General features: G+C 35.8%; 5 protein-coding genes and 1 long non-coding RNA gene across 7 annotated transcripts; 4 read left to right on the plus strand and 2 right to left on the minus strand.

Annotated features, from left to right (window-relative positions):
* Nucleotides 1-11,215: 11,215 nt before the first annotated feature.
* On the plus strand, nt 11,216-19,400 carry LOC132795914 (cuticle protein 16.5). 2 transcript variants are annotated; one of them, XM_060806875.1, is made up of 5 exons: nt 11,216-11,305; nt 15,071-15,329; nt 15,488-15,811; nt 18,539-18,650; nt 18,748-19,400. In XM_060806875.1, exons 1-5 carry the CDS (start codon nt 11,294-11,296, stop codon nt 18,815-18,817), a joined length of 777 nt encoding a protein of 258 aa, XP_060662858.1. In that variant the 5' UTR covers nt 11,216-11,293; the 3' UTR covers nt 18,818-19,400. The 2 variants fall into 2 exon arrangements, with proteins under 2 accessions (XP_060662858.1, XP_060662859.1); XM_060806876.1 differs by lacking the exon at nt 15,488-15,811 and having other exon boundaries at nt 18,748-19,398.
* Nucleotides 19,401-26,479: 7,079 nt separating this feature from the next.
* On the minus strand, nt 26,480-27,911 carry LOC132796585 (UPF0746 protein DDB_G0281095). The gene is made up of 2 exons (XM_060807804.1): nt 27,664-27,911; nt 26,480-27,587 (listed from the first exon to the last, which is right to left on the minus strand). Exons 1-2 carry the CDS (start codon nt 27,700-27,702, stop codon nt 26,751-26,753), a joined length of 876 nt encoding a protein of 291 aa, XP_060663787.1. The 5' UTR covers nt 27,703-27,911; the 3' UTR covers nt 26,480-26,750.
* A 231-nt stretch (nt 27,912-28,142) lies between these two features.
* On the plus strand, nt 28,143-28,902 carry LOC132796586 (uncharacterized). Its single transcript, XM_060807805.1, has one exon. The coding sequence runs from the start codon at nt 28,145-28,147 to the stop codon at nt 28,853-28,855; it is 711 nt and encodes a 236-aa protein (XP_060663788.1). The 5' UTR covers nt 28,143-28,144; the 3' UTR covers nt 28,856-28,902.
* A 128-nt stretch (nt 28,903-29,030) lies between these two features.
* LOC132796587 (uncharacterized) lies at nt 29,031-29,383 on the plus strand. Its single transcript, XM_060807806.1, has one exon. It carries the CDS (start codon nt 29,077-29,079, stop codon nt 29,341-29,343), a length of 267 nt encoding a protein of 88 aa, XP_060663789.1. The 5' UTR covers nt 29,031-29,076; the 3' UTR covers nt 29,344-29,383.
* Nucleotides 29,384-40,603: 11,220 nt separating this feature from the next.
* Nucleotides 40,604-110,450, minus strand: LOC132796821 (uncharacterized). The gene is made up of 7 exons (XM_060808133.1): nt 110,286-110,450; nt 78,831-79,289; nt 74,369-74,548; nt 46,551-46,642; nt 46,313-46,438; nt 44,197-44,538; nt 40,604-42,549 (listed from the first exon to the last, which is right to left on the minus strand). The coding sequence occupies exons 2-7, from the start codon at nt 79,278-79,280 to the stop codon at nt 40,803-40,805; spliced, it is 2,937 nt and encodes a 978-aa protein (XP_060664116.1). The 5' UTR covers nt 79,281-79,289; nt 110,286-110,450; the 3' UTR covers nt 40,604-40,802.
* On the plus strand, nt 66,628-67,969 carry LOC132796016 (uncharacterized). Its single transcript, XR_009633490.1, has 5 exons — nt 66,628-67,170; nt 67,238-67,350; nt 67,414-67,490; nt 67,557-67,763; nt 67,823-67,969. It is a non-coding gene; the product is annotated as an uncharacterized LOC132796016 (long non-coding RNA).
* Nucleotides 110,451-110,972: the final 522 nt, after the last annotated feature.

The raw sequence follows: 110,972 nt of genomic DNA on the forward strand, positions 1-110,972 counted from the left end.
CATTAATCTTCAATGCCGTGCAAAATTCCATGTAAAATAGCAATGCAAAAGAAGTGGAAGAAGAGAAGAGGAGGAGACGGAGGAGGAGGCGGAGGGGTTGTGTCCATGTGCGTTAATGGCTCACAGTGGCGAGTATTTAGGCAAATGTGGTCTCGGCTAGCGGACAAAAGAGAACTGAACGAACAGCAACAGCAACAACGACAACAACAACAACACTAACCACAATGACAGACAGAAGCAGGACAGATAGACCAGAACAATGGATGGCAACAACAACAACAACAACAACGGGAATAACAGCAACAAAAACAACAATGACATCAATAGGCGCAATTGAAACAAGTGTTGTCACGCCGCTGACTGCGACTGCGATGCGACGTCAACAGCGACGTCGACTGCGACGGCAACTTTCCTAATGGCTGACAACCAGACTTCGGTGAAAGGCATTGTCCTTTTTAATACCCTACACAAAGCATTTTGGCATTTGTATTGGTTAAATATGCTATGAGATTTTATTTTAAATTTATTAACAGAAAAAAGTGTACACAAATTAATAATTTATTTTCTTTTAATATAATAAATTTATTTATTACAAAATACAGAATTATGAATTTAAATTCAAGTTATTCGATATTAATTAATTTAATATATAAACAGACAATGGTGTGATATAAATTAAATTAAAAAAAACTGATACGATATTAATTTAGGTAAATTATAAACCAACAAAAATGTTACAAAATTTAGAATTTATTTACAATTATAAATTTATTTACTTATAAGCATCTGATACGATATTAATTATTATAATATATAAACAGACAAAAATTTGACAAAATTAAGAACTTATTTTTTTTTAATATTGTATAATAAATTTATTTATTACAAAATACAGAATTTTGAATTTAAATTCAAGTGATTCGATATTTATTAAATTAATTTATAAACAGACTATGGTGTAATATAAATTAAATTAAAAAAACAGATACTATAATAATTTAGGTAATTTATAAGCCAACAAAAATGTTACAAAATTTAGAATTTATTTACAATTATAAATTTATTTATTTAAAAGAAATTAAGTATATAGACAAATATGTATGTAAAAATTAAGATTTTTTTCAAATATTTATTTATTTATTTAAAAGCAACAGAAGCGATATTAATTTAAATAATATGTTAACAGGCAAAAATGTGAAAAAATTAAGAATTTATTTTCTTTTAATATACTAACAAATTTTATTGAAAAACATCATAAAGTATCACAGGCAAAATTCAGAATTTATTTATAAATATATTTACTTAAACAGAAACGATATTACTTAAAGTAATTTATTAACCGTCTATTTCATTTCAAATTATTAATATGAATGTATTTATTTTAAAGCAATACCTACGATATTAATTAAAATAATCTATAAACAGATAAGAATTTTAAATAATTAATAGTTTATTTACAATTATAAATGTATTTATAACTTATAGAGTTAAAGGTATAACAACATCAGGAATTAATTTACAAGTATAAATTTTTTTAAATAATTTATTTCGAGATAAAAGTGTAAGAAAATAAATAATTTATTTACTATTAAATAAATAAGCTTTGTATTAAAAAGTAACATATATGATATTAATTAAAATAATCTGTTAGCAGACAAAAATGTTGCAAATTATAAATTTATTTAAAATGATTACAATAAAAATATACAAAATTAAAAAATCCCAAAAAAATTAAAGAAAAATTTGTAGATAAATAAAAATAAGATCAAATTTAAGGTGATCCTAGAAATCGACTCAGAATTAGTAAATAAAAAATTTGCAATTTTAAATTTCACATTTAAAAAGAACACAATAGAATTAATAATAAAAGACAAACAAATTTTTTTTGTATATTTTTATGTTTTTTCAATAATTTATTTATTTATTTATATATACTAATCATATACTATAATAGAATCTTGAAATACGATTTTTAGGTTGAAGAAATGTTAAAACAAAATTTTGTTTTTCAAAAAGTGTTTTGTTATATAAAAAAATCTTTTTTTAAGCTCGAAAATTTTCGAATTTATACATATTGTTCTTGTTTCTTAAAATTATGGAAAATCAATAATAAATAATTCTAATTTTAATATAGGAATCTACATTTTGGTGTTATTACTGTAAGTGCAATAAGTAGAGATTCAAAACATTTGTAGCAAATATTAAAATATATTAAACAACATGCATAAAAAATATATATATTAAAAAAAGCACATATAAATGTATTTTTCATTTTATTTTCTTTTTTAAACAATCTAAATCTTAGAACATTTGAACTTGATTTAAGATTTTGCTTTCTTAATTCAATTTGAGATTTTTCCATTCTTGAAACAAGATTATGATCTTGAATTTTAGGATTCTTAGAAGATTTTGATTTAAGAATAAACCTTTTTGGTTCAATTTTGTCAACTTATAATCTTGATTCAAGTGCTTATTCTAGATTTCAGCACTTTTTTTTCTATGTGGGTTCTTATTTATTTGGTTAATTATATTTAAGGGAAAGTTAAGGGAAAACAATCTTATTTTAAGTTCATATAGCTGCTCTCGAGGTTATTATTATGCAATTGCTGTATAGAGTATCTGCACTTCGAGTTGGTTGCCTGATTTTCTTTTATTGTCCATGGCTTTTTGACCCACATAGACGCGTAAAGTTGCGCCTGAGTGGTCGCCATTGACAGGCGGTCGGCTCCTGGCTGGCCAAAAAGGGGCAAAGAGCAGAGATTGGAGAGGGGAGAGGAGAGTAGAGAGTGGCGAGTAGAGAGAAGGCAGAAGAGAGAGAGAGCGAGAGAGAGAGGGAGAGACGAATGTCGACATGCTTGCTTGCACATTTGACTGATGTTTGTTGTGGTTGTTGTTGTTACTGAGCGTGAGTGTATTGTGTGTGTGGGTGTGTGTGTGTCATGGTATTGACGCTGCAATTATACAAATTAATTTCAAGACAAAAGCGTGCAGATTGGTTTTCAAAAGGCTGACAAACATTTGTTCTGGCATTCCAAAATGAGATGGATGGCCAAACAGACAAAACAATACTCGATACTCGAAGTCATAGAAATGTATCGAAATATCATCATTATCGTCATCATCTTACGCAGCAGCGGAGAGTGAAGATGCAACAAACTGGGCAACTGTCATTTTGCCTTGACAACAGTGGCACTTGCAGCAGCAACAACAACAACAACAGCTGCTCATCCAGACGCCACAGGCGATAGCCATGCTGCACGCAATGTGGCGTCATCCTTCAACAGCATACGGCAAACATCCTTTGCCACACACACACACACACACACACACACACACACACACACACACACACACACTCACGCTGTCTCAGCTTGCAACGCGGGGTGTTGCAAGGTCACACACGCTTGCCACTGAAAGCATTGGCTAGTTCTCTATGTTATATGCGTGTTTTATTTTTTGTATTTCTCCCTGCATTTGGTTTTGGCATCCAGCTATCCTCGTAAATTAACCTTCAACTCATTCAACGTGCTCGCTTTGCTGCTCTTTTCTGCTCTTAAGTTTGATTCTCAATTGGCGTCGCTTTAAAATGCTCCAGAATCGAAAATAAATTTACTCCTGAATTCATTAAACTATTGCACTTATTTGCAATTGTTATTGCTACTTTAAAATGCATTTGTGCTCAAGGAAAATACATTTTGTAAGGCGATTTTATGATTCTGTTTATTTATTCATGCATTTCGTCGAGTATTACAATTAATGCACACTATGAAGTAAATGCACTCAGCTTTAACAATTTAATATTCAGCTATGAAATCTCACTTATTAATGTGTCCTGTAAAATAATTATATTACATTATTGATGCGATAATTCTGGATTTTCTTAAGCCAAGTATTCTGATGTTCTTCACTTCAGGATTAAAATTTCTTATTTCTTTTTGTATAAATGAACTCTTTTGATTGCTAATGTTACTGAATTAAACGTGTGTATTGATTACTAAAATTATCTATATATTCAGCTGCATTATTAAATAATTACTTAAGAAATTAATATCACCGAACAAATTAATGCATGCAACAGAAAAGGAAGAAAATTAGAGGCAAGTCTGCTCGATTGTGAGGTATACGCTATCCATTTTATTTTAAAAATGTATCAAATTAGTATAGGAAAAAAAAATTGATTAAAAATATTTTGATTTGAATTTTTTTTCGATCTTAAAAAGAACAATGTTAAAATAACATTTTTAGATCAAAATTATCTTAATGATTTGAATTTTATGTTTTTATGATTCAAATATTGATTCAAGAATATTTTAGATATACGAGTAATAGATTGAAAAGTAAATTGAAAATCTTGATATAAGATTTTTATCGATAAAAAAAAAGTTGTTTCTTTTTCTTAAAATGTTGGAATTTTCTTCCTTTAAAATTAGATACTGATTTTTGATGACTTCATTTATAAAAAAGACGGGGTTTTTTATACCCGCTACCCATAGGGTAGAAGGGTATTATAACTTTGTGCCGACAGGAAATGTATGTAACAGGTAGAAGGAGGCATCTCCGACTCTATAAAGTATATATATTCTTGATCAGCGTCAACAGCCGAGACGATCTAGCCATGTCCGTCTGTCCGTCTGTGTGTCTGTCCGTCTGTCCGTCCGTCCGTCTGTCCGTCTGTCCGTATGAACACCTAGATCTCAGAGACTATAAGAGATAGAGCTATATTTTTTTTTCGACAGCATTTGTTATGTTTGCACGCAGATCAGGTTTGTTTCAAATTTTTGCCACGCCCACTTCCGCCCCCGCAAATCAAAAAAATCAATTAACAAGCCTAATTTTAGAGCTAGAGCTACGAATTTTGGTATATACAATAATAACTACAGTAGTTATGATCCCTGAGAATTTAGTTGCGATCAGAAAAAAATTGTGGAAGTAATTAAAGAAATACTTTTGTATGGGCAAAAACGCCTACTTACTAGGGGTCTGAGTTGCTTTGGCTGAAAATCTGGTATATTGTGCCGTCTATGGTATATTTTGAATGCGGTACTATATCGATATACCACATATACCATTTGGTATATTTTTAGTATTTTTTGCAGTATATTTGGTATATTTTGAGAATAATACCGCAAAATATATTATTTTTATTCAAAATGGGTAGCGGGTATCTCACAGTCGAGTACACTCGACTGTAGCTTTCTTACTGGTTTATTTTATTGGTTCTAAACAAACTAAATTCAGGGTTGCTTGATTTTGATTTAAAAATAAACATTCTTGGTATAATCTTTACTCAATATTTTATTCTTGATTTTAGCCCGTTTTTTATTCATTCTGTGTTATATTCTCTTAGATCTAGTTGAACATACAAAACATGGCTATATCGTCTCAGCTGTTGACGGTGATGAAACATGAATGTATATATACAATACTTTGTTTGGTGGGTGGGAGTTGTCTGCCTCTGCCTTTTACATACATTTCCTGCAGACTCTGTGCGTAACCAGGCTAAAATAATCTTGGATTTATCAAGGATCTTTTTTTTGGCTGTTAGTTGAAAATTGTGAAAGTTGTCGGTAGTGAAAGTGCTTCTCTCTCTCTCTCTCTCTCTCTCTTTCATAGTTAGTGATTAAGTCAAGCCAAAGAATGGCAACTTTTTCATTCAACACTCACAGAATAAGCTGCTGGTAATCGATGTGTGAAAAAAATCCATTGGCAAAAATTTTACTTTTAACGTAAAATTTGTATGTATTTTTTTTTGACTAGGCGTCGGACCGAGATTTTTGAGTGGGCGGATGGAATTAGTAGGCGTGGTCGCACAGGAGAACTTCATAAAGATTGCTATGCTTAGATTTGCATGAATGTGTTCGTATGTGTGGGTGTGTGATGATTTCTATCAACTGCTGAAAATGGCTTGCCAAGCATTTTACTTTATGCATTCCAAATGCATGCGTGTGTGTTTGACTAGGCGTCGGACCGGAGTATTAGTGAAGGGCGTGGTTAAGGAGGAGTGCTTAATGAGGATTTTCTAGCTTTGCTTTGAGTACCTTACTCAACTGTTGTGAAACAGTTGTTACTATTTCTACACAGTTGTTCACAGCTGAAAAGAATTGCAATGCATTAACAGAGGAAGCTGCTGTTAGTTGATTTAAGTAAATCACTGAAAAAAGTCATTGCCAAAAATTCGTGTTTATGTCAGTCATATTGTGTGGGTGTGTTTGACTAGGCGTCGGACCGAGATAAAAGTGAAGGCGGTTCTCTTAAGAGGGCGTGGTCAAGCAGCAGAGCTTCACAAAGATTTCCAAGCTTGCTTCTAATCAACTGTTATTCAACGGTTGTGAAGAACTGCAGCATGTTGGAAGACTAAGCTGTAGGCAATGCTTTCGTTGAAAAGTGTGAAAAAGTCGATGCCAAAAATTTGTGACGGAACAAGAAATTAGAGTGGGCGGTTGGGCTAAGATTTCATAAAGATTTGTCAAGCATATGTGTGGACTAATGTATGTGTTGTAATTGCCTTTGATCAACCGTAAGTTAAGCTGCAAACTCGTCTTAAACATTTTCACAATTCTTTTATAATTTATTTTTAATTTAAATTATCTATTTTTTGTGCATTTACAATTATTTTTATCTTCATTTAAAGGCTGGTTTCCTTATATCTATCTAACTCTTTCAAACCAATAAATCAAGCAGAAATAGATTTTTCTCTCTTAACTATCACACTTTCTCGGGTTAAAAATAAATCGGCTTCGGATAGACAGAAACTTCTGCAAAGCAATTTGAACTTTCGCAAATATATTTTACAAAAATCGACTAAATAGCGTCAATTTTCCAAGATGACGTGTATATATTGAATACTAACAATATTTATAGTTGAATATATTTTGCACACTGAGAGAAAAAATCTAGATTAAAAACCTCATTGAAAATCATTATTTAAAAACTTTTTGATTTGAAAACAAGTTTGGGAAACAATTTTCAAATAAGAAAAATCTTATTTTACTATTAAAATCCTCCTTTAAGAATGTGTTAGGTTGAAAAAATCGTAGTTTAAGATTAAAAAAAATCAGTTCGAAAACCTTTCAAATTTAAGAATTATGTTCTTGTTTCTTAAAACGAGAATTGAAAATCATGGAAGTTTAAATGTTGTAATTCCCTTCCTTCAAAATCTAACCTACTTTATGATGTTGTTACTGTTAGCACAGTAAGTAGAGATGCCACAAATCATTCTGTCGTGTTGTTGTTGATCCTGGGTTAAAACTCTAGTCGGTTCGTACATAAAAAACTGCTGAGTGTAAAAAATACTGGAAGAGAATTGGATAACATATATAAATATGATATAAAATAAAAATAGTGTTACAAATAATATAATTATAGCAAAAGATAAATATATTAAAAAAAACATAACACTCATCTTTTTTGTTTTACTTTAAGCAATCTTAACTTTAAACCGTTCGATCTTAATTTAAGATTTTGCCTCCTTGGTTCAATTTTCAAATGTTTTCATTCCAAAAACAAGAGTATCAGCGGGGTTCTGGTTTTCATATTCACATTTTATTTTCGTTTTTAAATAATCTTGAATTTTAAGATTGGGCAATCCAGAATTATTGTAGAATTTCTATCTTGATTTAAGATAAGTTTATTTCCAGATTAAGCAATTTAGAACTATTGTAGAATTTTGATTTTGATTTAATAATATACATTTTTAGTTTAATTTTTACATTTAATATTTTTTCACGTCTTTTATTTTTAATCTATCTCATTAAACAATAAGTATATTTTACAATTAATATTAAATTTACAGAAATAACTGTTTTCACTGAGTCCTGCTATTATATATTACATACATATTATATATTACATCTTTTCAGCAGATTGAAATTATCTATCCCCCGGATCAAGTATGTGATATCTTTTCAGTCTTCTTACTATTGAATTGTTCTCTACTAGACTTAAAGTTAAATCATTTTCATGGTTATGGAGTCTATCGATATATTTCTTATTAAACTTTACAACTTATTTCTTCTTTTTATGATTGGAATATTAAGATCATTTGACAATTTGTCGTAAAGTTATTGATAGGTAATAAAGTATCTCAATATTTGAGTTGCTAGCAGTTCCTAATAGGTCGAATCAGGCTTCAGTATGGATTTGTAGAGGCGAATTTTATTTTCCACGATTTTATTCATGATTTCAGCAGGTTTTTTCTTTGTGTGTACTGTGTAAATAATCTCGCACACTTTGATCATAATTTTCAATTACAAAAGTTTCAGCAAATATTTAATCTAAGCTTCTTTTGTCGGTCATCTTTTGTAAAAGTGCTCCGCTTGAATTTGGCTTCTTGCATTGCATTGCCTAATCGCTCATTAAGACTGGTACTTAAGGGCACTCATGTTCGCACTCACACTCACAATCGTATTCGCATTCGCATTCGCATTCGCATTTTGTTATTCACATTCGCTTTCGTATCATTTGCAAGTGCTGCACAAATGCAGCCTCAGCCTCAGCCTCAGTCTCGACTCTCGAATCTCTGTCTTTGGTTACCAGTTTTTTGTGATGTTTTATTTTTTGGCTTGCCAAAAATTCTGTTGGCCCAGTTGGCCAGGGATTTGCTGTGAGTGTGTGTGTGTGTGTGTGTGTGTGTTCGTTCTCACGCAGCCGCCGCCAACTGGGCGCGGAAATTGGGCTGCCAGCGAGCCAAAGTCTAGCATCGACTAGGCCAGGCCAAAAGAGACTTTGCAGCAGCGTTTGCCTCGCTTCACTTTGCTTTCAAATCTGCTGTGCAACAATGGCACACAAAAGGGTGTGGCGGGGGGATGGGGAGGCGGGGAATTCGCAGCCTTTTTGCAAGTGCTTTGATTTGTGATTTTAGCATTTTTTGTTGTTGTTGTCGCTGGTTAAATTGTGGCTGGCTTTCGATTTTGTGGGTCGCACAATTTATGCGCACTTTATGCGTTGCCCAAGTCGTGACTTGTGTGTGGACTCTACACACAGTGGAGCACTGGAGTACTCGAGTTATGCAATATGCGTGTGTCTTGTCTGCCTAAGAGTGTGTGTGTGTGTGCGAGTGTGTGTGTGGGGGGCTGCCAAGTGAGAGTTGCGTCTATAGCAGCAGCTGCAACTTGTTCAATCATTTTTTTGTTGTGGCCAGAACAATTAGCAACGTCGCCTGCATTTTAATTATATTTAATTACGCGTTTTATGATTTATTTTACAGCCAATATGTAATATGTAGCTTTTTTATCGATTTTTTTTTTGAAAGCGTTGCCACATTTGTAAATTTCACTTTTAGTGTTTAATTGAGTCATTTGAAATTTGGAACAGCAGAATCGATTTCTTACAGAATTTTAATGCTACTGCTAGATAATTATTTAATGCAGCGAAGGCAAGCAACTCAATAAAAAACGAAACGAATACAAAATAAATTTTTTTAGAATTTTTTTTTATTAAATAATAAGTTTTTTTTAATTGAATAACAATAAATTTGACAATTAAATTCTTACTACATTGTATTATTTTATAATAAGAAATGAAAAAATGAACTTATGACTTTTGGATTTTTATTGGTCTTAGTATATTCTGCACCGTATGGTATATTTTAAGTGCAGTTATAATATCGACATACCAAAAGTAGCCTTCGGTATATTTTAGTATTTTTACAGTTTATATTTAGTATATTTGTAGAATATGGTTATATTGAAAATTAATATCGGATATGTTCTTATTTGTTTTATACTCGAAATAATAAATGTACATTTATTAAATTATTTATTTCCTCATGTTTTCAACATTACAAACAAGTCCATAATTTTGCAGGGTTTCCTTGTTTCAAAATTAATTTTAAGCTGACTGAATGAATAATGTGTGTTCCGATTTTGGCTGAAGTTAAATAATTTTCATTTCATATGAATATTCGTATATTAAATTTGATGTTTTTGCTTTTATTTTATTTAAAAGTCTACAAATTGAAATACGTTACCAGCTTTCTTTGTACAAAAATAATGCCAAGCTTACCGAATGAATATTTTAATTGATTGCATTAAGCATGCATTTTAAAAAGAAAACTAACTCCAAACTCACAGAATATATAATTTTAACTTTTGTCTTTGGACTTAAATGATTTTTAGTCATTTCAAATAAGTTTGTCTAACTATTAAATACAATTATTTTCTATCGAAAATAAGTTTATGGCCTTAGTAACTAGCACTTTCTTATTTTAGTTATTATATTATTTTGTATAATAGATGAACACATAAATAAATAAGAAATCTATCAAAAATTAGTAATGTATACTTTTTCAATTATTGATTTTTGCTTTACATTTTAAAGCCTAATAATTAAATAAATAATTGCAAATTTACTGAATACAAATTTTTGTGAAAATAAATGCTTTTTTCTTGATTAAATACGATTATTTTGCAAAAATGTCATGTTATCATTTATCTTTTGCTACATTTTGCAAATTCGCTCTGTTCATTTTTTATTTGTATTTTTATTAATTAATAATTGCACCTTTGGCAATTTAAAGCTGTCCCTGTTTTTCCTTTTTATTGTTGTTGGTTGGGTTTTTTGATTTATCGCTTACACAATTTGTCTGGTTGAAAACAAAAAAACATTCTCGCAGCTTGTTAGCAATAAATTGAACTTGGTCTGTTGAACCAGGCCCAAAGTTGGTGTTTTTCCGGCTGCCGCATGCCGCAGTTGTTTTTGTTGTCTTGTTGCATGGAATTTCCTCTCGACTCGCCACTGGATCAACGAAATTAGTCAACTAAAAACAATTTCCAATTAGACAATGGCTTTTGATGTCATTTCAATTAAGTTGAGACGCGACCAATACAATCCAATCCAATCCAATCCAAATGGGCAAAGCAACCACAATAAGGCGGGTGTTGTCGACGACTTCGCTGAAGTCTGAAGTGCGTCGGCCGCGCCTGCGCACATTCACAATAAACAGAGGAGGTGGATGAGGAGGAGGAGGGGCACAAGAGTAGGTTTTGGTAGGCTGACATGCTGACAGCCTGAAGCTGGTAGGCTGAAGCTGAAGCTGAGACTGAATTTGTAGCTGAAACTAAACTCAACTCTGCCTGCTTTGCCAAAATGCAACGCAGCAAAACTCGTTTTCCATGGCTGCTGGCGATGCTGGACCATATTTTTCCCAGCGCACAATTTCCATCCAGCTGTATAAATAGTCGCAAAGAACGCGAGATTGAGACAGTTTTCAATTCGAAGCCCAGCAGCCCGGTGCTACATATCGTTTTTTTTAAGCATTCGCATTCGCCCCAAAAATAAAATAACCACTATCAAAATGGCATTCAAGGTGCGTAATCAAGTGATCAAGTGTTCTGTGTGTTTTTTCGTTTTTTTTGTTTTGTTTTGCTTGTGTCAAATTATTGTGACAGTCCTTGGCGAAGGTCCTTAATAATTCCTCAACGATTCTCTCGTTGCCGCAGGCTGCTATCATCCTTGTCCTTGTTGACAGGACCTCGCTAGCATTTTGATTGCAGTGCGTTTTACATTAATGTTCCAGCATTTTGTTGAATTCAACAGTTTGCAAAAAGTTTAAGGCTTCAGCTTGGCCGCTTTAAAGCCTTTCGAGTGCCTTGAGTCCTGGGCAACCGCCACAAATTTCAGTTAAATTGCTCGATTTCATTTGCTGCATTTTTTCGCTGGAAAAAACACTCGATGTTATAATGGAAAATGCTGCCACCTGACAGCGATTCAATTAGCTGCATTTAATTGGCAATGCATAAATATTTTTGTTAAATTATGCATGACGCTTTGAGCGTGTTAATAATCTGTCAGGGGCAGAAATGCATTTCGATATCGATTACGTTGGCAGGCTGATTTTAATTGCGACTTAATCAGCAGATAAGCAGCTTAAAGCTGCTTGGCTTAAGTTGCTGAATCACGTAATACACTGTATTTGATGCAAATAAGCAAGCTAAGTATTAAGCTATGAAAGCGCATTAAAGCTCGTAAAGCAGCTTGTTATGTTGGCTCAAGTTATTGCATTGAATCTTAACAGCTCCAAAAAGACTTTCTACGAAATGATAATGATGAATAAAACTTATCAATTATAGCTTGCAATTATGTAGACTTTTCCATTAAAGCTCGTAAAGGAGCTTTTAAGCATGACCTCAGCAACTTACCATTTAAAGCTTGTAATTATGCAGACTAATGCAAAGCTTTGAAAGCGCATTAAAGCTCTTAAGAATAAATACTTTAAAAATACTTTTTTTTGCTATAGTTAGCAATCTTTACGAATCATAGTTTTCGTACGAAATAATCTTCTTTTTTATTTATTAAGCGCATACCACAAGTTACTAAAATATAAATTTAATTTATCAATTAAAGTTTGTAATTATACAGACTCATGCAAAGGCCTGAAAGCGCATTAAAAGGAGTCCTTTTAAAATCTTTTCCAATCTATACATATCATAATCTTTATAAATAATAATTTCTTCTTGGCTTCATAAGCTCATAAAAGAAGATGATAAAATAAGAGTAAATTATGAATTAAAATTTGTAATTGTACAGACTAATGCAAAGCCCAGAAATCGCATTAAAGCTCTTAAAAACGAGTTCTTTTTAAAAGTACTTTTTTTTTGCAATATTTTTAGCAATCTTTACGTGCCATTGAGCATTGAATTCTGTTTTCAATCATAACAAACTCAGTTATGTTTGCACTCGTTTTGCATATTCAAATTGATCGAAATATGTATTTAATCAAAGGCCATCGAGCTGATATATGTTTCAATGTTAATTAGCTCCAAATGCGACATGTGACATTCGATAGACGAATGCAAAAATAACATAGAGAATGTAAATAGCTAAATGAATGAATGACTGACTCACTGAATCACTGACTCATCATGGCCAAGTTAAATTGCCTTTGTGATGCTGCAAAGGGTCAACTTAAAGGGATTCCAACGTTAAAGTGAAAGTTATGTAATTGTTGTTTTCATTTTTTCAATGCCAACACGGCTCGGTGTTGTGCGTGTTTTTGCGCCCTCCTGTCGGGCAGTTAGTTACGCTTAATTAAAATCAGATAAATACCCAAAGACAAATAAAAGCCGCGCCAAGTCAAGTGCAAGGCAAAATGGAAATAAAACAAAACGAAACAAAGCACAGAGCAACAGAACAGAACAGAAAAGAACAGCAAAGAGGCCAAAACGAATACGAAACAGAACAAACGAAAATGATATAAATTTTAAATACAGAAAAAAAGGCATTCGCAACTCCCCGATGTGCCTAAACCCTTGGAAAATTCTCGATGGGGTTTTTTTTTGTTTTTATTCTTAGCATTTTTGCGCGTAAATTGAAATTCAATGGAATTGGATATAAAATGTAAAATGAAAGTAAAGTCGGCAAAAAGGCAGCAAAAAGACAAAAGCAGAGAGCCCTGAATAAACCCAACTAAAACTCACTCGAAATACCCTTGCCTGAAAGTGATTTCAATTGAGTGTTCCATGCCAGCAAGTGGCAAGCGATAAGAAGAAGAGAATCTAAGCAGTTAAAGCAACAACAGACGAGTAATGAATGAGTGGTAATTAAACCGAAATTAGCAGGAAAGCGCTTGTAAGAGAATTACAGCGAAATGATTGTAATTAGCGAATATTAAGTGGCGAAGAGCGGCGAGCAAAAAGTAACGAGTTAATCGAAACAAATCCGAGAATAAATTATAATAGTTAGCAGGCAAATACATAGGTGAAGCAACGAGTTGTTGTTGTTGTTGAGTGAATTAGTAAAGAGCACTTAATTTATAGAAACCGCAAATAAACAAAACAATAATTAAGACGAGACTCAGAAGCAGCCACAAACCTGTTGATGAACCCTAAGCAGCACATAGCACTTCTAGCATCAATTTAGAACTGATAACGAGTAGCGAGAAAGCATTAAAAATAATAAATGTACGAATTAAAAGTAAATGATTACTAATTATAATATTAATAAAAATATAAAGAATAATATTCTAAATTATATTAATGAAAGCAACTTTTATCTTATCTTAGCTTTAATTTCAGCGAGTAGCTAATACTGGCTATTATTTGATAGTATCGAGCGAGTAATATTCGCTACTATTAGATACTTTGATACTTACTTTGATGTTACCGAGTAGCTAATACTCGGTACTATTACTCGCTACTATTAGCTACTCGCGAATACTCGCTACTATTAGCTACTCGCTACTATTATATACTCGTTACTATTAGCTACTCGCTACTATTAACTACTCGTTACTATTATCTACTCGCTACTATTAGCTACTCGCTACTATTAGCTACTCGATAATACTCGCTACTATTAGCTACTCGATAATACTCGCTACTATTAGCAACTCGATACTATTAGCTACTCGCTACTATTAGCTACTCGCTAATAAACATACGCATTATAGAATAATATTAGATATAAAAGAATCAGCGTGATTGAAAAGCAGCGAGTGTTGGTACTCGTTGCTATGTAACTAACGAGAAAGCATACAAAATAGTAAATATACGCAGCGTATATAAAATATGAAAACCCGAGGCAACTAGCGAGAAAAAGTTACTCGGTACTAACAAACTTAAACGAAAGTTTTTTTAATGAATATCGAGCACTTAGTTGAGCAAAACGTCACTAGCTGATTTTAAATTACAGATGATATGTGTCATTAAGTCGAAGCATATGCTAAGAGCTGAGCTAAGCTCAAAACTCAACAGAAAAGTTGCTATGCTGGTGTTGCCAGCAAATTCACCGTAAATAATACGCATACGCCGCATTGCGTCGACTGTAGCAAAAGCGAGTGAGCGAGTGAGCAAGTGAGATGGCAAGAATTTGAGTTCTCAACTACTTTGCGAACTTAATTAAAAGTTTATGCGCCTGCAATTTCCTTATGTAGCCCTACTATACATAGTGCCTATGTGTGAGTGTGTGAGTGAGTGAGTGAGTGAGTGAGTGTGAGTGTGTTCGATAGGAGAATGCAAACAAAATACAAATGAGTTTGTGAAGAGCGAAGGCTGCGCACTCGCTGATTTATGCAAGCACTATCTACATATAGAGTAGTACTATACTGTAATTATTATTTGTATTATTTTTACAGCTTGTGTTCTGCATCGCCGCCATGGCCATCGCCTGCGCTCAGGCCAAACCCGGCGGCCCAGCGGCCTATTCGATTAGTGCACCCAGCGTGGATCACGCATCGGTGGGCAACACACAGGAGCACACAGTGAAGGGACACTACGGTCAGTCCTCGCAATCGGACTACGCCAGCCAGGTGCAGACAGCGCACTCGCAGTCGCATGTGCAGCGCTCCAGCATCAGCAACGATGGTGGCCTGGCGCCCGCACATGGTTATGCCGGTAAGTCAAAGAGAATACTATTTAGTAGTACCATAGTAGAGAAATACTTTACATGCAAAGACAAGCACGAGCACCAAACTGCACCACACTCAAACACTCAGCACTTGACACACACAGATTGATTGCACAGTAGTTTCAAATGCTAACAACAAAAATAGTTGCACCACAAGCCGCTGGCTATGCCATTGGACACACTGCGCCCGCTGCCCAAATCCAGCTGGCCAGCAGCAGCAGCGCCTATGCCGCGCCCACATTTAGCTATGGCGGACATTATGCGGCAGCTGCCGCACCCACCTTGGCCTATGGTGGCCACTATGCTGCCACTGCCCCAGCTCTGCAGTTGTCGGGCGCTGCCTCGCATGGCTTTGGCCTTGGCTATGCCGGCTATGCTGCCGCACCAGCTTTGTCCCATGGCTACTTGGCTGCCGCTCCAGCTCCAGCTCCGGTTGTGAAGTATGCCGCCGCCGCCGCTCCAGCTTATGGTAGGTCTATGAAAAATAACCACGCTTTTCTTTTGCCCACCCCCCACTTCTAACCTATCACACCTTTTGCACCTTTTGTAGTTTGCCATCTCTTTTACACTAATGTTTCTCAAAATGCCAAAGTTTTCTTAACATTTTTACAGCGTTTGTTTATTTAAAACTCTCTTATTCTGTCGCTGCAATTTATTGTATTTTCCGCATGCTGGCAACACTTGACTTCATTTTGCTGTCACTGCTTAAGGGTCAATGCAGTCAGTACTCACAAAAAAAGAAAAGAAAAGAAAAAAAAAACACAAGCAAAGCGAAGCGAAACGAAGTGCAACTGCAAAAATAAGATAAATTCTGTAAAAAGCTATAAGTGGCGCCATCTAGCGACAGGCAGAGACAAACAACTGGCAGACGGATCACAAAGTAAACAAGTTTGCAAGCTGCATTTTCTATTTATTTTATCTGGCCAAACAGCAAATGTCTTTGAAGCTGACTTCAAGCTAGAATTGAATTTATAATTTCGTACATTATTGGCAAGCATAATGTAAACATTGCGTAGGAGTTTTGCAACTTTAAGCATGTTTAAATTTGTAATAAGCCTGATTTGTTGTATTCAAGTTAAATCTAAAATGCAAGCAAACACACAAGTTTCTATATGCATTTGGCAGCAATAATTCAATTTAATTCTAATACAAACAAATACTGAAATTGCAGCAAATATTTGAGAATAAGTGAAACAGCTTTTTGATATAGTTCAGGAATTTGCTTCCCATAATAATTCAAAATTCAAAATACCTATTTAAAATGCAATTCATTGTTGTCAATCATTCTTTAAAGTTAGCACCCAATACTTGATTTAATATTTCTACCTGAAAGTAATTTTGTGCCCCTTTAGGTAAGCGCTTCTTATAGATATTTTCTAATATTATAAAATGATCTAAATTCTTATTTACAAATTTTTATATGTTTTCTAAGGAGAACTAGTTTCAGTGCTGCAAAATCGATAGAAATATGAACTCGAAAGCATTAGAGACAATTATTTTAATTTGACATGCACAGCGCATGGACATTTCAAAAAAATTACTCATAAATTATCAATAAATAAAGGCGTGTTGCACGTGCTACACGTTGCCGTTGCCTTACTCATGTGCAACACATCCGCCACGTTGTTTCTCTTGTTGTTGTCGCTTGCTATCGATTTCTGCTTAGACAACCGTCAACAACAAAGTGAAGTTCTCTGGTATGAGTTACGTTGCGTTGAGCTGAGTTTTGGGTTCGTTTTTAGGTACTCTGGCCTGGCCAGGATGTCGGTCAACGGCGGGCGTCGTATAATCAATCATTCATTCATTGTTGCCAACTAGTTTAAAGCATTGACACATGGCCCGCCAACGGTCGTCATGATGATGACTGTCAGGACGATGATGATGACGAGCACGAAAACGAGAATGAGAATGAGAACGAAAATGAGAAAACGGAATGTGGATGCGCCCTCAAGTGTGGGGTCAGTCAGTTCGTCAGTCATTTGGACAACTGGCGTTTGGCATTGGCAAAGTCAGCTTCGTCGTGTCTCCCTTCCAAATGCATAGGACAGCAGCATACAGAGCGTTGGTCCAATGCTTATCAATGCCGCGTTGCCGCACTTCACCGTCACCTTCATGCCTCGCTCCACTTTGCCACTTGACTGTCAAGACAGGCAACACTTGTAAAAAAAAGTTTGCGTAGTGTTGGAAACTATTTGTACTGTTGTCAAGTGGACTATTTGCTTCTGTGGCGCTGTTGTCGAATTTCTTTGCAGACTACTTGTTTTCTTTCTGGTTTTTTTAAGGGCACTTGGCTTCAATTGAAATGTTCGCATAAAGTAGTTTATTTTATTATTTGCACACTTTCCAGACTTCAATTTACCTGGACAGTGAAAAAATATAGCAAACACTAAACTATTTAAAGCTATGTATGTGCACTGATGCCAAACTTCTCGAATTTATATATGATTTATGTGCACAGTTGCCAAACTTCTATTTACGAAGACAGCGTTACCAATGCAATGTTGCAAACTTCATATGAGTAAAATGAATATTACATAAGTTCAGAGCGGCATATTTTATTGTTTGCAAATGTTTCATTTACCGGAGCAACGAAACTATTATTACATGGACTACAACATTTGCAGCTCTCTCACTGCACCGTTGCCAAACTTTTTGCATTTACAAGTGAATGACACAATTTGCAAATGCCACCATTTGTTGTGAGAAATTGTATATATATTTTTTATATGTGGTTTATATGTTGTCAAACTTCGCGAAAGGTTCCAACTATTTGCGATGACCTTTGTCACACTGTGCGGCAGACAGACACATGCTCGTATCACATTTCATGTTCGCTTGACAATACAAAATTGCAGACCTTGCGGTGTCATTTGATTGATGTCGTCTTGTCAGTCGCCAGTCTCGAGAGCATGTGCTCAAATATGCCTCAAACCCATTCACAGCTGACAAACTGTGAGCTTTCCTCCGATTTTGCAAACAATGAGCCAATTTAAAGGTGCCTCATTGTTAAACTGGACACAGTTTAGGTCGTGTTTTGGCATATTGTTAACTGACATCTATGTCAAGTTTCCAGTTGCAGCAGCAGAGCAGAGACAGCAGCAGCGACAGAGTTATTGCTACCAATTTTTTGGTTGCCCTGATTATGCATTTTACTAATGCCATTTGTACCCACACACACACACACACACACACACAGCTCCCAGCCTGATTGGACATGGCATTGGACTCGCTGCACCAGCTGCTTATGCTGCCCCAGCCTATGCCGCACCCGCCTACACCACGCATCTGGCCGCTGCCCCAGTGCTTAAGTGAGTAATGCGTTTGGCTTTATAAATAGAGATGGATCGCCTCATGGTCTCTCATCATCCCAACAACATCATTATCATCCTTTCTCTGCTAACACAGGGCTGCCGTTGCTGCCCCCGCATTGGTGCACACATCTGTCTCTGGCCATGGCATCCACTATGGCTACTAAGATGATGACGATGACGATGACGATGACGATGATGATGATGATGATGGCGACGTCGACGCAGTATGCAGCATCTCCAGTCCACCATCCGCCATCCGCCACCCGCCAGCCAACAGCTATCAGCACCACCACGCATCATTAGCACCATCACAACCAACCAACCAACAACAACATCAACAGCAACACCACCACCATCAGTTTCCCCCCGCACATGGAGTTTAGCGACTGGCTAAAAATATAAACACGAGTAATATCCGTGGCGGTGTATAACTGTAAATTATGTGACCTGCGGCACTTTAATTAAAAAATAACAACATCCAGAAACGGACTTCAAATTCAAATTGGCGAAAATTGCAACGTCGCAATTGCATTTTGCAACGTTGCCAATTTTCAGTGCATCACACATAATCTACTTTTAAGCACTGCTCAATGGGGGGAAAGTCGCGTCTCTCGAGCACACACACACACACACTCACCTCTCTAATGAATGTCTAATTATTGTGTGTACTATTATTATTTTTTTTTTATCGCGGTTGAATTTATGTTTTATTTAAAAGTTACTTTGTACAGAAAAATGCATGTGAAATGTTGGAAAGAATAAAAAAAATCATTTAAAATGTATACGTAAATGGACAACAAACAAGACAAGCGAAAAGGGTCGGCTAGAAGAGTGGAGAGAGGGGGGAGAGGTGTTCCCTATGCTGCAGTTATAGCTATGATATATGAATGGCCGAAAAACTATGCTGCGATTTATATGCCACGCTCCAGTTGAGCACTTGCCATATCGTACATACTGCTGCATACTTTATGGCGCATTGCGTGGAATTTATCACACTCACAACACACACACACACACAAAAACTCACAACACACACTCACACACATATGTATATAGAAGTTCTCTATCTCCCAACTCGTTGAGCCAAATGGCTGGCAAAAGCGAGCGAAAGTTCAAATGCCCCAAAAAAAAAAAAACATTTCCTTTTTTTTAGACCCAGCGACCACTAGACGTCACGCATACGCCACGTGCGCCGCGTTGGGCAAAGTCAAAAATAGCACTTGCCGCTTATATTTGGATCACAATGATCTTAATATAGCTGCATCAAATCAAAAGCATAAACAATGAAAATGTCAACGCAAATGTCGACTACATAAAAGGCAAATATTATTTGGTGAGCACTGTGTGAAAAACATACGATTTTTTTGTTGGTATTTTGCTGCAGGCAAATTAAGCGCAAGTTGCATGTAAAATGTTATTGAGAAAAAAAACCAGTCAACTTGTATTGGCAGCAGCTTATTAAAAGCAGCCATAGGTAATGAATTTATTCTTTATCCCTTTTTATGAGCACATAAAAAATGTTGATAGTAATTTAAATTCTTTTATTCATCTTGTATAATTCAAATAATTGAACCAATATATTTCTTATTTTATTACAGCAAGATTTTACTATCAATTTTAATAATATTTTTAGTTGAGAATACTCAAATTTTGAATTGAATATCATTTCATCATTAAGTTTACGTCATTAAATAAATCAAATTATTGTTTTTAAGCAGCATTCAGTGAAGAACTTAACTTTTTTATTTAATATTTTTATATTAATTCTTCTGGCACATATACCATATATAGTATTAACATATTTTTGATTATACAAATTACTGTAGTAATTTTGAAGACTCTCAATATTACAAATCAATAAGCAGGGAGTAAATTGAAGTCAGGCACTTACCCAAAAATAAACAAGTAAGAAAGCTACAGTCGAGTGTACTCGACTGTGAGATACCCGCTACCCATTTTGAATAAAATAAATATAATTTGCGGTATTTTCTCAAAATATACCGAATATACTGCAAAAATACTAAAAATATACCAAATGGTATATTTGGTATATCGACATAGTACCGCATTCAAAATATACCATAGACGGCACAATATACCAGATTGTCAGCCAAAGCAACTAAGAGCCCTAGTAAGTAGGCGTTTTTGCCCATACAAAAATATTTCTTTTATAACTTCGACAATTTTTATCTGATCGCAACCAAATTTTCAGAAATCATAACTACTATAGTAGTTATTATATATACCAAAATTCGGAACTCTAGCTTTAAAATTACGCTTGTTATTCGATTTTTTTGTTTTGCGGGGGCGGAAGTGGGCGTGGCAAAAATTTGAAACAAACTTGATCTGCGTGCAAACATAACAAATGTTGTCGAAAAAAAATTATAGCTCTATCTCTTATAGTCTCTGAGATCTAGGTGTTCATACGGACGGACGGACAGACACACAGACGGACAGACGGACAGACGGACAGACGGACATGGCTATATCGTCTCGGCTGTTGACGCTGATCAAGAATATATATACTTTATAGGGTCGGAGATGCCTCCTTCTACCTGTTACATACATTTCCTGCCGGCACAAAGTTATAATACCCTTCTACCCTATGGGTAGCGGGTATAATCAGCTGTACACAACCACATCGAATATCTAATTCAATCGAAAAATCTCTGCATTGATTAACTGCAAATGCAATTAAGGACTGCATTTAATGACATTTGCGAAAGCAATTTCCAATTGAGCTGCCGATCGAAATGCAAACTAGACTACGCAATATTCAAATGCCGAATTTCTACCTCTGAGCTCAGCTTTGTGCTATAAATAGAGTTAGTCAAACATGAGTAGAAGTACATCTGCAGCCGACGACATTGTTGTGGCAATATTAGGTGGCATGTGTGTGTGTGTGTGGCACATGCATTGAATTGTACGCATGATGGTTTTTGGGTTGGTCGTGGCTTTGGGCCTGACTTGAAGGGCACCAGCGAAACCTCAAAGCAAACAGAATGCAGAAACAACAAGCTCGTAAATGGAAATGGCTTCGACTCTTACAAAGTCAGGCAGCAGCAAGCTGTGTCTATGTATGTGTGTGTGTGTGGGTGTGGGTATGGGTGTGTGTATTATCTGTTATGTTGTGTGCACAATAATTGTCTGAGTTTATCTACAAGTGTGGTTTTTCGCTGGAAAAGCGAGTCGTTAACGTGGCCAAACAGCCACAACATATTGCGGTTATGCGGATATTTGCTAAGCTTATTTTTCCGTGGAAACACACACGCACACACACACACACACCCAGACATTACATTTATTGATGTGGGATTCCTGTCCAGGCAACAGCTAGCAACTTTGCCAAGCAGCTGGATATCAATTAAGATGTAAAGTTATGCCACCACCGTTGGGGACGCTACTGTAGCAGCTTCGCCTCATCTCCATGCTGCGTGACTTGGCTTAGTTCATTCAGTCGATGTCTGTTAAGCTGCTGGCAAAAGACACAGCAACAACAACAACAACAACAGCAACAGTTGTCTGTTGTCTTCCCCTAATAAAAACAAAACCAATCCGTTTTGTCGCGAATACAATGCAAATAAAGACTAAGGAGCATGGCAAATGTAAATAATCTTGTAGACTCAAATACATAGAAATGTATATACTGTATACTTAGTTGGTCGAAATTTTCTTGGAAAGTAAGAGGACACCTGCGTCCAAGGACATGCACTGCACAAATATAAGAGAGCGCCAAAGCCATTTAAAAAAAAAAAAAAATGAAAAACGAAGAAAGAAAAGTAAAGCTCTGGGAAGAAAAACTCAAAGCCAAAACACGACAATTGCATTAGCCAAACGCAGCAGAGCCAAGCGAAGAAGTAAAGTGAAGTGAAGCAGAGAAGGGAAAGCAAGGCCATGTTAGGCGAAACCCGGCAAATACTCGAGTAAATAAACTTGACAAAACTAAACAAAAGTTGTTGTTGTTGTTGCAGTCAGGCAAAGCCAGGACAAACAATTGAGAGCTCATCTTTAAGTTAATTGAAAAATTGACCACACTGAAACAGCAAACAGAATGCAATAAATGAAAATACTTGGTATTCAAATCAAATGCATTCATTCATCAATTATGCATAAACATTTGCAACTAGCATTGCAACTGCTGAATGCCATTTGCGTATTTCTTGTGGTTGTTGTTGTTGTGCAGCTAAATTATTTTAATTAACTAAAACACTTTTTCATACAGTGATCACTATAAAAGTGTGCTTTGTAAAAGTGTGAAAGCAAAAGCAAACAATTAAGACAACTTTTATTGAACCTATTTTGAATATAATCATATATAGTACAGCATATATACCAAAAATATACCGAAAAAATACTAAAATATACAGTTGGCTGTGAGATACTCGCTACCCATTTTCGATAAAACCGTATTCTATAAATATACCAAAAATATACCACAAAAATACTAAAATATATCAACTTATCAACATATAAACCAAAAATATACCACAAAAATATTATAATATATACACTTTGGCTTATCGATTTTGTACTACATTTAAAATATGTTATACCGTAAAGCGCCAAAAATACCAGATTTCCAGGCAAAAAGGTATAATACCTTTCTACCCTATGAATAACAGCTTGATAGTAGTTTTTATAGTTTTCATTTGCAACTTATTTTTACTAATTAACACATGGCATCTAAAAATGTGTGCTTAATAAAGACAATTACAGCTAAACGTCATTAAAATTTTGGGATAACAAGTAATAATTATGAGCTTACAAGAATAAATCCAAAAAAAGAGGCTTCAGTATTATTTTGTTATTGGGGATTCAGAATCACAATAAACCTTTTTAATTTTTCAATTTAATTTGATTAATAATTAAACAACACTTTGTGTTTAGTTTAAACTTAGTTTTGCTGTTAAAGTTGCATTAAAGTTTAGCCTGACAAAAACATTTTCTAGAAATGTATGTAAATATAATAAAATATTGAATTTCCCAAACTCTTTTTATAATTTGATGTTCTATAATTCAATTTCAAACTGATTTAACCATCGGTATATATTTAAATACTTTAGCAGTATATTAGTTGGTATATTTTAGGAATAATACCTCACTGATTTGCTTTTATTGAAAATTAGCAGCAGGTATCTCAGAGTCGAGCACACTCAACTGCAGCATTATTACTTGCTTTTAAATAAAGTAAAGTAATGCAGCTCAACATTTTGTACGCTTTTTAAATATTTCTCTCTCTCTCTCTCTCTCAGAAAGTATTTATTTATTCGCAACACTTTTGCACTTCCGCCGCTCACTTTGTGTTGGCCACTTTATGTCGGTCAGCTGAGCTGTGCTCATAATAAGCTGCTGCATTGTTGCCCTTATTATTATTATTATTATATTTCTTATGAACAAAACCTGTTCGCAGAAAGTGCGACTTTCTAATTAAATGCAAGTAATGAATGCACGCAAAATGTTTTACTACTGTACTGGCTGCGAGAAGGGAATACTTGTGAAATGGCTGCAGCCCACGCACGTAACGTAGTATTATCAAAGGCAGCAGCCACAATAGATGCAAGGGGCAAGTAGAGAGGGAGAGGGAGAGGGAGAGGAAGGGAACAGCTGGAGATCGCACATTTGCAAGAAAATTTCAATTTAGTGCGTCCAGCAAATAACGAAAGCAAATAAACAGAAATATGCAGCACAAAGCAAACAAAAAAAGCTGGTCAAAATACACAGAAAACGAACAGCGCAACAGACAGCAGAGGAGAATGAAACGCAGAGATTGACAGAGCGAGGGACATTTGAGCACACAAATACACACACACAAAGACCACACGCTGTCTATCTATGTATGTCTGTGTGTGTGTGTGTGTGTGTGTGTTTTGCAAGCGTGGCCGCTTCCTGTTCATTTCCCCAGTTGACAGAACAAAACAAAGCCGAGATGTCTAGCAATGACAACAACTGGCTACGACGACGACGACGACGACCATGGCCAAAAACTCCAGTCATCCTCCTTCCACGCTCTCTCTCTCCCTCTCTTCTCTCGACTTGATTACCAAAGCGAGTGTCAGATGTTTGCGAGTTGAGTGCTGTGCGTGTGTGTGTGTGTTGCTACACAGTTGCACATTCTGTAACAGCTTGTTGCGATAGGTCTATTTGCATTTCAATTTTGGGCCATGGGGGCGTATGCGTAATGCCACAAATGCAGTGCGCCAAAAGATGCCGCATTGCTGATAAGTTGCAGCTGCATTCACAAGCGCTAATTAAAACTTCTTCTCCGCTCCGCCACCGATACAACTTTGTGTACTTATATGTTCTGCGACTGCGACTTCCTTTTGATGTGCAATTAATTAGCTAATTAGCTTGATTCAATGTCAGTGGCAAACACATTTTTGATAGCACAAATCAATTGTTCAAACTTAGTGAACACAACATTATAACTCTTGAGTGCTTCCTTTTCCGCTTTTGCCACTTTGCAGCAGCGCACTCTCATGGTCAATTACATATAATCAATTACTTCCGCCGCACAAGTTCAAGTTCAATTTCATTTCTGAGGGCGAGGGCAAAAGCATCTCCATGGAAATGCGAAGCTTGCTGGCATTTTGATTGACTCCTTTATGTTTGGGGAATATCAAAAAGATTGCGAGAATACCCGCTCATATTTAATTTCATTTATGAAAAACATTTGGCCTTTTAGCACTGAGACAACTGAGAGTTGTACTAAGAATATTCATGTTGCCAATTTCCAAATATCTCTTGAACCCATAAACTTGCTCTAATGCAACTTAATTATTCGATTGAGCTCACTAAATTAATTGCATTCTAGTTCAGTTCAAATTTGCCTAGCACTGAAATTAATGAATCCTTTGCTAATACAATTGCGAGGTTTACTAATAATTATCATAATTTATAATCAATTTGATGAAGCAAAACCAATTTGAAGGTCGATAAATAGATTTACGAGCACCACAGAATTTCAAAGAAATATTCTAAGAATAAAACTTTAATAAATACAGAAACTTCTCAAGATTCATTTATGTTTTTCTATGCTCTATGCTTTTCTTTTTAATCATTTTAAAAATTTATAATTCATTTGATAAAGTAAAACAAATTTGAATGTTTGCTAAATTTAACTTACTATTTAGTTTTCAAAGAGTTTTCGAGGCATAAAATATGAATAAGTATTAAAAGGTTCTTAGAAATTTGAAAAATTCTTTAATGAACTATAAATTTGAGTTTCCAAATGAAAAACTTTTAAGCCCGATGTGAAGTTTTTCCAACATGATTATCAAATGCATTTGTTTCCATATATTCCTATCATTCATAGATTAAAAAGCTACAGTTTTTTTGTGATTTCCAAATCTAATACTTGACTGCTATTAAAATGCGTTAAAGCTTTTCTAAGATACTTCAGAGGTTTAGTGAATATTCAAGACTTCTTAAAATTCATTAATGTTAATTGAAGAAACAACCAAGATTTCCAAATCATTTTCAGAATTTATAATCAATTTCATTAAACAGAACTAATTTGAAAGTGGATAAATACAATTTACTATTCAATGCTAAAGAAGCATTAGATGAAAGAACTTTAATTAATATTAAAATCTTATGGACAAGTAAAACAGCTACAGTAGAGTGTGCTCGACTGCAATATACCCTCTACCCATTTCAAATAAGACCGAAAAAAACAAAAATATTCCAAATACTACCTGCATATTTAACAGGTAAGAAAGCTACACTTGAGGGTGCTCGACTATTAGTTTATATGTAGCTTCCAAGAAGTTCAATATTTCAAGAATTCAATGTAAAATAAATAAAAAGACGTTGTAAATTTTATATAAATTTCACTACCGACAATTTATTACTCGCTTTTACTCTGTTACCAATTTGGACTTGTTCACAAGCAGCTAGAAGCTGTAACTACAGCGTATAGATAGCACTTACATTATATATATATGTATATATATATGTATATATGTTTGTATGATGATGGTACTTAAGCTACTTCCAAAAAAAAAGGAAAAAAAATAGAGGATGAGTCACGAATTTGAGTGTGTTTCCAATCTACAGAAGAATAACGTAGTTTTCTTGGTTTCCGTTTCGCTTTCGTTATTAGAAATTGTAGTTGAGATTGCCGCTGCTGAATCTCACATGGGATACGGCTGATGAAGGCTGATACGATGTAGAACCCAGGACGGAGGATTCGGGGATGGCCATGCCAAAGCTCTGCGAGGTATTGGGGGCACTCTGTCCGGTGGCAAATTGTTGGGCAACATTTTGTTGCTGCTCGCGTAAAATATCTTGCTGCTGCTGTTGCAGAAATCCCATGTGCTGCAGCGTTGAATAGTAGTTGGGCGTTGTTGGCTGTGACAACTGCGATTGCAACTCCGGCTGCTGCGGCTGCTGCGGCTGCTGCTGCTGCTGCGGCACAACCCGTCGTTGTTGCAACTGCAATCCATTGTTGCTGCCAAACAAACCGGCCGACTGTCGTTGGCTATAATTGATCTGCTGCTGTGGTTGCTGTGGTTGCTGCTGTGCTGCCTGAGACTGCGAGACGTCGGGATAGTAGGTGTAGAGCTTTTGCAGTAGCTGCTGTTGCTGCTGCTCAAACTCCAATCGCTGGCGCTGGTAGTCATTGAAGGCGGCTTGCATCTGATCCGCATAGCTGGGCAAATTGCCCACGGTTTGCAATTGTTGCTGCTGCTGCTGCTGCTGTTGCTGTTGCTGCTGTTGCTGCTGCTGACGCTGTTGAGCCAAGTATTGCTGCTGTTGCAACTGTTGCTGCTGCAATTGCTGCTGCTGCTGCTGTTGCTGTAGTTGCTGCTGCTGGAGCGTGTTGACAACTGGCTCCGATTTTTGCTTAAGGGGGCGATTTCCGAGGCTCTGCTGTTGCGGATAGACACCCGTATATTGCACTCCCGTGCGTCCGCTGAAACGATTTGGAATTTGCTGCAAGCGAAGCAAAAAAAAGAAAACCCAAATTAAATACACCGAAGTGATAAGATACAACTTTTTCCTCTTTTACCAGTCGAGCACCATTTTTGCTGCGTTTTGCGGTTCTCATAGCGAAAAATGAACAAAAAAGAGAAAAGGCGAAAACGAACTTTTTGGTTTTGCTTTTGGGCTGCACGCACGACAATTTTTCAATCGTACTTTTTTTTGCGTAGAAAAAACCAATTCAACAAATTCAAAAAAAAAAGAAAAATGAAATTCTGAAATTCAAAAGTCGAGAGTCGAAATTGTTAAAGCGAGAGAACGAGACTGACTGAAAACTAAAACTAATTGTGTTTTGCTTTTTCCCCCCCGGAAAAACAACAATGCGGAACTATAATTCAATGGCTACTCAGTTAAGTAAACAAGGTCACGCGCAACACGTGACACAGAACACAGAACGCAGAGAATATGTGTCAAATCGATCATACGTCACGTGGTCCAGATGCGATGCACGCGAGCGAGCGCGCATAAAACGCTCGTCAATGTGCTCGTCAACGGCAAACAGTTGAACGATGCACTCGCTGCCTGTGATCCGACAGCTGTTGGCGCTGTGTTGCCTCTTCGTGGCATGGCGCTGCGGCAACGCCTCGAATCCTCTCGAGCAGATAGCGCTGGGTGCGCTGAGTGTGAGCGAACAGCTGATGAATACGATGCAGGATGGCAACAAGGTGACTAAGGAATTCAATGTGGATACGCCGCTGATCAAGTGGCATTCGAAAACGGACCTCGGACACGGCGATGCCATGCGAAATGCGGGCGATGACAGCGACTCTGATGAGTCGGATGAGAGGCGACGGCGGCGGCGCAGGAAACGCAGCCATCACGATCATTTGGTGTCGCCACATCGTGGCAAGCGTTCGCCGTGCTTCAAAATGATGACGGCGGCCACCACAGAATCGGCTGATGATGTCGAGGCCAGAAGGAGGGCGGCCGCAGCACGCAAACGTGCCACAAATAATGCGTCGCGTTCTCGCATCATTCGTCGCATTAGCAAGAGCAAAAAGAAGAAGTTGCATCGCAGTCGACGTCAGCTGGAAGATTTCGCCGAGCAGCAGACGCCACAGCAGCAGCAACGTCCCAGTTTGGGGGAACGCTTCAGAGGCTTGTGGCTGTCGCTGGTCGACAACGTGGTGGATGCCATGCAACAGGTGCGCGACCGACTCAAAAACGCAGCAGCTCAAGCTCAAGCTCAGGCGCAAGCACAAGCGCAGGGCGGCAATTAAATGCAATTAATTCATCAAATTTTGTTTGTTTTGTTAACACAATAAATGCGGAGTAACTGCAATTACCCTGTTCTTGTTTCATCACTCGATTCTGATCTTTCGAAGCACGATTTCCGCTTGCCGGGGCACAACAAAAGAGACAATGCCCCGTTAGCTGGTGATCAGTCAACGTCATGACACTCAATTGCCAATTACTCTGTCGTCTAGCTCTGCTTCTGGCAATGCTTTTGGCGCTGGCCAGCTGTCAGGATGATCTCGAGGTGGACTATTCCAATGAGTACGACGATGTGCGACCCCATTTGGTTTATCCCGATGAGCCGCGACTCGACAAACGCTTGAGTTCCGCTGCTCAGCAGTTTGGCGAGAGCGTCAAGAACGCTTGGCAATCGATGGTCGACTCGTTTCACAACTACTTCGAGGAGCTGCGCGATGTCTTCTCCGATGGCGTCAACAACAACAACGCCGAAGATTTGGCAAATGCCAATTAAATGTTGTCTTTGATTTGTGCACAAATAAATGCATAATATCATATGCAATAAAATGTACTTTGTTGATCATTATTAAAAGGGAAAGCCATCGGAAGAAATTATCAATACGAAATACTATTTATTTCATCGATGCTGCTGCAGGAAAATCAAAAAAGATTAGAAAATTTGTTTCATTGAAATTTATAGCAAAAAATGCAGCTTGATTGCTTTGGTTGACTATGATCAAATTGTAGTTACTGAGAGTTCAAATTGCAATGATTGCATTATGAAAAATCATCTGCGTTGATTTGCGAATTTTTATTGACATTCTTTGCGCTTGAAAATAACTAATATTACATTTAATATTTGAAATAATATTGAAAATATTAAAATATATATTGCATGTTAATATAATCAGAGTTTCGAAATTTATTATGAAGTCAATTCACATTCTTAAAGCCATTTTCATAACTAAAATTTGGCGAAAGCAGCAAAGAAAAAGATAATAACATTTGCTTATTGTCGTCAAATTGAGTAAAGAATTAATCAGTATTGGTTATTTATGGTCTGATTCGAATTGAGCTGATTAAATTATTTAATTAAAATATGTAAAGTTTCGGTTTACGATTTTCCCATTGATATTAGCTAACTCTTTTCTTCTGTGGCAACTTAATCGGAATAAATATCGAAAATCCCTATCTTCTTCTTCAAATATTTCAAATGAAATCAAATAAGTCAGTGCCAAAACTGTTAAGAAATCAATTATAGGAAATATAAATAGAGAGAGCAGAAATAGTACAAAAAAGAGAATTCATAAAGTCAGCAAAAAGAAATACATTAAGCAATTTAGGAAATAAAAAATAATAACAAATTGTAAGAAAATACAAATAATTGCAGTATATTTCAGGAAATACATATATCGAGAAGTTTTGCGAAAATGTTGAGGCAATTGATTATGCAAAAAGTATTAAAACTATCAATAATGAAGAAGATATGAACGCTACAGTAATATGTGATCGACTGTTAGATACCTGCTTTCCATTTTCAGTAAAGACAAAACAGTGTTTTATTCTTAAAATATACTAAATTATACTGCAGACCATATTTTGTATATTGATAGCACTGTATCAATATACAAAATATACTATATTCAGTATATATATTTAAAATATACCATACAGTACAAAATATACTAAATTGTTATTGATATGATTCTAAAAATATACCATATTAGTATACCAAAAGTATACTGAAATATGCAGAAGGCGCCATTTGGTATATTGATATAGAGCTATGGGCGTTTTTGCCCATACAAAAATTATAGCTCTATCTTTTATAGTCTCTCAAATCGACAGTAAAATACGGACAGACAGACGAATATGACCATATCGTCTCGGATGTTAATTCTGATCATGAATATATGGGATCGGAGATGCCACCTTCCGTCTGTTATATAAATTTCCTGCCGGCACAAAGTTATAATACTCATTTTCCCTATGGGTTGCAGGTATAGAAATTACAAATTATTTAAAGTATGTAAATACTTTTGATTTGGATTTTTAACTCAATTTGAACAATTACAATAATAAATATTATGTAAAATGGTTAAATAATTACTACAAGAAATGTTGTCTTTGTTTGAATTGCAATTTTTTGATATGATGTCGATAAGAGATAAATGCATAACTGCAATCAAAAAAAAATTACGAAATTTCTGCTAGATGCATGATAATACATAGTTTAAATAAAATAGTTTCAAATCGCAAATGTTTACAAGCGGAAATTAAATTAAAGTTTTGTTCAATTGTTTTGCTGTTGTTGCTGTTGTTCTCGGAAGTGATCTCAAATCTTAGAGTGATGCATTATTTAACATTGGGGGCCGGCTAATTGCCAGTACATGTGAGCGTTTGTTAGATGTTGCCTGAGATTGCACCGGATGTATGCAACACGAGCGTAAAACGATGTCGCCCCTTCCCCTTCCCCTTCCCCTTCCCCTTCCCCGACACCGACCCCGACCATCACTTGTAGTAACAACTGTTGTTGTGGTTGCAGCTTTAGCTGCTAATTAGCAAAATCTGGCTGTTAAATAAGCCGCATCGAGAGCCAAATATCTCAGAGTGCAACACATTGCCATGGAAATGAAAACGCTTTGCATCGCTTTATTGCTGCTGCTCGCCGGTGGCTGCCAACGTATTGCAGCTCGGCCGCAGGTAAGTTGTATTGAGTGTGTATGTACAACAACTAAAAATAACTCAAGCACTCTTCAAAGGATCTGGAGTCTGGCATACTGATGGCAGCGGCACAGATAAAGGATCTGATTGAAACGGGAGCGGCTGGCAATAATCAACAGAGTGGCGAGGTCTTTGGTCAACGGATGAAAAGCAACATGGGCTTGGGCTTTGGCGATGCCATCCAATCGATGGGGGGTCGAAAATAATAAATGCATCACTTAAACTTACCAGCTGTTGTTGTTGTTGTAGTTGTTGTTGTTCTGCCTCCTCCGTTGATTGGGGCTGCAACTCAGCCGCTTGTTGCAACGGCTGCTTGGCAGCGCCGTAATAGCGTGTGAAGCTCTGTTGCAGTCCCGGCGTCTTCAGCGTGAACGAATTAGTGTTGGCATCGGTGTGAAAGGATAATTGTGCCTGGCTGGTTGCGAGGCAAACGAACAGCAGGCAGCAACAGCTTAACAATGCCCCGGGATGCGACGACATTCTCACTCTGATTTATGACCAGCAAAATGCTAATTGTAATTGATACAGATTTCCCACACGCGTTGCCCTTAATTGTTAAAGCCACGCCCACAACAACTACGACGGAGACAAACGTTGCTACTGCAGCTACTCCAAAATTGCGACTGTGCGTTGCCCGCTCGTCACTTCAACGTTTTATACTTGGGCCGCCTTTTTGGCCATTTACCATTTAGTTGGCATGCAAGAGAGCCAAATTCCAACGACAGTAGCAGCTGATAGTGGATGGTTGATGGCTGATGGCAAGTGGAAAATTTATTTATTGGCATTGTTCGCTTGCGGCTCATGTGCGTGAGGTGAGAGACCAACACAATGCACCCACCCCTCGACCTTCCTCCTCTAACTGTCAAATTGCAATGGGTTAATGAGTGAAGCGTGTGGCGGGGATGATTGGTGGCAACTTAATACAATTTGGGCTAAAGTGCTGCTGGCAATTACATAAGCCTGAGTAGGAGAAAGAGTAATACTGATAGAGAGGGGGTGAGTGCCAAAAGTAGAGCGATAGATGATCCAAATCGATAAGCATGTAAATTTTAAAAGAGGCTTTGCAATTTCTGCAAATTTCCATTCAAGCAAAACTATTGCGAAAATAAAACTACTTACGCATAATCCGTGAGCCGCATTAAGCAATCAACAGATATATAAAAAGAAGCTGAAAAATAACAAAAGCAATTTCAAATTATTTGTATCAACGAAAAATTCATAGACAAGTATTTGGCTATTAAGGAATTTTAGGCAAAGAACGTTATTTTGAATTTGTAAATTTTTTTGATAAGGCAAACATTTTAAACAATTCAAATTAAATCTAATTTTGATCTTCGATATTAAGATATTAGGAATAGATTCATAGTTTTACTTATTAAATGGAAGCATCCGACCCCATAAAGTATTGTATCTGTATTCAAATGCCCACTCCAATCGGGTCAAAGTTGCTTTGACTGAAAATATGGTATACATTATGGTCTATTTTGTACTGTATTGTATATTTCGAGTATAATACTAAATCGAGAAACCAGATACAGTCTTTTGTATTGTATTTTTGGTATATTTAATCAATTTAGATTTATTGAAAATGGTATGGAATATGGGTATATCAAAATTAAGCTCATTTGATTGTATTGTATATTCTAGTATTTTTGCGATATATTTTTGGTATATTTGTTGAATATGGTTTTACTGAAAAATAAGTAGCTGATATCTAACAGTCGAACACACTCGAATGTATATTTTAGTATTTTTATACCCGCCACCCATAGGGTAGAAGGGTATTATAACTTTGTGCCGACAGGAAATATATGTAACAGGTAGAAGGAGGCATCTCCGACCTCCGACCATATATATATTCTTGATCAGCGTCACCAGCCGAGACGATATAGCCATGTCCGTCTGTCCGTCTGTCCGTCCGTCCGTCCGTCCATATGAACACCTAGATCTCAGAGACTATAAGAGATAGAACTATAATTTTTTTTTCGACAGCATTTGTTATGTTTGCACGCAGATCAAGTTTGTTTCAAATTTTTGCCACGCCCACTTCCGCCCCCGCAAATCAAAAAAATCGAATAGCAAGCGTAATTTTAAAGCTAGAGTTGCGAATTTTGGTATATACAAAAACAACTATAGTAGTTATGATTCCTTAAAGTTTGGTTGCGATCGGATAAAAATTGTGTAAAGTTATTAAAGAAACACTTTTTTATGGGCAAAAACGCATAGTTACTGGGGGTCTGAGTTACTTTGGCCGACAATCTGGCACATTGTGCCGTCTATGGTATATTTTGAATGGTGTACTATATCGATATACCAAATATACCATTTGGTATATTTTTAGTATTTTTTTAGTACTTTCGGTATATTTTGAAAATGATACCGCAATATTTTGCCTTTATTAAAAATGGGTAGCGGGTATCTCACAGTCGAGCACACTCGACTGTAACTTTCCTACTTGTTTCGGTATATTTTCAGTATATATTTTGTTGATGGTTTTATTGAAAATGGGTAGCGGGTATTTGACAGTTTGATTGCAGTTTCTTATGTATGCTTTAAGCAAACGTTTTAATCGCCACTGAAAAATATTGTAAGAAAAATAAATAAATGTAAATAAATGTAAATGAAAATGTATATCACCTATAAATATTTTACTAGCACACTTTACCAACAAGCAAGCTTTTCCTTTTATTCCCATTTATTAATTGTATTTCAAAATGTTAAACAGAGCTATGAAAAAGTAAATTGTAATTCTAGCATCTACTAATATAAATAGTATTTAGTTGTAAATTGATGCCAACTTTACATGCAATATTAAAAACATTTTGAAGCAATAAAGGAAATTTAAATAGCGGCATTTAAAGTTTTCCCACAATATGTTTTATTTTTCTAACTTTACATTTGAGCCCGGAACAGAAAGCATTTGGTCAGTTGTATAATTCACTGCTTGGGCTCGGCCAATAATTTATTATATTTGATTGTAATTTTTTCGTTTTTATAAATATTTCACTTTCTTTAAAGTGGCGCTTGGGCGCAAAACGGTTGTAGAAATGTGTTTGGAATATGAAAATATGTGCTACAAAAACAAAAACAAAAACAGAAAGAAGAAGAAGAAGAAGCAAAGATATGGAGCTGGTAATTTCAATACAAATTGAATATTGTCTGTGCCTCTTATATAACACTAAACGCTAAAGGCAGAGCACAGCAGAGCAGAGCTGAAAATATGTGAGCACTGGGCACACTGAGTATAAAGAGCGGCATAAAACGTTGTTTATAGGAACGTGCGTGGCATACGCAATGGATGCGAGTGGCAACAAGTTGTCTGTGTCTGCCCATTGCGGTGACTTCGAGGGAGGTAAGTGGGGGTCAAGCCAACACACACACACACACACATACAAGGAAGTGAGGTGAAGGTTAAGCCTCTGGCAAATGCTGGCAAACTGTCACAATTGCAATTGCAATTGCTATTGCAATTAGCCAACTTTTGGCATGTAATGTAAGGGCCAAAACGATTATGAAAGACGAGTGTTTTATGAGCCAAACTATGTACTTGCTTCAAGCGGAGGAGGGGGAGGAGGAGGCTCAACAGACTCAATGTGGTCAGCGAGCACATTGCGTATACGTGATCGCCATAAATTTATTTGGTCGCGCGTTTCATTTCATTTTCGCAGACGCAATCGCAATTGAAAGCGCATTTCATATGATTGAAAGTTGTTTATGTGTGTCATTTGCGGCAAGCGCACGTATAGCTCCGATGTCCGAGGCGTGAAATGCGATTGGGCGAATGTGCAAGGGGACGAAAGCGGGGATGGTGAAATGGGGAATGCGAATACGTATACGAATGGGATGCCTGGCCGCCCACACATCCACACAATTTACGATTTAACACGCATTATGCCAATGAGTCGACAACAACTACAACAAGCAATCGACGTTCGCCGTCGCTGTTGACGGTTAAAACAGTTAACACAGAGTCCAGTCCAGTTGGAAACCAGTTAATAGCTCGCAGTCGTCAGCTAACAGTCCATATATCGGCTTATTATTGCGATACTCGTATTATGCTCTTGGCCGCAGACCTTTTAAGTGCTTGACAACTCACTTGTCTTTCTGGCTAACGACCTTTTAAATGCGCTTGCAAACGACACTTTGCCTTAACCCAATTACTAAGTGAAATGCCATTTCGTAGAACAAGAGAAACAACTTTTTTTTATTTAACTTTAATTTCATTAAATTAGTAATCGAAGCACTAAAATGTGTATAAATGATTTAAAATTAAAATTCTAAAAAAATAATTTGTTTCAATTATTTAAGATGAAAATTATTTTTATTTCAAAGAGAAAATTTAGTCAATTTTATAACAAGTAAGAAAGCTCGACTGTGAGATAACTGTTACCCTTATTTATTAGATATACCAAAAATATCCCGCTAAAATACTAAAATATTAGTTTAAATATGATATTTATGTATATGATATATACCACAGAGTACAAAATATATCAATAATATTCCACAAAATATTAAAATATACCATAATCTATTGTTGGTATATCTATATTGTACCACATTCAACATATACCATAGATTACAAAATATACCAAATTCTTAAATTATACCTCACAAATAGAAAAATATAATAAACCCAGTTTGTACTACACTTAAAATATACCATAGCGTACAAAATATACTAGATTGTCAGCCAAAGCAACTAAGAGCCAAAGATGTTTGCGTTTTTTTTTCACATACTAAAGAATTTTTTAAACAAGTAAAAGAGCTATAGTCAAAAATGTACTGGGTCGGCACAAAGTTATAATACTCTTTTACCTTTTGGCTAACAGCTATAGAAATTCATATAATTTTATGAACTAAAAATTGAAATTGCTAATTTAAGACTTAAAATCTGAGACAAGATTCAGTTTAAATTGAAGAGCAAGAGATTATTTTCCATTAACTAAAATTTGTTCAATTCAGTAGAAAAAAATGTGATATTATACTTATAATCAGAATTTTAAATGAATAAAGAAAAAATTTGTTGTCAATTAACTCCAAATGATAAAATTTACTAAACCAAAAATCTAAAGTATTTAAGAATTATTTTTTATGAATACCGAACTGAAATTAATGAAAAAGTCAACAATAAAATCCCCGCTGCTTTGATTATTGAATTTAATGCTAAGCCACAATTATAATAACTAAATATTTGAGATGAAAAATGATTTATTTATGCAGTCAACACCTTTCGTCGGGCAAAGCGGCCTAAGTGAGATTACTTTCAGCGAGAGACACAAGCCTGACCAATTCAATTTGTAAGTCTACTTCGATTTCGGGGAAAAGGGACTACTCGACTGCCAAATGGACATCAGGCAAAAGTTTTCGGCCAAGTTCTGTTTTTCGTTCATTTTTTTTACGACTCGCATAATGACAGGTCCCAATGTCGTTTGTCGTTTGTCGCTTTCAGCCAACAATAGCACATGAAATTTCTGTAATTTTACGATTATGTCGTGGACCATAAAATAACACGACAAAATAGAGCAAAATAAAAAAAAATAAAATGAAATCAAAACATAGTACAAATAAAAAGAGACAAAAAATATATTATATGTATGCAAAAAACAGCCGAATAATGGAAGCTGGAGAATTGTGTAGAGCGAGCTGCTAAATAACGGTACTTAATCATTTTACTGGGTCATTCGAAGGCGAAATGACCCCAGCTGTGGTTCTGCCAACTGACCTCTCTCTCTCTATCTTTCTCTCACTCACTGTCTCTTAGTAAACTAGAACGCCAAATAGAGTCTGAGAGTGAGAGAGAGAGAGAACGATTTGAGGTTGTTAAACCCAACTGAACAGCTGAACTTTTGAACTCGCACACTGACCTCAATGCACACAGATACACGCACTACACACACACACACACACGTGCATAACTTTTAATAATAAGTACATATGTGTGTGAGTACAAATACAATATATGTGAATATATCGGTATTGCTCCCTTTTCGCCAGCTGCTCTGCTTGCTTTGCTCCCTCATGCTGGGGTTTATTTCGCTGCGAATTATTTTGGCTCCTTTTTCGCCTTTGCATTTGCACGGATTAAATTGAGGCGACACGGGCACGTGGCCCGCCACAGCACCGCCATCAGCAGTCGCTTCTTCTTCTTCTTTAGCGCCTGCTATCCAATCGCATCCGCATTCGCATTCGCACTCGCTTACTGTACGCAGCTTACCTAGGAAAGCAGCAGAAAGACAAACAGTAGGAATCAACCTTTTTATGGCGTTGCCCTTGCACAGTGGGCTCAATGCGGAACTTCATGGAACGTTAAATGTTGCAAGTAAAATGTATTACACATTATACGAAAAATAATTTATAAAAATATAAAATATTTGAATATAAAATTTACTGAATACGATATATAAATATTATGGGGAAAAAAATATATTAATAATATTAATAATAATTTGGAACAGTGTAAAACAAATGAACAATTAACAGAAAAATAAATCTAGAAAACGAATAAAATGTAAAACTTATTATTATTTATTAAAAAGCATAATAAATCATATTTAAAATGAAATGACAGAATAAACAAAATAAATTTGAAAAAGTATAATAATATTTATACGAATAACATAAAATTGAATATGGCAAATTGTAGAAAAAAATTTAAAAATAAAAACAAACAACTAAATTTACCAATAATATGCATTTTGGTACAAGAAAAATAAAAATGTTAATATGTTAAATCAAAATAATAAATATTTACATATTGAAATATGTAATACCAAAAAAAAAAATATAATAAAACAAAAACATATATAAGTAAAACTATAGAAAATTGTAGAAAAAAAATGTAACAAAATATAGAAAAATAAATTTATAAAGCGTATAAGATACTACACAATATTTGAATAAAAACATTTCAACCAGTAAAAATGTATTAGAGTTTCCAAACTTTAACTAAGCCGATAAAATAATAGATTGCTTTACACGTTTACCACCGAGTTTTGTCCACTGTGCCTGGGCTGCAAGACAAATAAATAAAGGCAACAGCATTGCAGCAGATTTTTGTTTTTCTTTCTTTATTTTTTGTTGTTTTTTGTTTTTTTTTTGTTTTTGTTTTTGTATATTTAACTCACATAAAATTTTTTTATTAGTTTCTCTCTTTGTTTCATACACCAAATACAAAAAAAAACCGTATTCAATATACGCACAAATATGTAAGTATATGTATATTTATACACACATACACATATATATAGATATATTTGTATATAGTATGTATACTTATTTATATATGGGGGGGTTCTTAAATTTTATGGGCCTTTTTCTGTGCCTTTGGTTTGAATCTCTGGGCATTTGTGCCAAGCGCTCGCTTAGCTCAATTTCTCTCATCATTTTTGTTTTTAATATACTATATGTATATTTATATACTAAGTAGAACAATTCGGATGTAAATCGAATTGAATTGAAATTTGGTTTTGCATTCTGTTATATTTATTTATTTTGAAATGGGGTGAGAACCAGTCAAGATCATTATTAAATAAGCTTTAGAGTTCATTTTGAGTTTGTATCCAAGTTAAGTACAATTAACAAATTGCAATTCTCGGGGCTCTCAAGAATTGCAAACGATATAGTATATGTATATATTACGTGTGTGTGTGTGTGTGTCTATTTTAATATTTATTAAGATTTCTCTCTGTGTTTAGTTTAATAATTTGTTTTATTTTATTTATTTCTTGTAGTAAAACTTTATGGGGTTTCATTTAATATTTTAAAAACGTTTGCACAACATTTCACCATAAATATATATACTATATATCTATGTATGTATTTACTTTGCATATTCAATTGGATTATAATTATGTTTATTTTTCGTTATTCGTTTTTTTTTTTATTTTGTTGTATTTACCCTGTACCCATTTTAAAAAAGCGGCAACATCAACAACACTTCTTCTTTGCTTTTTTTAGTATTTCATTTTCAATTCCCCGAAAATTGTATTACAACCGCATGGTGAAAGATAAAGCCTTGAGTTACAGTTAACGATTATATTTATGTTTGTCTGTCTGTCTGTCATCATCATAATATTTTATAACAATCAATTGTGTTTGCGTCTTAGGAGGAGAATCATTTGTTACTATAAGTATTTTGGGTACAGGGCGTGACAAGAAAACGCAGTTGTGTAACTTGAAGAAAGTCATTCAACATTTAAAGTGTGTGTGTGTGGTATGCACGACTGTGCGATACCCTGGCAACCTGTTAGCAAAAACGAACAACAAATCGACAATTGTTTTTCTTTTTTTTTGGTTTACATTTTAATGTTAATACTCGCCCAGTTACAATCAGTCCAACAGGTTACCACTTTGAATTCCCCACAATTAACTTACTCGTACACTGCCTCAAAGCATTCTGTGTACTTGCTACGTACGCAAAATATGTTTTGCTTTTTGTGTTAAAAATTTCAATATTCTTTTTTTTTTTGTTGCTTGGCACATTTTGCAAGCGTCGTTAGGCAATGCTTGATCTTTGATATATTAGTATTATCATTTATTTAAATTTTATGTTATTTTTATTTATATTATGAAGAACTCTTCTTAGCTAAACACAGCAAAAATTCACTTAACCTAGGGGGTTTCTTGTTCAACAATTTTTGTTAAATATGTAACATGAATTATGCTATCAAAATTGAAGTATCTTTAGCTGTTTGACAAAGTGTTCATAGTTAATTTAATTAGTTATAGAATATTTTCAAACAATGCAAACTTCATGTGTTTTCTATTTTGTTTTGCCTTTTCCAGCTTCTTAAAAAATAGTTAATTTCCTTAACTTTCTCTCTTTTTCCATTTCTTTTTCATCTACCTTTCACTCTGTCTTTTGGGTCATTAAAAATATATTTATGCTTTTCTATTCATTTTGTTTTTCTAATCTTTTAGGCACGCTTTCCCCAACATTCAACTGGCTAATCCTTCATTAAACGCTTTCTTTCCATTAGTTTTATAAGGTAAGCATTGTTATTTGCAATTTTTATTTACTTTATTCACTTGTCGTAATCCACAAAAAAAGTGTTTCTAAAGCTGCGACAACATAAAAATAGAAACGAAAAATGTTCAGTTTCTGTTTCACAGCATCCTTTTGTCCCTCTTGCCACAAATCGTTGATAGAAAAGTTTATTGTTTGTTGTTTTTGTTTTGCGCCACATTTCGCAGCAGCAGCTTGACAACAACAACAACAACAACAACAAAAATAAAAAATAAAACAGCTTACAGCTCAGCGAAAATATTCTCCCTAAAATCGAGCTCCGGATGCGCCGAATGCGCCGAGCCGTGACCATAATCTCGTGACTTTAGCGAACTGCGCGCTGAGCTGGAACTGAAGCTCGCATTTCGTGGGCTGCTGCGCCTCATGCGTCCCTCGAGTCCGGCCATTTTATTCAGCGGCTGCGTGGGATCCAGTTCACAGAAGGCGCCGGCAATCAGATCGGTGCCGTTCAACGAATTGAAGCTGTCGCGTTTGGTGCCACGTGTCGAGCTGCTGCCGCCGCCGACGCCGCCAACGTGATGCGAACCGCTGCCCGAACTCTTGCGGCTGAGACGTCGCGTATATTGATACTGATAGGCGGGCGGGGGCGGGGGTGGTGCGGTGGCTCCGGCGAATGCCGCTTGCACGGCTGGCGGCAAGTTGTTGCTGCCACCGGGCGTGTAGTTGTCGTAGAAATCCTGCGGCACCTCGTCCTCCTCCTCCGGCAGCTGATCCAGCTGCTGTTGGCTGAGGCGCAGCTGCGCCTGCTGATGTTGCAGCAACTGTTGCTGCTGCTGTTGTTGTTGCTGCTGCTGCTGCTGCTGCTGTTGCTGGTCCTGCAACGTGGAGCACATGCTGTACTCTGTGGGCTGACTGCCGCTGGACAGCGATAGGCTCAAGGGATCGCTGCCAGGCATCACCAGAGCCAAGGCAGCCTTGTCATAGCCATAGCTGGAGTCACGCTTCGGTTTGGGCGAACGCTGAGCGTAGATCTTCTCAATATCGGGCAACTGGCGACCCATCGAGAGACGCACCTTTTCGCCCTGCTGCTCCCGCTGCATCATCTCTTGAATGTCCATGCTCCGCTCACGCTCCAACAGATCCATTATCTCCATATCCCGTTCGAGTGTGCTGCTGGAAATCGTGCTGCTGCATTCGCTGAACGAGATGTCCTTGTGTCGCAATCCTGTACCCGGAGCACCGCCTCCTGTTGGGGTAGCTCCTGGCCATCGCTGCGGCGGATGCATCATGCTGCTGACCACCGAACTCTCCTCGCCATCGCCATAGTTGCTGGTGCTGCTGTCGTCGTTGATCACGCTGCAGTTGCCATTGCCGCCATTGCAGTAAGTCGATGCTGTGAGATTGGACACCGAATTGTTCGACATGGACATGCATTCAATGCCCAGTTTATGACGCGTCTGGCTGCCCGATTTGCCCCGACTGCTGCTGTTGTTGCTGCCACTGCCACTGGCCGGCTGCCTTTTGCTTCCCTGATGGCTGTGTGTCCCAGAATGTCCGCCATCCGAGATGATGTTGATCTTGACATCGTGCTTCTTGCCCCGCATATGTTTGCCCAGATTGTTCACCACGCCCGCATCGCCAGCTCCTCGACCCGACAGCGCATTGCCACCTCTTCTCTCTCGCTCTCGCTCCCTCTCTCTGTCTCTGTCTCTGTCGCGCTCTCTGTCACGCTCACGTTCCTTGCCGCCAGACTGCGCTTGCCGGTAAGGCGCTCCACTATAGCGATCGGTCGAACCGTGTCCATGTCCCCGCTCATGTCGTCCGCCACCCTTTGCCATCTGCTTTTGCGACTCGCCCTGAGCGTGTGAACCATGGCCGTTGCCCACAACGTTCGTGGTGTTCGTGTGCTCATCCTTCTCGATGGAGTCCTCGCGGTAGCTGACATCGCCCGCATCGCTGCGTCGCTGTGCCTTCGACTTGCCTTTGGTCGACAGTCGAAAGTAGCCTCGCAGTCGCTCCTGTTCGTCCCTGCAATGCATGATTAATGATTCGAGTGTGTCTGCTTAGAGATTTAAATGCGAGTCTATTCAAGTGTCAAAGCAACGTCTATAAATCTAGTTGCTGGTTGATCAATGGAAATGCATTTTAATGTATGCCACTTCGATGGCAGTTGGTAAAATTATTTAATAGCTCATAATAAATGGTGTTTAAGTGTATTTCATTTTTACGTAAAATATGTATATTTGCGTGTTAAACAAGTAAGAAAGCTAAAGTTGCATGTGCTCGACTGTGAGATACCCTTTACCAAACTTCAATAAAACAACATTCTTCAAATATTCCAAAAATATAACCCAAATTTACTACAATGTATAGAAATACATTCAAAATATACCATTGAGTGCAGAAATATCCGGATTGTCAGTAGACTATGGTATATTTTGAATGTAGTATTAAATCCATATCTGTATCAAATGCATCTTTTGGTATATTTTTAGTATTTTTACTGTAAATAATAAACATTTGGTATAATTTAAATTTACAGTTGAACACACTCGACTGTAGCTTTCTTCCTTGTTTTAATGCTATTTAATTATTTTTCGAGTTGTTATCTTCTTCGAACTGCCTTGTTTTGTTTTGCGGGGGCGTGGCAAAACATTTGAAACATACTTGATATGCCTTCAAAAATAGTAAATGCAATCGAAAAATTATATATCTATAACTTATAATATATGAGATTTAGGTGTTCACACGGACGGACAGACAGGCAGACAGACTGACATGGCTATATCGGCTAAGTTATATTATCCATCTACCCTATGGGTAGCGGCCATAAAAAGTACCTTATTTGAACATTGCTGTAATTAAAATATTTATTTAATGTGTCAGCAAAATAATAAATTGGGCGTATTTAATTTAGTGGCTATTTAGTAAATGATTCATGAGTCAACAATTCTAGCACAGCTTGTTAATTATTGTATAAATATATCATTTTAGGATATCTTCATTTCATATATTTCATATTTAATTTAAATCTCTTTAATTTATGCTAAAACTGCTTCAATACGCCAACACCATTTAAAATACTTATTGAAACAAAATAAAATAAATTGCTTGCTCGTCAACATTAATAAATGCATAATTTTAGATGGTTTTAATTAAAATTGATTTAATCCCAAATTAAAAGACTGCTTTGTTAAATTTTAACACAAGTCAATTATTAACACCTGATGGCAAATAAAAAACTAGTTGTGAGTAGCAGAATAATATGAAATCGTTGCATTGAATTTGATCTTTGTGTTAGTGTTTACTTATGAAACGTAAGAAAAATAAATAAAATTGAATACTAATTACAAGTATTATTTTGGCATATCTTATTAATGAAATTGGCTCTTTAAATACTGCTTCAAAATCATTAAATACATCATTGCTCAGCAAAGACTTAGGCAATTGTTTGACACTTTGATTTTGACTGTGTAGCCATTAAATATGGGAAACAATTAAAGTCAGAAAGTCGTTGGCTAATTGAATGTATATCGTTTCCGTTTTGTGTTACACATTCAACGCCAATAATTGCGGAAATCAGCAAACAAAAGCCGAAAGATGAAGACGAAGACGAAGACGAAGTCGAAGTCAAAAGCAAACGCAAACGCAAACGCAAATGGTATCAACACTCACCTGGGCAATATTTGGGAGGCATAGATACATGGAAATATGACCGTGGGCAGGAATGCGACCCACACAAACATCAGGTAGGTGAAATCGAAATGCTTTTGATTCTCGTAGGTCTCCTCGAGCGAGAGACGTGCGAATCGCAGTATCATCAATGGGCACAAACAGACCACTTGGGTGGCGGCCATGCTGCCAAAATTGCGCTGTTTACGCTTCTCCCGATGCACGTCCAGCTCGGCGCTATAAAGATCATACGAACGGTTGCTGCTCCCGTGATGTCCATTGCTCAGACCGGCAACGCCTCCGCCGCTCAGAGTGCGCGGCTCCACCGACGATGTGGACGAGTTGCTGTGTGCCAGGTGAAAGGCAAAAAGGAAAATGAATGAGAACGGGAACGGGAACGAAAAGGTCGTAAGAAGAAAGTTGTGAAGGAAATCGAAGTCATTAAATTGCCATTGGGTTGGAATTGAGCTCATTAGCAACGGACGACACAAGTCCAGCTGCTGTCTTTCTCTCTCTCTCTCTCCCTCTCCCTCTCCAACTCCCACTCAATCTCAATCACAATCCGTTCGCAAAATTAATCAGCGCAATTAGCAGTGTTACGGTTCGCACGACTGCAGAGAACCCAAATCGATGCCAGTAACCCGGATGAGTAATGAACTCACTTCATTCAATGCCCAACAAGCGCTTAATATTTCAATTTAATGACACGGCTCACGGCAAATACAACAAAAAATTACAACCAGCAACGGTCAGGTATTTCAATCCCTTTATTTTCTGTTACACGCTTTTTTCGCTTCACTTTCTCTTTGCTCTATCTACTTTTTTTCCCCCTCTTTTTCATTTTGTAATTCATATAATTTGTGTGCCGTGCTGTTGTAGTACACGTTGTTATTACGAGCCAAAGTCTATTAAATAATGCTCTTTGATTGATGATTTATGAACGCCATAAATAAATCATTGCAAGCTTATTATCTGCTCAGCTAGAGCTGCTTATTTTTGATGTCCAATGCAGCTGGTTGCATTGAATTAATTGCAGGTGGAAAGTATTCTTCATCTCTAAAAAAATATGATTTACTTTATTTTTCTTTTTGTAAGCAGCTTTCTGCTTCTTCACTTACTCGCATTAATATTAAATATTTTAATTGAAAGTGAAAAACATTCTGTATGTGGCTTTTTGAGAGTAGCTTTGTTATTTTCCTTGGTCGATTTGATATTAAATATTTTATTTGAAAGCGCGAAGTATTCCTTTTTATCTTTATTTTTAATCGCTCAAATTTATATTCAAAATTTTAGTAAATTTATGTTCTTATTTTCTTGAATTGATATTAAATTTGTATTATTTTATTCAACAATAACAGTTCATACTTATAAGCTTTCTGTACTTTTTTTTTGCATTTCTTAGTTCATCACTCTACTTTATTGTTTCCACAAAAGTCACTTGCTTTGACCTAAATGTTATCTGTACTGTGAATTTATATTAAATACTTATTGAATGCAAACTTGAATATATTTATATAGGCGTCTCTCACCTTTATAATATCTCAAAATTTTACTAACCATGACGCATACAACACTATCTAAAGTATCTATCTATCTAAACCAAAAAAATTTTTCTATATTAAGTAAAGATGAATCTTGTAGCTCTCGATATTCACTTTAATTAGAGCTAAGAATAATTTTGGAATTATTTCTTTTTTGTTTTATGATAGTTGCACGCAAATCATAAAATTAATGAATCTATATGTTTTGTCGCAGAACATAAATTGTTCAAAGAAATAAATCTTAGCTTTAAATATAGTGCTAATCTAGAGCTATAAGAATAACCTTTACCCATTTTTAAAATTGTTTTAGTGTATGTTTTCTTTTTACTGTAAAGAGTGTGGCACGAACATATTTCGCCAGAGAATTATCTATATAATAATTTTAAATATTATTAACTACACCTCCTATATGAGTTGTTTTTTGAGCTGTTTTATTATGTTATCTGGTACATTTCTTGCTCTATTTACTTTTATTTTTTCCAAGTGTGCGCCCATACCCTTATTTTACATTTCTAGCTACATAAATTTGTAGTTTTTGTGCATAGTGTATGTATGTGTTGTGCTCCCCTTTTACTTACCGTTGTCTCATGCGTACATCAGCACGATGCTCGTACATCATGACCGCAAAGGGACCGTCGGGGGGTCGCAGCTCCTGGGAGGTGCGAATATACAAATACGACAATAAAACAGCCGGTCCACAGTACCTAAAAAAAAAAAGAGCAGAGAGAGTGCGAAAAGCGGGCAGCTCAGTTGAGTGTGAAGGGGATGTCAGGCCATCAATTGTCAGAGGCTGTTTTGGGTATTCGTGTAACTTACATGATTAGAAACAATCCCCGTGAGTATTCCTGCATGTCATCCATCAAATTGACAACACAGAGCCCAATGCCAGCCAACTGTGGCATATAGTCCTGCACGAAAATGAACAAAAAGAAAGTTACACACACACACATACACACAGTTAATACTACGCAATGCAATGTCATTCGATGCGAAGGCAATTAACTTTATAATTACCAACTGTAGGTAAATGACCAGCTGCTATATCGATGTCAAAGTATCAAAGTAACGCCGGCAAAATCGAAATACTATATATAGTCAATTGAATGGAACGGAATTGGACAGCAACACAAAAAAAACGAAAACCAAAACCAAAGCAAAAAGTTCAGCAGTGTCATGAACATGGACTTTGCCGTGGCCTTGCCCCTTGTCATACCCACTATCCATTGGGCTGAAGGGTATTATAACTTTGTGTCAGCACACGAGACGATATATATGTACATATGTGTAGGAGAAAACGTCTACTTATTACAGATCTTAGTATATTTTGTACTGTATGGTATATTTTGAATGTTGTACTATATCAATATACTAAATATTGCCTTTGATACGGTATGGTATATTTAGAATGTAGTGCTATATCAATATACCAAATATAGCATGCGGTATATTTTAGTATTTTTGTGGTATATTAATTTGGTATATTATGAGAATCATACCGCATATCATATACTATATATTGTACAGTATGTTATATTTTGAATGTTGTACAATATCAATACACCAAATATAGCATGTGGTATATTTTAGTATTTTTTAAATTTTGCGGTATATTAATTTGGTAGATTATGAGAATCATACCGCACATCATATACATTGTACTTTATGGTATATTTTGAATGTTGCTCAATATCAATATATCAAATATGACATTTAATATATTAATTAATATATAATATTTAATATATTAATATTTTAATATTTTTTCGGTATATTAATTTGGAATATTATGAGAATCATACCGCATATCATATATATTGCACTGTATGGTATATTTTGAATGTTGTACAATATCAATATACCAAATATCGCTTCTGGCATGGTATGGTATATTTTGAAAGTTGTACAATATCAATATACCAAATATCGCTTATGGCATGGTATGGTATATTTTGAATGTTGTACTATATCAATATACCAAATATAACATTAGGTATATTTTAGTATTTTTTGTCGTATATTAATTTGGTATATTATGAGACTCATACCGCACTCCTTATTAAAAATGCGTCGCGAGTATCTCACAGTCGAGCACACTTTGTTCCTGCTGTTTGTGTGTACTGCGCTGAATTCAATGTCTGCCACCTGTTCGCTGTCTTTGTCCCGCATGCACGCACCATCTCTCTCCCTCTCTTTCTCTCTCCCTCTTTCGTTTACACATTCCAACACAGTCCAAGCGTTGATCTCCATGGCCTGTGGCATGCCACAGCGCGCGCACGCTTTGTGCGAAGGCATTTTGCGTAATTGTAATTACACATACACATGCAAACAGCGCGAGGGACAAAAGCATGAAACTGAGACTGAAACTGGAGCTTGGAATTCGATGTGAAACTTTTGGGGAGCGGGGCGAAAAGGAAATTGAACAAGAGGCGGAAATGAATTTATGGATATAAAGTTATTGCCGTAATGGGCCAAACTGATAAACGCGCTGCGTATACGTAACATTCGGTTACGCACTACGCACATTACGTATACGCAATGTACACTAGCATTGCCATTGCCATTGCCACTGGCACGAGTGTTTCTTATCAAGAAGTTTTATGGAAAATTCTTAAGTTACAGCCAAAAGCGTCTCGCGGAATTTGCGGAGAACTAAATACTAAAATTTACTGCCTGATTTGTGTCAATAAAAAAACAACATTGATAACAACAATAGTTGCACAACGATTTGTCGCAATTATTTAAAAGAAACAAGTCTCAAGGTGCAAAACATGTGGAAGATAAAAAGAGCAATATTTCGATTTAAAAATCAAGTGAGAAAGCTTGAACACCAGACTGTGATATATATTGATAATAAAAGCAAAACAGTGCTGTAATCATTGTAAAATATACCGAAAATATATATAAAAAAAAATATACCAAAGGCTACATTTGGTAGATTGATATAGTAATACATACGAAATATACCATCGAGTGAAAAAATATACCAGATTGTCAGCCAAAGCTACTAAAACCTGTAGTGAGTACGCGTTTTCCCACACAAATAAATAACTTATACATTTTTTATCTGACCGCTATCCAATTTTAATGAATCAAAAATATTATTATTGCATTTATCACAAATCAAAATTGTGCTCGATTTTTATCGATTTGTTGGTCGGAAGTGGGTGTGGCAAAAATTTGACGCAAACTTAATTTGCGTGCAAAAATGAAAAGTGCTGTCGAAAAAAATTAGATCTCAATCTCTTATAGTCTCTAAAATCTAAGTATTCATGCGGACAGACTGATGGACAGACGGATTATGGCTATTGACATGTTATTTTTAATTTATAAAATAACATTTCCGTATTTGTAAAATATTTATTTTGTTAGCTTAATAATAATGTTTTATTATTTAGGAATATAAATAAAATGATACTTAAAGTTTCGTCATAATTTAATAGCTACTTTCGTCGTGTTTTAATAAAGCAAGCCAGCAAGCAGTATAAAATGGCACTGTTAAATGAATATAACTCTGAGTGAAGTCAAGTTCATGTTCATTAATCTAGCTTAGAGGCGAAATTATGAAATCAGTGCAGCAGTTGCCACAAGTCAACTTAAGCCAGAGCAGAAGAAGTAGACAGACATTCGTGCAACGTTTGCTTGCAGCAGCGGCAGACACTTTGGCGATTAGCTGAGCCCACTTGAGTGACCAGTCTTGGAGTTTTGGCTTGGAACTAATTGAGCTACAGCTGTTTCGAGGGCTTTACGTGATTATTCCGCTTGAGTTGCGAGCTAAATACTGCAGGCTGAAGCAAAGATTGAGTTTTCTCGGAGTAGGCGGGAGCTGAAGTTTATTTTAAGAGAAAGAGAGAGAGATTGTGGATGGGTTTTGAAGGATGCTACGGCATTGCCTCGTTAACATTTGACGTTCGAAAATTTTGCGCTTAGCAACTTGGCACTTTGATAAAGTTTTCATCTTATTTTTGCATATGTTCAACACACGCACGCACACACACACAGAATGAGCCACATTAAATAGAGGGCACTCGTAAATGATTTTGTATGAGCAACTATTTAAAAGTTTTTGCAACTCCCTCGAGAGGCAACTAGCATAAATAAGTATATGTTACTCAATCCACAACAGACAAGCGAAAGACAGAGACAGCAACAGCAACAGCTACAGCGAATGGCAGTGGGAGTGGGAGGGGCAAAAAGGAAAAGTTAGGTCAAAAGTTTTAAAGAAAATTGCAGGGCGTAAACTATGAAAGCTGTATGTATGAACAAGATGAGCAAAAGTTTTTTATTTTTCAACAAATTTCGGAATGAAATGAAACCTTTTCAGAGGAAAACACTGTAGTGACCGGACTACGACCCCCGACCCCCGACCCCCGAACCAACGAAGCCCCTCGACCATGACTACAACCCCAATCTCGATCCCCCATTCCGATTTCTCAGCCTCAGAGTCAGAGTCAGAGCCAGAGCAAAGCAGTCATTTGGGTAATGAACTGTTAGCGCTGTACAATCTGGCCAAGAAATCTGTTTTGAATTCCTTGGCCAGCGCGCAGGCAGCAAAATGCAAATAAAGGACCAAAAACAGGACGACAACAACGACAACGACAACGGGAATGACAATGAGAATAAGCTTGAAACTGATACAGAAACAGCAAAAAAGAGACAGACTGAGACTGAGCCATGAGATGATGGGCATAACGATGAAGCTGAAGATGGCTCCATGGCATTTAACGAGCCAGCCTGCGATTTTATGTGATGGCAACGCAGCGGCGACTGCGGCCAACCGCGACGCCTAAGTCGACGCCTACCACGCCAAGCACAAGCTGCTGGATTGGAATTGGGTAAAGCAACTGGAAACGGGAACAGGGAATGAGAATGGGAATGGGAATGGGAATGAGAACGAAAACGAGAGCGGGGCAACGAAAGCGGAAAATAAAACGGAAGCTGCACGCAATTTAACGAGTCTTGCGGGCATCTTTTGATACCCTAGAAACAAAGTCAACTGGCAACTAAGACAGTGAAAACACATTTTCATTTAAGAGGTATTCTCAATACGAACAAATGTTTATATTTTTAAGACAATATAAGTTGCCCTCATCATATATATATCATAATTAGCATAACAAACGTGATCGTATTTAGTTTTAAATATCCTTCCCTTTGTTGTATGATCTGACTTTTTGTTATATTATTTTATTTACATTAATTCTTTTTAAAACAATTCGAATATTGAAATAATATATTAAGTATACGTCAAATAAATTAAACACTGAAATTAGCATGTAAGTAATAATATTAAGCAATCTCAGTTTCAACTCTTTTTTATATTTTTAAAACAATATTCATTGTAGTTAATATCTCCTTTCAATACTCGAATCGTATTTAAAGAAAAATAAGATTTTAAATACGTTTGCAATAATAAAAAAAGACATTAAGTATACGCAAATTATATTACAAATTTTATTAAAGCTTTTTATCCAAATGTTAAGTTATCTAAAGCCTTTTTTATTATTATTTGTCCTCTTTCAAAGCAAATGCAAGACCTCTCAAACATACCTTATATTTTTTTTTTTGTATATTATTAATTACTTTAAAAAATAATGGCTAGCTTAAGAAAATCTTGCAAGTTTTTCTATAGAATGGAAAGTATATAATACTTATTTAATTATTATAGTGAATTGTTGTCATATCAGAATTCCAACAATATAGTAAAGAACTTAAAGTTATTTCTTCCAGTTAAGAATTCGAGTTGCCTCTCACATCTTAAAAGCACATTCAGACTTCGACTTTAGGAAAACTTCTTTAAGCTGTTTTTATGTGCGATTTTTCAGCTTTTTCTTTTTGTTTTTTTTCCTTTAGCTATTTTTATTTTGTTTTTGTATCTGTTGCTGTTGCTGTTGCTGTTTTCATTCCGTTTGACGTTGCGTTTGCCGAGTTCACGGCGCACCGTCTGCGACTGTTTCCGCTTTATTTTTGCAGCATTTTCTCGAGCGCCGAAAGGATGTGAACGAAGTGGGCGAGAAGTGGAAATGGTGGCGAAAGATGGAGAAGGAGAAGGAGGTGCTGGTGATATTTCCCTGAGAATTGAGTCGAGGAGTTATGATTACCTTTTGCGCAAGCAGTGCAATTGATTTGCTTCGTGTGCCCGCGTGGCACAAATCAATTTGACGTCGGCCGTAAACGGTTTATGAGTTTTTGTTCGCTTTCCGCGTTTCGCGTTTCTGCAACAAGTGGATGCCACATTAAATTGCCGCACATTATTTGGGCTTTGGCCACACCCACGTCAACCCACGCACACATATACACCCACCTATACACGTAGAGAGTAACACACAACCATTTGGAACTTAGCGCGCGTTTCAAATATTTCATTGACTATAACGAAAACTGAAGCGAACCGAGCAGCAGTGGCCAAAGGCGTACTATGGACCAAAAGCATTAATAACAATTTATTTTCATCGTGGCATCAACAAGAGGCAAGCAAGCAGGCGACATTCCACAGATTCTCGCGCAGCAGCGCGATGGCAAAAATTGGTATGGCTCCATCGTAGATAAGTCAGTAAGTTTGAGGCGATGCGGTAACTTGAGTGGGGACTGAGCTAGAGGAGCGAGAGGAGGGGCTTATTTGTATAGAAGAAGGAGGCGAGGCAGAGAGGTGCGGAGGAACAAATTGCAACAGCAGGCGCAAAAGTACTCGTAAGTCTAATCGTGCCCACTGTCGTAATTTTGACATTGACGAATTGTTGCTAAAGGATATCACAGAGGCAAAAAAGCGTCAGGCTAAGGATGCTTGCATGTGTGCGTGTGTGTGTGTGTGTGTGCGTGTGTGTTGGTAACTTAAAATGAAAAGCACTTAATAATAATTTAGAGCAAGTTAAAATGCCTGCGCCTGACACTGCGCCCAGAGGCGTCCTGATTTCAACAGCAGCTGCAGCTGCCAAAGAAGAAAGTTGCGTTATATTATATGTGGTCGATATTACGAGATATTTATTTTCGCTACCCATAAGGTAGAAAGGAAGGCGCTTTCTGGAAAATTATGTAACAGGCGAAAGGAGGCATCTCCGACTCTATAGAGTATATATAATAATTTGATCAGGGTCAACAGCCCAGACGATAAAATTATTTCCGTCCTTCTGTATGAACACTCAAATACTATAAGAGGTTGAGATATAATTTTTTGTACAGCACGCTGATCAAGTCTGTTTAATATGTTTGCCACGCCCACTTCCGTCCCAGCAAGTTTACATAAATTGAATAGCAAGCGCCATTTTAAAAAAAGTTTCCTACCAAATATTTTTGTATGGAAAACAAACGCATACCTATTACAGGTTTTAGTTGCATTGGCTGACAATGTGGTACATTTTGTATTTTATGGTATTTTTTTAAACGCAGTACCAAATATAGCATTTGTTATATTTGTAATAATTTAGCGGTAAATATACCGCATTATTTTATATATAGATCAGTATATACCGGTATACTTTAAAATTAATACCGCACTGTTTTGCTTTTATTCTCGATGGGTAGCGAGTATCTCGCAGTCGAGCACACTCGACAGTAGCTTTTAACTTTTAATCAATATACCAGATCAAGTTTGTTTAAAATTGTTGCCACGGCCACTCCCGACCCGAAAATAAAGCTTTCAGCTTTCTGCTAATAAAGCTTTCAGTATTTTTTTTTTTGTATATTTTTTGAAATATGGTTTTATTGAAAATTGCTATCAATATACAAAATATACATAGTTTCCAGTATATTTTTCTATATATTTTGTTATGTATTTTTGGGAAATTTTTCGAATATGGTATATTTTTCTATATATTTTGTTATGTATTTTTGGGATATTTTTCGAATATTGAAAATGGCTAGCAATATACCAGATACAGCTTTTAATATATTTTTGTATTGTGTGATGTATTTTTGATATAGTTTTCGAATATGATTTTATTGAAAATGGCTACCAATTATATCTTTCAGTATATTTTTTCAATATTTCGGTATATATTTTTTATATATATATATTTCAGTATATATTTTTTTTGTACTTTTGGGATATTTTTCGAATATGGTTTTATGGAAAATGCCTTTCAACATACCAAATATATCTTTCAGTATATTTTTGTATATTTTGTGGTGTATTTTTGGGTTATTTTTCGAATGTGGTTTTATTGAAAATGCATATCAATATACCGGATAAAGCTTTCAGTATATTTTTGTATTTTGTGGTGTACTTTTAGGATATTTTTCGAATATGGCTTTATTGAAAATTGCTATCAGTATACCAAATATAGCTTTCAGTATATTTTTGTATTTTTGTGGTGTATTTTTGGGATATATTTCGAATATGGTTTTATGGAAAATGGCAAGCGGGTATTTTACAGTCGAGCACACTCGACTCAGCTTTCTTTAAACACTTTGCCTCACAACAACGCAATCCTTTAACTTTTTTATGTACAAAATTGCATTGATGAGGCTTTATTCACCCTTCTTTCTTAAACATTGTTTAAAATGTGCTTTTGTGTTAATTTCTCTCCAGCTTCTGGTGTAATTCAATTCCTGCAAATGTGTTTGAAATTTGATACAAAATTTGAATATTGGAATTCAATTCGCTGTCCAATTAGCGCGTGGCGCCCCTTGGGACGCCACTGTCTACGCTGCCCCAAAGTGCGAGGCGGAGGCAAGGCATTCAAATGAAGCCAAAGGAATCTGAGAACCGACGTAATGTTGGCATAATAAATACATATATTAAAGCCATAATTTAATTAAATGCCGTTTCAAGTAAATATACATATATGAAAACAAAAAACAAACACACACACACACACACACACACACACACCCACTGTTTGAAATTAGACAACGCGGCGTATGTGTAATTAATTTGCCGCTCTCTCTAATTAAAAGCAAATAAATTGTTCGCATTGACAAACAATCACAGAGCCACTGCGCAAATGGAAATAAAAAAACGAAAAAAATAAAAAATAAAACACACGCAAAGTGAAGAACTTGAGGCAATAATCACTGTTCAGGTTTTAATTATTAGCCATTTTCCATTTCTTAAAATGTACTTTTTTTTTTACTTTCATGGTATGTTGTTGTTGTTGTTGTTGTGTATCCGCTTTCATTTTGTATTTTCTTTGAAAGTTTGTTAATGAAAAAGGAAGCGGCGAAAATGTTTCGATGCATAATTAAAAGCATTGCGCATTTCATAATTTAAATAATAAGAATAACAATGCCAGAAGACTGAGCACAGATTAAATTGTAAGTAAGGACGACCTCAAAGGTTGCACGACGACGACGGCGTCGACGAATATAGCGACATGCCTTCACTTTAGGGTTCAAGCTTGGGGGCCGGGGGCGTGGCATTAAAACGGCAACGACCCAAACGGCAATAACAACCGTAAGCGTAACCCCCGAAAAGACACTGCCGGGGCTTAATGGCCGTAAAATGCTTGCCAAGCAGACCGGCCAGACAAGGTCAGGCCTGGACGCACAGCACACAGGACATCCAACACACAAACACACACCACACACACACACACACTAACATACGTGCATACGCATAGGAGCAAGGAGCAACACACTGCGGAGACTCGGGCCAGGACCTGACCAGAAACAAGTCCGTACGCTTATGATAATAACACAATTATGTACTTACATAATTAAAGTCGTAAAGTGCACAAATACAAGCAAGGCAAAACACACACACACACGTTGCTATGTACACACACACACACACATACACATTGACTGTGCATTATAACGTGCGACTAACTCGACTTTTATTCAAAAAGGCAAAGAAAGAATGCCGAACTTCCGTATTCGAAAAATGCGATACACTCTCTAGATTAAATCTGATAAAATTGATTAAAAATCGAAAATATCTAAAAGTGACAACACAAGTAATTGAATTGAAATTAAAATTACTTTAGTTAAAAATTAAATGCATTTAATTCAATTGAAATAAACTAAAAACTTTAAAATCAATTGAAATTTAAATAAATAAAGAAGATCAAATTTCTATAAGCGAGAAATGCTACTCTTTGATAACATTGATTAAAAGAAAAAATATATGTATATCAAAGAACAAATGCAAGAAAATTCACATTAAATTTACTTCACTTTAATTTGAAATAACGCCAAACTTCCCTATTTGCCACACTGATAAGCTAATTAAAAGAAAAAGACTAAAAAGCATAAAATTTATTGAAATTAAATGCTTTGACTCCAAAATTAATTTTGCAAAATTAAATCAAAATGTTGAAGAATAAATACTGAACTTATAATAATATCCACTTGATATTAAAATTATTTTACTTTAAAATTAATTTTAAATGAAACAATTGCAAAAATACTAAAATATACTAAAACTCATATTTGGTATATCGATAATATACATTAGAAATATACCATCGATGTCAAAATATACCAGATTGTAAGCCAAAGCCCCTAAGACTCGATTGCAGTAGGCGTAATTTGACATACAAAAGTATTTCTTCAAAAACTTCTACAATATTTAATCACAATCAAATTCTCAGGAATCATAAAAACTCTAGTTATCTTTATCCCTTTTACCCTACGGGTTTTACTTACTGTTTTACTTTACTTTACCATAAAATTTTAATTTAAAATTCATATAAAATTTGTTTTTGGTATATCTAAAAGAATATTTCTGTTTAACCAAGTAATCAAAGTACTTTACAACTATCAAGCCAAGTATTTAGAATTTATAGACACATGCTTGGCAAAGAACCGTACTTAATCATGTTGCTACCCATGTTATTATCGTGTTACGCATATCATAAATACAATTGTTAAATAAATAAAGCTTGCCACATAAATTTCAGTTAAGACTACAAACATTTGCTGCCCACTGAATTACTTTACATTTTTTTGAAAGTATGTAAATGATAGATTCTATTTTAAAATGCAGAATTTAATTACGACATTGTTTGCTAGAGTTCCCCCCTGAAGTAGCTAATTGATAAGCCCTATCAACAGAATTGAATGCCAAAATACTCTGCCTTATCATTTAATTTAGCTTTCGCATTTGTTTTTTATGTTTTTCTTATGTATCTGTATTTTTCTTTTTACTTTCAATCTAGTAGAGCAACAAGAACAAAGTGTTCACGTTCGTTGTGTACTTTTTTTATTATACGTTTTAGAGGGGTTTTTATTCCTGTTGCTGAAGTTGATGGTATTAATATTTTATGTGAAGAAGAGAGCGCCAAACAATAACAACGACAACAACAACAACAACAACAAAAACAGCAATAACCAACACAATCAACAACAATAGCGGAACAGCAACAACAATCTGTAATAACAACAACAACAAGTGGTTGGAACAAGGAAGCTGTGTGTGTGTGTGTGTGTGTGTGTTACACCCTGCCCGGCTGTCTGTCTGTCTCTTTCACACACACACACACATGTGTATAAACGAGTGTAATACAATTGCTCAATACCCGCACCGAATTTGAACTTTTGTTAGAAGTGTTTGGCACTTGAAACTGTTTTGTATTTTCCGTTCTCTGTCTCCCTCTTTGCCTGTTTCTTTCTCTCTCACTCTCACTCGCACACGCTCCTCCCTTCCCCTCTTGACGCATCGTCGCATTTGTCTACTTGTAATTCAGGCCAAAACAGACTTCTGACTTCTGCTACTGTTGCTGCTGCTGCGTAAAATGCAGATGAGATTGGCTTAGGGGAAATTGAGATGGCAGTCGGCATATCTACTTTGGAATATGCTAAGTGAATGCTACGTGGGCAGCATGTTCGCATTTACCACTCACACACTCACACACGCACACACACACACACATAAAAGTATCACATCGACAACGTCTGTTAACCTTTCAATGGCTATAAGGCTGTGTTATCGATATGGACTGATAACGAGTCCATCATGTTTATATGCTTGTTCTCTTCACTTCTCTTCTCATCTCCAATTTTCTTTTCTTTTTTCGTTGTTGTGCAAGCTGATCTCAATGACAGATATAGATATTTTAGAGTTCATAGACAGGTCAATCGACATATTTCTTGAGGGTAAAACCCACTTCCAATTATGGTCAACAGTTATTAATTTTGTCGCGTCTGCAGGCTGGCGTTAAAGTAATTAAACAAAGCGCTAATGCACATAAGGATAACGATTTGTCATTTACAAGTTTTCAATGAAATTATGTTTTTATTTGCCTTTCATTTTATTAAATATCAATTAAGAAAGCTACCGTCGAGTGGGGGCGACCTTTGAGATATTCACTACCCAAGGCATTATTTGGTATTTTAATATATGTAGCTCATTATTCAAAATATACCAAATTGTCACTCAAAGTAACTTAGACTCGATTGCAGAAGGCGTTTTTCCATAGACAGACAGACAGACAGACAGACAGACAGACAGACGGACGGACAGACGGTCATGGCTATATCGTTTTGGTTGCTGGCGCTGATCAAGAATCCTGTCTGTTACATACATTTCCTGCAGGCACAAAGCTATAACACCCTTCTATCCTATGTTTAGCGGCTCTAAAAAATACACACTTCCGATTTTATTTTCAACCTTAAAACTTAATACAAATATTTGACAGTCTCAACCCTTTTTTATGCTTATAAAATGAAAGTAATAATTTCATTATTTTAGTTAGATCATCATCGAATGAAATAACTACAAGTAAACATAACAGATTCTACTACAAAAAAGATTAATTTCAAAACAAACAAGTTCATATACAAAAAAAGATTGTTTTCAAATCAAATTAACCTGAGTATGAACCTAAAAAAAGAATTAATTCCAAATCAAATTCATTAAAATAAAAAAAAAACAAATCCTACTATAAAAAAGTTGATCAAAAATTTAAGTTGATGCCTGTAAACTTGATAACTTCTATCACCAAACAGATGAGTTTAAATTAGTGTCAGACTAAAATGATCTAATATTCGAATAACGTTTGAAAAGAAGATTCACTATGCTCAGAATTTGAAAAGCGTTCACAAATGTAAGCTATATAGAGGATGCAAGGGCAAAAAGGAAACTCCAAGCACAGAGAAGGAAAGAGAAAGAGGGAGAAAGTGAAAGTGAAAGCAATTCCCCAGCATTTTCGCATTTCATTACAAATGCATTGCGCATTGGGTAATGTGTTGCTTATTCGCTCACAATTCTCCCCCTCTCTCTCTCTCTCTCTGTCTCTTTCTATTCCTTATGCCAATTCATCCACAACTCGTTCACCAAAACCCACTTCAAAACAACAACATCAAGAACAGCAAATAAGGATGGGAATAACAGCAGTAAGTGATTTACAACAATAAGCAGCTTACAATGTTCTCTCTGCCATTAGCTGAGAAGTTGAGGCAGTGCACAATTTCGGGAGCAACTCGAACAACAAGAATTCTTGGGCTGAAGGAGTGGGAGGGGGAGGGGGAGGCCAACCGCATTGCCAATTTGCCAGGACGTTACCAAATCGTCAAATCTTGTGAAGTGCCCACAGCGATATTAAGGCAATACACGCCCACACACACACACACACACACACACGAAGAGAAGAAGAAAAAAACCGAGCGAAGCAGAATATTGCGAGTGCATAAATATTATAAAGAAATTCGAGCAGGCATCATATGATGCCCTGCTGAACCAGCAGTCGACAGTCGACAACCTTGTGGACCAATCAGCGAGGTTCGATCGAAAAGTTTTTCGTCATCGTTATTTATAAATTTGGAAAAATAGGTGACTTAGAGGCAACTCAAAAATATACAAAAATAAAATTTGTATTGTTTAAGTAAAGTCTTGTTACACCTATTCTTATAAATAATAAAGTATATAAGAAAAAAGTATGTTTAATGCAAAAGTAATCAAAAATAAGATAAATATATGCATTGAATTTATGTACAAATTCTTGACTTTATCACATTTTTTTATTCTGAGTAATAAAAATAATTTTAGCAATAGGTAAGTTCATTACAAATTAAAATGGAAATATAATATAAAAAAAAAAGAAAATTTAAATTATACTGATTAGCAAAATAATTCACAAGTTTAAACTTTAGCTAAAGTAAGTAAAAATATATATATTTGATTCAACAGATTATTTAGTATCTTTTAAAATACTAACAAATCAAATGAAGCCGCATTGAATTCTTAAAATATTTTTGTACTTTACAATTACAATGGAATGTCCGCAAAAAGAATTCTTTGATTCGAATGGAATTTCCGCTGATAATGTAAATGCAAAATACTTTGAAAAACATATGATTTTAATTTACTAAAGATAAATATTTGATTTTATTAAGTCATTTCATTTATTTAGTTAGTAACCTCGCCAACACAACACATACTCGTAAATAAAAAAAGCAAATGCTCTTTGCCTTTTGTTTCAATACTCAAATTCCTTTGTAGCTTTATTGCCGCCCACGCAGCAGGTTATGTGTTTGTGTGTGTGTGTGTGTTTTGGTATTTTATTCGGCTGCCTTTTGTCTCAATTTTATATATTGTTATTCTACAATATGTAAAACATTTATTTGGAATTCGGCACTCCAAACTCACACTCAACACTCACACGCACACAGAAGGGAATGTAACCAAAGCAACAACAAGTTTCACCTGAAATGTTTGGGAAATTTATCAATGTCTTTTTGCTTTTTTTTTCTTGTTGTTGCCTGTTTTGATCTTATTAGCTGCAGCTGTTCTCGGCCCTGTTCTGTTCTTTTCTGTCCTGTTTGTTACCCTTGGTGCTGCTCCCAGCTGTTGCGTCGCCCCATAAAAATTGATGGCCTGACGAACGATTGCGCTGCGATTGCGATTGCAAGTCGCATAAAATCAATGAAGTTTGTTGGCCATTGCCACGCAATTTACTCGCAACAGCTGAGCCATTAAAATCGCTTCAAATTACGATGAAATGATGCTAAGCTGCAATTGCAGGCAACGATGATGATGCTCTTTCTCTTGCTCACTTGGCTACCGTCGCCCCCGCTGGCTGAGCTTCAATCGAGACATCAAAAAGACTGCAGATGGCAAAAGTCACGCACAGCACACACACAAACACAAACACACGCAGAGAAAAGAAAGTTGAGCAAAGAAGAAAAAAATAAGGAGAACTCAAGCGGATTTCTAATAGGATTTTTATGTAGACGCATGTGCAACAAATCTACAACTATTCACAGCATGGCCAAGGGTCGCTTTTTTTTGTTGTATTTTATTTTATGCAGCTGCTGGCTGCGTTTCTGATCTGCTGTTGAAATGAATTTACGTTTGCCCATTAATAACGACAAAGCACAAACAAAAACTAGAAAGAGAGAGGGAAACAAGTAAGAAGTTACGGTCGAGTGTGCTCGACTGTGCAACACCCGTAACCCAAAACAGTGTGGTGTTATTCTTATAATATTCCGCGAATATACCAAAATATGCCGAATGGTATACTTAGTATGTTTATAATATAAACACTCCACTACTGTACAGATCTGTTATGCCACAAATGAGTACATTCATGCAGAAGTCTAGTTTATATATTACTACATTCAAAATATTCAATAGAGTACAAAATATATTAAGACCTGTAGTAAGTAGGTTTATTTTCATACAAAAAATAATTTCCTAAGCAAATTACATCGCAATCAAATTTTCAAGAATCATAACAACTCGCATCCCATTTTCAATTAAACCATATTCTGAAACTATAATAAAAAGTATCGCAAAAAAAAATATACCAAAGTGTATATTTGCTACATCGATATAGTACTACACTGAATATATACCACAGCGCATAAGATATCTTTTTTTGGCTTGCGTGGTCTGATGTGCGTGCAAAAATAAAAAGTATCTCTACCTCTTATAGTCTCTGAGATTTTGGTGTTTATACTAACGGACAGACAGGCAGACGGACTGGCGGACTGTTGACGTTGATCAGGAATACATATATACTTTATGGGGTCGGAGATCCCTCCTGCAGGCCCAAAGTTATAATACCCTTCTACCCAATGGGTAGCTGGTACAAAAATTAAAAATAGAAAGCAAAGCAAGCAAAGAAAAGCAGTCAGCATCTGGCCGAGAAGGAAACTACATGCGTATAATACTCAGCTCCAGCTGATACATGACCCTCATAAGTATGCCATGAATTCAATGGCCCACATTCCAGATGCCGCTACATTCATGAAGGAGGAGCAAAATCGAAAGAAAAACCAAAGCAAATGTTGGCTTGCCAAGCATGACGCAAAACATCAAAATAGCTAACTGCGACAAGGCAGTCGACAAGAGTTTTAAATAGTTTCTGCTGAGAATAGCAGTGCATTAAAATAATAACATTGTAACATAATAATAATTTCATATTCAAGAATAAGTAAAAGGTAGCATTAATAGATCAGTCGCGAATAAACGTTCTAAGAAACTCAACGTGTTTTATTTTTAAGTTTCACTTAAAAAATTTAGTATTCTATAGTTTGCCATATTCGACCATTATAAATTATTTTTGTCGACAACTTTGTTTAATATCTCTAAAACTAGATTAGATAATACTATTCATTGACAGTTAAGTTTGCATTTTTATACCCGCTACCCATAAGGTTGAAAGGTTTTATAACTTTGTGTCTGCAGGGAATGTATGTAACAGGCAGAAGAAGTCATCTTCGACACTATAAAGTATATATTCTAGATTAACGTCAACAGTCGACCCGATAAAAGCAAAACACTGCTATATTCATTTTAAAAAATACCAAACTAATATACTACAAAAATACTAAAAATATGCCATTAACCTTTCTTAATCTAGTCTTTGGTATATTTTTGATGTTGTACAGAACATTTTAGTATATTTATTATTCTGTGGTATACAATATTTTCATTGTGTACCATATAGATATACCACATATAGGCTTAAGTATATTTAAGTATTTTTGGTACATTTTTTTAGAATATGGTTTTAATGAAAATGAGTAGCGGGTATCTCATAGACGAGGAATATACCAAATATAGGCTTAAGTATATTTTAGTATTTTTGGTATATATTTTTAGAATATGGTTTTAATAAAAATGAGTAGCGGGTATCTCATAGACGAGCAATATACCAAATATAGGCTTAAGTATATTTAAGTATTTTTGGTACATTTTTTTAGAATATGGTTTTAATGAAAATGAGTAGCGGGTATCTCATAGACGAGCAATATACCAAATAATATATTTAAGTATTTTTGGTATATTTTTAGAATATGGTTTTAATGAAAATGAGTAGCGGGTATCTCATAGACGAGCAATATACCAAATATAGGCTTAAGTATATTTTAGTATTTTTGGTATATTTTTAGAATATGGTTTTAATAAAAATGAGTAGCGGGTATCTCATAGACGAGCGATATACCAAATATAGGCTTAAGTATATTTTAGTATTTTTGGTATATTTTTAGAATATGGTTTTAATAAAAATGAGTAGCGGGTATCTCATAGACGACCAATATACCAAATATAGGCTTAAGTATATTTTAGTATTTTTGGTATTTTTAGAATATGGTTTTAATGAAAATGAGTAGCGGGTATCTCATAGACGAGCAATATACCAAATATAGGCTTAAGTATATTTTAGTATTTTTGGTATATTTTTGGAATATGGTTTTAATAAAAATGAGTAGCGGGTATCTCATAGACGACCAATATACCAAATATAGGCTTAAGTATATTTTGGTATTTTTGGTATATTTTTAGAATATGGTTTTAATAAAAATGAGTAGCGGGTATCTCATAGACGAGCAATATACCAAATAGAGGCTTAAGTATATTTTAGTATTTTTGGTATATTTTTAGAATATGGTTTTTATAAAAATGAGTAGCGGGTATCTCATAGACGACCAATATACCAAATATAGGCTTAAGTATATTTTAGTATTTTTGGTATTTTTAGAATATGGTTTTAATGAAAATGAGTAGCGGGTATCTCATAGACGAGCAATATACCAAATATAGGCTTAAGTATATTTTAGTATTTTTGGTATATTTTTGGAATATGGTTTTAATAAAAATGAGTAGCGGGTATCTCATAGACGAGCAATATACCAAATAGAGGCTTAAGTATATTTTAGTATTTTTGGTATATTTTTAGAATATGGTTTTAATAAAAATGAGTAGCGGGTATCTCATAGACGACCAATATACCAAATATAGGCTTAAGTATATTTTAGTATTTTTGGTATTTTTAGAATATGGTTTTAATGAAAATGAGTAGCGGGTATCTCATAGACGAGCAATATACCAAAAATAAGCTTAAGTATATTTTAGTATTTTTGGTATATTTTTGGAATATGGTTTTAATAAAAATGAGTAGCGGGTATCTCATAGACGACCAATATACCAAATATAGGCTTAAGTATATTTTAGTATTTTTGGTATATTTTTAGAATATGGTTTTAATAAAAATGAGTAGCGGGTATCTCATAGACGACCAATATACCAAATATAGGCTTAAGTATATTTTAGTATTTTTGGTATATTTTTGGAATATGGTTTTAATGAAAATGAGTAACGGGTATCTCATAGACGACCAATATACCAAATATAGGCTTAAGTATATTTTAGTATTTTTGGTATTTTTAGAATATGGTTTTAATGAAAATGAGTAGCGGGTATCTCATAGACGAGCAATATACCAAATATAGGCTTAAGTATATTTTAGTATTTTTGGTATATTTTTGGAATATGGTTTTAATAAAAATGAGTAGCGGGTATCTCATAGACGACCAATATACCAAATATAGGCTTAAGTATATTTTGGTATTTTTGGTATATTTTTAGAATATGGTTTTAATAAAAATGAGTAGCGGGTATCTCATAGACGAGCAATATACCAAAAATAAGCTTAAGTATATTTTAGTATTTTTGGTATATTTTTGGAATATGGTTTTAATAAAAATGAGTAGCGGGTATCTCATAGACGAGCAATATACCAAAAATAAGCTTAAGTATATTTTAGTATTTTTGGTATATTTTTGGAATATGGTTTTAATAAAAATGAGTAGCGGGTATCTCATAGACGACCAATATACCAAATATAGGCTTAAGTATATTTTAGTATTTTTGGTATTTTTAGAATATGGTTTTAATGAAAATGAGTAGCGGGTATCTCATAGACGAGCAATATACCAAAAATAAGCTTAAGTATATTTTAGTATTTTTGGTATATTTTTGGAATATGGTTTTAATAAAAATGAGTAGCGGGTATCTCATAGACGACCAATATACCAAATATAGGCTTAAGTATATTTTAGTATTTTTGGTATATTTTTAGAATATGGTTTTAATAAAATGAGTAGCGGGTATCTCATAGACGACCAATATACCAAATATAGGCTTAAGTATATTTTAGTATTTTTGGTATATTTTTGGAATATGGTTTTAATGAAAATGAGTAACGGGTATCTCATAGACGACCAATATACCAAATATAGGCTTAAGTATATTTTAGTATTTTTGGTATTTTTAGAATATGGTTTTAATGAAAATGAGTAGCGGGTATCTCATAGACGAGCAATATACCAAATATAGGCTTAAGTATATTTTAGTATTTTTGGTATATATTTTTAGAATATGGTTTTAATAAAAATGAGTAGCGGGTATCTCATAGACGAGCAATATACCACATATAGGCTTAAGTATATTTAAGTATTTTTGGTATATATTTTTAGAATATGGTTTTAATAAAAATGAGTAGCGGGTATCTCATAGACGAGCAATATACCACATATAGGCTTAAGTATATTTAAGTATTTTTGGTACATATTTTTAGAATATGGTCTTAATAAAAATGAGTAGCGGGTATCTCATAGCCGCGCACACTCGACTGTAGCTTTCTTACTTGTTTTTATATCTGTTTATTGTAGCAATTGATCTAGCCTCGATTGTAATAAAAGTCTTTTCGGTCGCCTGTCTATGTCTAGCATCTCTGCTTTTATATTCTATTTTAGTGGGCTGTCTGCATGTTTCGCATTTGATCTTTGCGGTTTTTGTGTGCGGCCACGAGTTGTTTACAAAATGCCATAAATGTTTCGATTCGAATAGCTTGGACAATTGTTAAGTGGATTTAATAATGGCCATGGCAACAAACTCTATTGAAAATAACTGGCACGTGCAATGGGCATCGTCTATCAGACGAAGAGATGGAGACAGAGACGGAGACGGAGAGATAAAGAGGGTGTGTCTTCGTTGCGCTGTGTTCTCATTCCCGTTGCTTGAACTTTCATCAATGCAATCAGCACATGGCCCCTGGGCAAGAGAACTCAACTAATTTGCTTTGACTGTCAGCAATTTGCATGGCCTGTCGTCCTTCTGCCTGCCCGCCTGCTAAATGACAATTTAATAAGCCTTAGACATGCCCACACACACACACACACACACATATGCAGTTGAAATGGACGTCCTTCTAACAAAGTTACAATCACAATAATAATAATAATAATAATGGTGGGTATGGCTACAAAAAATGATAAAGAAAGTAAAGAAGTAAAGAGCACATGTTATTTGCTAGTGTCAGGGGGAGATGGAAAATGTAATATTGGATATGGGGAAACCCGTCCACAGGGCGCTGCCATTTCCGGTTAAAGCGGAAGTCGCATTTATGGTCTGTGTGTGTTTGTGTATGTCTTGCGCAAATTGTTATAACTCGCCCAAAGCAAATACCAAGGAAACAGTTGATTGTATTTTCCTACGAAAAATAAAGAGAGCGAAAGAGATCAGAAAATGCAAAGAGACCAAACTTAATACAATGTAATATTTAGTCAAACTACAAACTATTGAATTGTGACATGTGTTGCACATTTGCAATACAGTTTATTGGCCAAAGAAATATATAGAATATGATGAGCCAACATAGTAAGCGAGTTCGAAGCACTCACATTTGTGTGGCAAATGTACTTCATCACTTTACCTTTGCAATATCAATGTTATATTCCGTTCAGTCGTAAATTGAGAGCGAAGCATATCACGTACAAAAATTAAAATAAAATAAATAAATACTAATAATAAATTATAAATAAAATACAATTTTTTGAGCAACCATAAAGTGAACTTACAAGAACAAGCGAAGATGGGAAACGAAGCATCAAAAGTTCTAATTGCAAATAAAGGTTTAAAAGTTAACGCTAATGCACCGAATTCTCACTCTGGTGGAAGTGAAATAAATTTACAAGAGGTAATTCAAACTGTCGCTAATGATCCGAATGTTGATGCCGCTGAAGCAAGTGAAATAAATGTAGAAACGGCAATGCAAGATATATTAGATTGTTCGCGTCAAGATGAAGCCCAAGAATCATATTTATCGGCAGCAGTCCCATTTACTATTCGTCAATACCGCGATGTTGGCACACAAACAGAGGTAATAAGAACCTCTTGTAAGCGTGCTAAACGTTTCATTCCTGATGGTGTCGATGCAAAGCGTCCAACGCGTTTTAAGTGAATTTTTCATTTTGTTGAAAACTAAAGACACAGGTAAGTAAAGTTATATATTTAGTATTTTTATATTGTCTTATAAAATTAATTTTTTTTTTTTTTTTAGTTAATTTCATATTTAAAATTAATTTCAAAAAACGTTTATAGCTATTCAGCTTATTATTCAAATGGGTAAAAATTAAATAATTAGCAGTTTGAACAGAAAATTCTATTAAAGAGGTAAGTCTAATATCAACTGAAGAGAATTTCAGATCGAGCCTCTGTCGATTTCCTTTCATACAGAAAATTTCAGAGTTGATGTCCATCTTTTATTTATTTATGTAATAAAAACACAGATCCAAAAAAAAATATTATAAGCGGTAAGCTTAACGTAAACAAAAGCGTGATTTGTTTATCTGATATTTATCATTTCTGTTTTTTTATAGTTTACATATGTTTAGGATGTCAAGCAATCACTTCTTATTTTAATCTTAACAATTAGGATCAAAAGTAAGTCTAATATCAAATTAAGCGCAATCTTGTGCACACAAATGATTATGATGTCGAGGAACTTTAAGGCAATTGTTAATTAAATAGATGCTTGACTTAAAAATCAAAAATATTACAAAATCATAAAATCAAATAAGCTCCAAGTAAGTTTATTGTTATCCTTTATATATTTTATTATAGTGCTATTAATTGTTCACCATAGACAATCTTAGAGGATTCAATAACGAGAATAAATCAAATGAAAATTGATTTATTTTTTAAAGGGTTCTAAAGCACATTTCGTTAATTTCAACTTGAAATGTTAATTCTGAAATGAAATAAAATTTTAAAGCAAAAAGCAAAACAGAAATCGACTTCTCTCTATTTCAATTAAGATTAGTTCTATTCAAATGGCTTACAGCTTGATACACAATGCCAAATATCATTCATTGAACCTTAAAACAATTATTTGGGGAGACAAGAAATTTAGCATATTCCTATCTCTCGCCCCTTTCTACCTTTCTCTCTCTCTCTCTCTTTCGATATTCGCTTGTCCGCTTCCCCATCTATTTGACAGGTTCTTTGGTATATAGTATGCGATTACTTTTGGCATTTCTTTTGCGCAGTCACTTGAATTTTCATGGGCCGTAGCCTGTAGCGAAATTTCGTTCGTTCGTTCGTTCGCCAAGCGCATATCCGGGTTAGTTCGATAGCTGATTGTCGAGGGCAAGAAGAGAACACAGCAAGTAAATGGAGAGGAGGAGGAGGAGGAGAAGGAAACGCTTCGTGCCAAAGTCAACGCGGACAAGCGGATATTCGTAACAACAAGACGTTACTCGACAACAGCAACAGCAACAACAACAACATCGAGTAAAGAGCTCAAGTAGTAAACATAAATAAACTACGACTATGTAAGTGTACATAAATATATATATGGAGATGCGCATTGTCGGAGGCGTGTGTAAGGAGTAACATTGGCGCGTTTTGAATTTCATGAAGAGGAAACTTCACTTATAGCCAAGTGAGCCATAAATCCTTTATTCCAGCATATAGACACACATACATATGTACATACATATATATGTAATTAGGTGACTGACTGCGGTCGAAATTCTCTGACAGCATCAATAAAAAAAAACACGCGGTCGGTCCGCATAAAATCAAGTATACGACAAATTGAACTTGATGTTGATGTAGGTAAAAAAAAAAACAAGAAAGCTGCAGCCGATTTTGCTCGACTGTGGAATACCCGCTACCGATTAATGTAAAAAGTGACGGTATTATTCTTTAAATATACAGAATTAATATACCAAAAATATACTAAATTATACCAACACCCGCTACACATTTAAATATAAAGTACAGTATTATTCTTAAAATATACCGACAATATACTGATAATACAAATGACTATATTTGGCATATTAAATGTGAGATATCAAATATACCAAATTAATATACCGAAAATATTCTAAATTTAACAAGCTTGGTATTACATTTATTTGTAAGATATACTGAAAATATACCAAATTATGGCAATGGTTATATATGGTATATTAATATATCACTACATTTCAAATATACCATATAGGTCACTATATACTAGATTGTCAGCCAAAGCAACTAAGACCCTTCGGCTGATCAAGAATACATATAGTACTTATCGGCACATAGTTATAATACCCTTCTATCCAATGGGTAGCGGGTATCAAAAATAAGGCATAAGCCTTCCACTATTCCTCGAGTTTTGCTTGCGAATAAATTGGTTTCATCGTTGACATTTTCATTGGTGAGGCAAAAGGCACTTGGACCAATAAAAATATAAAAAGATTTTCAATTTGTTTTGCGTCGCAAAAGTTTTTGGCACATTTTTGACAAAGATAAACAAAAGTTGGCCTTGCGTTTCACACAAATCGCCGAAACGCAGCTGCCAATACTGAGTTCGAATACTGAAAATTTGGAATTGGAAATGGGAAAACTGCGAACTGCGAACTGAATGTGAAACTTATCCAGAGTAAAAGTAAAATGGCGTAAAAATGCTAAAGCAAACTTATAGCAGCGGGTCAAAGGTTATCCAAATCGCTTTCGCACGCAACACAAAAAGTTACTCGTTCATTTTTTTTTTTTAGAATTGAATTGAAGTATTGAAAGCCTGCTGTGAATCGAGGTCAAAATGTTTGCTGCAATCAATTCGTGTGTGTGTGTGTGTGTGTGGAAATTGTTAAGATTCCAAAAGCAAATCGTAAACGATGATATGTAAAAAATGCGCAAAATATTTTCCACTTTTCCACCACTTTTTCTTGTTGTTGTTGCGGAAATTAAAGTTTTCAAAATGCTTAATAACCGTCTCAAATTAGCAAGCAATTCAGAATTGATGTCAGAAATGTATGAAATACATGAAAATTCATAGAAATGCATGAATTCGGAATCTTATTGCTAATCACAGGCTCAAAGCACACACTCACACACACACATAAACACAATGGAATGCGAGAGATTTTGTTTGCCCCACATGACAATCAAAGTTCTGAAGGCATTGTGAGTGTCAAAGCAATTTGTTGAACCCAAAATACCGAATGCCGAATGCCGAAAACTGAGCACTGAACACTGAACAGTGAACAGTGAACACTGAATACCAAATGGCACATCATATCATTTCGATGTATGTATGAGCCACTCTTTTGCCCCTTTGCGCACAACTCTCTCGTAAAATATTCATAAATTGCACAAGCGGCGAACCCAAATGAGATAATAAGCTCTCTGTAGAGGACGACTCTGACAGCAAAGAGGATCAAGGGGTCTCTCAGTCTGCCTGTCTGTCTGTCTGTCTCTAAGCAGATGGCGTCCTCCTGGAGTGTCTAACATACTCGTCGTCGTATCTTGCGCTGTTCTAGCACTGCCATCAAATTAAGTATACGCACAGATATTGAACTAATGAAATTATTGACGACTGATTGAGTTTGACTGCCTTCTAAGTGTGTAACACACTCACACACACACACACACACACACACACACAAACGCGCGCGCAATATGATAATCGACTTTCGGGCATAAATATTGTAAATCGTCGTAATTATCGTTGGCTTGATTATTATGTATTTGGCCTGCGAATAGTAAGTAGTATCATCATCATCTATATCATCGTTATCATAATCGGGGAATTTCGTTTGTGTGTGTGTGTGTGTGTGCCACTTGTTGCCATCACGTTGCCGGTTTTATGAGACCAGACATTTATCGAATTGCCATATAAATTATACAAATTGTCGTTAGTCGCACATGGAAAAATGTGAAAGACAGAAGGAAAGCTCTTCATAAATAGCACATATAATTGCGGCAAGAGTTCAACAACACCAAAAAGGCCCCCAATAATAATATAATCACATATACTACATGAGCGAAGCGCAAAAGCCAATTGACAACGAACAACGAACAACAACGAGTGCTGTGTGGATATTGAAGTATTCGTGTTCTCATGTTCTTTGTCCTCGGCGTGCGCGCCTCTTCACTCGAATGGGCTGCCACTTAACGCACAGAGGCAAGTGGCAAGTGGCAAGTAGCAAGTGGTAAAATGGTAAGTGGAAAGTGGCAGGCAACTTCGAGAGTCGCTCAATTCTCCATCCACCTTCGAGCGGCAGCAGTTCATTACTTTATGTAAAATGAATATATATGGATTTTGTTGGCCGTTGCTCTTTTTCACAGTTATTTTCATCCGTCCCCTCAACTCGGGTTCATAAATTAATTTATGATGTCAACACAAGACATAAACAATAACTGAGTTCAAATTTGATTTCAATTAAACTAAACTTTTTTCCAAACATATCTAATTTTGTAATCTTTAAATTCTTCTTCTAATAAATTTGGTATTTCTTATACCCGCTACTCATAAGGTAGAAAGGTATTATTATTATAACTTAACAGATTTAGTTTGTTTAAAAATATTGCCATCAATCGAATAATAAACGTAATTTTGACAATATATGGTATATTTCGCACTCTATGGCATATTTTGATTGTAGTAGTATATCAATATACCAAATATATAAAATTTAGTACACGCTTAGTATTTTTACGGTATATTAATTTGATATATTTTGAATGTAATACTATATGAATATATCAAATATAGTCTTCGGCATTTTTAAATCTTTTTCAGTATATTATTTTTTAGTATTTTTGAGGTATATTCATTTCGTAGCGGGTATCTCACAGTCGAGCACACTCGACTATAGTTTTCACACTTGTTTTACTCTTATTTGTAACACACGAACACTGTCTGCTATGCTTACAAAAATGTGCTGGATAAACTAGACTATGCTTGATAGCAGAAAACATAATATAAAGGGGCGAGGCAGGGCGAGTTATAATAACAAAACTATAAAAGAAAATTGTTTTTCAAGTGATGTGCAGAAGAATACCCTGACAGTTGAGTTGCAGTTAGTAAGGTATTTCCGACTTATACTTGAAGAAATGCACCTCTATAAATTAAAGTAATGCTTAGTATATTCAAAAATGAGAAGCCAAATTATAAATCTTAACTTCTAAATATAACATAAAAATACTTGACATAAGTATTACAATTTGATCTAGTAGACTTTCATTTATCTATGTTTTTCTGTATCTTTTTTATAGGGTATCCGAGTGCAATATTATTGTTGTTGTTGTTGTTGTTGTGCTGCTTGTTGAGTGTTGTCGTTTGATGCCAAGCAAATGAAGGCCCACAATATCACACACAAACAAACACAAACACATACACATGCGAGCGAACGAGAAGGCAATATACAAAGTGAGAGAGATAGAAAAAGAGAATAAGAGAGTGAATGAAAGTGAGAGTGAGAGGAGAAGAAAAACACGTTGAGTGTATCAAAAAGTTGCAACACTTTATGGCCCATAAATATTTATGTCTCTTGTTGTTTTTGTCATCTTGTTGTTATTGTTGTTGCTGCTGTCGTGTTTGTTATTGTAAGTGTTGCTTTTGCTTTTGCTGGCATTGCTGCGGGCGCACTTTAAAAGTCCATGTAGCAAATATTTTGGCAGCAAAATGCAAGCGCAGTTGACAAGCCACGTTAACGAGTTTCAAATTGGCCCGCCCAGCATCACACACATACTAATGCAAGCAACACACACACACACAAATACCAATAACGCCCATATCAACAATGTCAGCAGGCTCGCAATGAGGCAGCAGGCAGTGAGTGCAGTTTGCCACTTTGCCAGTTGTTAGTTTGCCAGCTAGCTAATCAGACCTTTGGGGTTTGCCGACAATGATGAAGTGAGTGCAACGAAGCGGCTGCCTCATTGTATAACACTACACTACACTACACTACACTACACTACATATATATGCACATGCGAAAGAGACAGAGAGAGATAGACATTGACAACCACATGAACCAATTGCTGGCAATAAACTGCAAACTGCATTCTAATCAGCATCTTGCACAAATTCCACAAAATATGGCTAAATAAAACAATAGCAACAAGAAATCCTTTTAAGTTAGTTAACAGTAATTGGAATCAATTTGTCACTGTTTTTATTTATAATGTGAGGAATGCATTTAACAAATAATATCATAATATTACAGTTATAAAAACAAGTAAGAAAGCTCACTTAAATGTATTTTCTCAACGCCTTTTGAAGTACAAGGGCAAGAGGCGTCTTAAAAGACTGCACTTGCAGGATCTGCCTGCTAGACTTATATTCTAATCTGTCTGCTCCGATCAATAAGTGAAATTGTTAATATATTTTAAGGTTAAGCTGCCACATTAGTCGGACTAATTTAAACAATCAGAACAAATTGAAAAAAGTAAGAAAGCTACAATTGAGTGTGCTCGACTGTGAGATACCAGCTACCCATTATAAAGAGCAAAACAGTGCGATATTAATCTTAAATTATACCAAAATATATCGAATGCTGTTTTTTGAACTTACAAAATATACCATAGAATACAAATTATACCAGATTGTCAGCCAAGGCAACTAAAAAAAAAGTATTTCTTAAATAACTCCTACAAATTTTATCTGATTGCAACCAAAATTTTCAGGATACATAATTACTATTGTAGGTTCCTAAAATAGCTTCTTTTATTCAATTGTTTTTAAAAAACGTTTGTTCTTTAATTTTGGTTGTGAGGGCAAACTTTGTAAACAAACTTGCTTGAAAGCATAACAAGTGCTGTCTCTTATAGTCTCTGAGATCTATCTAAGAATATATATACTTTATATAATCAGAGATGTCTCCGTTTGCCTGTTACCCTTCTATCCTAACTTTAGAGGGTATAATTTGTAATAATAAATAAACGAAACGCATTTCAATGTGCGTTCATAGAATTTACTTATTATTTTTAGATAGATAGATTGTAAATAAATAAAGAATGTATAACAAAAAAAATTTCAATGTGCGCTCAAAAGTATGCAACGGAAAACTCGCAAAATGTAGTTGAATAGCTTTTCGTTAGTTGATTCAAAATCTATGCGAGGGAAATGCACAAAAGAGTGTCAGTCAGCATCTGGTCTATGATCTGTTCGCATTGTGGCACGTGGTAAAAGCGACTGTCTGCGTTTTTGTCGACCGTTGAGTACCTCGGCGAAAATGCTTTAACGGTCTGCTGAATTTACTTTGATCTGAGGCTGATATAGAGCAAAATCCTCCTTCCCACACACACACACGTGTGTGGCACATGTCGCATCTTTGGCATCGCGTAATTTTTAATAAAGCAACACACACGCTGAACGAATGAGTGAATGAATGAATGAATGAATACTCACCCCAAGCTCAACGTAAATCGTATAAATGGGATAAGGGAGCGCAATCACCATGCCAGTTAGCCAGGTGGCACAGCAGCAGACAAAGCCGGGTATGCGACCCTTGAGCGGATCGCTTAGCCAACGCATGCGATCCCAGGCAATCAGTATGTGCGATATCATGGCAACATGTAACGGAATGTCCTGCAAGAGAAAAAGAGAAAGAAGAAGAAGCATGTATACAGATACGAAAAAACAAGTGAAAGTAAAAAACAATACAGCAACAGTATAGCACAGCACAGCAGTTGTAAGTCGTGTCTGGGTTGGGGTCTCTGGGCAAAGCTGATTCCTCAGCTTTGTTTACTTAGTCCAATGGCTTAGGCAACCATTTTTCGGCCGTGTGCGGTGATTGAAACAAATTTGTTTGCCTCTGATTGTTGTTGTACTCGTACTATACACACCGGTTCTTCTACTTTTGCTTCAGTTTAGGTTTTGACTCTGAGTTTGTGTTACGTTTCGCTTGAATGGTGTCCCCCCACACAGACACGCGTACGTATGTAGGTTGTCGTCGTGTTGTTTTATGCTGCCCACATACGTGTAGCCATGCATCGCATTATGCTGCTAACGAAATCCTAAAGATTTTCCAGGCTATCATCCATTTTTGTTCTAGACCAAGTTTGCGTTTTCCTTGTGCGCTTGTTTGTTTATTTGCCTGAGATGTGCCAGATTGAATATTGTGACAACACCTCAAACCACAGAAAACCAATCATTTTTAACAGATTGTCTAGCATTAGCCTATGGTCAATGTATTCGTCAAGGCATTAGACAAGCACACATCCATATGAATTATGACCAAGACCATTAAAACCATTCGCATCGTCAGCACAAAAATCATTAAAGGTTTTCTGTGTCGAATTTAATTCTACGAAATATAAATACGAACAAAAATAAGTTGCACTTAATTTGAACTACTTTTTAATGGTGATAAAATTGCTATCTAAACAATAACAAGAAGCACATTTAAAGGTCTAGGATAGATAAATTGAATTGAATGCTAAAAATATCTAAAGCAGACAATCTTCATTTTGACGACTGGCTTTTCTCAGCTGCAATTGTGTCGATTGCAATTCTCAGTCGACCCTAAATAATGAAATTTAACGCATCCTTCCAGGGCGACTTGGGGATTTTTGTGGGTAGCATCAATCAATTTCAGAATAAGAAGTGAAAAGGCACAACACACACACACACACACACACATGATAAATGTGTGCGTAAATGCCGCAAAAATCTCTCTGTGTGTTGGGATAGGGGATATGGATTGGATTGGAATGGGTATGCGCTATTTGTCGCCTTTTGTGATAGCAATCAAATCGAATCATATCCGTTGCCTGGCATTTTCTATCGCGTCTTTGTTTGCGAATGCTTCGGTAATACAATCTTCAAGAGCGTCTAGCTCAATTTCCAGATGCTCTGTCCCGTCTTGTCGAGTACATGCACAACCTTAAAGAGTTTTGTCGTCTAGTTAATAAATCAATACACTCGCTTCATATATACATAAAACTACACTTCCAATGTGTATGCCTGAGGCAGTTTCACTCAAATGAAATGTTGTTTATGAATGAGATTCATAAGTCTGATGACTAAAACTTGACTTGGCCAAGAGCACAAATAACAACTAGAGCATTAGCTGCTTCGATTTGGCCAAATATTTTGGCATTCTGTTTTTGTCAGACGTTGCCTAAAAAAAAAAAACAGAGAAAAAAAGAAACGAACCGAACCGAAGCGAAGCGAAGAGAACAAGAGAGTAGCTGACGACATTAAGTAAAGGTAGCAAAACAAAATTGAATGAAAGTAAATTATTTTATATCCTGTTGTTTGCCATATATACTCACACACACACATATATATACAGATATATTTATATATATATATATGTGGCAGATACAGATGCACGTGTATTGTTGGCAGGGACCGTGAAATGTGTCAATCATTGCGGCTTTTGGCAACAAGACGTAACAAAAGCTATTGCGTGGAAATGCTCCATATCGCAAGGTGACAAAGCGAAAAGGTGTGGATTTGAGTGAGGACTGGCAAATCGGTTACGACAGACCGACATACGCAGCCACACAAACCGACAGACCGACACATCGAACGGAGAGCCGGACAAACCTTGTTACGGACTTCTGATTTCAATCCAACATTATATGCGGACTTGACATGCCAATTAGGTACAGTTAACAGCCCTTTAGCAACTGTCACAAACAGCGTATCTCGAAGCCAATGCCAACGCACTCATCTTGCCACTGCGGCAGAGTACAAAAATTAAATGTAAATACAAACTAACTGACACTTTCATGTAAGTAAATATTTATATATTCAAAGTTATTATTTAACAGCATAAATAAATAACACAAGTAAAGATTATGCATGAAAAATAAATAAAGCATGAAGTGATTATGAGATTTGTGTTGTCTTTGATTATCTGCTATTGTTTAACTTTATTCAAATTAACTATTTGCAATTCTTGGGAAATTAATGTGTCAGATTGAAAGTATGACAAAAATAACATTAGCGGACTCGGTGTATCATTTACAAATCGGAAATCCAGGCGCTACGTGTTGATCATTCTTGTAATGACAATTTAAATTGACGGCACTGCATAAATTCATCGGAGAGAGGTAAACAAGCAGCGAAAAAGAAAGACACCATGTTTATTTTGATGGGACTACAGTTAACCAAACAAATTTATTATTTATCATCATTGGCATAGAATTTCCTATTATTTCATGTTATATCTATGCTATATTTTGAATGAGTTCGAAAGAATATATTTCTTATGCTGCCAGCATGTCAAACTATAGATATTTATTCATTGATTTTTAAGTTTTTATCAAAAATTATGTTCGAAATTTCTATAAGGGGGTTAAAATCGAAAAATGTGCTCCGACGTGGATGTTCTTTGGTATGCAGATAGGTCTTATCCCTTGAGTTTCAAAAATGTTTTTAAAAGGGCGATAATCCCTACAGGACCCCATATAAAATGATTTTTATGTATACAAAAAATTGCGTATATCTTTTTCATATCGCGTCTGATCCTGGCGAGTCCTGTATCAAACAAAGTCATTTGAAAAGAGCCAGCGTGGTGCCAAAGGACATTCAAATCGTAATTGTGGTTCTCAGGTTATCCAGCAATTTATGATTTTTGCTTGTTTCCTTTGGCCCCCGAACTGAAAAATTATAAGTGTTGGAGCCTTAGATAATTCGCATGTTTTTTTTATTCCAATCGATAGACTTCGTTCTTGCCATCCCACCAATGTACGTCCCTTGATAAAGAAGACTTATCGCAACCTTAAAGTTTGCAATATAAATTAAAATTGTTTAGAGCCAAATCCGTTTAATTTCAAAAATGATTTTCCATATTCTTAAGGATCTTGCGGGACATATCTTTTTGTGATCAGGATAACTTCTACTATCGTTAGACATTTTAAGGATCATGGGTATAAAAATGCCAAAAATTTCAAATTTCCACTGTCCACTGTTTTGTCCTTGTAGTTCTCGAGATATTCTGCTATTTATAATTTTCGCAAAATTCTTTCGGCTCCCGGGCTAAACAATTACAAGTGTTGGATTCTTAAGGACACATTTTTTGTGACAGGATATAGTCGAAATATACGTTGTTTGCGAAAAGGATATTTGCGATTGAGAATCGTTTAAATGTTGCTTGAAGTTATGCATTGCAAAATTATTTGCAGGGCATTGAAATTTAAAAACTATGCGCGTTCTGAAGGTGTATATATTATGGACATCCTGAAAGTATGCTATAACAAAATTATATAAAAATCACTGCAATTTGCTAATAATGCACAGCCCCAAAGTATGCTATAAATTTGATGTTTGCATGACTTTGGACAAATTAATCACAGCCTGAAAGTATGTAATACAAAATTATTTGCAGAATGACATTAAGCACAAACTTTTAAAATTATTCTACTTCGGCTATTTCTTTGTGTATTTCAACCGGATATCTTAGACTTTTTTAAAATGAGCCTTATCAATTAGTATCAGCAATCTATGAATCGATATGTTAATAATTGTGTATAATGAGAATTAAATCGAAATATTTATATTATAAATAATTTTGAATGCTGCTCATTTTTAACCACTGTTCAGTGGTTAAAACTTTCATTGTGTAAAGTGAGCAGAACAGAACAGATAAAGCAGAATGCGTTAAGTTTATTAACTTGTCATAGGTCCATGAGGTTTATCAGCACATCTGGCCCGCTGGCAGCTTTAGAGCAGCTCCCTGGCCAGCAATTGACCAGCCAGACGAACAAAAAGGAGCAGCAGCCAAAAGCTGGACATGGAGTAAAAAGCAATAGATAACGATGCTCGTGAGTGAGTTTAATTAAAATTTGCTCGAGCGGAGCCAACGAATAAAACGGATAAAAGTAAAGTAATGGCTGGAATGGAAAAAATGGAGACTCACCTGCAGCATGGGCAGAAAGAAGCAAAGGAATTGCCCAAATATCCAGTTCTGAATGAGCATCACCATCAGCGAAATGGGCAACACGAGAGCGCATTGCACAAAATGGCACAACGCCAAGTTGATAATGAACGCATGCGTGACATCCTTGTAAAGCCGATGATACATGATGTACACGATGATGATGATGTTCATGAGGACGCCGAGCAATGCCAACGCTGCATACTGGATGAGAAATAGCCAATAGACCGATTTGATGCTCGCCTTAAGTATCGGCCCATTGAAGCGTTCCACATCCTCCGTTTCATTGACATGGCCAGCAAGGTAATTCGCCATCGCCATCAGATACCCCGGCACATCTTTCCACTTTTCTCCGCCTGTGCTTGCCGCCAGTTGGTAATCCTCATCGCTCACCACGTTGGGCGTAACCACATGATGCTCAGCGGGCGACATTCTTACCACCTGTAAAAGGAAAGGAAATAGAGGAAAAAACTGAAACATAGGCAACAACAATGAATATTTTACACGCCTCGCAAAGCATAACAAAAGGCATAAAGCTGATGGCCACCCAACTGAAGAAGACGCTGGCTGCACTGTAGATAGAGACTGCAGGTGGTGGCGGAGGGGTAAGGCAGGAGGCAGGGGACGGAGCGTTAACAATTGGTGGCTTTTCTATTCGCTTGGCGTTATGCAGGCAAAAAATTGCAGTTTTGTGGGGAAGCAGAACGGAAGCCGAAAGAGAGAGAGAGAAAGGGAAGAGACGGATAAAATCGTGACGGTGTGTTCACAGTTCGTTTTGTCAAGTTATGCAAGGCACACACAAAAACAAACATCCTTTCCTCCTCTTCCTCCCCCCTCTTCTTTCCACTCTTTTTTGCGCACCCGACTAAGCTATTGAACGTACAGAAGAGAAGAGACTAAAGAAAACCAAAAATTATTTCAACATGAACTCAATTCGCATCAATCAGTGCGAACAAAAGGCAATTTAAGTCACACGACGAGCAGCCAGCTAAAGAGAAATGAATTAAAAAATAACAAAATTGATTCCACAATGAATTTCTTTTAAATTGGCTTAATATCCTCTTAGTTTTCTTTTAAGCTTCTTTTTTAAACTTGATCTATCGTATACTTCATTACTAACATTTTTTTTTTAGGTAAGCTCTTTTTCTATAATTCACTTATTAAAGAAAAAAAAAAAATATAGTTTCTAGTTATTATAACAATTAAATTGAAGTTACATTTATCTAAAATGACTAATAGAAAGAGTATATTTTTTGTATTATCTAAATCGATATCAAGTCATCTTATTAAATGTTTCTTTTTGGGTAACTATTTTGAAAATTGTTATTAGAAGAAATATTTTAAAATGTTCTTTTAAATTACAGTCTACATCGCGAATACGCATTCGCCTATATCAAGTATACGCCCTGTTACTTCTGGAATTCTCTTTTTGACACTTTTGTCGGGTGTATTTTGTAGGCGACACTGCTGTTTGTGATGCTGGCTTTATAAAATTTGCTATTCATTCATTTGTTTTATTGTTCGCTCGTCAGACAGCTTTTGTTGTTTCTTTGGTTTGTTTTTTTTTTCATGTTTGCTGTCGCAGTTGTTGCAATTGTTACAATTGTTGGCACATTTAGTTTGCCTTTTGTTTGCCATTTGCTACGGAAATTGCCAAAAAGGTTTGCAAGATGGCACTTGCAACCAGGCCGCATTACGACTTTTGCAACCTTAAACGAAAATTGAAAATTTGTATGCAACATGAAACGTGCAACGTCCGCCACACGAAAACTCTATATGCTACGCTTTTTTCTCTCCCTCCCATCACTCTCTGTATGTATCTCCTGTGAGGGATTTAGTTAATAGTATCTATGTGTTCATAGGCTCAAAGTACGCCTATTTCCAGACAACGGCAACTCAAGTATTTCAATCTAGATGGCTAGACAAAAGCAACACACAACCAGCAAACACAGACACCGACACAGACAGACAAATAGACAAGTATGTTGTGTGTGTGTGTGTCTGTATGTTGGTCAAATAGCCACAGCAATAACCACAGACAAACAACCCTAGGAATATATCCTCTATTTAGAGCTCCTCTTTCTCCCCCCCTCTCAAGTTTCGACATTTACCAGTTGCCGGCGTTTTTTGTTTTCGGTATTTTCGAAGCTTCCGCTTTGCTAGAGTTTTTTTTTTCTGTTCTTGTTATTTTCTCTCTCTCTTCTTGTTTTCCGTCTATTTGAGTTGTTGTGTTTCGTTTCTGTTTTCATTTTGCCATTTTCCATTTTAAGCAGCAACTTCCGTTCAATTTATTGTGCCTAATTTTTCTTCACTTTCGGCAAAAATATTTGTTTGTAAACGTCGCTGTCAGAAGGACCTTTTATAGGGTGTTTGGGAATGTGAAACCGAAGACGAAGACGAAGACGAAGCTGAAGCCGAGACATCACAAAGAATAAAAGAATGAAACCCAAACCGCTGTTTGTTATTGTCTTTCAATTTAAATTAAAGCCAATGCAATTTGCATTACATCAGAACGGAAAAAAAGCGCCAAAGGCGCATTGAAGCCATCACTTACAAAGAGATACGACGTCGACCGTCAGGTGGTTTGCCATGAACGAATTTCCCACAGTTGAATGTCATAAAAACGCAAAGCAAAAGTTAATTCATTTAAAAAATGTTTTCTCATATGCGTGCACTTCATTATAACGTATGTATATATGTGTATTTTTCGTTTTTCCCGTTTACTTTAAAACAAATAATGACTCAAGGCAGCATTGTGCACCCTGTATGCAAAGCGGTTTCGTTTAACTGACGCATAACTCTCAATTACAAGAGTGAGGCACAAACAAAAATATGCTAATGCTTTTTGATTAAGTTTCTGTAAAGTTTACGAAGTAAACCCATCTATGATCTACGCTTGGTTAAATGTAACAGAGTTCTTCCTTTATTTAAAACAGAGTAAATTGCTCAATGTGCCTTGAAATTAGATTTAGTGATTTTTTTTGTTTTCAAATGATTTGTTGTCACTTATGTTTCCTTTTTCAAAATTGACTTGAAAATGTAAATGTTTGGCTACCAATTCGAAATGCAATTCAATTTTGATTTTTTCTTCCTGCTGTACTGGTTCGATACTTAAGAAGAAGCTTATTGTTTGGAAAAAAAAAATTCAGTTTTAATTTTGAGTACTTTCCACATACATATTTGCTAAAATATTGAGTTACCTAAAATGAAAGAATAGTTTAATTATTAAAAAAAAAAGTATATATTAAGCTGGAATAACTACAATTTCTATCAAAGTTGCGTTTATAATAATATTTCTCAATTTTTCAACGCGTAGGTCGAAAGCACTGCTATTTCAATGTTCACAGCTATATATTCAATAGACCACATATATTTGCAAATTGATGTTCGCAGTCATTTAATATCATTTTAAATAGTATATTGTTGAATTATTAAAAAATATATATATATTAAGATGTTATAACTAAAATTTCTAATTAAGTTGCGTATATAACAGTATTTTTCAATTTTTCAACGCGTAGGTTGTAACCACTGCTATTTCAATGTTCACAGCTATATATTCAAGAGCTCATACAATCGTTTAATATCATTTCAAATAGTATATTGTTGAATTATTAAAAAAAAGTATATATTAAGATGTTATAACTAAAATTTCTAATTAAGTTGCGTATATAACAGTATTTTTCAATTTTTCAACGCGTAGGTTGTAAGCACTGCTATTTCATTGTTCAATATTAATATTAATATGTCATAACTAAAATTTCTATCGAAGTTGCACTGCTATTTCAATGTTCACAGCTATATATTCCAGAGCTCATATATATTTGCAAATTGATGTTCGCAGTCATTTAATATCATTTCAAATAGTATCTTCAATATAGATGTATAAATTCATGAAGAGTATTTTTTTGTATTCTTCAGCCAATCTCTTTGCCCTTTTTTGATGGCACTTTCCAATACATTTCGAGGCACCCTGTTTAAAGTGCAGGAATGTTGTGTGGACTGCAACGACCGCTCGGTTTGATGACCCATGCATTGGCAACTGTTGGTGCGCTTAATTTTATTTGAACCTGCACCCGATGCTCCTTTTACTTCCCCTCAAAGCGTGCACCATACATTAGTAGTTTTTTGGCCCCAGACTGGTCTTTGCCTGCTGGGCTTATCTGTGCCACGTTTGGTTGCACACAAACACACACACATATGTATGCGATGGCCCCAATTGAGAAGGCAGCAAAATGAAGCAACTCACTGCGACTGCGACTGCGACTCCTGCCGTTATGCTTAGCATAGGGACTCCGCTGGCATAAGTATATCTCAGCGTGCACGTCTGCTGCAGCCTGTGTGGCCTGTGTGTGTGGCTCGGCTCGACTGCCTGTCGAGTTTATTATGCCTTTCAATGATTTATACGGCAATGACAGGCTGCATTACGGCCACAGTGTGTGTGCTGCTCCCCTGAGGAGGGAGTTGGCCCAGTAGAAGGAAACCCAACAACCAATTGCAGCGGGACTATCGTCCCAGTTTTAGCCTTAGTTACCGTTAAGCTCAGTTCGTTTCATTTTCGCTGTGTGTTTTATATGTTTATCTCGAAGATAACAACTAAACACTTTTCGCCACACTTGTTGAACACCGTCCGCACATCAAGCAATCTACATCAATTTACACACAAGATCTCTGCTAATTTTATTAGCAAGAAGGCTTAAACGATATTCCACTCTCCCTCAATCTGCTTTTGCCAAAAACTTTCCTAGAACTTGTGTGGTTTTTGAGGTTTTCAGTGTAAATTTGTTAATTGGCTCAAAATGTTGATAGACAACTAACCAACTGTGGCCTGAAGGATATAGATGTGGATGTGGATGTGTCTGTGGCTGTAGCTGTGTATGCGGATGCGGATGTGGTGTCAGCTGTACCTCTGCAACGCCTTAAACCAATTTCAAAGTAAACTCTGTGGCTTACTCTACGTATACGCAACGTGTGCTCTTCAGTTTCCCTTAACTTTAATATCCAATGCTAGAGAACAATATTTCTGTATGAAACTTTTGTTTGGCAATTGGTTAAGTTTCACTTTTTTCTTTTGGCCCAATTATTGGAGATCGTTGGTAAACATAAATTAACAAATGAGCTCAAGAACTTTGTGTAACCCAACTAAGAGTGTGCTCGACTGTGAGATACTCGCGACCCATTTTGAATATACGTAAAACATTTCAGAATTATTCTTATTATATACCAAATAAAAGCTATATTTAATATATTATATTAATATAAAACTTCATTTTGAATAAAATCAAAACAGTGCGTGTATTAAGTTAATAATATACCAAATTAAAATACCGCAAGAATATTAATATATACCAACGGCTATAATTTAGTATATTGATAATAGTGAGTAAAAGCAAAACAGTGCAGTAATATTCTTATATTATACCAAATTTATATACCACAAAAATACAAACAAATATACCAAATGTTATATATGGTATATTAAATTTAAATAAAAGTTAAACAAAGCAGTATTGTTCTCATAATATTTTAAATTAATATAATGCAAACATATTTAAATATACCAAAGGCTGTATTTGGTATGTTGATAATACTTCATTCAAAATATACCACACAGTACAAAATATACTAGATATAAATAATTAACCAGTTTGTTCCAAGTGGAAACAAACTCTTTACAAAATCTGTATCAACCGAATGTTGTAGTTCATTTCATTAAGCTAAGAACACGCTTCACTTTAGCAAACGACAGCAGAAACGGTTTATTTTTGAAAATAGCACAGAGCAAAATTAATTTCGATTTCCGTTGAAATGTGCCACACTCGTCGCATTCGCTTTCAAGAGTCGCAATGTGCAATCAAATGTCCAAAAATGAGCAGCGAATTCAGCTTTCTTTTACCTCAAAAACCGCAATGCGAGAGAGCGAGTGTGATTTGCAGTTGAGTATGAAAAAGCAAGCGTTAGCATTAGTGCATCAATCACAGGCACTTAGCCAGACCGAAATAGCGTTAGCGATGCGCCATTTAGTTGGCCATTAAATGGCAGCGACGCATATCAAAAGAGACGCAACGAGACGCGACTGTGTCCGACACAAGGTTGCCATCAAAACAATTTGCCACACCAGTCTCTCGCCTCGGTGGGTGTGTGTGTGTGTGTGCATGGGTGTGACTATGTGTGTGTGAGTGTGTGTGTGTGTGACGGCGACATGTGGCATTGCTGCTGTTTTGGTTGCCTTTTTCTGGCAACAAGAAGTCAAGTAATTAATACTGATTTCTCTTACGCTCATTGATGCGGAACAGCGCACACTAGATGAAGGTGCTGCTAGCGACAACAACAATAACAACAACAACAAGTACAATAAACAATAACAGTGACAAAGGCAGCAACAGCAGAAGGAGCAACAACAACAGCAACAACAACAACAATATGTGACATTAACAACAAAGAGACGGCTAACAACTTTATGTGCGTCTCAAGGTTGTATTATGCTCGACTTTGTCAGCTGCCCTGCGCCTCACTTTGCTTCGTCCTCCGCAATCCTACGCCAGCTAGTCTCCCTCTATACCTCCCTCGCCCCACCCACCCTCTTGTCCTTCACCTGTCGGCCAAGTTGTTTGCTCAGTTTGCTTTTTGCCTTCGCTGCCCTCTCTTACTTTTAGTTCTTGTTGCTTTCGCTTACTCATCGCGGCTTTAATTGTTTAACACCAATTTTATTCTCATTCAAACTTTGCTAATTAAGTAGCTGTAGCCGACAGAGATTTACATGATCCTATGCCTCCCCCTCTCCCCTTGCCCCTCAGTTTATATGTCCTCAAAACATAAATAAAACTGCGCCTAATAAGAAAATAATAGACAGACAGGCAAACAAATGCCGCGCCTTAAGCATGCTCAACTAACGAATACCACGCTAATAAAGTTACTAAGTTGATTTTCAACTCAGACGAACAAAGTTCATTTCATACCTAATCTTAATCAGCAGCCAAATTTACGAATTCTGCTTAAAGGAATTCTCATGAAATTTCTTGAATGTGGAATGGATTTTCTCTCTTATTAATTTCAGTGCCATTTTCTCAGAGCTTTAATCAACTGAAATATGCTGCATGTCTGCAAATGCAATGCAAAATTTGTATTAGGCATTTACTATGCTAAAATCTTAAGCTACAGGGTATTATAATCGATGCCGTGAAGACACCAAAAAAACCTTATTCCAACTACGTCAATTTCAAATCAATTGCTTTGTGTATGTGTGTATGTGTGTCTTATGTGCTATAAATTTTACTGCTGCAGTTTTAAGGCCTCCAAGCGAATAAATAAAGACGAACGTGGCAATGATTAGGACTTGTTAGGCAAATCCCTAAATTAACTATATACTAAATTTTAAGTCGCTTCGTCGAAGACATTAAAGCTAAACACTTTACGATATTTGCAGCCAATTGCCGATAGAAACTTAAAGTTAAGTAGAATTTAAGCATTAAAATTTTGAAGCAGTTCAAACAAACCATTTCATTAAATAATAATGAGAATAATGCAGTTCTAATTATTATAATTACTACACAAACTTGATGAAATGGACACCAATTAAATATGTGCATTGTGCATTTCCCATGCTTGTCCATTGTCCATTGATATTAAAAGCCATGCACTCACACTCCAACACTTTCCCATCGACCAATTCGCAAATTAATTAAACCGTATAAATAAATTTGTGTGCATTTCACACAGCTCTGTTCTTGGCCTTGGATTCTCATTGTAATAAATATATGTATACGAGTATAAATATGAATATACTATACGCATTTGCAGGCATATAACGTGTACGCATTCATACAAAATTTGCCATCCAATTAGCTCGCAAAATATGGAAAATAATACGTTTTAAAGCAGCGAGAGTTGTTTCATAAATCAGTAATAATAATAATAATAATACTTTTCAGAAATTAAGTATACGCAATACCATCTTACAACTATATTGACAATTGTCACAAAGATAATTAAGTAAACGCACTACCAGGATGAAATTAAGGAAATACTGTTAAAGCAATCAATTGAAGCTTCAATTGAAATACACAGATTATTATCCAAACTTGCATAAAGTTTATACAGTTTATAAAACTAAGTATTAATTTTATCGCTTTTCATCTTCACTAAATCATATGCATTTCTTACAGCTTTAGTTTATGTTACTTGCTCTAACATTTAGATTCTTAAAATAATTTCATTTTCTGGAATTTTTAAGGCAATATTCAAGCACTTTAATAATACAAATAGTTTTTAAGATTTGTTATTCAGACATTGCATGTTCACCAGATTATTAGCTGTTGCTAATAAATATATTAATAGACTGACCTCACTACCAAATGTGCTTCCTTTCTTTGTTGAGTTTATGATGTGCATTCTTCTTAATGAATGTAAATCTGGTCCCCTTATGTTATGTTATAATTGTCAAAATGTAGAACTCTTTATAAGCACAATGAATAAACTAAATAAATAGTTGGAAAACAGTTTATTCAAATTGCTTGCAGCTTCTTTAAATTGTTTTTTATTTACAATTTTGTTTATTTATATAATGATGTGCTTCTGCCTCTAGACAATTATGTAATTGCTTCAACAACTGGCATTTGGAATCACTTCCAATATTAAATTCTTGTAAAATATTTAAAGCATTTGCAACGCTTTAGCTGCTTATTGAATGACCCTCGAAGGTATTTCAGCAACTGTCATCTGCCGAATGCGTTGCATTTTGAATGAACTGCGCAAATCCAGGCAAACGATGATGCGAGTGCCTGATGATAGACGGACGGCATCAACCGGAGGCGGGCGGGCGAGAGCGAGAGCGGAAGCTGGAGCGTGAGCAGCCCAATGCAACAACAATGATAATGTCGAACATGTATTTCACTTGTATCCTGGCATTTGGCATACGTTTGCTGTGGTGAAATGCAAAGCTTGCGGCACTTGTGGCAAACGATGTCTGTGACGTGTGTGTGTGTGTGTGTGTGTGTGTGTGTGTGTGTGTGTGTGTGTGTGTGTGTGTGTGTGTGTGTGTGGGGCATGACTCCGCTGATAGCAAAGCAAAAGTGTGCTAAATAACATTAAAACGGAGAATACGCCACAACACAGAGAGAGAGAGAGAGACAAAAAGGCAGCCACATAAATGGGAATTAATTGTTTAGCAGCACGCAAAGCGAGACGGCAGCTTAATGCAGCCAGCGGACAACTTAAAAACATATTTAATTAACAAACAAATGATGTTTCGAAAACCCTCCCTTGATTACATTGTGGCTGCTGCTGCTGCTGCTGCTGCAAAACCGAGTCGAGTCATAAAATTAAGAGGCAAGCCAAATTATTTGGCCATAAAATTGTCATGAAATATGCGCGTCAAGGCCGATTAGCAAAGGTAATTTTCTACCCCAGTTTTGCAATAATACAAAACACATACACACACACACAAGCACACATACATACATACGTTGGCAATTGTAAAATGAAAATCGCAAACTGCGTCAAGTTTTTGCCGACCATAAATTAGCGCACAGTAAAAGGCATTGAGACGCAAAGCATTTCGGAAAACTTTTATCAGTTGCTTTTATGGCAGTAGCATGCTTTCCTTTTAGCCTCTGTCTCGCTCTACAAATCGCTCTCTCTCTCTCTCTCTCTTACTCTTACTGTAAGCTGAGGCAAGTGCGCAGCATTGACTGATTATGGCAGGCAAATGAGTGCGTCAAGTGCCAAGCCAAAGAGGAGGCAAATAAAGTTGCCTTCAACCGAAGACATTGAAATTGATAAGCCTTAGGTTCGTCTACACACGCACACACACGCACACTTCTTGTGTGTGTTTGTGCATTTTATGTTTATTGTTTTCCCTCTCACACACACACACACACGTATCGGCTCGGAACCCAATAAAAACATATATGTGTAGCATACTTAGCAGCGCCCCAAGCTGTTTTGCCCTCTTTGCTAAAAACGGAGCCTGACACCTTTGACATTGCCTTCGAATTCATGCCGCATTCGCAATTCGCACTCGACGTACTTTAAAATTTATTGTTGCACTCGCCGGGCAACACAATATTTCAAGCATTGTGGCATTGAGTCACAAATAAGATGGATTACCTACATAAGTATATAACATATATAAGCAACTACTTGTTTTTCTATACTATATACATATATATGTATTTGTATGTCACGTTGACTCGATGTCAACGAAGTTCAATATAATTTAGATAATTGATGATATCATTAGGGCTCAATGTGAAATTACTTAATTGTATTTGCTATGCTTATAACATTGATGTGGCCTTTCATCAGAGTTCATTATCTAATTTGTATACAAGAAAATAATAGAAAGAATTTTGTCTAATTTACAAAAATTTAAGAAAATATTATACCCAAGATTTTGATAAAGCTGAGAAAAAAAATATTGAATGCCAGAGTGACTAAGCCTTCAGGCTATACGAAAACTATACAATTTATAAGAAAAACAATTTACGAATAAAAAAAAATCATTTTAGAAGAATTAAAAAATAAAAATAAAATATGTAATAAGCAGTAATTTATACGATTAATAACTTTATTCCATATGAAATTCAATTTAATTTTTGTAAAAAAAAAAGAAAACAAAATAATGCTTTAGAATTTAATAATGTTAAAAGAAATGTGTTATTAGAAAAATATACAATAATTCATATTAATAAAAAAAATAATTTACAAATATGTAATTAAAAATCACTTCAGAAGAATTGAAAAATGTGAAAAATTAAAAGATTTTCATAAAAATTAAAATTTATTCAATAAGGAATTTTATTTCATTTTCGATAAATTGGAACATAATGTTTAAGGATTTAATAAAGCTGAAAAGAATATGGTAATGAAAAAACATATTGTTGAAAGCAATATTTTATAAAAAAAAAAGAGAATTGAAAAATAAAAAGAAAATAATAAAACCATTTTAATTGAACTAAAAAGATTAAAGCAAAATAAAGCTTAATAATGAAAACAAAATGTGTGCAACCTTATAAAATTCTGAGATGTTCTTTTGTTTTTATTTTGTTATTTCAAATAAAATATTTATTTGATGAAAAATGCATTAACTGATAAGTAATAATTGAATATTTTAATATCATTTATATATTTGAATTTAATTTATTTTCACCTTCTTTTAAGTCACACATTTATTGATATTCAATTCTACACAACTTTGTTTTACTCATTTACTCTATGAACAACTGTAACGGCATCAAGTCTTCGGCTTTTCATGCGACAATGTTTTCACGTTTTCTTGCGACTTCTTTTCTTGTGTGTCGCTGTTGCCTTTTGCTGTCTGCTCTTTGCCATGTCCTTTTATTTGTCTCTGGCTTATGACTATAAAAAATATTTGCGCTCACTTTGTCTATCCATTTTATATGCGACAGTGTGTGCCACAGTGCGATTGTGAGTGTCTCTCTCTCTCTCTCTCTCTCTCTCTCTATCTATGTCTTTGTGTGTGTTTATGTTTTACCAATTGGCTTTTAAGAGTTTGAGACTTTAATTTGCAGTCAACAGCAACAGCAAGAGCAAGAGCAACAAAAGCAACTTTATTGCCTGCATGGCAGAAATTTGCAGCTTTGTTGCACTTCTGAATGTTTCGAACGTTTGTCAGTCAATTTATCATTATGATGTGGCTTGAAAATTTGCTGACTAATTTGCCAGACGATTTGACTAGCCAACAAATAAATCGTCGCACGAATCATAAAACAAATTTCAATTATAGTTGTGTCGATGGCAATAACGCAAATTGGAAATCATAAGTATTACTATTATTATTAGTTAGGACAATGGAATCGTTTAATCAAATTACGGGTAAGCCTAATCAATACAGAACGTAATAGTTTGTGCTCCACTACGATTCGTATTCGTACTCACATTGTGTGGCAGCGGCGTCGTTGTTGAAGGAAATGTAATTAATGTTTTTGGGGTCGGGTGCGGAACCACAGGAAATGGCCAATTGCAATTGCAGATACACGAGTTTTGGTTCACTTGCAACACTCGCAACGTAGATAAACTTTACCCTAATTGCGCAATTATATCATTTGAATGTGTGCCAGCGCAATTGCCACACACACACACACACACACACACACACACACTCGCACACTTCCAAAGGGGTTCAAATGCACACTTTGTTCTCTATCGTTCAAGATTTACACAGATTTGGACTAGCATGTTTAAAACGGCAAGCATTGAGATATCGATTGTGCTACAACCGAAGAAAATAATTTAAAAGGAAGATTTTTCAGCAGAGAATTTATGTCGTTGACTTCAAAAAGCAATTAAGTACTTTAATAGTCTCTAGAAGAATTTTGATACGATATTTGGTGTAAAAGGTAGATATATGCAATTATATACTTAATTTTGATTTTAGTTGTTGTAAACATAAAGGTAGACATATCGATTTATGGTATTAAATACTACAGTTTAATTTTAGAATTTCGATTTATACATAATACAACTTTCTTGTAAAAGTGAATAAAGTAAATCAACTAAATAAAACAACATATATATAACATCAGGAAAGATCTTTAATAAACACTTTTCTCTGGCGCAAACTAAAATGAAGGAAAAAGCATTTAATCTTCGATGTTTGTCTAATAATTTATACTAAAAGATAAACATATAGATTCATGCCATTTAATACTTCATTTTGGTTTTAGAATTCATTAATAAACACTTTCATTTGGTGCAAACTAAAATGTTAAATAAACCATTCAATCGTCTATACTTTTTGATGATTTCTACTAAAAGGTAGACATATCAATTCAAGCCATGAAATACCTAATATCGATTTAGGGTGTGAAATAAAATATTGGCATATCGATTTACACCATTTACCACTTCATTTCGATTTAAGAATATAATAACTTTATTTTCAAACAGCATTTAAATAAACGTAAATAAAGGTCTTTAATAATAATAAAGTATTAATCAATATTGAGATAAACGAAGAGTAAGGTCTTTAATAAACTCTTCTCTCTGATGCAAACTAAAACGTTAACAAAAAATCATTTAATAATTTCTCATTTCATGAATGATTTATTCAAATAAATGATTTGAATGTTAATGGTAGAAACAAAAACATTAAAAATTGCTGCTGTTATTCCAATGATCTGACTTGCCCTTTGGCAAAACGAGCTACACATGTGCAGCTCCAGTTGACTTCTCGTTGGCAGTTCATTGTCCTGATTGGCCATAAATATGCCAACACCAACACATTCGCATTCGCATTCGCATTCGAATGGGGTCAGAAACGCCTTCGGCATTTTGCAGCTGCACACGTTGATGGGCAAATAATAATAACAACAACAACAACAACAACAATAATAATGATACCCTTTTGACACAAAAGTGTATTTAAAAATAGGTGTGCAATGCCAAAAGGGAATAACGCAATGTGAATACCAAAACACGATACATATAATGGCGAATGGGTGCAAAGGTTGCAAAGGAAGCGCAGAGAATGTGAAATGCGAAATGTAAGCTAATTATTTTAATAGTGCCAATCAAGCCAATTTACACAGTACGAGAGAGAGAGAGAGAGAGAAAGAGAGAGAGACATGAACATGAACATGGAGATGGAGATGGACAGTCGGGACAATTGTCGTCGGTGCAACAGTTGCCCTCACTCCCACCTCTGTGACTCTCTCTTTCTATCGCAGCGAGAGCGTGCGAATAATTGCATACATTTCTGCATAAGTAAGCGGCAAAGCGGGAAGCAATGTCTGTTGTGCTTAAACTTTTGCAATAGGTTGCCGTATAGTTGCGGCACTCAAAGTAATTACACTCCCTCCACGACTGCGACCACGCGACCACGCCCACTTTGACTCCCAATCGCATTTCCAATCGAGACCCTCCAAGCCATTTCCCCTGTTGACTGTTGACTGTTCCTGTTCTCTCATTCCGCATTCTCTTTCCTCATTCTTATGCTGCGGCTTGTGCGCTGCTTAACGCCAAACCCTAAGCGGAAATTGATTTTGCAAGCCGATGGCTGATCAACTTTTGCCCAGCAACAACAACAAATTCAGCGAGCGAGTGGAAGCATTGATTTTTAAATACTCTCACATTTTAAATCAGCTCACAATGCGTATACGTAATATATGCAACTGCCTTTTTACATAAATTAACCAACAATTTGTATATTTAAAACGTAGTTTATAAATCTAAGCAACTACGACAAGCATATCACTTGTGCACTTTAAAGGAAAGCAGCTCACGCTGCGTATACGTAATGTGTGCTGCCGGCTTTAAAATAAAATAGAAAACAGTTCAACAACCAATAATTTTCTACTCTACGAAATATTATTTCACAACTAAATGAACAAGGCAAATTAGGCAATTTTTTATGCAAATCAGCTCACGCTGCGTATAAGTAAAATAGTTGGAGCATATATTACGTATACGCCTGGTCCACCTTGAAATTAAGTTGAAAACAGTTAAAGAATAAACAATTCGTTTTCGTATTGTATAATAAGTCAGAATAAATCAAGAATATCAGCTTACGCTGCGTATAAGTAATATATATGCGGCATATATTACGTATACGCACAGTAAGCTTCAAAATTAATTAGAAAACAGTTTAACAATAAACAATTCGTATTTGAATCTATGAAATATTATGCCCAAGAATTAATATCACAAGATGTAGTTCATATAAACTAGCTCACTCTGCGTATACGTGATATATGATGCTGCCTTTAAAATAAATTGGAAAGCAATAATAAAAACAGCATTTTTAAATTGTAATATGGAAGCTATTGTCAGAAACTAAATTATGAATCTTATTTCAGCAACTTTTATGCGATTTAGCCCACGGTGCGTATGTGCAATGTAAGCTGCTTACTTTTTCTATTTCCTTTCTTTTCTTTTACTTCATTTTCTTTTCTCTTCATATATATTATTTTATACTCACAATTTGACAACAAGAATATTGTGATTTATTTTATTTTATTTATATTTATATTTATTTTGTTATCTTTCCTTTTCTGTTTTATTTATTTTACTTTATTTCATATTATATTATTTGGTTTCATTTCGTATTATTTAATATTTATGGATGAAACACGAAGTAAGAGTACACGCAATTTGACTTGCAACTGGCAGAGAACGCTACTTGCAACTTGGTTTATTTGATTTTGCAAACTTGGGCTCCGGCTTTCTGCCTCTTTATTGAGTAACAAGACAACTATAAAAGCGCAAAAAGACGATGAGTACGGGCGGTTTTGCACGGCTGGCTTGGCGCCTCTAGAAATTGACAAGTTTCAACTCGAGTGTGCAGTCAAAGAGCATTGGCGAATGCGAAGGCGAAGGCGAAGGCAGAGAAGTGAACGAAAAGGAGAAAGAGAAAGAGAAGAAAGCGTCGAGGTTGCAGGCCTGAGTTAACGTTTGTCTGTGTCTGCAGCTATGTCTATAGCTATAGCTATAGCTATAGCGATGTCTACAATGTCTATAGTTATGTCTGTGTCGTTGTCGTTGTCGTTGTCTATGCGGGCAACGGCTGCTTGCAACTGCTGCAACGCCTAGTGGCACGCCCACTGCAGTGGCTGAGGCAGTTGCTGCTCAGTTTGCTTTGGCGTCGGTCATTGACTCACTGCACTGCCACGCTGCAATTTTCAACAAATCAGTCCCAGTACGTTTGGGCCCCAAACGAGCCAACGAACCAACAACAAACCCACTCTGGGCCACCCCCCTTTAACCAATTGTCAATAGCAACAGCAACAACACAGAAAAAATTTCAAAAGCTACATGAATTTTATACGAGATTGTCGCTTGATGACAGGCTTTGGTAAAGAGACAGAGAGAGAGAGAGAGAACTGTGAGGGAACATTTGGCGTTGGCGATGGCTTAAATAATACCGAAAACAGCTGTTTGGCTGGTGGCTCAGCATTGATTTTGGTCAATGGCCTGTGGCCAGGCCAGTAGCCTCAGCAACTACTAAACGACTGTCGAATTACCGCCTAACTTATTAACTGACTGCCCTACAAACTGTCTTCCATTTACTTGCCTTGTCTCTCTTCACTCACAAACGCTCTCTCTTTGTCTTTCTTTTAGAGTATGCCACAAAGTACAAAGCAAAAAAAAGACAAAACAAAAATGTTATAATGTTTAACGTTGCGTATGATTAATCTCAGTGCTGGGCAGCTTTTTAAGTGGCAACGAATGGACTGAAAGCCCCCAAACGAACCGAAATTCATACTCGCTCAACGCAACACTCATTGCACCCGAAACAACTTGCCTAATTGCAAATTAGCACAGAAATTGAAAACGAAATGCCTGGCACTCTCTCTCTCTCTCTCTTTCTGTTTAGCTCTCATGGGCTCAACGTACTAATTGCCGACCCATCTCTAGAGACACACTCACACACATACATACACATACATACACATACATACGTACACAGTGTCACACAGTGGCACACTGTCATATTGATTTTTGCAGTTGAGCTCGACAAGTCTCTGAAGACCTTTCTCTCCACCTCCAGGCAAAGACAATACGGGAATTCCCCAAACACTCGTCGAAAATTTGCGATTGCGATTGCGTTTCTAAACTGAGTCACAGCGTCATTTGCATAGCTCTTCAACGATTCAACGATTGCAAGCCAAGTCTTCTCATCTAGTTTGGAGTGGCAACAATTCAATTCTCCACAGCTGCTGTTTGCTGTCATGTCAGAAGTCATCAAGGCAAAGATGATATGTTTTTTGCGTCCAAATGACAACTGGCAGATACCTTGGAGTTAAAGGATTGCCATTGAAAATGTTGAAAGCGAAAATGTGATAATTGTTGGCATTATTCAAGGAAGAAATTATTTAATTGACTGTTCTAATAAAGTTTGCTGAAATATCGCAGAGTAACAAATATCACAAGAATAACGAAAACATTTATTAACCGCAAGCAAATATATTTATAGACTAGCGAGGGCGAAAGAATGTAAAAGATAATAAGACAGCTGGTTTTTTTCATTAGTTGCAAAGTTCACTTTAAATGTCATCTTATAATTAAAGTCTTTGCATACAGAAGAGAAATATAAATTAACATTTATCTCTTTTAACTTCATGCTTCTTTAGTTAAATTTATATCTATATTATATTTTTCTTAACAACTTAAATAACTTTGTGCCTCCAGGAAATGTGTGTAACTGGCAGAAGGAGGCCTCTTCGACCCTATCAAGTATATATGTATATGTTTTCTTGATCAGCTTCAACAGCCCAGACGACTTAGGCATGTCCGTCTGCCTGTCTGTCTGTCGGTATTAGCACCTAGATCTCAGAGACTATAAGAGATAGAGCTCCAAGATAAAGATTGTTTCAAATTTATGCCATGCCCACTTTCACCCCATAATCGATAAAAATCGAAAAATAGCCTAGTTTTAAAGCTAGAATCGAAAGGGCTAGCTTTCTCCTAATTACAGCTTTATTACTTGTTAAAGTCTGTGCATAAGGCAAAGCAATGTAAATTAAAATCTCTATACGTTTCTTCAGTTTAGATTCAACCCTGTTTTTTATTTTTTTGTTAATTATTTTATTTAAATTCTGTCAGCTTGAGACAACTATTAAATTCGTGTGACAAAAAGCGATTAGCATTTGATATAATTGCAAATGTCAATTCCAGGCAATTCCACTCACAGTTTTGTAAATAAAATTTTGTAGATAAAAGAAATTCATTTTTCCAAGTATTGTATAAGATTTCAGAGTAAAACTGGCAACGAGCAACGAGCAACAGGCAACAGGCAACTGGCAGGCATGTCAAAAGGGTATTTGATATTTGACATGACCATTCATGTATTGTCCTGTATTGTTTTGGCGCAGCAACTGACAGACTCACCAATTGACTGCGAGACTGACGGAGTGACTGGCTGACTAAGTGAGTGACTCAATGAGTGCGCTGCTGGCAGCGTTAAGGTTTAGCAACTAAACTCGACTCTTGACCCGAGGCTGGGTTACCTTGACTTGGTTTCCAGCTCGCAGCTCAGAGCACAGCTCTTCACGGTGTTTTCAATGCGCTGACGACGACGCTTCGATATCCTTGAACTTTATGGGCCGCTGCGGGGCCGAGTTGACTAAAGCAGCGCAGCGCAGCAGAGCTCAGACGTTTGTTTACACATCGGTGCGAATACTTTTTGTATAGGCTGTGAAATGTTTGTTTGTTTTCGTTTTTGTGTTTTGGGGCGTAAAACGATGAATGTCGAGCACATTTGCATTTTCTCTTCACGTCTCTTCTCTTTTTTTTTTTGGGGTCAGACTACAATAACAGAGCAAAATAAAGCCACGCTACGCCACGGCGAGCAAGTAAAAAAGGCGTGAGACGTGCGAGATGTGCCAAATACGAGCGAGGCATGAGGCATGAGGCATGTGATGTGGCATCATATCATGCGCCATGTGGCAACAGCAGCAGCAGCAGCAACAGAAGAAGCTGATGCTGAAGTGCTGCTGCTGCTGCAATCTCATTTAAATTTTTATCTGCGCCGCTCAAGGATTAGGGCCTGGGCTACATGAGTCACCAATTTGTCAGATTAAAAAGACGCGACATAATAAATGTAGCGAATTAATTGCCAGGCGAAGGGCAAAAGTAAAGCCTGTACGCTAATAAATTGCTATTAAAAATGAAGTGCCCCATTTTAAGTATAAAATGGAGAACGCCAAAATGCGACTCAAAATTAACGATGGCAACGAACAACGAACAACGAGCGACAACGACAACGACAGTGAAAGAAAAACGACAACAAGCGAGCTCTCTAGGTGACAACGTGTTAATTTTACTGGTGTATTCCAATTTAAATGCCAGCCGAAGCGCACGATGCGTATACGTAATGTGTGCGGCATGGCAGGAGGACGACGACGACGACGACGCAATCACATTGACATTGGCACACAGCAAGTAAATAACAAACTGCAAAAGTAACTTGAGCCGAGTCAAATGAATAATCTTTAAAGGCAACTTTCAGCACTGACTACAACATCAATCATTTAGCTAATAACGCTATAATGACCCTTTAATCCAACACACACACACACACGCACAAGCACACTTACAGTTACTTTTTGAGTGCGCAATTTATGAATGGAGAAAACGAGTACTCGAGCTCACAAGTTGTGGGCGAGCTGAGCTGCATTTTGCTTAAAGTGCGTGTCATAAGCGTTGACACGGTAATTACACTGCATGGCACAAAATGGAAAATGGGGGAAAGTAATTGCAATTTGCGCCATAAACAATGGCTGAAGCGTTGAGCTCCACAGCAGTGGAGCTCCAAAGTGCTCTAGTGAGAGGAAGTTGCTGAAAATGTAGAAGCACTAAAGAAAAGAAGAGCTAAAAGCGTAGCTATTAAATGTTAAACTGATATAAAAAACAATTCTATAAATATTCTACATGCTAAATGAAATAAATAAGAACTCATTTCTTTTATTTGTCTTTTAGAAACTGTAAAAGATGTAAAGAAAAAATTTATTAATAAGCTTAAGAGCAAAACTGATGTAAAAATATTCGAATGACTATGAAAAAAGTAAATAAAAAAGGTAAGTTTATACGAAGAATTTTAAGAAACACAAAAATAAATAAATAACAACAATAAATTCAAACAAAAGTAGGAAGTAGTAAGAGAAAGTAGCAAAGGAAAAAGAGAAAAAGTAAACCAGCAGTAAAATGTAAAACTTATATAAAAAGGATTTGAAACCGAAATATTATAAAAATAAAACAAAAGACAAATAATGTACGAAACAAAAGCATCAAAATCAACTAAAGTTAAAAGAGAATTTGTGATATTGTAGTTTACCATAAGAAAGAAAACACGAAATTTGAAAAACGAAAGCAGAGAATGAGAAGCCACAAAAGAAAACAAATGTGGCGATCAAAGTAACTAACCATGTTTCAGGTTTAATTTTGACAGCATCTTTTGTTAGCGAGGCAAAACAGGCGAAATTGAAATTTAAAAGCGTTTTGAAGTTTTCATTTCACGTCGCAGACGGTAGCATGTGAAATATTGAGCATTAGAGGCAACAGCCGCAGGGTTCTAACTGACTGACTGACTGACTGACTGGTTGGCTGGTTGGCAACCCTAACCAAAATTGTGGGCAACCCTTGCCGAGACCAATACCAATTTCAATACCAAAAACGAAAACGAGAAACGAAACTGAAAACCCATCGAGGCGAACCCATAATTCGTGCTCTGACTATTGATGAAGTTAAAGTCGCGCGTTTTGTCGTCTCATCTCCCTCTCTCTCTCTCTCACTCTCTGTCGGTGCAATTGAAAACAGGCGGCGCGTGCGGTCCGCAAACTCAATGGCTTCTCGTGTGAGCAACTTGCGGTCGAAATTTACACCTGCGCACTATTTTTGGGAAACAGGAGGAGGAACGGGGGGAATGTGAAACGGTTCCAAATGACAAAAGCGTCTAAGGTAAGAAAATGGTTTAGGCTCTTAACATTTAATAGCTTTTTGCGCGCAGTTGTTTCCGCAAACGGAAACTCCGCGACAACATTCGAGTTGCCACTGTAAAAGATATTTGAAATCTCCTTTTGGGGTGAAATATTAGTCTTGACGTTTCGCAGAATGTCCTTTCGATTATATATTTTTAAGCAGGTTGACTTTGTTTTTGGGCCAGCTTTGGCTTCAGTTTTAAGTCCATCAAATGCTGCCAGCCTTAATTTTTTGTTTTAATGCCGCAACGCTGTTATTCATTAAGTTTAATGAGTTCATTTGAATTTGAATGGCGGATGGGATGGGCTAAGAAAATGGAATTGAGCAGCCCCAAAATGAACGTGGAAAGGGAAAAGCCAACCAAAACCAAGCAGAGCACAGAGAAAGAGAAAGAGAAAGACGCTTGAAAGCGGACGATTTGCGGACGGCAATTTTAAAAGGCTTGAAATTGAAGCAAGTCTACAGGCTAATTGACAGCCCGCCAGCCCAATTTTTGGGGTCCTAAGAGTACTTTGGCGCTTTCCACCTTCGCATTCAGCCTCCTTCCCCTTCGTATTCCACTTCAGCCTGCGGGGAAAAAGACAGAGCATGAAAGAGAGTGGAGAATGGCGAGCAACGTACCACGAAGTTGCAAGTTGCCAGTTGCCAGCTGCCATGCGACTAATTCAATTAGCTTCGCTAATTTCGGCTCTATTAGCTGACAAGCTGCTGATGCTGCTGCTGCTGTTGATGCTGCTGATGTTCGATGTGCGATACTTTTAACGCGCACTGTACGCAAATAGCAGCACTCAACACATGCTCCACCCGATTGTCTAGAAATCTAATAAGTCGCAAATGCTGATAAATATCGGCAAAAGGTACTCAAAAAACACTCATCGAAATGTAACCAGAAAGCTACTTGGAATTGATAGCTAAACACCTGAGCCTAATCCAATAAGCTTTTTGTTGTGACTGACAAAAGTAGGAATTAAAGGCTAAGATAGTTTTAAGTTCGATTCACTTGAGAACCTCTAAGAGCGCATTTAATATTTGCGAATAATCTTTTATCTTTATGAATTGAATACAAACTCATATTATTAAAAAGAAAACAAAGCGAAGTGAATTTTCAACTTAAACTTCGCAGGCTTAAGATTTCGGGTTAACTCTTTTTTTCTTGAATTCGCAAGACATTTGGGAGAAATTTCTTGTCAATCTCATTATACTATAAGTATTATGTTCACTCTTGCGTTTACCAAACCACCAAAAGTGTATTTTTTGAAAGTCTGATTTAATTGAGCAAAGAAATTTTGTTTGCGGAATGGAATATCCGCTACATGAACGTTGAAGATATTGCCGAAAACCTTTTGTGATTATACCATGTCACAAAAAAATTGGTATAAGTGCTTCATAGACTTCAAAGATGGTCCCGGACTTGGAATGCTTCAGACGATCATCGACATCAGATGATAACCAACACTTCACTAAAGTTAAGGAATTAGTGCTTAAAAATCAGGCATTTGTCTTTTAAAAACCTTACTGATTTGATCGGCATATCAAAAGGATCTGTGAAAACCATATTGAAATTTGTTTGGTATTTTCTGCACTCGCTCTTCGTGACTATTTTGCCAAAAACTCGATGCATATTGTTCGCAATAGGGTAGAAGGGTATTATAACTTTGTGCCGGCAGGAAATGTATGTAACAGGTAGAAGGAGGAATCTCCGACCCTATAAAGTATATATATTCTTGATCAGCGTCAACAGCCGAGACGATATAGCCATGTCCGTCTGTCCGTCTATGTCTGTCCGTCTGTCCGTCCGTCCGCATGAGACACTGGACCTCAGAGACTATAAGAGATAGAGCTATAATTTTTCGACAGCATTTGTTATGTTTGCACGCAGATCAAGTTTGTTTCAAATTTTTGCCACGCCCACTTCCGCCCCCGCAAATCAAAAAAATCGAGTAACAAGTGTAATTTTAAAGCTAGACCTACGAATTTTGGTATATACAATTCTATACTAGTTATTATTCCTGAAAATTTGGTTGCGATCAGATAAAAATTGTGAAAGTTATTAACGAAATACTTTTGTATGGGCAAAAACGCCTACTTACTAGGGGTCTAATTTGCTTTGGCCGACAATCTGGTATTGTGCCGTCTATGGTATATATTGAATGGTGTGCTGTATCGATATACCAAACATACCATTTGGTATATTTTTAGTTTTTTTTAGTATTTTCGGTATATTTTGAAAATAATACCGCAATATTTTGCCCTTAGTAAAAATGGGTAGCGGGTATCTCACAGTCGAGCACACTCGACTTTAACTTTCTTACTTGTTTTGTTTTGTCGTGATTTAGTTCTGCGTAAGTTCTGATTATTCCCAAAACTCAAGAGATCACTCCGGGAAATGCGTTTCAAGTCGATTGAGGAGAAAAAAGCTGAATCGAAGAAGACGCTGATGGACTAAAGAGGAAAGAAACTATTTGGCATGTTTCGAGGATGTGAAAAAAACATTGGCATAAGAGTATTTTTTACGGGAGGGGATAAAATTGATTTAGAAGAATAAATAAAAATTTTCCCATTTTGCAAACCAATTCAAAATTTTTATTTTTTGCCCACAATGGTATTATTATGTATTTAATTTGACTTTCACTGCTTTTCCCATTTCCCATACTTTGAATTCATATTTAGTTCAGCATTTAATTTCATTATAATAGAAATAGAAACATACAATTGGAATTGATTTGCATACTTGCACATTGTTCATTGAATTTTCGTTTATTTTTGTATATTCACAAAATAAAATGTAATTAAATTAACTGACTCTCTCTCTTTCTCTCTCTCTCTCTCTCTCTGTCTCGGTATGTTAAATTCAATATGTATAATAATTAATATATAATTAGGTTAGACTGTCAAACAGCCAGCAGAATGCTAATTTAAAACAAAGCAAAAGTTATAAATAACAAAAAACTGGAATAAACTGAAACACAACAGACATTTATATATATGTACATATATACACTTGCAGATGTAATATATCTTGTGAAAACATATACACGTAAAATATACATATATATATATTGGCTGTTGACAAAACTTTTAGCGCTGACATCGCGGTGACAACATTTTCAACATTTTTAATTGCCAGCCACAGCAACAGGCATTTAAATTGCAATACCAGCAACAACAACAACAACCACAACAACAACAGTAACAGCAACAACAATCCAAAAATAATTTACCCGTTTTACACGCACGCACAGCACAAAAAGTTCCACATGCTAAACTTTTGACTCAGTTGCTACCCTGCAGTCATGAAGTGCATGAAGAGGGTATATTAAATATGGGGAATCGTTGAATGGAAAAATGTATAAAATGACTAATTTTATATTATATTTATGCAATTTTGGTTATATAGATATCATTTTGATTATTTAATATGTGCTTGATACTTGATACTTGATAATATACGGAATAGTACAGTTTGTTTTGTAAGTGTGCCCATATTATATATAGCATAATTAGCAAACAAACGTGACCGTATTTAGGTTTAAATATCCTTCACTTTGTTGTATGATCACACTTAATCTTAATTGTCAAAGAGATAAATACATTATATATATTTAAAGCTAAATATACGTCGGGTATTTTACTTGTAAACGGATAATGAAATTAAATAGTTTGATTAAACTTAAATAATACTGCGTTGTGCTGATGACTAACTTCGATATATATGACTGCTACTGCTGCTACCGTTCTACTTCTTCTGCTCTACTTCTGACGATTGCTGATATTCATAGCGTATTGTCTACTGACTTGCCAATACCAATAGATATCATTAGGTAGGTAGTCTTCCACTGTTACATTTACAATCTAAAAATAATCAGCTTAACTTGAATTGGCATGCACTCTTTCTTCGATTTTTCTATTATATACTCTAAATATGCCCATTTTCTAATAAAGTGTTTCATTAGTTAAGAAAAAATGAAGTGAGAATAACTTAACTTATCATATTTTTATGTAGGATATGCATTTGACCCTACTAGAGTTCATCCGAGCACACAGTCAATAAGTATCGATAGTTTGATATAATCCTTTTTGAAGCTAAGAGTCTCTCTCAAGTTCTGCCCACGACGCAATTGGCAACTGAATGCAATAACTTTAAATACTTTATATTACATCAATAAAAACTCTATGATAATCAAATGACATCGCTTTGAAATAGACAAACATTCTAATTAAGTAATTATTTATTGTATTTTTGGAGTTGTTAAAGTAAGTATATAAAATTGTAGAATTAATTTGAACATTTTATTTTATATGTGTGCTGCCAAAACTTGTCTAAAAAGTGTTTTAATATAATTGTGAAACGATTTTTCGAACAATGATTTTAATTGAATTTTAATAAGATTGCTTTTAGAAAATTGAAAGAAGAGCTTTGCGTTATTTGTGATAAGTTTTCATTTGCAAGCTTTATAATTTGAGTCTGGTTTTGGTTTATTGATAAGACGACTCTAAGCAGTCAAATGAAGTAAATTTCTGGCTTATTAGAGTAAGTTTTATATTTATTTATCTAAAAAAAAAAAAACAAACAAAACATAATAATTTCCGCTTGTCAAATAATTTCTTAAAATTACTAATTGCAAGGGTATTATCAATTGCGAATACCAAACCGCATTTCTAAAAATACACGTTTTGGTTTTTTGGTTTTTGCTTTTTTTCATTAAGAAAATTTCATAAGGTAGACAGACGTGCGTGCATATAAGAGAGTTTTATGATGCGTCCCCAGCACTGTTTGCCGGGTCCCCATGGTGGCTGCGGTGCGATGGTGGTACCAGGGGAGAGGTTCACAGGGGGAGGAGAGGTTATAGAGCAACGCTAAGCGTAGGCGCAGGCACGCGCCCATGTTTGCTCCTATGGGGAACAAGCAGCAACAAGAACAGAACTGAAAGTCGAAGTCGAAGTCGAAGTCGATGGCGCAGTAGAGATCGAGGTGAGGACAAACAAGTGGTGGAGGAGAGGAGGGGAGAAGAATACTTTGGGGTGGAATGGGGGCAGCGGTAACACACGTGCTGCAGCAGCGAATCGATTAAATTTCCTTAATGCCAAACCATAAATTTTCAGTTGTTTTACCATTGTCAACGACCTTTCAACCCAAAACACACACACACACACACACACACACACACACACACAGAGACACACAGAGACAGATAAAGGGACTGAGACATTGATACAGATGCAGGCAGAAAAAAGTGAAATAAAATAAAATTATGTCTAACATCACATAGTCGAGTTCAGCTGACTCTTTGTCAGAGTTAAGTGCCATACTACGAGAGAGCATTACATAAGCAGCATTTTCGACTACGTGTGTGTGTGTGTGTGTGTGTGCATGTGAATAACCGTTAAGCTTGATTTTCTTATTATACCCGTTACCCATAGGATAGAAGGGTCTTATAATTATGTGCCTGCCGGAAGCAGGCATCACCGACCCCATTAAGTATATACAAATATTCGTGTTCAGTGTCAACAGCCATATCCGTCTGTCTGTCTGTCCGTTCGTTCGTATTAACACCGAGATCTTAGAGACTATAAAAGATACTACTATCATTCTTTCTTATTTTTGTACCCAGATCAAGTTTATTTCAAATTTTTGTCACAGCCAAAAAATATTGAATAACAAGCGTAAATTTGAAGCTAGAGTCGCTAATTCTGGTGTAAATAGTAATAAGTATAGCATTAAATTCCTGAAAATTTCATTGCGAAATTATAAAAATTGTAGTAGTTATGTAAGAAACACTTCTGTATCTTTAATTACGCCTGCAACCTGGTATATTTTTACCTCTAAGGTATATTTCGATAATGCAATACTCGAATGTAGTACGTCGTAGATATACCAATTATGGTTTTTGGTATATTTTAGTATTTTACGGCATATGATTTGGTTTATTTTAGCTGATTTGGCTGATAATGTGGTATATTTTCACCCTAATGGTACATTTCAAATGTGACTTTCGGTATATTTGTACATTTGGTATATTATTCGGTTTATTTTAGTCGCATGGTGTATTTCGAATTTAATATTCCATAAATATACCAATTATAGTCGTTGGTATATTTTTGTATTTTTGCGGTATATTGCTTAGTATATTTTGAGAACAATGCATCATTCTTTTGCTTTATTTCAAAATGGATGGCGGGTATCTCACAGTCGAGCACACTTCACTGTAACTTTCCTACTTGTCTTTTTTCCTTTTGCTGGTTGTTTGCCTTTTCGTTTCTTAAAGTGATTTCCCTGCCCGTTCTTATATATTTTTTATTATTTTGCCCAGCGAAATGAGAGATTTGTGCAGAGATTTACGCGCCGCACAAAAATGAACTTGTGTAAATTTATGTGCATTACAAGCACTCACACACACTCCCATACACACACACACACACACCCATTCACATATTTAGTTGGGCATACAAATACAAATATTGAGCCTAGTGCTGTGCTTCATATGAAGACTCTGCCGCTAAGTAACTAACGCCATTAGCTGCTTAGTTTTTGGACTCGTCTTCATCCTGGTCTGCCTTTTTTTCAGCTTCTACTTCTCGCCCTCCTCCTTTGCTTTCACTTATACTTTCTTTGGTCTCCCTCCTGCCGCGCTGACATTATGTAGCTTGGCTGAAGCTGGCATTTTTATTGCTGCATTCCTCAAAGCAACATCAAAGTATCTGTGCAAAATCTGTGCTTAAGTCGGCTTTGGCTGCACGCCTAGTGAACGATAGGGGCGCAAACAAACTACTTACAATCCTCACAAGCACACGCACATACACTATATATGTGCATGTATGTGTGTGTGTGTGTGTGTGTGTGTGTGTATGTAGTTTGTAGTGGCAAACGCAACCTTCATTGTCAGTTGGCTCTTTTAATTTGTCACAATGTTGAATCCACAAAGGAAAGAGAGCTGTTGTTGCTCTCTCCTCTTCTCCTCTCGCTCGATGGGAAATTCAATTGAAAATGCGAATAGAATGGAATATAGAATTCAACTATCGAAGTGAGCAGCAGAAGTAGCAGCAGTGAGTGTGCTTTCTCCTAAGTCGATTATTTACTTATTCAATTTAGCTCTGTAATCGTTTTTTGGCCCACAAAATTCCCACAATCAATTGTCACTTCGCATCTCGAATCCAGGCAAAAGATTTTCTTCAACTTTTGTCACAATTTAATTACGCAGCAATATCCATTGTGTGTGTGTCCATTAATTAACGGCAAATTGTATTTACTTTCACACATAATTGCAATCAATAAAAGTGACTTTCTCATTCCTTTTGCATTCTTTTTAATCACCTCAAAATTTGCATAACACCTAGTTCAAATATGTATTTTAAATTATTTATATATATTTCGCCCAACCGAACTAGTTTTATGTACAACAACGACAAACAACTCAATGTCAAAAGTCAATAGGTTTATTAGCTCTGTGCAAACTTCGTTTGACTTTTTAGTTTGGAAAGTTCATAACATATGACAAAATACTAAAAGTAATTTTACATTGGGGAATTTTTAAGGGGGGGGCGAAGTGAAAATAAATATTTATAAGGCGAGAAAATCCATCTGCATATATTTACGACTACGAGATATGGAAATGGCAGACACACGTGGTTTATGTGTGTGAATCGGCTCATTTGCTTAGCACAGCGCTCAAAAGTATGCTATAATTTTTATACTTGGCGCTTCACAACAACAGCAACAACAGCAGCAGCAGTGAAATTGATGGGCAAAATTCTGCGCACTTCAACAAGCCAACAACTGGCTGAGTGTTTTCCATAAAAATTACCAATAAATTATGAATATTTATATGCAATTCTCCACCAGCCTCTCTCCCCCAAAAAAAGGAAGGCATTTCTGATTGCTTTTAGCCCCAAAAACACACACACAAAAAAAAAAAAAGAAAAGAATTCCTTCAAGCACATGAATATTCAATGAGCAACTGGTCTTGTCATTACCTTAAACATAACAGAGAGACACACACACACATTCACTCACAACGTAGACGAAAAGAAAATAATGTAGAAAAAACATAAAATAATTTTGGCTGTTGACAGGCAGCAAGAGAAAGAGAGAGAGAATGAAACACACGTCAGAAATCAACATAAACACACCTGTGACCTGCCTCAACTTCTTTTGTGAAGCATTTTAGCATGTTAATTATTTCTTTTGGTATGTATAGGAGACTACACTGAAAAAAGACCAGTCGAAGAACATTCGTCTTAGAAATTGTGTTCTTAAAATAAAAGTACTTTAACTTAGTTTCACAAATGCCAATAAGACAAAAAATTCTAGATTCTGGTTACAAAACTTAGTAATGCATCGAAATTCTTATAAAGTTGTTATGTAGCTTTTAGTTTTTGCATTTTCATTCATAGCTCGATTAGTCGAGTTGTCGCGAAGATTACTTTGACTTAAGATAACTTGGTCATAGGTGAAGTTGTCTTGAAATAAAAAGTGTTCTCTAACTTGAAAAATTTCAAGTTCTTAACGCACTATTACGACCGAAATTTTGATATTCTAACTTTTCCGATTCAGGTTACAAAATTCTGTTATTCATTCATTTTCCTATAAAGTTTTTGTCTAGCTGTCGTGAATGATTCATTAAAGTGTAAGCGCGAATCACAATTATAAGTATTTACTTGATAAAATGATCAACATATAACTTATATGTAACAAGTAAGAAATAAATAAAAAGTAACAAAAAAAAAAACAATCAAATAAAATGCAATATTTTATATGAAATGTTTTTGAAATCAAAATGGGTTTTCTAATTCTAAGACTTTGATTTGGTACTAAGAGCAAAATTTTGATTTTATAACTTCCTTTTTTTTTAAGTGCATAGAATTAAATTGTTTAGGCGAATTGGTGTGAAAATTCAATTAGTCCTTGAACGTTTTCCAGGGTATTCGATCAACCTTACTTGCCGTTTATCTTTGTCTCTTTATGTGTGTGTAGTTGTGTGTGTGTGTGTGTGTGTTATCAGCGCTCGCATTTATTAATTAAAAGAGGTCACAACTTGTGGGTGCCTGTATTTGTCAGCTCAAATTAGAATAGTATTTAGTACAGACACACACATACACACATACACACACACACACACACACAGCGAAAGGGACGTTGCCGCAAAAGGCAAATAAGCGGCCAATAAAAATATTATTAATATGCCAACGACACACAATCCTCGACTTTTTGGCATCCGCCTCGCTGATGTCCGCTGCGGTTTCGTGACATTGTCGCACACTCCAACACACACACACACACACTCACGCACACATACACACGGATAGGCAGACAGGAAAATTAGCAGCTAGCTCAACACACACAGCGCATCAGCTGGGTGTGTTTTGGCCATAAATTTATTAACTTAGTGTCACATTTATAGCCACATTTTCTAACCGCCAGCAACAGCAGCAACATTTGAAGGACACCCACACACACACACACGCAAACACACACACCTACATATATGAATATGTATGTATATGTGTTTAGTACACGCACATTAACAGCAACAGTGTTAAACCCTTCCCATTGTTAATGCCAAAACAAATTGCTTTAAAATACAGCCCTCTTCCCATAATAATGTCTAATTGATTGACCGGTTGAGCGTGAACATCGCCGCTTTCTGGCAATTTGTCAAGTGCCACACACAAACACAAACACACACATATTTCCAGTTGCCAATTATTGCGATGCGATAAGGCAACATCGTTCGCGCGCGTCCATCGAGAATGACAGCGACAATGACATTGTATTGATATTTATTTAAATTTCGCTAGGCAATAAAATCACTTAATTAAAGCGAGTCGAGTTGAGTTTTTGCTACACATGTTAACATAAATTATTAACATGTTGTTGTAACGCAATTGTTGTGTACAAAGTGAAACTAAAAGTTGATAGCAAATTGTTTTAGCTCCAGCCTTCAATATATTACGCCAAACTTCTGGAAGGCATTTTGCTAATACTTCAAATACTTTTTTGTTAGGCTCAAGTTGCTTATAAAGCACAGAACAGTTGAAAGTTAGTTTTCTATATTTACTAATTTGAACTTTCTCGCTTAATTAGTTTATTCCCAAAATTTTACAAAATTTAATTAAATTTTTATAAAATGCAATGCACACATTTTTCTACCAAAAAGTTATTTAATTTCAACCATCGTTTGCTGCACCAACGACACTTTAAATTTGATCACCAAATGAACTTTTAAATCTCATATTCAAAAGAACATTCTAAATCGAAAAAAACACGCGCATAGAAGAAGTAAAAAAAAAAGTATTGACAAAAATAAAAAAATAAAAGTTTTCGCATGCAAGAACTTAAAAATTCGTGTAGTTGGAAAACTATAAATACAGAAAAGTTGGCAAAGTAAACTTGCACTCAAAGACATCACTACTTTAAGTTGTTTGCATTTAACTCAATTTTGGGTAATGTTGGAGAACCTAATTTTTGTCAGTTAACTGACTCGTTTACTTTGCAGCTTCAACTCACATTTTCCAACGAATTTTGAAGTTGAACGCCCACAAAATAAACACGAAACGGAGAACAGAGAACCTTCTATTTTGTTCAAACTTTTTCTTTTCTTCTTATGAAATTTAATGTGTTGTGGCGGAGTTTTATCATTGGCTTTAATTCGAAAATAAGCGAGTAATGTATTTAGAGCAACCAACGTTTAAGTAAATTGTGAGTGTCGAGCACCTGTTGTCTGATGGGGTTCAAAGTCCTTATCGCGAGCATTGGCATTTAAAGCGATGAATAGCCCTGGGGGCTACCGTATAGACGCATTTAGTTTGATTGTTTCTATTGTTGGTGCTTATCGAACGAATATGTTGAAACAGATGTACGGTTCAATTCAATTTCCCAGCTAGTGATTAATACGTCAATATGTTGTCACTACGATAAGCACAAACATTTAACACAGTTCACACTAAACAATAAACCTAAAAAAAATCATCGAATACGACATTCAACAAAAAGTTTAAACTTACATTGAGCCACTGTCTCACAAGATAAGAATTCTTTATTTATTTTTTGGAACCGTTAAGAAGAAATTTTTAAAATGGGCGCGCCAAAAAACGTTGCATACCGCACGGCGCAACTTTAGCGACGCAACGCAGCCAATAGTACAACAATAACAAACAGTTTCACTCAAAAAAAAACACAACAGCAAATTGTGTGAACACACAACAATAATAATGATATATATGTATATATATATATATGTATGTATTTTTTTTAATATGTCCCAAAACGTTGCTTGCAGCGTCGGCGTCAGCGTCGTTTCCTTGTGCTGGGCACGAACTAACGGCAACGCAGTCTCGCGACCAACTGAGGCGCCCCAAACGGCAGCAGCAGCATTTTAAGAAGCAGCTGAAACAGTTGTTGCGTATCAAGCTTGGTGGAGCGTCAAGCGGAGGGCAGCGGGGGGGAGGGAGAGTTCTAGCAGCTGCTGTTGCTGCTGGCTGCGATAGGCGAACGACAGGCGAAAAGGAAACGCACCTCACCGGCTGCAGCTACGGCAACGGCATTTTGTAACGGTTAATACAAACGTCGTTGTCGCTTTTTTGTAGCTTCGAAAGCTTCGACGCAGATAGAGCTTAAAGTTTTCCCATTAACCCATTTACATCTGGCAATGCTACCCCACAAAGAGAGCGGCTACTAAAGAGAGCGCTTTC

This window comes from Drosophila nasuta, chromosome X (assembly GCF_023558535.2).
Source record: "Drosophila nasuta strain 15112-1781.00 chromosome X, ASM2355853v1, whole genome shotgun sequence".
In the NCBI taxonomy this organism is placed as follows: Eukaryota; Metazoa; Arthropoda; class Insecta; order Diptera; family Drosophilidae; genus Drosophila; species Drosophila nasuta.

What these genes read in the sequence shown, in the direction of transcription:
- LOC132796587 (XM_060807806.1), top strand. Translation starts at nt 29,077, where the DNA reads ATGCTTTTGGCGCTGGCCAGCTGTCAGGATGATCTCGAGGTGGACTAT.
- LOC132796586 (XM_060807805.1), top strand. Translation starts at nt 28,145, where the DNA reads ATGCACTCGCTGCCTGTGATCCGACAGCTGTTGGCGCTGTGTTGCCTC.
- LOC132795914 (XM_060806875.1), top strand. An exon ending in CGCCGCCGCTCCAGCTTATG is followed by an intron (nt 15,812 to 18,538) that starts GTAGGTCTATGA and finishes ACACACACACAG; the next exon opens with CTCCCAGCCTGATTGGACAT. An exon ending in GCCGCTGCCCCAGTGCTTAA is followed by an intron (nt 18,651 to 18,747) that starts GTGAGTAATGCG and finishes CTGCTAACACAG; the next exon opens with GGCTGCCGTTGCTGCCCCCG.
- LOC132796821 (XM_060808133.1), bottom strand. Translation starts at nt 79,280, where the DNA reads ATGTCGCCCGCTGAGCATCATGTGGTTACGCCCAACGTGGTGAGCGAT. An exon ending in TCTTTCTGCCCATGCTGCAG is followed by an intron (nt 74,549 to 78,830) that starts GTGAGTCTCCAT and finishes TTTCTCTTGCAG; the next exon opens with GACATTCCGTTACATGTTGC. An exon ending in CGGGGATTGTTTCTAATCAT is followed by an intron (nt 46,439 to 46,550) that starts GTAAGTTACACG and finishes TTTTTTTTTTAG; the next exon opens with GTACTGTGGACCGGCTGTTT.
- LOC132796585 (XM_060807804.1), bottom strand. Translation starts at nt 27,702, where the DNA reads ATGAGAACCGCAAAACGCAGCAAAAATGGTGCTCGACTG. An exon ending in GCAAAAATGGTGCTCGACTG is followed by an intron (nt 27,588 to 27,663) that starts GTAAAAGAGGAA and finishes CTTCGCTTGCAG; the next exon opens with CAAATTCCAAATCGTTTCAG.